Genomic DNA, 110,497 nt, shown 5'->3' with positions numbered 1-110,497 from the left:
ACTAACACCTATAGTTACCAGGGGGCCCCTACACACTCACTGTACTAACACCTATAGTTACCAGGGGTTCCCTACACACTCACTGTACTAACACCTATAGTTACCAGGGGACCCTACACACTCACTGTACTAACACCTATAGTTACCAGAGGGCCCCTACACACTCACTGTACTAACACCTATAGTTACCAGAGGGACCCCTACACACTCACTGTACTAACACCTATAGTTACCAGGTGGCCCCTACACACTCACTGTACTAACACCTATAGTTACCAGGGGCCCCCTACACTCTCACTGTACTAACACCTATAGTTACCAGGGGCCCCACACACACTCACTGTACTAACACCTATAGTTACCAGGGGACCCCTACACACTCACTGTACTAACACCTATAGTTACCAGGGGGCCCCTACACACTCACTGTACTAACACCTATAGTTACCAGGGGGCCCCTACACACTCACTGTACTAACACCTATAGTTACCAGGGGAACCCTACACACTCACTGTACTAACACCTATAGTTACCAGGTGGTCCCTACACACTCACTGTACTAACACCTATAGTTACCAGGGGACCCCTACACCCTCACTGTACTAACACCTATAGTTACCAGGTGGCCCCTACACACTCACTGTACTAACACCTATAGTTACCAGGTGGCCCCTACACACTCACTGTACTAACACCTATAGTTACCAGGGGACCCCTACACTCTCACTGTACTAACACCTATAGTTACCAGGGGCCCCTACACACTCACTGTACTAACACCTATAGTTACCAGGGGGCCCCTACACACTCACTGTACTAACACCTATAGTTACCAGGTGGCCCCTACACACTCACTGTACTAACACCTATAGTTACCAGGGGCCCCTACACCCTCACTGTACTAACACCTATAGTTACCAGGGGCCCCCTACACCCTCACTGTACTAACACCTATAGTTACCAGGGGACCCCTACACACTCACTGTACTAACACCTATAGTTACCAGGGGGCCCCTACACACTCACTGTACTAACACCTATAGTTACCAGGTGGCCCCTACACACTCACTGTACTAACACCTATAGTTACCAGGGGCCCCTACACACTCTCACTGTACTAACACCTATAGTTACCAGGGGCCCCTACACACTCACTGTACTAACACCTATAGTTACCAGGGGCCCTACACACTCACTGTACTAACACCTATAGTTACCAGAGGGCCCCTACACACTCACTGTACTAACACCTATAGTTACCAGGGGCCCCTACACACTCACTGTACTAACACCTATAGTTACCAGGTGGCCCCTACACACTCACTGTACTAACACCTATAGTTACCAGGGGGCCCCTACACACTCACTGTACTAACACCTATAGTTACCAGAGGGCCCCTACACACTCACTGTACTAACACCTATAGTTACCAGGGGGCCCCTACACACTCACTGTACTAACACCTATAGTTACCAGGGGGCCCTACACACTCACTGTACTAACACCTATAGTTACCAGGGGCCCCTACACACTCACTGTACTAACACCTATAGTTACCAGGGGCCCCTACACACTCACTGTACTAACACCTATAGTTACCAGGGGCCCTACACACTCACTGTACTAACACCTATAGTTACCAGAGGGCCCCTACACACTCACTGTACTAACACCTATAGTTACCAGGGGCCCCTACACACTCACTGTACTAACACCTATAGTTACCAGGGGGCCCCTACACTCTCACTGTACTAACACCTATAGTTACCAGGTGGCCCCTACACACTCACTGTACTAACACCTATAGTTACCAGGGGCCCCTACACACTCACTGTACTAACACCTATAGTTACCAGGTGGCCCCTACACACTCACTGTACTAACACCTATAGTTACCAGGGGCCCCTACACACTCACTGTACTAACACCTATAGTTACCAGGGGCCCCTACACACTCACTGTACTAACACCTATAGTTACCAGGGGGGCCCCTACACACCTCACTGTACTAACACCTATAGTTACCAGAGGGCCCCTACACACTCACTGTACTAACACCTATAGTTACCAGGGGGCCCCTACACTCTCACTGTACTAACACCTATAGTTACCAGAGGGCCCCTACACACTCACTGTACTAACACCTATAGTTACCAGGGGCCCCTACACTCTCACTGTACTAACACCTATAGTTACCAGAGGGCCCCTACACACTCACTGTACTAACACCTATAGTTACCAGGGGCCCCTACACACTCACTGTACTAACACCTATAGTTACCAGAGGGCCCCTACACACTCACTGTACTAACACCTATAGTTACCAGGGGACCCCTACACACTCACTGTACTAACACCTATAGTTACCAGGGGCCCCTACACACTCACTGTACTAACACCTATAGTTACCAGGGGCACCTACACCTCACTGTACTAACACCTATAGTTACCAGGGACCCCTACACCCTCACTGTACTAACACCTATAGTTACCAGGGGCCCCTACACACTCACTGTACTAACACCTATAGTTACCAGAGGGCCCCTACACACTCACTGTACTAACACCTATAGTTACCAGGGGACCCCTACACACTCACTGTACTAACACCTATAGTTACCAGGTGGCCCCTACACACTCACTGTACTAACACCTATAGTTACCAGAGGGCCCCTACACACTCACTGTACTAACACCTATAGTTACCAGGGGGCTCCTACACACTCACTGTACTAACACCTATAGTTACCAGGGGCCCCTACACTCTCACTGTACTAACACCTATAGTTACCAGGGGGCTCCTACACACTCACTGTACTAACACCTATAGTTACCAGGAGGCCATTAGACACTCACTGTACTAACACCTATAGTTACCAGGGGGCTCCTACACTCTCACTGTACTAACACCTATAGTTACCAGGGGACCGCTACACACTCACTGTACTAACACCTATAGTTACCAGGGGGCCCCTACACTCTCACTGTACTAACACCTATAGTTACCAGGGGACCCCTACACACACACTGTACTAACACCTATAGTTACCAGGGGACCCCTACACACTCACTGTTCTAACACCTATAGTTAGCAGGAGGCCATTAGACACGCACCGTACTAACACCTATAGTTACCAGGGGGCTCCTACACACTCACTGTACTAACACCCAATTAACATGAGCCACCGACCGACATGGGACAGCTATGACCCTCTTGTCGTCAATCCAAGCATTGGTTACACAGTGGGGCCAGCCTGGACCAAAAGCGGTGGACGGCGGCATGACGGAAAGGAATACATCAACAAGTTGACGTTTACTTCAAAAAGGACATGAAGCCTTGTGTTTATTAATGCGAGGCGAGGTGACAGGAATTCCCATAAAAGCCACCAAAGCCATCATCAACAACTCCGAACGTCATCCAGACCACAACAAAATTATCGCGCCGCCATTTTGAAATTTTGAATTAGACCGGGCTGAAATCGGTTGTGCTGATTCCACGGCTGCGGAATGTTGTTGCTAGTTTCTCTTGTGACGTTGATTCATGTTGTTGTCCCCCACGGGAGGATAATAGATCCACCGGGGAGGTCCACCATGTGGAGGTACGGGTTCAACACCCCCCAAAACTACGACGACAATGCCCTTTTCTGCGGCGGACGGGCGGTAAGTTGAATCGTAAACAGGCGTCGGTGTTGCTGCTGACAATTGTGGAAAATTGATAATAATGATAATAATGATAATACACATGTGAGTGAAAACTTGATATTATCTTGATTGTCTAGTTTAGTTATTTATTGCCGCGATTTGGCTAGAGCAATGCTGACGACGGCGTAAAACAACGTTCAGTCACAGGCACGATTGGGACGCTGGTGCCTCGTGTTTTGGTATCAGCGGGCTAACAATTATAATAAATGTATTTATACATGAATAACAGCTTTTGCAACATAAATGTAGCAGAAATTTTATCTAAGAGGGACATCTTTAAAGAAACATTTGTCTTTTCTTGGCTGCTAAAAAGAGAAATTTACAGAGATTTCTACACCTTTTGAGAGAAATAATGCTGGCATCTTATCCGAAGTTGGATATTCCCAGTAATATTTTGGAAGAAGTGTATATCTTAGATTATGATAAAATGGGCACTTTAAACAAACATGGTACTCGGATTCAATGTGTGGGACAATACAGAATGGACATAATCTTTCTGATCTGGGAATATTCCACCTCCTGCCCGATTCAATTAATAACTCATGATTTGAACAACAAAGTCGGATGAAATTCGTAATATCAACTTTAACTGTTGTAGTTTCGAGAATATTTGAGTAACTAAACTGATTACTAAGTGTCTTATAAAAATCCAACTTCGCGAAAGCCTCTAAATCTGCACTCCAGCATTGCTGCTTAATATCAATACACCTTTCCTTAAACTGACAGATGAATAAAACACTATTTCCTACAACTTGTTGTAGCCAAACTTCACCAATACCATAAATAATAATGACGATTTAACGTTTAAATCCCAACAAGACTTGCCATTTCAGCTTTTCGATACTGAAAATTATAGGAGAGCTTCAAAATCACATTTTCCGCTTGCGTCAGTAACCTTAACCAAAACTTGATTATTTTGACATAGTGAAAAACATTAGGTCTACCTAAAATACCACGAGCTAACAACATTGGAGTACCTCTCTTTAACGATAACATTGATCTACAATATCTATCATGAATACCTTCCACATTAGACGATGAGTGATAATCCCCAAACTTCGGAGCCGTAAAAAAGAATAGGAAGAACTTTAGTACCGAAAATATGCTCAACAACGTCCAGCGGAAGAACAGAGAATTTACATTAATAACTGTAACACCTTCCAAGCCGGCTGGGCCAGAGTTTTCTGGGTTAAACAAAACCCTGACGATGACAATTGGACACCTAAATATTTATAACATCCCAACACTTCCATTTTGGAGCCATTTCAATTCTAAGACTGGAATTGTTGCATAACGCCCCATTGTCCCCGTTCCATCACACCGTTCTGTAAGTATCGACTACGCAAACCAGTGGTTGATATTATGAATGATGTCCCTACCCTCGTAACGGTAACAGCAACAACCCAGTAACCAACAACACCACACTCATACGACGAGCACCGGGACGATTGGGACGAGACAAGTTTTAGAGGGGAAGAAGTCATTACAGTATTAATTTGTAAGGTGCGGTTGATGAGGTTGCCAATGGCGTTTAGGTACTCGGTACACAGGGTCGGTCTATCGTCCGTTTTATACTGTATTATTAGCTAGTATGTGTCAAAGCAGTGTGGTCAGCGGATATGGCCACGAGGTAAAACTGTGACCAACCGAAAATCCATGGAGAAATCCTTTAATGGGTAGAGTGAGTGAGTTTACTTGATATGGGTAGAGTGAGTGAGTTTACTTGATATGGGGAGAGTGAGTGAGTTTACTTGATATGGGTAGAGTGAGTGAGTTTACTTGTATGCCGCAGAAATGAAAGATGTCTTCAATTGTTTTGAGTGGGTGAGTGAGTGAGTGAGTGAGTTTAGTTTATACCGCACTCGAACAATATTCCAGCTCTATGGAAATGATCGAGTCTTGACCAGACAATCCAGTGATCAACATCATGAGCACCGATCTACGCAACTTGGATACGATGACATGTGTTGTTATGGGGAGAACTAATATATTCACACGCAAAACTTATAGAGGATTCATAAAAAAATATCAACGACTGTAGCCAAAATGTAGATATATAACTGATAGATTGAACTGCATGAAGTGTAAAGTCACTCACCAGTAGGATAGTGTTAAACATGTAGAGTCCTGATGCAATGGTTTCAGGTCAGTATTCCGTTACTGTTTGTGACAACTTCCGTTTACCATGAGTGAGTGATAAATAGAGGATATTATATTTACATACTGTTCGACCGTGAAATATTTAGAGGATATTACATGAGTGCCAATGTCATACTATGTTTACGACACGAGTGCCTAAATTTTGGTATTTCCCGAGCGAGAGCGAGGGATATACCGATGTTTAGGCACGAGTGTCGTAAACATATACTCAGCAGCAAAAAAAACGTCAGTACGAATTCAAACTTAGATAGGCACTTTAATCAAATCATTACAGAAATGGACATGATAAGCGGATCATAAACATTTTTGTGTACAAAATCTTGACACATCAATGAATAACTCAGCACAATTTCAAGACATTATACGTGAACGTTTTCAGTCCATTCAGACTCGTGACTTCAGTATCTAGTGTGACCACCACGAGCGGCAATAACTGCAGCACAGCGTCTATGCATGGGGTGCACCAATCGATTGATGAAGGCCATTGGCACCTGGAACCACACTCTGGGAAAGGCCTGGCGCAATAAATCGGCTGTGTTCGGCCTTGGTATGACATTATTCAGTCTCCTCTGAAATTCATCCAAAAGATGTTCAATTGGATTTAAATCAGGACTAAGGGCTGGCCATTGCATAATGTTGACACCATTCTGCTGTAGGAAGTCCCGTGTAGCTCTGGCAGTATGGGCCCGGGCGTTATCATGCTGGAAAATGTTGTTCCGGTGACGTGGGAAATGTGGTATGACGTGAGGTCTGAGAGCTTGGTCGATGTAGCGCACCGCTGTGATGCCGCATCTTCTCCCTGGTCCAAGGTTCTGGAACACCACAGGACCCACTCTCTGGTTCAGGCCTATTCCACCCCATACCATGATGCTTGCACCTCCCTATGAGTCTCTTTCCATAACACATTGGTCTGAGTAACGCTGGCCACGTCGTCGCCATATTCTTGTTCTGCCATCTGCAGTTGATACGCAGTACCGACTCTCATCTGTGAACAGAACAGTTCTCCATTGCCTGTATCGCCAGTTTTGGTGTTGTAGCGCAAACTGTAGACGTTCACGCCGATGACGAGGGGTGAGGATAGGTCCACGGTAAGGTCTACGGCAATGGTGGTTCCCGCTGTTAAGTTTTTTGGCGTACTGTATCAGTGCTGATTGGTCTTCCGTGTGTTCCCACTGTCTGGCGTGCTTTTTCGGTGGCCTGCATGAAGGGATTCTGTGCATGCTGTCGCACAACATGGCGGTCTTGTCGTCATGTGGTCACCCTTGGTCTGCCAGTACGAGGGCGATCATTTGTGGTGTACTGTAGATGGTCCGAACGTTGACCTGGAAGTGATTGGCAACGGCTTGTGCAGTGTGGCCTGCTTCAAGTCTTCCTAGCGCCTGGTTCGTCTGAGCTGTCGTAAGTCGCGGCATCCTGCTGACGTTGTTATGTGAATATTTCAACCAGGTTTGGGGGGGTACATTTTATAGGACTGGTCCTTGTGAGCAGCACGTGCAGCATGAGTTGCATGAAACACATGGAGAACACCTTACCATCTCCGAGATCAGGTTGCGTTTTTGACATCATTTCCTGGGTTCCATTCTGAGTTTGGGAAGGAATGTCTTGGCTCCGGTAAAGTGGGAAATGTTGTCAAAAATATATACTGAACAGCGAAAGAAACGCAAGTTTCGAAAAAAAAGGAAATTTCATGAAGGTAAGCGTTCATGTTTATGGAACGCTCATGGTAAAGTGACGTCATGATCCCAGATGAGATGATGTCATGCAATTTGACGTCCATACGAACCATTCGCACAAACACACCAACAGTGCAGCAAAACCATAATTTTAGCACGTGCGTCGACGGTTCTGGATGGAAAGCATGCATTTCACTCTGAGGTATTCTTTATAAAGGTTTGTGTCAAAAAACAGTTCAGTATTGACGCTAGGAGGTGTACACGCCACACAAACGATGCCTAGACTAACGACTGAGCAGAGGGGAGTGGCCATTGGAAAGTTGCACGGAGGTAGCTCTGCAACCGCTGTAGCTAGGCAATTGGGCTGTCATCTGACCACATTACACGACTTGCTCAACGTCATCAGCAAACCGGGGTTGCTGCTGATCGTCCCCGTACCGGACGGCAACGAGTGACAACTCATACGCAAGATCGGTTCATCCGGGTCGCTCATCTAAAGAACCGAACTCAAGCAGAAACAGTAACAGCAGCCTTAGTTCTTGGGTCAAGTGGAGCAGTGTCCAGCGATACGATTAGGCGTCGTCTTCGGGCTGCTGGAATCCACTGCCGACGGCCATATGTGGGGCCAGTTTTGACACGTCAACAACGCCAGCAGCCCTCACACAGCAATGGGTGTTGATGGATCATCTGGCTCAGAACAACGTTAACATTTTTCCATGGCCGTCTCTTCCCCGGATATGGCTCCCTTTGAACATTCTGGGACGAAATTGGACGGAGGATTGGGGCAGGCAGGTAGACAGCCACTCACACTTGCACAATTGGAATACAGATTGGTGTTTGAGCGGAACCAGTTGCCTCAGGCAGTCTTTCAGACTCTAGTGAACTCAATGAGGCCACGTTGCACGGCCTGTGTGCAAGGTAAAGGTGGCTATACGCGCTACTAAAGAGACTGTCACTTTTCGCGTTCAGGGGTATCTCCATTTGACGGACTGTGATCAATTTGAACTTATTGCAATTCAATGTCAACAGCAACTTTCAACTGTTAAATTGACAGTGTTTTCTATAGAATAAATGATTAGACATGATTTTGGTTGTCTTCTATTTAAAAACTTGACAAACAGCCAGACTTGCTTTACTTTTGCTGTTCAGTATACAATCAAAACATTAAATGAGTGTACAGTTATCCGTTTCTGCGAAGGAAAATTCCAAACTGACGTTTCTTTTCCTGCTTATAGAGATTATTACAAGAGCAAGTGTGTCATACGACTTATACGAAACGAGTGTGAAATTTTGTACTGCCCGAGTGAGAGCGAGGGCAATACACAATTTTGCACAAGTTTCGTATAAGTCGTGTGGCACACTTGCGAGTGTAATAATTTCTTTATTATCCATTTTATTCATGTACATTTGTGCAGTAAAACACGGTAAGCAAGTGTGACAGCCCTGTTCATTGACGTCACGTTCAATTGTTTAATGACGTCACAGACGATGATATACGGAATTATAGCTAAAATACATGGAATTATCATGAAACGGCCCTCCTGTTATCAGAAATTTGCGGTCCGCTGCAAATGATATTGGACCGCTCAACCTTAACGACGGGCCACTATCAGTTCTGTTGTCAAGTGACGTCATAGTTCGACATTAGTGGCTTTCGACTGGCAGATATTCTGGGTCAAACAAGTCAAAGCAACCCAAATTCCCGCTTTAAATAGCGGTAATATTGGCTTTCTTGTTGGTGCTAACCTTAACAATTGCACTATTAAGACTGTTGATGGACCAAAACCGAACACTGTCATAGCTTGTCATGTTGCAGGCTATGGTCTTGTCAAAGGCCAAGGTCGAATATCGTCATTTTCTGTTGTGACGTCACTTGAATTGTTCGATGACGTAATTGCATTCGGGCAGTCAAGCCCGTAAGAAGTTGGTTTTGGGTAAACTTACAGTCAAATTCCTTCATTGTTTCCTTTTTCTTTTCAACACAAATTCCATGTATTTTAGCAATAATAACGGTAATGCTATTTTTGAGGGCATTATCATTTGCAGAAGCCCTCGGTCTTTATCAACTGCCTTCCTTTACCTTATAATAGTGGTTGCTAGGCTAAAGTGATATGTGCACATGTGCACATGTGCACATATGATATTTATGACACTGGCTATGTTTCACCATATTGATATAATCCTTAATTTCACAAGTTTTGGGGATAATTTACATTTTTGCGGGGTTATTTTTATTTGAGTGAGTTTAGTTTTACGCCGCACTCAGCAATATTCCAGCTATATGGCGGCGGTCTGTAAATAATCGAGTCTGGAACAGACATATTTTTACTTGAAGTGGATATTGACGGTGATCTTAACACTAATGTGAACACTACCGTCTGACGGAGCAGCCACTGTGCACGATGGCGTTAACATGACGGTTGTAACAGTTTTCGGTAATTTTGCCGGGACACTCTGCACACTCTTCGGCGTAAGGATTCTCAATGTACTCACAGGTACTTGTTATGTCTTCGTCACAGCTTGAATTCATCATAACGCCCATATCCAGTCCTATGAAGATGAAGGCGAGGTGAAAGCCACAATAACTCGGTGTGCCTAGTGGCTGCAAGAGTTGTATAGTCCCCAGGGAGTTGAGATTGATAATACGATGTGCCGTTGAGATTGACATCCAGTGATCGAGGGGACAAATACCAGCGCCTTGAGCATGGACTAGTTCCCTGGATATGTGCGCTATATAAATATCCTATGATGATGATGATGATGATGATGATGATGTCACTGTCAAATACGTGTGTGTCCCCTGACCAAAGCGGCGATACGCATGCGCGTGTAGTGACGTATTCTGAAAACAAATAATCACTCATGTTAAATGGCCCAAGCAAAACCAATAGCAGCCCGAAACAAGAATAATTACTCGTTAAGAATTTGAGGTAGTTCGAAATGCACGTGCAGCATGAAAGACATGCTGGCCAGCGTCAGACTTCAGTGGCTTTAATGAGGAAAGCCTACAGTCCGTTTGTCTCAAAAGCGGACCGATGAATTGCAATCTGACTCGAAAACTAATAAACATAACATACTCAATGAAACGCTGATCATAATCAAAACATCATACCAACTCTGTGAGATTTTTGCAGAATTTTTGCCCTAAAAATAATAAAGTTGTTTAACAATCTATCATTAAAATATTGACACAGTTCACTGTTTGTTACGAGGGAGGAGTGCAGAAAAAGGGACAGCCAGGTGTTCGAGAAGCACGTGCACAGACAAAGTTATTTATTCATTAACCTGTGCTGTGCCGTCTCCATACGTTCTCGAACACCTGGCTGTCCCTTTCTGGTGGTTAAAGCGTTCGCTGGTCACGCCGAATTCGAAGACCTGGGTTCGATTCCGCTCATGGGTACAATGTGTGAAGCCCAATTCTGGTGTCCCCCGCCGTGATATTACCGGAATATTGCTAAAAGCGGGGTAAATCAATACTCACTCACCTACAAAGCATTAAATAGCAATGTCTGGGATAACTCTTAATAATATAACCCAACATTGTATAACCTTGTGATACCATGCTGATACGTATACATTCTAAAGTATTGTCGGAAATGCTAGAAAAATGCCTTTTGACTTATATTTAAAATTCAGAGGTATTACAGTTACTTAAATAACAAATACCACTTTAAGAAACATCTACCAAATGTAGTCCGAGGGAATAAATTTTGAGACATGCCCTAAAATGTGTTTTTACTGATGAAAATACCAAAATCTTAGAAAAATAAGGGGTAAGGGGACGTTATTTGATACAAACATTAACTGCCTGTGTTACGTCATCAGCATGCACGGTATCGACAGGTGAAATTGACACCTGAGCACACGCTCGGGCGAGGAGTCATCTCAATAGATGTTTTCTTCAAAATGTTGAATATGTGTACGCATAGTATACGTATTGGTTATGTGAGGGATCATTTGTGTATGTGTGTTTGTTGTGAAATAAACATACGAATTACTGTACATTGGAAAGAATCCTATCACTTGTGTTATCTTATCGACTGATTGTAGAAATGTGCAACGTTTTGATAAATGTTTTGCATGTCAACAGTATATTTCATTGCAAAAATATGGATGTAATTCGGTCAGTTTAATCTAGTTGTGAACATTGCCAAAGATTTAACGAAGTCACTGGTGTAGCTTCTTTAGAATATATATATACTCTTCTTCTCCTAAAGTTTGTAGACCGCCCGTCTAAGTACTCCCTTGTCAAAGTTGTCAAGGATGGTTTTACGTCCCGGTTATGCTATTGAGACGGTCTCTGTCTTGTCTGATTTGTTTACAATATTGTAAACTTATTGGTAAGACATACCAACAGCTCTACAAGTTCTGTAATAAACCCTTTCTAAACTAATGAAAGGTTTACCTCTGTCTTTTTCAAGCACAAAAAACTTATAAACCTTTGCAACAATTGACTGCAAATAGTTGGCCACAGTGGACGCTGTGATAAAGATGTGCATGCATGACGGGAAACTTATTTATCAAGACTTAACATTTATATTTATATTTCTTCAATAAAGAAACGATAATTAAGTAAAGTAACACAAGCATTCAACATTTATTTGTTTAAAACAAACGTTAATTCATATTTTTACACCACCTGTATTATTAGCATAATGTAAAGACTATTTCAGATTTCTGTTGTTGAACTCTGAAAAAATCTTAAGTTGTTGTTTTGGTACCAAATTCTCTTCTGTAAACTGCCCTTTTAATGCATGGGGATGTTAAATCAATTGAAATAAAAATTAGGTACACTATAGGTGAGTTGATATATTGACAACATGGTACATTTATCACCTTTCTAAAGATATTAAGGCTAAAAAGCATTTTTCTAGCATTTCCGACAGTACTTTAGATACCTAACTAAGAGTATAACAATCAGGTGATTTTTGTTCAGTTTTTGAACATATCCTGATGTTGTTTCAGTACCAGTGGGAGCACATGAACGGCAGGTGTGGGCTGTGCGGTGACCCTTATGATCAACGACCTCGACCTCACGAAGCTGGAGGCAAATACGCCAAGGGTATCGTGACCGAGACCTATCTCCAAGGGCAGATAATCAACGTGAAGATCGAGGTGACCGCTAATCACGGTGGCGTCTTCGCGTTCCGCCTCTGCCCTCTGCTGTGGTACATGGGGGAAGCCAATGAGCCGTGCTTTGAGCGCAACAAACTCCTTCTCGCTGACAGCAGTACCGAGTTCATCATCCCCCCTCCCGCTGTCGCCAAGGTGTACACCATCCCCCTAGTGCTCCCGAGAGGCGTCATTTGTACCAGGTGTGTCATACAGTGGAAGTGGACCACAGGTGAGAAACAACAGCAGAGAAATAAAAAACACTTTGTACTGAATTTAGCACATTAGAAACTGTCTCCAATATTTACAGATTGATAAGATGCCAAAAAAGACTTGACTTGTAAACGATACTCAACTTAGCAAAGTTTGTTTAAAAATATTTTGCTTCTAACAAAAGTTAGTCCTTTATTAAATCTATATAAATGTGTTGTGTAAGTGATTACATCCGGGTCTGTTTCTGTGGGTATCGCTATATAACGATAGTCCCTGAACCACTTCAGTTTCCCTACTGTCTAGCCCTACATGCAATGCTAAAGCCCCAAAATGAAGCAAGTCTGATTTCCCATCTCACTGGGACCCCTTTCCAATTTAAATGGGTTTATTTGTTACTATCAAAGTTATAAATATTCAGAGACTAAGCGTTAGTCTACCAGATTTCTTACGGATCTGTTTCTACGGGCACCGCTATAACGCCTGTTTGGTGTTGCAGCCAACTCGTGGGGATGTGACGACAACACTGACTGCTGCATTGGTTGCGGGCCCCAGGAGCAGTTTGTCAACTGTGCAGACATCGCCGTCATTCCCGCCAGGAGGGGGCAACGATTCCTACCCCCGAGGCCAGTAAAGCCTGCCCCTAAACCCGTGCTTCAGAGGGACAAGAAGGTCGTTGTCTTCGGCTCTGACGGTAAACCTGTGCCCGACTCAGTTGACACCAAACCAGTCCCTGTCCACAGTCAATACCAACAGAATCCGCGTTCATGGCCTCCACCGGCGAGAATGCAGCCCCCGTACAGACCCCCTGGGCCCGGTCTACCGCACGTGTATAACTCGTACATCCCCAAACGGCCTCAGCTTCAGTCGCCCCAGACTGGTTTGTCAAATCAATACATGGGACCATCATACAGTTCCAGAACAGCTCCCCTGGCGCAACCTCCTCCTCAACCTGCCTCTCCATCAGTGTACAATGCATACATCCCCAAAGCGGAAACAGCCCAGTCGCGTCACATGGGGCAACCTTATAGTTCAAGACCTGTATTGAAACCTAAGGTGTCTGAGCCCTCTGACAGAACAGCCCCTGCAGATTCTCCTATCGCTGAAACCGGATACGGAAGTCCGAAGGCAATATCCGAGTCCGATGTACAGAGTACCCTTTTAAGTCAGCTTGCATCTCTCATGAGAAGTGGGAAACCGCCGAGCTGCCATCCTAAATTCCCGTCTCTCAACGTGGATTGCAACAGAAACTGTTCGCCGAATGGGAATCACTGTGTCGCTAGGAAAGCCTCCGAGTCTCTCAACACTGCCTGCATGTTATTGTGTGCCGTCGCCGTGTGACGCCTGCAGGGTGAACCAGCAGATATGTGTGTATATATGTGACATAACGATTGTTGCAATGATTGGACCCATTACAAAAGCACTTGTCCAGCGATGAGTGTCAGTTATTGCTGGTATATATCTGTATATATGTATATGTTTTTATCCCATAAATACTTCATCCGCAAGATGAATGGATTGCGAGGTGCGTCTTGCAGAATAGGGCAGAAGTCAGAGTCCGGTATCAGATCTACTCACAAAACTGATGTTGGTCCACTGAGTACATCAATGATTTATAAACTGTATATCCATCAGGATTGACAAACCATGTTATGATGTATTTTCAACAATCCATGCTTCACGTGACTATTTATCCAGTAATTTGTACAGACGTCTCCACTGGGTTTATTCCGTAACCTACCTTCCACAGCTGCGGTGACTCTGAGAGTGTGGGTTCCTGGGCGGGACTCAACCAAAGAAAAGTACTGGAATCTGTACTCTACCGAGAAAGTGTAATATTAACGGAAATAAGAAAAATAAAGTTGCCTTAGTAACATTACTTTAGTTTATATGTGGAAATACTGAAAAATATCCCACCAAACAAAAATAAACCGACGAGCTGATTGTGAACGTGTTATGACCTAAAATGTCTGTAAAATTAATTTCGGGCCTGTGTATCTTATGTGTCCACCATGTTGGGCGCTACCTTCACACCGTGTTGGCGTTCTGTAGATTAACTTTGTATGGTTGCCTTTAAACTTTGCCCGCCATTCCGTCCTGAAGAGCTGTTCCAAGCTGACCACCTTGGCGGTTGCAATTGCAGGGCGTATTTTGCAGGAGTGAAACGGTACGTCTTTACCACCGTACGGTACGTATTGCGGTACAAGGCCTTCGGTTTGGTATATGAGATATGATCATAATGCAGAAAATTGACGGCAAGAGCCTAACCTTGAGATTGTTTAATATCATGGAAAAAATAACCATAATCTTTGTTATTTTGATTCAACAAAACTGTCATTTTATGACTAGATACAACAGACGAAAACCGGAAATAGGTTTGGATTGCAGTGTTCTACTAATACCGCGGTATACCGTTTCACCCCTAATCTTATCCCTCAAGGTCATACCACAGATGTTCTGATGGGGTCATGTCAGGAGATGTAATGGATCCAGTCCAATGTCTGCATGTCTTCTCGTTGGAGGCAACCGCTGACAAGCTGGACACGCTGTGATTTAGCATTGCTCCTTGCAGTGTCAAATTTCAGCCGAAAATTCTTGTGAAAGAAACACATCGAGTCAACATATCACTGGCGAGTCAAACGTCCAATCACAGTTGCCAAATCAGTTCACCTGTCACACTGCTCCACACCATGACACTTCTGGCCCATCATGGTCAAGAATCCTTGTTGTGGCATACCGGTATGTTCTCTATTCGCCTACAATTTTAAAACAACATTTCATGGTCTGTTGACTGTTTATTACGCAATGGTAAATTGTGGCACCCCTATGATCTAAAAGTGGACTCTTCTAGTTGAAGTAGTTGAAGGACAAAAAGACAGTATATTAAAGAATTTATAAATGTTTCTGTTACTTGTCATTTTCTGATCACAATGAAATGATGATTTAGTTTTCATATATCACATCATATCACATCATATCACATCATATCACATATATCACATCATATCTCATCATATCACATCATATCACATCATATCACATCATATCACATCATATCACATCATATCACATATATCACATCATATCACATATATCACATCATATCACATCATATCACATCTATCACATCAAGCCTAGTGGTTAAAGCGTTGGCTCGTCACGCCGAAGACCCGGGCTCGATTCCCCACATGGGCACAATGTGTTAAGCCCATTTCTGGTGTCCCCCGCCGTGATATTGCTGGAATATTGCTAAAAGCGGCGTAAAACTAAACTCAGTCAGTCAGTCTATCACATCATATCACATATATCACATCATATCACATCATATCACATCTATCACATCATATCACATATCACATCATATCACATATATCACATCATATCACATCATATCACATCTATCACATCATATCACATCATATCACATATCACATCATATCACATCATATCACATCATATCATATCTATCACATCATATCACATCATATCACATCATATCATATCATATCATATCATATCATATCATATCATATCACATCATATCACATCATATCACATCATATCATATCATATCGCATCATATCACATCATATCACACCATATCACATCAGTATTGAGAAAGTTCACTTGTGGGGATGTCCATTCTCACTTCAACATGCTTAGCGGGCCAGCCGCGTCGAGGAAAAAGCAAGTTGCTCGCGAAGTCTATCCAAGCGACTCTCTAGGTTTTACTTCTTTGAGTGGCATTTTAGAAGTTTGAAGTCAGATAGAGCAAGTATATATGGATGACAACGACGGCACGACGTTTCGATACAGGTTCTTGTATTGTTTTCAAGTATGAATGGTACAGGGAGAGAACAGGTGATATATGTACATGAAGACTAATTAACAAGGTAAGGCGGAATAACAATGTGATGATAACAAATAAATGGATAACAGAGGATTACAGGGATAGACATGGAGGCTAGTTTCTCTCTCCTTTCCCAATATAGCCTCAATCAAAAGTGTTAAGTCTCTGTTCGGCCCGACTTGGCCCGGGCTGTCAAAAAACAACTTAGGCCTTACGCATGTATCGTAATTTGTGTTTATATCCATAGATTAGTATTATATCTACTTAAATACTTCTTTATAGAGTTTCAAAGCGTAGTATTTGAAGCAAACACGTTGCTCAAAGTGCAGCACTCTTTTCTATAGTCTCAACATAGTTGCTATGTCACGAGCGTTCGGTCCGGCTTGGTTTGGCCGTCAAAAGCACCTTACACCTGGCAGATGTATCTTGAACTGTGTTTAAATCCGTAGAATAACATTATATATCCCTAAATATTACTTTGTGATGCCACATGTAAAGATAACTGGTCCGTTGAAATGAAACCCTTGTCTCTCCATTTTCAACATAGCCTCTATCAAAAGTGTTAAGTGTCTGTTTGGCCCGACTTGGCCCGGGCTGTCAAAGGCAGCTTAAATCTCACATATGTATCCTAAATTGTGTCTATGTCCATAGATTAGTATTATATCTCCCTAAATACCTCTTCATAGAGTCTCAAAGCGTAGTATTTGAAGCGAACTCGTTGCTCAAAGTAAGCTCTCTTTTCTATATATTCTAAAGAAAGACCGACTTGGCTCGGGCCTTCAAAAGCAACTTAAAGTCCACACATGTATATTGAATTGTGTTTACATCCATGGATTAGTATTATATCTACCTAGATATCACCTTGTGATGTTACAAAAGCCACATGTAAAGATAACTGGTCCGTTAAAGTGAAAACCTTGTCTACTTTCTGTATTGCAGTGTTTATTAAAGGATTCAACAGAGATCGGCGGTGTGCTAGTTTCTGCATTGCAGTTTTTATTAAAGGATTCAACAGAGATCGGCGGTGTGCTAGTTTCTGTATTGCAGTGTTTATTAAAGGATTCAACAGAGATCGGCGGTGTGCTAGTTTCTGTATTGCAGTGTTTATTAAAAGATTCAACAGAGATCGGCGGTGTTCTAGTTTCTGCATTGCAGTTTTTATTAAAGGATTCAACAGAGATCGGCGGTGTGCTAGTTTCTGTATTGCAGTGTTTATTAAAGGATTCAACAGAGATCGGCGGTGTTCTAGTTTCTGTATTGCAGTGTTTATTAAAGGATTCAACAGAGATCGGCGGTGTGCTAGTTTCTGTATTGCAGTGTTTATTAAATGATCCAACAAAGATCGGCGGTGTGCTAGTTTCTGTATTGCAGTGTTTATTAAAGGATTCAACAGAGATCGGCGGTGTGCTAGTTTCTGTATTGCAGTGTTTATTAAAGGATTCAACAAAGATCGGCGGTGTGCTAGTTTCTGTATTGCAGTGTTTATTAAATGATCCAACAAAGATCGGCGGTGTGCTAGTTTCTGTATTGCAGTGTTTATTAAATGATCCAACAAAGATCGGCGGTGTGCTAGTTTCTGTATTGCAGTTTTTATTAAACGATTCAGCAGAGGGCAGAGGTGTGCGTGTCACAACCATTCTTATATTTACAATTCAGTCAGGCGATGAAATTCAAAATTCCCGCGAATATATAAAATTTACAAGCGTCGATTCCATTAAACCCGATCTTCCGACAAGCATGGTTTACTGAAGACCAATTGAAACCCGTATGTTCACGGGTCCGTAATGACATATACACTGAAGGGAGGACAACTTCACATTCTGTGGAAACCCATGGGAATCCTCTTGTGCGAACAGACACACAATCGTGTATGGTCATTTGGACTTATAATACCCGACCTATTAAGCAGCATTCACTGGGTAAAGTCAGTTTGACTACATTCCCGTACACGTGGATCGTAGCCGAGGCCCAGCCTCGTACACCAAGAAACGATCACTTCAACTATCGACCTGTGTCTCGACTGACAGTGATAATCCACAGCAATATGTGAATTTGTCTTTTTCACACATCTGTAATCGCCATTCAATGATTGGCCATTTGATCAATGCTGACTAACAGTTGTAATCGTCACATGTTCATAACAAACCATGGCGTCCTGGTCAGTGATGTAGATGTATTATGACGCAGTGTGTCTGTCGCATTGGGGTCGTTCTTAACAGACCTCTGTCATCTGAGGGTGATGCTTTATCAATCGTTCGTTGTAACCAAACAACAAAATATGTAACTGTACATCATTTTGAGCCTGCATACGTTCATGTCCCCTTTCATACCAAGGAACTTTTTTATTCAGCAATACAACTGGTAGTTGTATGGCTGCCATGGTAACCATGAAGTCACACAAACTAAATGAAACTGCGGACACATGCTTCAAAGTCCATTCATTCAATTCTTTATTGCATGAAAGGCCATAGGCCCATATACAAAAGACATACATATTAACAATGGTATATATAATCAACTTTCTAAATAATCAATTATTTTCTTAACAAAAATGCATTGAAAATAAATATGGTTACTTGTGTTGTGTTGAATGTTCTTTGCAGGAAAGTAAGGAGGACGATAATTTAACGTTTATTTGAGATAAAAACAATTGTGGTAGCTAATTATTTCTTAGATTTTCATATACAGGACAAATAGACATATAATGGAATTAATCTTCAATAATGTCACAGAATGGACATAATCTTTGGGTCTTTTCAATAGAAAGCTATCTTCAACGGTTAATTACTAAATCATTAAGGCCTTATCTAACACGTATTAAAGCATTGCGAACATTTCTGTAACGCAGGTGAGCAAGAGAAGATCCTGGCTCAAGCAACGACTTAAATTGACAATATGAATCATATCTAGAACTTTCACTAATAGTTGAATGTCATCCCTACTTAAACATATCAGTAGCCAGAAGACTGCCAGAAGAGCTGCCTAATAAACATGTTTACATTGCCAACTGTCTGTGATAACCAAATACAACAAAAACATATCTAAATAGGAAGGTGCGAATATGAGATGTTCAATTACTCTTACCAAGATAATCAAGATGTACAAGCATATTGAAGGCTTTTTAGGTAAACGATGTTCAGGCATTTTAATCATTTTACACCAATATTTTTAACATCGACAATTAGATGATATGTGCAATGGAAACTTCCCACATTCACCATAAACCATAGCATTTGGTGTTGACAAACCAACATTTAGAAACTTTTTACAGGCAAGCAAATGAATTCTTTCTATGGTATAATACTCTTTAAAACCCATATTTCAGATCCATATAGTAAAATAGGTTTTATTTGAGAATCAAATACATATGTAATTTAAAATAAATAGTCGGTGGAATAACATTGAACACAGGAACAACAGAGTGAAGTTGTAAAAGAGCAGATTTATTCAGATTCAGCGTATGGGTAAACAATATGCCAAGGTATTTATAATCATTCACAACATTCATACGTTTAGCTTTAAAACAACCCAGTTCTCTCCAGCCGACAAAGGACCGCCTTTACGGAATATAACAGTGTTCGTTTTATCAAGATTAACAGAATGATCTGAAATATTGTTACAAGAGTTGACATTCATTTGGCGTGAGATCATTGGAGTTTGGAACTTTCATAGAGTAGGGCCAAACAAGCTCATGTAAACTGAAAGTCAATTCTTCAACTATATATATGAACTGTTGTATATTACTAAGGTATGGGAATAAAAACAACGATAAAGCATTACATACAATGCCATGACTTGAGAGAATAATGCATTATAAGTAGAACAAGACACAAAGTGTTGTATGATACAGTGCTATGCCGTGAGAGAATGAATGCATTATAAAGGACATTACACAAAGTGTTGTATGATACAGTGCTATGCCGTGAGAGATTAATGCATTATAAAGTACATTTTACACAAAGTGTTGTTTGATACAGTGCTATGTCGTGAGAGATTAATGCATTATAAAGTACATTTTACACAAAGTGTTGTATGATACAGTGCTATGTCGTGAGAGATTAATGCATTATAAAGGACATTACACAAAGTGTTGTATGATACAGTGCTATGTCGTGAGAGATTAATGCATTATAAAGGACATTACACAAAGTGTTGTATGATACAGTGCTATGCCGTGAGAGATTAATGCATTATAAAGTACATTTTACACAAAGTGTTGTATGATACAGTGCTTTGTCGGGAGAGATTAATGCATTATAAGAAGAACAAGACGCAAAGTGTTGTATGATACAGTGCTATACGTGAGAGAGTGTTGTATGATACAGTGTGCTATGCCGTGAGAGATGAATGCATTATAAAGGACATTACACAAAGTGTTGTATGATACAGTGCTATGTCGTGAGAAATGAATGCATTATAAAGGACATAACACAAAGTGTTGTATGATACAGTGCTATGCCGTGAGAGATTAATGCATTATAAAGTACATTTTACACAAAGTGTTGTATGATACAGTGCTATGTCGTGAGAGATTAATGCATTATAAAGGACATTACACAAAGTGTTGTATGATACAGTGCTATGTTGCAGGAGATTATTGCATTATGAAGTGGTAAACGATATTTATTGTCTTAATATACCACCTGATAAATCACTACATGATGAAGTGTCATGAGGAGGCTCTGAACTTTATTTCCATATAGTACATGTAGTATGTGGGTCAACCATAGCAATGGTATGTTCCACACTTGTTGTACGCCACATTTTGATGGCCTTCCTCTGAATACAAGGCCAGTCTCCATGAACGACAATGCTAGGCCACATCGCGCACGTGTTTTTGATGATTTCTTTCGTCAAGACCCGGTAGCAACTCGAATTTGGCTCGCCAGAAGTCCAGTTCTCAATCCCATAGAGTATGTTTGGTACATTTTGGGTCTCAGAATTCGCCAGAGAGATCCTCCAGTACAAAATCTTGATGTACTGGAACAAGCCTCCATCAAGAATGGAACGCAATACGTCAAAGTCAAATTCAACGTGTGATACAGTCAATGAGGAGGGCGGTCAGGGGTGTTATTGCAGTAAGTTACGGCAGATATTCACTTTGTCCTCGATCATTGATACTTTTGTGAGTACTTGAGGATTGTCTGCTAGATTCTTCAGTTGTATCATACGACCATAGTGATCAGCACTACAAAGGAAGTTATTTATTTTACCATGTTTGAACAAGTTTTTCTATGAGTATAGCAGCATTGTTTCACACCAACGTAGTTTGTTTCTTCTTTATACAAATGTTTCCTCTTTTCTGGTGTTCCTGTACCAACTATGTGGACTGCCAACAGATGATACCATATCGTGTTGCCCGTTTTTCCAACAAAACATATTCAGAACATCATTTCGGAATTTCTGTCCAGATGCACAGTAGAGAAAAAAGTTACTAGAGTGGTTCAGATGCATCAGCAGCTCGGAGATGGTGAAAAAGAGCTGGAATTTGGACATCTCCGCGTTGCTGTGGCCCCTGCTGTTGAGGAACACAGATGCTATGATGCTGATGTTCATGGGAAGCTTGCACAGCAAGAACGCGAAGGACACGCTGAGCAACATCCAGGTCAGGCAGAAGGACGTGTCCAGCGATGTTGCTTTCTGCTTTCTGAGGCAGACTTTTTGAAGAAGTGCTCTTTGTCTGGCTGTCCGTCGAACCTTTAAGATGATGAGAACATTGAAGATGCCGATGGTGAAGAATGGGAGCAGGCAGTATACGACAGCATCCACCCAGGGCCAGATGACGGTGATGAGATATTCATTGCCCACCACCGCACCACATACTTGATTAGGGTAGGACTCCTTCTCGTCAACCAGGCCAACCGTCCATAGAAAGTGGATGTTTAAACTCAGAAACAGGGCATACAATCCACCAATGATCTTTCTCGCAAGGGCAACGCTGTAAAGGCCGAGAACCTTCAATGGGTAATACACAACCAGAAACCTCTCTATGGTTACAGCAACCACTATCCACGTAGATATATTGCTGCAGAAGTAGCCCAACATTACCATGGTCTTACAAAGCCAGTTGGCCTGAAAACGGACATCAAAGCCTATTAGTTCACCAAGCCACCTAGGAAACAAGCCCACCAACAGAACCATGGTGTCGGCCACGGCCAGCGACGTCAAGAAGGTGTAGGTGGACGAGCGAGGGTTTCGCTTTTGACGCAGGATGAAGAAGGACATAAAGTTGCCACAGACGCCGAGGACAAGGAGTATGGGCGAAATGTACAACATCAATATCTTATGGGCACGGTACTCAGGGTATTTCAAAAGAGGTTTCAATGAGCCCCATGCGCCGTTCAAATCAAACAGTTCATTTAAAGTGTTGTTCCCCATGGCGTCAAGTAAACGCAGTTTATCCTCGCGAGGTAGGTTTTTAACCATGTCTAGCAGTGACAGCACCGAAATATTCAAGGAGGCGTCCATCTCGCTTGTCGAAACGAAATTGTCACCCAAACAGACTCTAGATCTGCAAAACAAATAGTCAATCTATAAAAGGTATTATCTATGAATCAAAACAAACAAATTGATATCGAATATGTTTTGTGATGTCATTATTCAGAGGAATATAATGGTCTGAGTGCTGATACAGTGAGTGATACAGTTGATTTATATCCCATTTAAAGAGTGATCCAAAAGGGAAGAAATCAAGAATAGCAACATTCCGAAACCAGAGTAAACTGATACAATCGTCTTTTCAATCACATACCTGAGTTATTCAGTGCGTGGCCTCACAGTGCTCGATTCGAGATAGCAAATGAAACGCATTCACACATTTGCCACACATAAGTAAACGGCAACTACATATTACCATGGTAACCGTGATATTTTCCGAGTCATGTGTTAAGATATATGGCTGAAGATAGTTCAACATGCTAATTGTCTAATGTATCTGAAGACACGTTCCCCACACGTGGTGTGTAGTGACCCACTGCACCCTGAAGAAATCAACATCTAGACGCGACGGGTAGTAAGGTCCGTGCATTCAGGTGACACATTTCGTAAAAGCATCCTTTGTCAAACTTTACAGATTGATGAAGATATTTCATTATGAATCATGGTGCAGTGAAAGACGTCGAACCTTATCAGTTCAGACTCCTACAGATCCTGCTGTTCATCTGAACCTCACTCCTACAGACCCTGCTGTTCATCTTTATCTGGCCCCTACAGATCCTGCCATTCATCTGGGTATGATTCCTGTAGATCCTGCTATTCATCTGGGTCTAGCTCTTACAGATACTGCTATTCATCTGGGTCTGATTCCTACAGATCCTGCTGTTCATCTCAATCTGACTCATGCAGATCCTGCTGTTCAACTGAATCTGACTCCTACAGATCCTGCTGTTCATTTGAATCGGACTCCTACAGATCCTGCTGTTCATCCGGATCTGACTCCTACAGATCCTGCTGTTGATCTGAATCGAACTCCTACAGATCCTGCTGTTCATCTGAATCCGACTCCTACAGATCCTGCTGTTCATCTGGGTCTAGCTCTTACAGATTCATCTGGATCTGACTCCTACAGATCCTGCTATTCATCTGAACCAAACCCTTACAGATCTTGCTATTCATCTGGGCCTGATTCCTACGGATCCTGCTATTCATCTGGATCTGACTCCCACAGATCCTGCTTTTCCTCTCAATCTGACTCCGACAGATCCTACTCTTTATCTGGATTTTGACTCCTACAGATCCTGCTGTTTTTCTGTATCTGACTCCTGCAGATCCTGTTGTTCATCTGAATCGGACTCCTACAGATCCTGCTGTTCATCTGAATCCGACTCCTACAGATCCTGCTGTTCATCTGAATCTGACTCCTGCAGATCCTCCCATTCGTCTGAATGTAACTACTACAGATCCCGCTGTACATCTCAATCTGACTCCTGCAAATCCTGCTGTTCAATTGAATCTGACTCCTACAGATCCTGCTGTTCATCTGAATCTGACTCCTGCAGATCCTCCTCGTCTGCTGTTCATCTGAATCGGACTCCTACATATCTTGCTGTTCATCTGAATCTACAGATCCTGCTGTACATCTCAATCTGACTCCTGCAAATCCTGCTGTTCAATGAATCTGACTCCTACAGGTCCTGCTATTCATCTGAATCGGACTCCTTCAGATCCTGCTGTTCATGTGAATCTGACCCTTGCATTTCCTCCCATTCATCTGAATCTGACTCCTACAGATTCTGCTATTCATCTGAATCTGAATACTGAAGATCCTGCTCTTCATGTAACTCGGACTCCTATAACTCTGACTCCTACAGATCCTCTTGTCCATCTGAATCTGACTCCTGCAGGTCCTCCCATTCATCTGAATGTAACTCCTACAGATCCCTCTGTTCATCTCAATTTGACTCCTGCCGATCCTGCTGTTCAACTGAATCTGACTCCTACAGATCCTGCTGTTCATCTGAATCGGACTCCTGCAGATCCTGTTCTTCATCTGAATCTGACTCCTACAGACCCTGCTGTTCATCGGAATCGGACTCCTACAGATCCTGCTATTCATCTGAATCGGACTACTGAAGATCCTGCTCTTCATGTAATTCTGACTCCCACAGATCCTGCTCTTCATGTAAGTCTGACTCCTACAGATCCTCTTGTCCATCTAGATCTGACTCCTGCAGGTCCTCCCATTCATCTGAATGTAACTCCTACAGATCCCTGTTCTGTTCCGACTCCTACTTGATCCTGCTGTTCGATCCTGCTGTTCAGATTCCTGAATCTGACTCCTACAGATCCTGCTGTTCATCTGAATCTGACTCCTACAGATCCTGCTGTTCATCTGAATCGGACTACTGAAGATCCTGCTCTCCATGTAATTCTGACTCCCACAGATCCTGTTGTCCATTTGAATCCGACTCCTTCAAATCCTGCTATTCATCTGTATCGGAATCCTACAGATCCTGCTGTTCATCTGAATCTGACCCTTGCATTTCCTCCCATTTATCTGAATCTAACTCCTACAGATCCTGCTCTTCATCTGTATCTGACTCCTACAGATCCTGCTGTTCATCTGAATCGGACCCCTGCAGATCTTCCCATTCAAATGAATCTAACTCTTACAGATCCCGCTGTTCATCTGAATTTGACTCCTGTCGATCCTGCTGTTCAACTGAATCTGACTCCTACATATCTTGCTGTTCATCTGAATCTGACTCCTGCAGATCCTGTTGTTCATCTGAATCTGACTCCTACAGATCCGTCTGTTCATCTCAATTTGACTCCTACAGATCCTGCTGTTCATCTGAATCTGACTCCTACAGATCCTGCTGTTCATCTGAATCTGACTCCTACAGATCCTGTTCTTCATCTGAATCTGACTCCTACAGATCCTGCTGTTCATCTGAATCGGACTACTGAAGATCCTGCTCTTCATGTAATTCTGACTCCCACAGATCCTGTTGTCCATTTGAATCTGACTCCTTCAAATCCTGCTATTCATCTGTATCGGAATCCTACAGATCCTGCTGTTCATGTGAATCTGACCCTTGCATTTCCTCCCATTTATCTGAATCTAACTCCTACAGATCCTGCTCTTCATCTGAATCTGACTCCTACAGATCCTGCTGTTCATCTGAATCGGACTACTGAAGATCTTCCCATTCAAATGAATCTAACTCTTACAGATCTGAATCTGACTCCTACAGATCCTGCTGTTCATCTGAATCGGACCCCTGCAGATCTTCCTATTCAAATGAATCTAACTCTTACAGATCCCGCTGTTCATTTGAATCGGACCCCTGCAGATCTTCCCATTCAAATGAATCTAACTCTTACAGATCCTGCTGTTCATCTGAATCGGAACCCTGCAGATCTTCCCATTCAAATGAATCTAACTCTTACAGATCTGAATCTGACTCCTACAGATCCTGTTGTCCATCTAAATCTGACTATACTAAAGAATTATACTAATGTACTTGATTATGTAACGTACTTTTATGATTATATATATATACAAAAATACTGTGCGGTAATTCCGCGCACCTAAGCACATCGATCGCAACACGACAATTAACGTCTCTTATTATTTGTGGTTTACGTGACTAAACATGCTGGTATGCATCATATTTACCTAGAAATATAAGTTTTATTGACAACTATAATATTCTAACGTTGCATTATGCCATACAGTTGACCTTACCGGCGTGATTTGTTCTAACGACATAAAAGTTTACTTAAAATACCACCAAGAAATGGCGAAACTTATGCATTGCAGAATTTAAAGCAATAAATGTTAGCACTACTTTTTATGTGCTTGTTTTCTATGACGTAATGGTGTCACTCGTTCCCTCTTCCATCACTCTTGTTCACTATATTCATACGAAGTCTTCAAATGAACTTCATACAGGTGACGTTTCGTATTTTATTTCTCTTGAACGAGAAATTAAGTATGGTATTGGATCATAAATAGAATCTCACTCTCTTGTCTTTTGATATGAAATATATCACATCTCGTTGATAAAAGTTGTTTATCAACTCGTGGTGATATATTTGATATCAATGATACTAGGGTGACATTCTCTGTATATGCATCATTTCCTCCTACGCGAAGCGAACGCACCTTGAAATTGAAATACGATTCAAAGCAGAGATCTACCCAATCCCTTATGACCGAAACATCAAACTGTTCATCCTCGCTCATGTTGCCATGACTACATTAACACTGAACCTTTTTTAATACATCTATACAACTAACTGAAAATCCTTCCTCATATGACGTCACTGCAGTACTCTGGCGACAGAGTTACGTAACCTGTCTGTGGTTTCGTTGGCGGGCGAGAGTGAAGCAGGCGACTTTTGGCAACTTTTAATCGCTCGGTACTAATTAACCACAAGTTTTTAAAGAATGATCTTGGAGTTCCGCAGAAGACTGACCACAAATCTTTCATATGTAATAGTTAAAAGAGTAACCAAAAATAAAGTTTATTTGTTCTTTAACAAAGCATCAAACTGTTGATCCTCGCTCATGTTGCCATGACTACATTAACACTGAACCTTTTTTAATACATTAACACCACAAGAGAAGTCTGCAGACACACCTGCATCCTCCTGCTGAGTGTATATTATCACCTATATATGTGTTATTTAACCCTATATTCTGACCCGGGTTCAATTCCCCACATGGGTACACTGTGTGAAGCCCATTTCTGGTGTCCCCACCGTGATGGTGCTGGAATATTGCTAAAAGTGGCGTAAAACTTATATCACTCACTCACCATATATATTAATGAAATGGGTGAAAGGAGGTCAACTCACCAAATTCAACAATATTCTCTGTAAATATACGTATAACTTGTGCTCCCCATATACACTTATTTTAAGCTATAACGTTATGCATTGATCAGAAAAAACCGAAGCCGTGCTTTGGGAGCCCTACTCTTGGGATCTCTTTGTCAGTCTTTGACATATGTTTCCTTCTGAGTTAATTAATTGTTTCCAGACTTTTCAGGCTCCCTTGTGCCCTGAAACCTCGGAAATATAACTCATTACAAGACAAAGACGTACAGTTATGTAAAGTTATAAGACGTGTGTGTCATGGCCAGAAGATCCTTAGGATCTCCAGTTTAGGAGATCTCCAGTGCTAAATCACGAACACTGATTGGAACATTGCTAAATTGTAGGAGATCTCCAATAGTCTAAGAATTTGCCATAAAACTAGGATTACATCCGGTCTCTTGCAGAAATATTGCTGATAAGGTTGCACTGCCACTATGTCCTCTGGTCTTACAACTCGCCTGTTGGCTACATATTTTTTCACACTGTCTGTCCGTCGGTGTACGGAACTTTCTCCACAGGAACTTTGCCCACGGGAACTTTGTCCACAGGAGCTTTGCCCACAGGAACTTTGCCCACACGAACTTTGCCCACACGAACTTTGCCCACAGGAACTTTGTCCACAGGAGCTTTGCCCACACGAACTTTGCCCACAGGATCTTTGCCCACACGAACTTTGTCCACAGGAACTTTGCCCACACGAACTTTGCCCTCAGGATCTTTGCCATCAGGAACTTTGCCCACAGGAACTTTGTCCACAGGAACTTTGCCCACTGGAACTTTGCCCACAAGGAACTTTGCCCACTGGAACAATTTGTACAGGGGTGGTAAGCACCATAATAATAAAACAACATTTTATAAAATAAGTAACTATGTATTTAATTTATTAAACTACAGTGAAACAGCATATAATATAACTCATTAATAGAGTAAAAAATGACACTTTAACAGTTTTAGCTGAGCAGTGTATTAAGGTGGGTGAGTATAAAGGTGTGTATTAATTGTAATTATAAAAAGAAATACAAACAGTAGAGAAGCTTTGGTGAAGTCATTTCCTTCCTCAACGAAACACAGCGTGCTAAGTTGACTCATCATGGGGATCTGCAGCTAGATTTAAGAATCTTAACATCGCAACAGATACATTTCACATTCAGTTTCGAATGAACAGTTTTGTTTTATAGATAGCTATGGTTAAATATGTGGATTGGGTTTTTCGTTCTAGATTTGAAGCTTGTTTCAATGGGAAGGACAATTTGAGGTGTGATTTCAATTCACTTTCTTTGTTTTCCCTATGTATCTTCAGTGTAGTACGTTAGCGTGAGTGAGTTTAGTTTTACGCCGCTTTTAGCAATATTCCAGCAATATCACGGCGGGGGACACCAGAAATAAAGCTTCACAAATTGTATCCATGTGGGGAATCGAGCCCGGGACTTCGGCGTGATGAGCGAACGCTTTAACAACTAGGCTACCCCCAACCGCCCGTAGGAAGGTAGAAGACTGGTGTATGTGTGTGTGTGTGTGTGCGTGCGTGCGTGCGTGCGCGCGCGCGCGCGTGTGTGTGCGTGTGTGTGTGTGCGCGTGTGCGTGTGCGTGTGCGTGTGCGTGTGCGTGTGTAAAACCTGGTTTGTGAATAACTAAACTAACTCAACTTTATTAGTTTTAACGACACTTATGTGGCCTTAGTCAGCGTTTCAGTATACAAATGTATATGTTGAGTCCAGCCGGAAGCCGGGAGTAGCCGGCCACTACTGAGGGCGGGTATCCACTTATGGTTTTGTTGACATAGTGAGGCGTGTTTACACAACCACTGCCCTTGCATATCTGTGACGTCTACTGGCTGATAAGCAGTCACCGCGGCCGTGCCCACCCGAGTCCCATATCTCTCTACCCGTCTACCCGAACCTGACAGCGTCTCTCCTCACAGCCTCCTCCGGACCTGCATCATGACGACGGCGACCTCGATCCTGGCTGCTGTACTGACGCTGATGACCGTTGCCCACGGAACACCCGTCCTGTCGAGGGGTATGTATACTGTGTGAAGAGTCTGACCAGCGGTCAAAACATGTATAGTGATAAGAAAACCACCCGCGTGGGGCTTGTTACAGCAAGAAACGTTGGTGTTGTATGTTGACAGAGTTGAGGTGATAGTGTACGTTCCTGTGCCTCATTCATGCTGTGTAATACCCGGTGGAGTCAAGTGGGGTTCAACTTTGCTATTGTGTTCATGACCGTTGAACCTGTGTGATTGTTCCCCGGAGGGTCAGCCCTCGGTTGTGATATAGGATACCCGGGTTGTGTGTAGCTACCAACCACCAACTGACATCGTCTTGGGACATCAATGCGTTTTATTCTAGTTCTGAAAATACGGGGAGGTTGGAGGCGAATATTGCCCATTTCCGCTCACTGTGTACTGTGACTAGACGCCACGGGACTATTACCTTTGTTTCACCCCCGTAAAGTTTATTTGGGGACAAACACGATGAGGATGTTTGAGGGATAAGGGTCATGAATAAATACAAAAATATCATGTGTATCCGCTGTACCCCTCCCCTGAAAATTGATGTTGGGTCTACCGACAGATGAGTAGAGCGTTACCTGGTAACCGGGGCAACATGTGAACGTGGAAGCACTTGATATACTTCGGAAGTTCCTAGGTGCGGAATAGTCAACATTTTATCTCGCGTCGATAGGGTAGGATCTGTCTGCGTTATGCCCAAAGTAAACACTAGTACACTGACAGGAGTGTAATCAGGTCTGGAGCACCATCAAACAATAGAGCGGAACAGACTGTGGACACAGTCGAGGACTGACCCTCACATGTGGCGTGTATCCCCAACTACTGATCCCACCACACCCAGTGGTAACCTCCTCAACACCCAGTGTTAACTCACTCTCATCCTGCCAGGGAACTATACCCAGTTATCACCCACTCTCATCCTGCCAGGGAACTATACCCAGTTATCAACCACTCTCATCCTGCCAGGGAACTATACCCAGTTATCAACCACTCTCATCCTGCCAGGGAACTATACCCAGTTATCAACCACTCTCATCCTGCCAGGGAACTATACCCAGTTATCAACCACTCTCATCCTGCCAGGGAACTATACCCAGTTATCACCCACTCTCATCCTGTCAGGGAACTATACCCAGTTATCAACCACTCTCATCCTGCCAGGGAACTATACCTAGTTATCACCCACTCTCATCCTGTCAGGGAACTATACCCAGTTATCAACCACTCTCATCCTGCCAGGGAACTATACCCAGTTATCAACCACTCTCATCCTGTCAGGGAACTATACCCAGTTATCAACCACTCTCATCCTGCCAGGGAACTATGCCCAGTTATCAACCACTCTCATCCTGCCAGGGAACTATACCCAGTTATCACCCACCCTCATCCTGCCAGGGAACTATACCCAGTTATCAACCACTCTCATCCTGCCAGTAGGAACTATACCCAGTTATCAACCACTCTCATCCTGCCAGGGAACTATACCCAGTTATCAACCACTCTCATGTCAGGAACTATACCCAGTTATCAACCACTCTCATCCTGTCAGGGAACTATACCCAGTTATCAACCCACTCTCATCCTGCCAGGGAACTATACCCAGTTATCAACCACTCTCATCCTGCCAGGGAACTATACCCAGTTATCAACCACTCTCATCCTGTCAGGGAACTATACCCAGTTATCAACCACTCTCATCCTGTCAGGGAACTATACCCAGTTATCAACCACTCTCATCCTGTCAGGAGACTATACTCAGTTATCACCCACTCTCATCCTGTCAGGAGGCTATACCCAGTTATCACCCACTCTCATCCTGTCAGGAGGCTATACTCAGTTATCACCCACTCTCATCCGGTCAGGAGGCTATACTCAGTTATCACCCACTGTCATCCTGTCAGGAGGCTATACTCAGTTATCACCCATATTCATCTCTCGCAGTCATGTGGGCAATGTGAAGCTATGCCCAGTATCTATTTAGAGCAACATTGCCGAAGCAAGTTAAGAAGCAAAGAGCTGGAAAGTGTTCCCAACCCAGAAGGGCCATCAGTATGTACAGCGGTACTAACCCCATTCACCCTGTCCCGGCTCACAGGAAATGACTGCCGCTGGCTGATATATGGGGGTACTTCCGCTAGGTTCTACTAACATGACAGACTGATAAATGAAGTCCCCTACAGGTAAAGGTAGTCAGCGAGCAGTTCAGGCGTAATCAAGGCTGATTGGGGTTACGGGTTGTGCAGACGTACTGCAGACAGTGTTGGGGTGCAAGGTATACAGGTGTACCCTGGGTAGGTTTGGGGTGCAACGTGTGCAGGTGTAAACTGGGCAGGTTTGGTCGTGCAACGTGTGCAAGTGTACTCTGGGCAGGTTTCGGTGCAACGTGTGCAGGTGTACTCTTGACAGGTTTAGGGTGCAACGTGTGCTGGTGTACTCTGGACAGGTTTGGGGTGCAACGTGTGCAGGTGTACTCTGGACAGGTTTGGGGTGCAACGTGTGCACGTGTACTCTGGGTAGGTTTGGGGTGCAACGTGTGCAGGTTTACTCTGGACAGGTTTGAGGTGCAACGTGTGCAGGTGTACTCTGGACAGGTTTGGGGTTGCAACGTGTGCAGGTGTACTCTGGGCAGGTTTGGGGTGCAACGTGTGCAGGTGTACTCTGGACAGGTTTGGGGTGCAACGTGTGCAGGTGTACTCTGGGCAGGTTTGGGGTGCAACGTGTGCAGGTGTGTACTCAGGTTTGGTGCAACGTGCGCAGGTGTGCTACTCTGGACAGGTTTGTGTTGCAACGTGCGCAGGTGTACTCTGGGCAGGTTTGGGGTGCAACGTGTGCAGGTGTACTCTGGACAGGTTTGCGGGTGTACAACGTGCAGGTGTGCAGGTGTCTGGGCAGGTTTGGGGTGCAACGTGTGCAGGTGTGCTCTGGACAGGTTTGTGGTGCAACGTGTGCACGTGTGCTCTGGGTAGGTTTGGGGTGCAACGTGTGCAGGTGTACTGTGGATAGCTTTGGGGTGCAACGTGTGCAGGTGTGCTCTGGGCAGGTTTGGGGTGCAACGTGTGCACGTGTACTCTGGACAGGTTTGGGGTGCAACGTGTGCAGGTGTACTCTGGACAGGTTTGGGGTGCAACGTGTGCAGGTGTACTCTGGGCAGGTTTGGGGTGCAACGTGTGCAGGTGTGCTCTGGGTAGGTTTGGGGTGAAGGGAGGTGTGAGATGCGCAGTATTACTCTCGTGTATCTTTTGGTCTCGTATAGTCAGTATTTTTAAAGTATTATTACATCATCAGAGCTAATACCAAATGACTTGCAAGCAGCAAGTAAACTAAAAAACATACTGTTCGTGCTTTGAATACAAGGGTTGGGTTATTTTATTAAATGAGGGGCACAAGCAAACAATGTCCTCATTGTATATGTAGGGCATGTCTGTCTCCGTCTATCTAACGTAAATCACTGTACAACGCCCCCATATTTCCCATACACCCTACCAAAGGCCACATCTCCTGCATACTTTAACACAGGTTATACACTATATTTTACACATCGTGAGGAAAATATTTGTTTACAGCCTGTTTATATTTCCATAAGCATGTCGCAATAAGCCAGATGTTAATCCCCTCCACTCCCCTGGTGAGCTCTCATCTCACGAGAAAAAACCAAAAGATTATTAAACCCTTGTGGTGAAGATCTTTCTCTCACACCACTTACCTCCCTTTGTAAGCGTGACATTCTGCAAGTGTTCTACAGTCTCTGCTGAGAAAGAGCAATCCCAGATAAGACATATGTTGGTCTGTATCAACTGGTGTTTGTTAATTCCCAGCTTGTACTAAGCTGTGTAATCGCTTCCTGGTTGTATGATTGTATCCTGATTGTATCACTTCCACGCATAGATTAAACACGTTAACTACCTTCACCACAGGTTTGTCCTCACATGTAATACACATTGGGAGGGCACGAATCGCGATGCAGCTCCACCAGTTCTTTGTCCACGTTGTATTGTCGGCCTGCTTGGCTGCTCGTGGACTGGCAGTGAATACCGCCAGAGGTAAGGCAATTCTTGGTGATGTGGGGTGAGGCGGGGTGAGGTGGGGTCGAGTGAGGTCCAGTTTGTATTGTCGGTCTGCTTGACTGATCGTGGACTGGCAGTGAATGCCGCCAGAAGTAAGGCAATTTGGGGTGAGGCATCCTCGATTATCTCCAGGGTATACGTTCCGATGAATCTCCACTATACCCTGGATGCATCGCGGGTAGATGCATCCAGGGTGTAATGGAGATTTATCGAAACGTAGACCCTGGAGATTATCGAGGATGGGGGTGAGGTGGGATGAGGTGAGGTCGCGTGAGGTGAAATGAGGGTTAATGCTGTTTTCAAGATCAGTTCACTTTTTTGGGCGACAATGAATGTGTGTGCATGCGTGCGTCTGTCTATAAGGTAATATATAGTCACTAGTCCGTACCGGTTTCTTACTGATTGCCCACTTATATACCCTGTTGCATTTTATATAACTCCGAGCCGACCAGTCCATGTTTTACTCCCATCGTGTTTCCCTTGGGAATAATTTTTCCATGGACGTGCCTCGCCCCATTCAGTACATGTATTCCAGCTATTGAGGACTGATAACTAAGGACAGGCGGCGTACAGCAGCATTCACTCAATCAGCCATTTACACCCCGCAGTCGACATAGTCATGTGTAATAATATCAAACAGTTGAACTACACCAACGATATATGTAGAAATGTTGGGCGTCTTAGTTAATGCTCCTTTAACGTCAATCTGTCCCGGCGGTGGGGTTCCTTGTTTGTTAAAGCGTTCACTCGTCACGCCTAAGATCCGGGTTCGATTCCCCACGTAGGTACATTGTGTGACGCCCATTTCTGGTGTCCCCCGCCGTGATTGCCGAATATTGCTCAAAACGGCGTAAAACTAAACTCACTCACTCAATCTGTCCCGCGCTTACCTCCCTTGCCAGGTTCGTATTAATCAGCGGGTCGGCTTTCCTTGTAACTTATATAGGCTGAAGAAACACATCACTTACTAATACTTGTAACAAATGGGAACGAAAGTATTTTATAACTGTGACACACGTTAGATATGATATAGTATAATATTGATAGTGTCGTGCCGTATCCTGTTGTTGTCAAACTTTAGTTTGCTGTGTGAAGGCCGCTTCAAAAGGTGATAGCTTGTCGCGCCGACTCTCACTTTTCCTGTTAAAAAGGTATCATGATTTCTGGGACTAGATGTCAGTTTTCAACAACCGGACACCACCTCCAACACTCACGGATAAATGTTTTCACGGATAACTTTGATGAATATAATCTAAACTTTCGTGGAGGTTCAATGCCTTTTCCCATTTTAGCATCGTTCATTCAGACAACACTGTTCGTAATTTGTACACTGCGGCCAAAAGAAAGTATTCGCTTGAAAATTTGATTTCGCTAGCAGAAAATAAACGTTAGCAATATGACACTAGGCTGAAAACAGTCGCCAAAACACTGCCAACTTAAAACACTGCCCATAACACAACCATGAAAATCCGTCACTATCGGATAAACAGTTCCTGTTTGTTTCCCTCATAGTGTCCCACTACACAGGGATAGACATGTCAACGCTAAGTATATACATGTTACATTTAGCACAACATGAATTATTTACCAGGGATATTAAGCTTAGTCTAAAGCCACCTTCCATTGTATGTGTCACCATAACAACTGCTGTTGGTGACACATGTAGCCCTTCCTCTCAACACAGTGTCAAAACTAGAGACATTGACGTGGTCTAACAGTTTGCTGCTATAGCCAGACTTATCACGGTTTAATGCCCTTCATGGAAACGTTGTACCCCATAGGTTACGGAACTTGTGTAACTGGTTTAATATAAGCAAGAGGTCGATCTATGCTGTTGTCAAGCATGGCATTTTACCTATAACACCGGGTTTGTGTCTGCTCTGTGGCAGAGTAATGACATTGTGCATCATGGCATTGTCCATATTCATTAACATCGTCTCCAGACAAATCAGTTCCTGGAACCTACAGGTCATACTGCACCTGTAGTGTGTACATTCAGTGTGTAAATAACATCCCGTGGAAACTCCGGGCTGGCTGTCTCTCGTCCAGCACATCTAATGATGAACTGTTTTCTTCCAATAGCCTCTCATTTGATATAATGTCAACTTATATATGGTATTTGTAATCATTGTACTTTCCGTAAACAATGGAGGGAATAAAGATCGTTCAATCATTCATGCATTCATAAAGTAGGTTCCACTACATGTTCTCTTGTTCGCTGTACTGTAGGATATAAATTTGGTTCCACTAAATGTTCTCTTGTACTCTGTACTGTAGGATATAAAGAAGGTTCCACTAAATGTTCTCTTGTACTCTGTACTGTAGGATATAAAGTAGGTTCCACTCAATGTTCTCTTGTACTCTGTACTGTAAGATATAAAGTAAATTCCACTACATGTTCTCTTGTACTCTGTACTGTAGGATATATAGTAGGTTCCACTAAATGTTCTCATGTACTCTGTAGGATATAAAGTAGGTTCCACTACATGTTCTCTTTGTACTCTGTACTCTTGTACTCTGTAGGATATAAAGTAGGTTCCACTAAATGTTCTCTTGTACTCTGTACTGTAGGATATAAAGTAAATGTTCCACTACATGTTTCCTCTTGTACTCTGTACTGTAGGATATAAAGTAGGTTCCACTAAATGTTCCTCTCTTGTACTCTGTACTGTAGGATATAAAGTAGGTTCCAGTAGGTTCCACTGTAATGTTCTCTTGTACTCTGTACTGTAGTACGCTATAATAGTAGTAGGTTCCACTAAATGTTCTCTTGTACTCTGTACTGTAGGATATAAAGTAGGTTCCACTACATGTTCTCTTGTACTCTGTACTGTAGGATATAAAGTAGGTTCCACTAAATGTTCTCTTGTACTCTGTACTGTAGGATATAAAGTAGGTTCCACTACATGTTCTCTTGTACTCTGTACTGTAGGATATAAAGTAGGTTCCACTACATGTTCTCTTGTACTCTGTACTGTAGGTTATAAATGTTCTCTCTAGGTTCCACTATATAAATGGTTCCACTAAATGTTCTCTTGTACTCTGTACTGTAGGATATAAAGTAGGTTCCACTGAATGTACTCTCTTGTACTCTGTACTGTAGGATATAAAGTAGGTTCCACTACATGTTCTCTTGTACTCTGTACTGTAGGATATAAAGTAGGTTCCACTACATGTTCTCTTGTACTCTGTACTGTAGGATATAAAGTAGGTTCCACTACATGTTCTCTTGTACTCTGTAGGATATACTGTAGGTTCCACTACATGTCCCTCTTGTACTCTATGTAGGTTCCACTACATGTTCTCTTGTACTGTACTGTAGGATATAAAGTAGGTTCCACTACATGTTCTCTTGTACTGTACTGTAGGATATAAAGTAGGTTCCACTGAATGTTCTCTTGTACCTGTACTGTAGGATATAAAGTAGGTTCCACTACATGTTCTCTTGTACTCTGTACTGTAGGATATAAAGTAGGTTCCACTACATGTTCTCTTGTACTCTGTACTGTAGGATATATAAAGTAGGTTCCACTACATGTTCTCTTGTACTCTGTACTGTAGGATATAAAGTAGGTTCCACTACATGTTCTCTTGTACTCTGTACTGTAGGATATAAAGTAGGTTCCACTCAATGTTCTCTTGTACTCTGTACTGTAGGATATAAAGTAGGTTCCACTACATGTTCTCTTGTACTCTGTACTGTAGGATATAAAGTAGGTTCCACTACATGTTCTCTTGTACTCTGTACTGTAGGATATAAAGTAGGTTCCACTACATGTTCTCTTGTACTCTGTACTGTAGGATATAAAGTAGGTTCCACTCAATGTTCTCTTGTACTCTGTACTGTAGGATATAAAGTAGGTTCCACTACATGTTCTCTTGTACTCTGTACTGTAGGATATAAAGTAGGTTCCACTAAATGTTCTCTTGTACTCTGTACTGTAGGATATAAAGTAGGTTCCACTACATGTTCTCTTGTACTCTGTACTGTAGGATATAAAGTAGGTTCCACTACATGTTCTCTTGTACTCTGTACTGTAGGATATAAAGCAGGTTCCACTGAATATTCTCTTGAATGCTGTACTTCTCACGGTGTACTACTCAACTTCTCACGTTATGGAGGACTAAGGTCGTTATCGGTCTCTTTACCTTGAGACACGTGTGACTCTCTATAACCCTGCTGCTATATTTTACTTGGCCCGTTTATTAGTTGGGGTGAGTAATCAACACCATGAGGGAGTGAATTAGTCATTACTTGATTAGATAAATACGAGGCTTCTACCCCGGCCACGAGCCAGGTCCGGGTCCACATTCCCTGCCAGCAGGACGACACGAAGGCCACCCGGCATTGCGGGGGCACACATAGCTACCGTTACTCAATAACGACGTAACCCGTCAAGTTGTGTATACACATGTTACCTGTCACATAGTGCAGCAGCAGAAGTCAGGTCCAGCAATACACCCATGAACTACGACAACCTGACGTGACTAAACATTCAGCTTGACAGCTTGAAATAGTTCTCTTCCAGATTTAGTCATCGCCTAAATGAAACGTGAAGCGCCGTAAAATATTACATTGCCAAACACGATGCAATTCTTTATATAAAAATTGCGAAGTGCTGCAGACAGTAGATGGAAACAATATTTAATTATTCCCCTAGTTATTTCGTGACATGGGTGTTGATCATATTTTAGTTATTTCGTGACATGGGTGTTGATCATATTTTAGTTATTTCGTGACATGGGTGTTGATCATATTTTAGTTATTTCGTGACATGGGTGTTGATCCTTTTTTACATCTATTCTATTTCAGCAAAGCGAGTTGATCCACGTGCGGAGAAGGTACGTGAAGTTTTCAAACAGTTTCTACATAGCATCTCTGTATAAAACAGGACCATGTGTTCATGGGCGTCACTATGTAGGCCTATACCTGTTGTCAGACCGTCTGGATAAAGTATTGAACAGACGATTTGCCGTGACACAGTACAAATAGACACCAGGTGTTGTAAAAACACAGAGCATGTCGTTACACTGTTGTAGCGGAGTAGAGCAAGTTAACCTTAGTAAAATATTGGTTAAAAGTTATGAGAATGCCTCAGTACAGATATGTTAAAATATGTTATAATATGTTGTGGGTTTATGACAACTCTGGTAAAATGGGTATCTGCCGTAAGAATTCTTTTGTGTTGTAACGTTTTTGGGGTTGTATGGTTGAATGGGGGAGTAGGGAATATAGAATGTTTCTTGTTTGAATTTGTACAAAGGATGAGAGATGTTTTTATTACAGAATGGTATGTCAGTGCAGAGACTTCTTCAAAATTATGTACATTTAGGTATCTGAACCAGAACAATATTTAAATGTTGTAAAGATACAGAAATATAGAAGAGTATTAGCAAGTTTAAGGTGTGGAGTTTCACAATAAGAAATAGAAACCGAGAGGGCTCAGGGTATCATCAGGGAGGAAGATATTGTCAACTTTGTAAAACGGTAAAATAGAAGATGAAATGCACTTATGTTAGAATGTAAATCTCTTAATAATATTAGGCAGCAATGCATACCAGAAACATTTCTAAAACTACCAGTAAGACATAATTTTATATTACTAATGACCTCTAATAATGATGATAATAAATTAAGAATGTAGCCTATTATATATATCATGCAACTGTATTAAGGAAATCTTTATTATGTCAACGTTTATGCGCATCATGTGATTTAATGTGTATGTAAATATTACTGTACAACTTTTGTTATGGCTTCACGGCCGGATACCTTACTTTCACATGGGTAGTACTTGGTATTAGTTGATTGACTTAATACATCCATATTGGCCTATTCTTTCCATGCAAAACAACACCTCTCACATGGGTTTCACATCTGGGTACCCGACTCTCACATGGGTTTCACGACTGGCTACCTAGCACTCACGTGGGTTTCACGGCTAAGTACCCGACTCTCACATGGGTGTCACGACTTGCTACCTGACACTCACATGGGCTTCACATCTGGGTACCCGATTCTCACATGGGTTTCACGACTGGCTACCTGACTCTCACATGGGTTTCACATCTGGGTACCCGACTCTCACATGGGTTTCACGGCTGGGTACCTGACACTCACATGGGTTTCACATCTGGGTACCCTGACTCTCACATGGGTTTCACGGCTGGGTACCTGACACTCACATGGGTTTCACATCTGGGTAGCGTGACTCTCACATGGGTTTCACATCTGGGTACCCGACTCTCACATGGGTTTCACGGCTGGGTACCTGACACTCACATGGGTTTCACGGCTAGACACCCGACTCTCATGTGGGTTTTACAGCTGAGTAGCCGATTCTCATATAGGTTTTATATATACCTCATTCCCACGTGGGTTTTACTGGGTACCTCACTCTCACATTGTGTATTACTGTTTACCTTATTCCCAATTGGGGCGGTGGGGTAGCCTAGTGGTTAAAGCGTTAGCTCGTGACGCCGAAGACCCGGGTTCGATTCCCCACATGGGTACAATGAGTGAAGCCCATTTCTGGTGTCCCCATCGTGATATTGCTGGAAAATTGCTTAAAGCGGCGTAAAACCATACTCATTCACTATTCCCAATTGAGTTTTACTGGGCACCTCACTCTCATATGGAGATGGTGGTTACAAGACTCGCACATGGGTATTACTTGGTATGATTGTGTAGTTGACTTTAACACCCCCAAATTGTCCTATCTTTTCTATGCAAAATAACACCTGATTTGAGTACAATCTCCTTACTTGAGTTCACTTATATATCTGGATGGCTATGGTTGATCAACGCACTGTTTTCTATTGATTATAGTTAGCAGATATAAACAGCAGTAAAGAAAAGAAAGATGTTGACAAGACATCACCGCCTGTCGCAATTGGCTCAAATATCGAGAGAAACAGTCGTGAACCAATGAGAAGCCAGTATGATAGCGAGGCTTCAACTAGGAAGGACAAAGTAAAGTTGCTTGCCACCAGACTGGTGGATGGAGACAGGAACACACTTAAGGTAATTCTCTTTTCTTTAAATCTTAGACAAACTCTTACGTCTTTAGACCTTCAAACGGAGTCAGGATGGACCTTCAGTACAGACCTTCAGACGGTGACAGGAAGGGAGCGTGTACAGACCTTCAGACGGTTACACGAGTACAGACCTTCCGACAGAGAGGAAGGGGTACACGGGTACAGACCTTCAGACGGAGACAGGAAGGGCGTGTTACACGGGTACAGACCTTCAGACGGAGACAGGAAGGGCGTGTTACACGGTACAGACCTTCAGACGGAGACAGGAAGGGCGTGTTACACGGGTACAGACCTTCAGACGGAGACAGGAAGGGAATGTTACACGGGTACAGACCTTCAGACGGAGATAGGAAGGGCGTGTTACACGGGTACAGACCTTCAGACGGAGACAGGAAGGGCGTGTTACACTGGTACAGACCTTAAGACGGATAGGAAGGGCGTGTTACACGGGTACAGACCTTCAGATGGAGACAGGAAGGGCGTGTTACACGGGTACAGACCTTCACATGGAGACAGGAAGGGCATGGACAGGGGACAGACCTTCAGATGGAGACAGGAAGGACGTTTTACACTGGTACAGACCTTCAGACGGAGACAGGAAGGCATGTTACACGGGTACAGACCTTCAGACGGAGACAGGAAGGGCGTGTTACACGGGTACAGACCTTCAGACGAGACAGGAAGGGCGTGTTACAGGTACAGACCTTCAGACGGAGACAGGAAGGGCGTGTTACACGGGTACAGACCTTCAGACGGAGACAGGAAGGGCATGTTACACGGGTTCAGACCTTCAGACGGAGACAGGAAGGGCGTGTTACACGGGTACAGACCTTCAGACGGAGACAGGAAGGGCGTGTCACACGGGTACAGACCTTCAGACGGAGACAGGAAGGGCATGCTACACGGGTTCAGACCTTTAGACATAGACAGGAAGTGTGTGTTACACGGGTACAGACCTTCAGATGGAGACAGGAAGGGCATGTTACACGGTTACAGACCTTCAGATGGAGACAGGAAGGGCGTGTTACACGGGTACAGACCTTCAGACGGAGACAGGAAGGGCGTGTTACACGGGTACAGACCTTCAGATGGAGACAGGAAGGGCATGTTACACTGGTACAGACCTTCACACGGAGACAGGAAGGGCATGGTACAGGGGTACAGACCTTCAGATGGAGACAGGAAGGACGTTTTACACTGGTACAGACCTTCAGACGGAGACAGGAAGGGCGTGTTACACGGGTACAGACCTTCAGACGGAGACAGGAAGGGCGTTTTACACGGGTACAGACCTTCAGACGGAGACAGGAAGGGCGTGTTACACGGGTACAGACCTTCAGACGGAGACAGGAAGGGCGTGTTACACGGGTACAGACCTTCAGACGGAGACAGGAAGGGCGTGTTACACGGGTACAGACCTTCAGACGGAGACAGGAAGGGCGTGTTACACGGGTACAGACCTTCAGACGGAGACAGGAAGGGCGTGTTACACGGGTACAGACCTTCAGACGGAGACAGGAAGGGCGTGTTACACGGGTACAGACCTTCAGACGGAGACAGGAAGGGCGTGTTACACGGGTACAGACCTTCAGACGGAGACAGGAAGGGCGTGTTACACGGGTACAGACCTTCAGACGGAGACAGGAAGGGCGTGTTACACGGGTACAGACCTTCAGACGGAGACAGGAAGGGCGTGTTACACGGGTACAGACCTTCAGATGGAGACAGGAAGGGCGTGTTACACGGGTACAGGCCTTTAGACATAGACAGGAAGGGCGTGTTACACGGGTTCAGAACAGGAAGGATGTGTTACATCGGTACAGATCTTCAGACTGAGACTGGAAGTGTGTGTTACACGGGTACAGACCTTCAGAGAGAGACAGGATGAGTGTGTTACGCGGGTATAGATCTTCAGACGGAGACAGGAAGGGTGTGTTACATCGGTACAGATCTTCAGGCGGAGTCAGGAAGTGCATGTTAAACGGGTACCGACCTTCAGTCAGGGAAGCAGTGTTGCAAACCTTCAAATGTATTGTTGCACTGGTGTGTATCACTGCAATATCACCAGAGACACAAATCCCTGTATATTTATCATTTACTGCTGCTGATGTTGTTACAGATGCTGGAGAACGTTTTGGCACAAGACCGGTCCCAACAGGCAGTGAGAGGACAAGAGGACAAGTTAGGAGATGAAGACGAGGACATTGCAGGAGGTAGGGCGCCCTGGGTTTAAGGGACTAACCATAGGATATTCCAGGAGGGGCTTGGATGCCCACTGGATCCTTGTGAAACAAATAACTATCCTGGCATTTGAGGGGAAAGAGAAGAGAGAAAACAACCAAGACGCTTGATACTTGTAGTTTACATTCTATAGAAGAGCGCAATATACTTTTGCCTCGATATGTGCACAAACAATTTCATGACTTCATTGTTTTAATAGCCGTGAAGATCCGGGTTAGAATTGATCTTCAGTAACCCATGCTTGTCGTAAGAGGCGACTAACAGGATCGGGTGGTCAGACTCGCTGACTTGGTTGACACATGTCATCGTATCCCAATTGCATCGATCGATGCCCATGCTGTTGATCACAGGATTGTCTGGTCCATACACGATTATTTACAAACCGCCGCCATATAACTGGAATACTGCTGAGTGCGGCGTAAAACTAAACTCACTCACTCATTGTTGTACAGATGAGTTAGGCTTCCGCGATGAAGAAGTAGCCGACATCTCAGACACGCGCCACGACGACGGAGACACAGAGACTGACCCGGATGTTGAGAGGGACATCATGCGGTTGTTACAGCGTTACAAACAACGTGCCTCACAACAACAATGTAAGTGGATACTCAAAAAACTGTGTTTATGACACATGGTGTAAAACCTGTAACCGAGTCATGACAGGCAGCCCCTGGAATCTTGTACGGCATAATCGCACATTCCCTTCTCAGAAATGTGACTGAAAACGATGCATTCAGACCTATTTGTGTGATGTTTTATCACCCAGTTTGGCGTGAGATTTATCAGTTTGGCGTGAGATTTATCAGTTTTGTCGTGAGAGCGTGACATGAGTAACAAAGACGTGAGTCTCAAGCCAACGGCGTGAGAACTGTAACTTGATGACACGTTCTGTAACACCTGTAACGCGTTCTCTACTGCAGTGATGCCGAGGTCTCGCTCCCAGCAAGTGATCGAAGAAGGCCATTTCGGGGATTTCCAGCATCAAGGTAATATATCCTCAATTGCCTGTGTGTCACCGTGCTCATATCGTACAACTTTAACTGTGTCTGGTCCTGGCATTGGTACATCACCGCTGTGGGGATTAATATGTCCTAATACGTGTAATATAATAGGTGCTGGGTCACTTCTTTCACACAAACAAACTGGCTTGGTCGTGTCACAATTTAGCTCTCTCCTGCACATATATGAACATGAACATATATACTCATGAAAACGAATATGGGAACACATGAAAGTACAAGCGTTCCTTTATTTATTTCCAGAATTTTACCCACAGTGCAATACGTACCTTGTGAATAAACCTGGTGAAGAATAAAAGAAAACTTGTATTTTCAGGTGTGCCCTTATTCGTTTCCATGAGTACAAACCGAAACATGAGTTTCATTAACCTATTCAGACAATGACCTACTTTTCAGCCGATCCGAATTGTCTCGTGTGAAAGTGAAAATAGACATCACAAACAACTATGGTTACACTGAATTCCAATTCCTTGTTTCATAAGAAAATGGTATTTACAAATGAATTTTAATTTTAATAATATCGTATTTCTATATTTTATGGCGAGGTGTAGGCAGCATGACCTTAACTAAGACGTCACAGACTGCCCCTGTTTGATGAGGTCGTAAAATGATTAACAGTGCATCTGGCTCACTGGTTACACCTGTTATAGGTTTTTTGCGGTTATTCAGTGTAGTTCTGTAACGCACAATGTGATTGATATAATATCAATTCCGTACCAGACCGCCAAACATTTCTTGCGGCAGAGCCTCGTTTTGAGATTTCCACGATTTTCAGGTTTCCGTTTGTCAGAGCTCGCTGTACGACAGAGCACGCTGCACGACGTGCTTGCAAGGATAAGAAGGAGCGTAGTGTTGCAATTTACAAGTGCTTAGATGTATCAAATAATACTGATTAATATTTATTCATCCAGTTAAATGAATTGGTCTCAAAATTCTGGACTGGTTATTGTACTAAGTTGCGCAATAGGACGGAACCCAGTCAACAGGAAACGAGACTGTTGTATAATCAATGTTTTGACTTGATTTCACGATATCCAGTGAACAATTATTACTCGTGTGTTATATTGTTTCCCGGGAAAAAAAATTGTATTTAATTGTTCGGAAATGTTCGGACCATCACTCCTTGAACAACATACTGCGATATCAAAACACATTGCAATAATCAAACAATGTATGCTGATTAAGTACACTGTGATAATAAAAGAACATTGTGATAATCAAGACCATTGTGATAATCAAGACCATTGTGATAATAAAGCACATTGTGATAATCAAGACCATTGTGATAATCAAGAACATTGTGATAATAAAGCACATTGTGATAATCAAGAACATTGTGATAATAAAGAACATTGTGATAATCAAGAACATTGTGATAACAAAGAACATTGTGATAATCAAGAACATTGTGATAATAAAGAACATTGTGATAATCAAACAGATTGTGATAATCAAGCACACTGTGATAATCAAGCATTTTGCAAGAACACTACTATAATCAAGAACACTGTATAATCAAGCTGCGATTATCAGAACACTGACAATCAAGAACGCTGTGATAATTAAAAACGTTATGATAATAAAGCAGATGATGATTATCAGTCACACTGCCCTAATCAAGCGCATATGTTCGTTCATTTACTCATGTGCAGATATTGCAGACACAGCATAACATATCTGCCATACTTTTCCTCACCGCCACATAGCCTGTTTGTCCTCTAATGTTCCAGTGCTGCATGCCGTAGAGGACCGGCTGTTGAAGGACATCCAGATGGCGCTACACAGCGGCTTCACGGTCAAGGAAATCATACAAGATCTGGAATCTCCAGGTTGGTATATCGCGTTCCAGACACAACACAACACAGACATTGTTATCACACACATCAGACTCATTGTTATTACACACACAGCAAATACATGGTTATTACACACAGCGGACACGTGGTTATTACACACACGGCAAATATGCGGTTGTTACACACAGCAAACACGTTGTTATTACACAGACAGCAAACACATGGTTATTACACACAGCAAACACGTGGTTATTCCACACACGGCAAACACGCGGTTATTACACAGACAGCAGACACATGGTTATTACACACACAGCAAACACGTGGTTATTACACACAGCAGACACATTGTTATTACACACAGCAGACACATGGTTATTACACACACGGCAAACACGCGGTTATTACACAGTAGACACATTGTTGTTACACACACAACAGACACATGGTTATTACACACATCAGACACAGTGTTATTACACACATCAGACACATTGTAATTACACACAGCGGACACATTGTTATTGCACACACAGTAGACGCGTTGTTATTACACAGAGCACACACACACATTGTTCTTACACACCTTACATAGAGAACAATGTGTCTGTGATCATTGGAAGTGATGTTGTCGTGATGAATGTAACCTGAAAGTGCGTGATCGAGTGAGTTTAAGCACTTTAATCACAAAATGTCAGCGACGAAACTGATGCTGGTTATAGGCAGGTACCACTTTGGCAAAGCCCGCGATTTTGCGGACGAACCTAGAAACATAGTCCGGATGTTTATGGGATTCGAACCCGCTATCATAAATTTTACCATACCTCCCAGGTCTACTCAGCGAATTGCCCCTGTCTCCATGGAAACCAGCAACTCCTTTGACGTACTGTACGTTGGCGGACTGATTCATGCTGCTTTCACCAAGTGGTCGTCCCTTTGAAACAATGGGTTATTCAAAGGGAATAAGAGTTTCTTTATCCGACACTCATGTCATTTAAATAATACTCTCCTAACAAAAATAACTAGCAAGCAAACAAAGATTGTTTGTGAATCAACGCTAGCTGCTACTCTGAGGCAACGCCAAACTGACACCAGTAGCAGACACCAGTAGCAGAAACATTATATGACGGCGGTCTTTGATTGGCATCATGGCCGCTGATCAACCCATATGGGATACGGCATATCAACTCAGTCAGCGGATCCTTCCCGGTATGACAAGCACTGTTCAAAGGCCTGTTTAGCCCGGATGTCCACAGTGTCACCTTCAACAGGAAGTAGCTTACATCCTGACGAGCTGAGGCTTGGGTCACGTGACCGTCACTGAAGTTACTTCCTGTTTTAGAAGTACATACGAGCCCTGCCTGTAAACGCATGAGTTTTTTTTTTCTTGTTGCATTTGTTTTATTTACTTTTGTTTTCAGATGGAGAGTGGGACGACACCAAAAAACGTGAGATTGAACGAGAGTTGGACACGCTGAAGAGCTTGAGACGAACAGACTAGATATTCACCAACGAGATGAGAACTATGCATTTATTGTCCAGCGTTAGAGATCCACCTCGCCTGCTACTTGTACTCGGCTACACGTGTGCTGTCTGGTGATCTATCATTGTTCAGCTAAAACAAAATAAATCGTCGTGATTGTCATGTCATTACATGCCAGTGATTATATCATTACATCTCAACATAATTACTGTTAATCGACCAAATCCAGCAGAAGTATGTTGCTGTCAAACACAATTGGTTGTTAATGATGTGCCAGTATTGTCAAACATGTGTGTGTGTGTGTTATTATGAATATCAGTATGATCATAGTATGATTGTATGGCCAGCAATCATTCTGTTATGGTTGAAGAATTTATGTTACACAACTGTGCTCAATGTATATGTCACTTTTGATATACTTCATAACAACAACTTACTTTTCAGCTGGGAAATGAAATGTACATTCATCAGAACCTGCTCAGCCATAGAAGCATGTGCGATCGTGTTCCTAATAATTATCATCATTTTTGTTTTTCATAGTTTTACTTGATTGTCCATTATTTATACGAACTGACACAATGTGTATTTTGGTAATGTAAATTACGTTTGTTGTCGATTTCATTTTATTAAAACCAACCTTAGTTTATACAAACTTGACTATATTGTGTTTGTTTGCTGTTTAACGCCACACATATACTGAGGGAAACAAATAAGGGAACACCACTTCATCGTAGTGTTCCTCTATATATTCTCAGATTTTCACCCACAGTGCGATACAAAGCTCGTGAAGAAACCTGGAAAAGTTTAAAAGGAACATATGTGCTATCATGTGTTCCCTTATTTGGCGGTCTTCTATACATAATGGAGTCTGGGCCAGTGATCAACACCATGGGCATCGCAATTGGGATGCGATGACTTGTGTCAACTAAGTCAGCGAGTCTGACAACCCCATCCCGTCAGTCGCCTCTCACGATAAGCTTGGGTTCCTGAAGATCAATTCTAACCCGGATCTTCATGGGTGACGTTTGTATACACTAAAGGTCAAAAGAAACGTTACCCTCCTTCCTTAATGACGGATCCGGAGGTACCTATCTACAGCTGGCGTTGTGATGCGTGGACGTCCTTTTCTTGGCAAATTAGCAGCAAATGTTTTAAAACTGACTGACTGGAAAAACCGACTGAAATCATAGGAGTGATTATTTTACAATTTTACACACTCTACAACAGTTGTTTCTTGTTTTAATAGTTGAAAAATGGTGACTTTAAATGGTTTATCTTTGTCTCAAAGCAGAATATTATTTCGACCTTTCTTTTGGACATCTAAATCACTGTTATTGGTTTATTTCGGCATGGGCGAAAATAGGACAATTTAACTCTTCTGAAAAAGATTCATTTCACCTAAATATGAATGCATTTGAGAATGTATTTTCGTGATTTGCATAAAGCTGTGTTGGTAAGCTTTCTTCTAAACTAATACCTTCTAACATATTTTGATAGTTTTGAAGTAATTCATAAAGGTGGGAGGGTAACGTTTCTTTTGGCGCTTAGTGTATATGTTTCAAGCACGCTGCATTCCAAGTCATTGTGCCTTCGTCTAGTATAAGTCTAATACAGCAAACCACTGACCCTTCATGAATCTACAGGTACAACGGTTTAGGAGCGGTGAAGTAGCCTTGTGGTTAAAGCGTCGCTCGTCACGCCGAACACCTGGGTTCGATTCCTCACATGGGTACAATGTGTGAAGCCCATTTCTGGTGTCCCCCGCCAGGATATTGCTGGAATATTGCTAAATGCGGCGTAAAACTTAACTCACTCTACCAATGGACACTCATTCGGCCTGTTCTTATACCACTGAATCATGTCAAGTAAACTGAAACTTGTAACGCTTTGTAACCTATATACAAGCCAGTGCCACCAGCATCTGTAGGAAGTGGGGTTGGGATCACGATTGTCTGCCATGACCTTTGAGGACGCTCGTCAGGACTCGAATCTAACCTGTCAGGAATATCATTAACGTTGAATATGTTGAATATGCACATTCGGTGGCAGCGCATTATTGAACCAAATGCTTTTATGGGTGAGTATTACGCAGCTCATATCAATATTCCAGGAATTTCGAGCAGTTGACACCAGAAATGGGCGGCCCACTCAATACGCAAGAAGAGTTAGGTTGGTGCAGGTTGTTAGTGCTGGGTTAGTGCAGGTTGTTAGTGCTGGGTTAGTGCAGGTTGTTAGTGCTGGGTTAGTGCAGGCTGTTAGTGCTGAGTTGGTGCTAGGTTAGTGCAGGTTGTTAGTGTTGGGATAGTGCAGGATGTTAGTGCTGAGTTAGTGCAGGTTGTTAGTGCTGGGTTAGTGCAGGTTGTTAGTGTTGGGTTAGTGCAGGTTGTTAGTGCTGAGTTAGTGCAGGTTGTTAGTGTTGGGTTAGTACAGGTTGTTAGTGCTGAGTTAGTGCAGGTTGTTAGCGCTGGGTTAGTGCAGATTGTTAGTGCTGCAGTTAGTGCAGGTTAGTGCAGGTTAGTGCTGAGTTAGTGCAGGTTGTTAGCGCTGGGTTAGTGCAGGTTGTTAGTGCTGAGTTAGTGCAGGTTGTTAGCGCTGGGTTAGTGCAGATTGTTAGTGCTGGGTTAGTGCAGGCTGTTAGTGCTGAGTTAGTGCAGATTGTTAGTGCTGGGTTAGTGCAGGCTGTTAGTGCTGAGTTAGTGCAGGTTGTTAGCGCTGGGTTAGTGCAGATTGTTAGTGCTGAGTTGGTGCTAGGTTAGTGCAGGTTGTTAGTGCTGGGTCAGTGCAGGTTGTTAGTGCTGTTAGTGCATTTAAAGCTGGGTTAGTGCAGGCTGTTAGTGCAGGTTGTTGTTTTGGTGCTGGGTTAGTGCAGGTTGTTGCAGGTGTTGCTGGGTTAGTGCAGGTTGTTAGTGCTGGGCTGCAGGTTAAAGTTCAGTGCAGGTTGTTAGTGCTGGGTTAGTGCAGGTTGTTAGTGCTGGACTAGTGCAGGTTGTTAGTGCTGGTGTTAGTGCAGGGTTGTTGTTAGTAGTTGTTAGTGCTGGACTAGTGCAGGTTGTTAGTGCTGAGATAGTGCAGATTGTTGGGTTGCAGGTTTAGTGCTCGGTTAGTGCAGGTTGTTAGTGCTGGACTGGTGCAGGTTGTTAGTGCTGGGTCAGTGCAGGTTGTTAGTGCTGGGTTAGTGCAGGTTGTTTGTGTTGGGTTAGTGCAGGTTGTTAGTGCTGGGTTAGTGCAGGTTGTTAGTGCTGGGTTAGTGCAGGTTGTTAGTGCTGGGTTAGTGCAGGTTGTTAGTGTTGGGTCAGTGCAGGTTGTTAGTGCTGGGTTAGTGCAGGTTGTTAGTGCTGGGTCAGTGCAGGTTGTTAGTGTTGGGTCAGTGCAGGTTGTTAGTGCTGGGTTAGTACAGGTTGTTAGTGCTGGGTTAGTGCAGGTTGTTAGTGTTGGGTTAGTGCAGGTTGTTAGTCCTGGCTTAGTGCAGGTTGTTAGTGCAGAGTTGGTGCAGGTCGTAAGGGCTGGGTTAGTGAAGATCTTTAGTGACAACTGAGGTTTATTTTAAGGCATGATATTGGTAAATGACTGCTGTGCATATTGGAAAGTTGGTGCGATCTACCCATCGGTTCACACAAAACTTTGATGAAAAAAATGTTGATATCAAATAATTTATATAAAATAATTGTAAGAACTGAATTCAAAATGTTTCACTGGGAAAGGATGCGCACTTTCCACAAGAAAATATCGTCTAACTATTAAGTTTGTCTACCTGGCCCTGTTTCGTCTTCTTGGCAGTCGTGCTGGACCTCTTCCTCCTCCAGCCTGACCTGACTTCCGGGGAAATACGATGTACCAAATCGCCTTATCACAGCTACATTGCATATGTTGCCAATATGTCTGCATTATTTTAACACTGACTTGAAGTCGCTTTCACGCTTGAAGTAAGAATTATACGTACGCATCCTTGTATTTGCATCGCGCTGAACACTGAGACCAGATAAAGCGTGTACTTTGGTTCTGTTGATGGTTGGAGTCTTTTGATGTACATAGCTTCTTGGTGTTGTCCGATTTTGAAGTCTTTGAGGCTGGTTGTTAGGGTTTTGTTTCTGTCCCACCGGATGCTGTGGTCGGGATTGTCTTGGATATGGTCTGATAAGGCTGATTTGGAGTCAAGTTTAAATACTGTGGTCAAATGCTCTTTGTTTCGAGTTTTGAGGCGTCTGGATCTTTCATAACTTCACCTTCTCCACACTTGCATTTAACACTCCAAGAAGCTGTGTACGTCAACCAGTCAACCATCAATCAACCGTGACCAAGGCAATTATTATATACCCCCAGCTTACCATCGACTCATCAAAGACCACTATCAGTCATAATTCCTTCGTTTATACTGCAGGCTTCATATTATGCTTCCAACTAGCTACAGGCATAAAAATAAAGCAAACGACTATATGGATATTTAGTACCTACGAGGGCTAAAGTATCGGGGTTCATATTTTTCATACGATGCCCCAGTGCAAACTATCATTTTGTCATGGTGACGTGACGTCATGAACAATGCTATGACGTCACGTTTCGTCTGTGACGTTGCGTTCTACATGCGGCGACGGCGGGTAGCCAGCCTATGTTTGAAAGTACATTTGGGTTTATTTTCCTCAATTTGACAGGATATTATATTCGTGCCCATATCATACTATGTTGACGACACTCGTGCCTAAATATCGGTATATCCGCGGCCTCGCTCGGCAAATAATATCCATATTTAGGCATTTCGCGTGTCGAGTGCTTGAAAACATAGTATGACATGGACACTCATATAATATCCTCTATTTATTGCATTGAGCGACAGCTTTTCGGCGTAGATTCGCCTAGGGAGTGCTTGATAACGATGTAAGAATCGACATCAAAACGTCGCTCTATGCAATAAGCTTTTTGAAGTGCAAATTTATCCATAAAGTCCTATGCTTTATTTTTGACTCACCAACTTCTAGAATGCCGATCATTGTTTACAGGCTTGTATAAACCTGAAATGTGTAGCGTATATGATCTAATCTTAATTTTGTCTCCTGCTTTGCCTAGTTTCCGAGTTTCTGTTTGTATTCTCAAAACAGTGTCGGCCCATAAGTTTTCACATGCAATACAGCAATTAATACTCCTCGTTGTAACCCGTGTTAGGTGGTATAAACCTACACATGTTATTTGTCATCATTCACTTGATGGTCAGTTAATGAATTTATAACAGGTATAATTAGTGGTAACACACCTTAGATTACCCGACAAAGGTTCCCATTTGGCATTTCTTGTGTCTGGAGTAAATATTCAACATTATAAACATCGATCAAAGGATTAACCGATAACACGCTGATTGATTAATTACTTTTATCTTACACAGCGGAATTGTCAAAAGGTAGTGTTTATGTATGTAGATTTACTAATCTATACTGAATACACTCTGTCGTGTCGGTGTCTGCGTAAAAACAACGTCCTTCTTTCAAAGGATTAACCGGCAATACATTGATTGATTGCCCATTATTGGCTAACTAAATTACTGTTTTTAAAGAAAGGCGGACATTATGCAATTAGTTGCCAGGTGTGCTATCTTGGGTGACCAATGAGACTACATGTATACACCAATACCTGAAAAGATTTATCACTTTTTCGTATATTAAACTGTTAAAAGACACATCATTTGGAACAGTTTTGTGGATATTGATGGATACATTCCTCGAACAAGGTAATGGCCTGATATTGTTCCTATAACTTTAATCTGTTTTAATTTTTAATATTTGCATTTTGTTTTATTCATTTGTCGTAGCATTCAACAGAATCATTGTTTTCGCCGTGTAGTGTAATGAGACAGACAACATGCACTAGGTGTGTGTGCGAATTATGATTCACATTGGCAAACTATAAAATGTCTAGATATTACAGTTCTGTTATAAATTCACTATAAGTATCAGCAGATCTTCAGCTTTTATTTAGTTTCAAAATGCATACAAGTGTGATAATAAACTAATTAGGATTATAAGACCAAATATAAAGACGCACATTGACTAGTATCTACATACTGGTGAGTGGACATTAACCATGTGAATGTAGCAAAGAAATTTATCGCGCAGTATTGTGACTTCGACCCCCACCTCGCTTCCGTGGAAGAAATCGTTATGTTATAAGTTGTGTCATGCAAAATCCGTTTGGTTATGATTCCAATACATATTTAACAACGAGTAGAAAGTAGTCTTGATTTTCTAACTTGAAGAAAACAAACTATAATTTCATTAATTCGAACAGATGTTTTTAGTTTTAAAAATGGCGCCCTGTCGGAAACATCCGCCAGTCTGAGGATAAATGGTATTTAGGTTTGTTTTCACCGAGTACTAAAATCAAAGCTACTTTCTACTGGTAGTAAAATATGTATTTTATTGATGGCCAATAGGATTTTGCATGACATAGCGTATATCATAACAATTTCTCTCGTGGCAGCGAGGTGGGTGTCAATATAATACTACTTACAATATTATTGTTACTTCGACCACAACCTCACTTCCGAGGAAGAAATCGTTATGTTACAAGTTGTGTCATAGAAAATCTTTATGGTCATCAATCATATGCATATTTTACTACAACTAGTAAGTAGTTTTGATTCTTTAACTTCCGTGAAGCGATCTGAACACAAGTAATATATCGTTTCAGGCTTCCACAACGCTCGCTTCGCACTCACAAACATAACCCATTTAGCACGAACTGCGGGGTCCTGTGGAAATCTGTGCATGGGGACACCATCGCCCGACCCCTAGGAGCAACTGACGACAAAGCAACGATTCGGCATGTTGTCGTTGACGTCGAGAAATCATCAAAATGATGAGCGTGCTACACATTTTCTATACAACTAACTGAAAATCGTTCCTCATATGACGTCACTGCAGTGCTCTGGCGACAGAGTTACGTAACCTGTCTGTGGTTTCGTTGGCGGGCGAGAGGGAAGCAGGCGACTTTTTGGCCACTTTTAATCGCTCGGTATTAATTAACCACAAGTTTTTAAAGAATAAATTTGGTGTTCCGCATAAGACTAACCACAAATCTTTCATATGTAATGGTTAAAAGAGTAACAAAAAACAAAGTTTAGTGGTTCTTTAAGCAATGTGTAGTTAACTGTTTTCTTCTTGCTATTCCAGCCTTAATCCCATCACTGCAATAACACTTCCTCACACTTGTAATTATACCTCTTTATCTGTACCCTGTTCATCACTTGCTTCATAACTTACCTAAACCGAAACGTCACTTCCACTGTAACAAAGACGTTGTTTATCCAACCCGTGAAGATTCAGGTTACAATTGATCCTCAGTAACCCATGCTTGTCGTAAGAGGCGACTAACGGGATCGGGTGGGCAGGCTCGCTGACTTGGTTGACACATGTCATCGTATCCCAGTTGCGTAGATCGATGCTCATGCTGTTGATCCCTGGATTGTCTGGTCCAGACTCTATTATTTTCAGACCGCCGGCATAAAGCTGGAATATTGCTGAGTGCGGCGTAAAACTAAACCCACTCACTCACTTGTTCATCCATATATTGATATCCTTCCTTGTCTCATGCCTTCAGCAATTCAGGTTAGCTTGTCGAGGTCCACAAGAGATGAACTTTATAGTGGATGGTCACGAGTGTTGGTTTTTCATTCTTAAAATGGGGAATGTCAGGCGAACTAATTAATCCACATTGACAGGAAGCGGGTGATGTTTCCCCTGCAAAAACATCAGCGATGATTTCTGTTTATCCATTCTAACATTACATTTTTCGTTGGTGAGTTTTCTCAGTATTCCAGACATGTTATGGCGTCTCAGATATACATGTGACTAAAGCAGGGTTATGGTGCCGCCGATCCTTCCAGCACAATCGGGCTCTGTCGGGATTCAAACCGACAGTGATAGGTTTCTGGCGCGTCCAAGGGGCGCAACTCTGTATCGCGAATTGCGGCGCCTTCGACGACTGGGCCGCCAGGACACAACTAGATTAACCACCGACATTGTTGAAACCTTACATTGTATTATGAGAGATGCAGTTAGTCTTTAGCCATATGTAGGAAAGCAACTAATCCTATAATGTCATTTTGAAAATTTAATTATGCCTAATCGATAAAAATGATTGAACGACGTGTTGTAGCCTGTTTAAATATGTACGACGCTCATTACAACAATAGGGTGTCAGTGTATTGTATTTCATTATCTGTTGTGTCATTATAAAACGTTAGTCACTCAAACCAAGCCTCGCTCCCACTTTTAGAACTGTGCTAGGTCTGATAGGTCATACTAACACATGTTAGTTGGTGTACTTTGGCTAACAATCAAGATACGCTTTCACTGAAACTGGACTTGGAAGTATAACACGATTAATCGTTATGTTTTGGACAGTTACATTACCAGCAAACATACTGTTGGCGCCACCAGAAAAATGGATAATTTGAGATTTGGGACTGTTGTCTCCTGGTGATCTGATCATAACGCAAGGACCGTTATTATACGCGGTAATGTCAGCACAAGTCAAGTTGGGATGTAACTGTGTTCGGAGAGTTCTATAGAATGCGTGTAGAAACTACCGTGTCTCCCTATCAAGCTCTGGTCTCCTGTAAACCTCGGCACAAAGCAGGTTCACTATTAAACGGGCATGTGTCTTACGCTTTTGACAAAACGAGATTAAAAATTCTTGTATTTTCTGAGAGCGATGGTAACACATGAATTGTTACACGTGTTTCGTACATGGATATGACACACATGCAAGTTTAATAATAGCTTACTCGTTGCTTCTTACTTAAAATTAATGCAAACCCATGATATAGTCAGAATTGTACAATCGAGTCTGCTTTTAGCAGAGATTTCTTATGGATGTGGAAAGGGTTTTGTCGCTTCTATTCTTAATCCTTTTAGAAAACAATGCACTGTGAATATCCGTTTGTTGGAATATGTCCTTTAAAGGAAGTGCAGATAATTGTATAGGGGTCCCAGGCGCCAGGAGAGCAACCATTCGCGTCTGCTGTTAGAAACTGGCTACCTATCCAGAAAAGAACTCTGTCCATCTTCAAGTCATCCCATAGTCTGTCACAGACCCTGAAACATATATACAAGAAAACACATGCAAGTCTAGAATATGTGGACTCCTTTTCATTATATAAATTATTCATTCAGTCACCGTGAACATCTGACGATGGCGAAATAGCCATGCGTCAATCTGTAAGAACCGCTCATGGAGGAATCGGTCTGCTGAGTAAGGAAAGGGGGGAAGTATCCTCCATGCTGCAATAGTGAGTGAATAAGTGGGTGAGTTCAGTTTTACGCTGCACTGAGCAATATTCCAGCTGTATGGAGGCGGCCTGTAAAAAAATCGAGTCTGGACCAGACAATACAGTGATCAACAGCATGAGCATCAATCTACGCAATTGGGATACGATGACATGTGTCAACCAAGTCAGCGAGCCTGCCCACCCGTTAGTCGCCTCTTACGACAAGCATGGGTTACTGAAGACCAATTCTAACCCGGATCTTTACGGGTCACATGCTGCAAGAGGAAGAGATCAACCCTTTCACTGGCAATCCTAATGACAACAAGCTTCGGGAGAATGAAACTGAAGTAGACGACATCAGTGAAGAAGAAAGTGAAGTGTTGCAGAGAAGAAACGTGGCTCGTTGTCAGCGATGTTACCATGTGTTGATATACATCGTGATGTTACCTGGACACCAACCTGCACGTTGGACATGCTTTTCATGTTACAGAGTGGACGGATGTTTCCTCCGAGGCATTAAAACTGACCCCCAATTTGTTTGATAACAAATATATTTACCTGACGTATTTCTTTACTTATAAGCATCGGAATCTTTGTTCTTCTACAGAGGAATCGTAATTCTAAATCATGGATCACCTGATTGTCTGGTTTGTGTACAGGTCGCCGTCTCATGGCAAGAGTACTCCCGTGCAGCTTCCATGTTTGCTCAAGGGTTGCGAATAATGGTATTGGCAGGATATGCGTACCCTTTTCGCAAACACCCGGTGTCATCGCTGATATATGGTGATCTATTCATATAATTTTCACAGCTATTTTCCCTTTTACAGTAAACGGAATTTGTTTCAGAGGATAGTCATGGCTCGGTATTTTTTTTCACTGACGTTCTATATTTCCATGCATACTAACAATTTTATTCTTTTTAGTTAACACTACTGACACAGTACCATGTTAACGTTTCATATTAATCTTGAAATACATTCTGTATCAAGATTATACAATTCAAATCATGTCATGGGCTACTGGGGCTTGTGCAAGAGTCAGTTTATAATGATGCAAGTGCCAGGTGTCTAATTGCCTCTATTACCCACCGTATTAGAGGAACTACAGTTATCTACGGTATTTGTTCAGTCTGATCACGTAAAACAGTGACAGTAATTATTCACAGAATGGTTGTTCTTGTAACCAGTTATCTGCGAGTTTTGATCTGGTGAAACATTACTGTGATTCACAGTCTGGATAAAATACAGGAGTTCTTAGTGATTTGTTGTTGCATTGTACATTTTAAAATAATGGATGTTTGCACTTCTAAATATAATTTCTCCAACATCAGTACCAGCCTGGTTCCCTGGGTCTGTTGCGCCTGCGCTAACGCTCAGTGTCGGAGCGTTAGCGCAGGCGCAACAGACCCAGGGAACCAGGCTGCATCAGTACACGTGCCGAAGTGAAACAAAATGTTATATTTCATGGAAATCAAACTCACATCGTGTACATAGGAAAGCACAACAGAGCCTTTTCTTTCTGCGAAAATTGCGATCATTTAATGTAGGCACTAATATCTTAAAATTATTCTACCGAACATTCATTAATAGTATTTTAACTTTCTGCTTTCATGCCTGGTATGGCAATCTTCCTCTTAGACAGAAAAACAAACTTGACAAAATTGTAAACATATCCAGCAACATTTGCGGCTTCAATTTTGAACCTCTACCTTTTCAGTTTGAGTCAAAAGTTAAGAAGAAAGCTCTGGCCATTCAATCGGATCCATCACACTTTTTAAATGAATGTTATGAACTTCTGCCTTCTGGCCGCTGTTTCAAAATCATGTATTACAAAACTAATAGAACTTCAAAATCATTTGTCCCATACAGCATAAAACTTCTAAATCTTCCTCCAAAATTGTAATAGTGAAATCTATGATGAGGTACGAGGATTATTATATTATTATTATATACATGAACTTTGATTATGTTATAATTCAACATTATATTCTGATTAGCTTGGCATTGTGTATACATGTATATACTTTAAATTATTTGCTGTTATATGCTTGTATTGGCTCTTTGAATGCAAGACAAATTTCCCTTGCGGGACAATAAAGTTTATCTTATCTTATAATTTGTAGTCTTCACAGCCCTGGGCGCCGTTTTACAAAGCTTTATCGTTATCTTATACGAGGTAGGAATGCTACGAGGAAAGATACGAGATCTTAGGCTTACGAGAGTTTTGTGAAAAGGGGTTCTGAACCAAATTATTTTCCCTTCCACCCAGCCATCCGTGAAGATCCGGGTCAGAATTGGTTTTCAGCAACCCATGCTTGTCGCAAGAGGCAACTAACGGGATCGGGTGGTGAGGCTCGCTGGCTTGTCATCATACCTCATTTGCGCAGATCGATGCTCATGCTGTCAATCACGGGATTGTCTGGTCCAGACAGGATCAACCCCCACCCCCATTTACGACGTCATGCTCTCAGCAATGAAGCAATATGGTTAGAGCCGATTGACTCTTTGAAACACTAACAAGTATATGCTCAGTATGGGGTCAGTACTCCGGATCTGACACTGCTTTGATAACATGACAGCAACATGCTCAATATAACCTGTGTGATGTCTTTTGGCACATTTCGTAACAACGAGCTCAGTATTAATGTGTGGTATATTTTGGCACATTTAATAACAACGTGTTCAATATTGCCTGTGTGATATATTCTGGCACATTTAATAACAAAGAGCTCAATATTGCCTGTGTGATATATTTTGGCATATTTGATAACAACGTGCTCAATATTTCCTGAGTATTAACTTTTGGTAACATCTGAAAATAAGAAAGTGCTCAGTGTTTCTTGCAATAAATCTCAGGGCACATCATACACAGAACACGTTCAATAGTAGAACCGAGGGATGCTGCCTGTAAGTTCTCGTCCATACACAGTGCCGGTAGAGCACTGACTGTAGAAAGCTAGTCTGCCGTAGAGGCCCTGAAACAAATACTAACTGCAGTCCTGGAGACTAGAATATGTGGAGAGTTTAGATTACAGCAGTTTCTGAAATTGAAAAACGTCTCTTCGCTCCTTATTATTTTATTTTATGAAGATAATTATGGAACTGGGTTTTTCGGGAAAATACGTTCGTAGAGAGACTGTCTATTGGTCTGTGTAAAACTGTGCAGCATGACGCGTGTGAGATGAACGGGCTGTCCACATGACCACACGACTACGTGGCTTAATTACCATGTCCAGCCAGAATCTGGACAGTGTAATTAATGCCCTCTGTGAGATTTTGGAGGTATTGATCAGACTGCCCGTGCATTGTTGTACTGAACAGCTCGCACACTCCACTCGGATCAAGACTGCCAGCGCTGTGTGGATTACGTCAGTCGGCCATGATGGAACTGCCGTGTGGAGGAAACAAGGCGTCCCTGCGTGAAGGACTCTGGGGAATAGAGACGTTGTGACTACATAACACGCTGGACCAGTGAGTGAGTGAGTGAGTGAGTTTAGTTTTACGCCACACTCAGCAATATTCCAGCTATATGGCGGTGGTCTGTAAATAATCGAGACTGGACCAGACAACCCAGTGATCAACAGCATGAGCATGGATCTATACGCAGTTGGGATACGATGACATGTGTCAACCAAGTCAGAGAGCCTGACCCCCGATCCCGTTAGTCGCCTACGACAAGCATGGGTTGCTGAAGATCAATTCTATTCTAACCCGGATCTTCACGGTTTAATTCATTCTGGAAAAGTATAACATTCTGATCTCCTTTGGTGTAAACATGTCACCCAGTCTGGTCCAGCGACACATGTCATCAGTTCCCAATTGCGCAGATGCTCATGCTGTTGATCACTTGAATGTCTGGTCCAGACTCGATTATTTACAGACCGCCGCCATATAGCTGGAATATTGCTGAGTGTGGCGTAAAACTAATCTCACTCACTCACTCACTGGTCCAGCGTGGTATGTACCCACCAACAGGTTTCGACGTAAACGCTTCTTACAGTTTAAAACCCTTCGTTTAACGCCGTCGGTTCAAAGTGATGTATCCAGATATCGGACACTCCTTAATCCGAAACACTCTCCTCCAGATTGAGATGGTACCTGTATCCAAATGAGGGACTAAAATAGAATGACTTATAACATGAAAAGTCGGGAACATTACCGGGATCAAATCACGTTTAACGTTTTCAGCCAATCAGTACACAAACCTCCACGTCAAGAGACAATACTTAGTCGATACGACAAAGCCTCTTGTCTATAAACAGCAATACCTTGCTTGAATACCAAACTAAATACATTGTCAAACATATCATGGACTTACTCTTGATCAGATTTATCTTGAAGTTCGAGAAATCCATCTTGTTGATTCACTTCAGCCATGTTCGTGCTGCTCACTGTGAGGTTCTGAGTTCGTTTCTGTAAGAGATAAAAATGCTAGATTTCAGCCATTAATAAACCTGACAATGCTGATAGTAATATTTTAAATTCCGCAAATGTGAAACATGATATTTCCTCCGGTAAAAAAAGCCCTAATCTTATCTCGTCCTTTGTCGCAATTTAGACAATCTCATTAGAAACATGCAATCAGTCTGGATCCATCAACAAAGCTTCGTAGTACTACGTCATTCGTACGCCTATGATGAAGTGTACAGTTACGATAGCTCGTAATAGTACGGACGATTTGTGGGTCGGGACACGGATTCCTACAATGTTGGGATGAAATGCGTTATAAACAGGAGTGAATGAGTATGGTTTTACGCCGCTTTAAGCAATATTCCAGCAACACCACGGCGGGGGACACCAGAAATTCACGCATTATCCCCTTTTAGGAAATGGAACCCGCTGTATGCTATCAAGGCGGCTGTATGCTATCAAGCCGGTTGTACCAGGCTGTTCCACAGCTTATTTTACTCTCGTTCATATGAACGCCTTACAGACAAAGGGTATGTCGGATTGTGTTTTTTGTCCAAGTAGATGGAAGATGTAGTGTATCTTGACATTTCCGAGAAATCTGTGCAGGCGTCTGTAATTATATACTAGCTATATAAAGAAACTTTGCCAATCGGAAATCAAAATACATACACAAACAACTTAGTTAAGCACCCCCTGACATATCTCACGATTGAATGAGCCCCGATCTCAACTCTTTGGAGCATATCTGGGACTTGATTGATCCTCCTGTACAGAACCTGGCCCAATTGGAAGCTGCTCTACACGAGGAATGACTTAGACTGCCCCTTCAGAGGATCAGGGGGCTGACAGGAGGTATGAGGAGGGTGCTGGCTGTCATACAGTCACATGGAGGGTACACTCAGTATTTATCTTGAATCGTGTAAGATGCGCTAAATAACATTTGGAATGTTCACATTCACCAGGAAATTCAACATTAAACATTCCAGGGCAATGCTTGTACAGACAGGTGTTTGTATGAAAATCAACAAATAAACAATGCTGAAACGCTCTGAGATGTTTACTCATAAAATAAACACTTAACCACTGTGAGATGTTTTAAATAAACAACACTGAGACACTCTGAGATGTTTAGGATTAGAACTACTTCAACAACATGTAATGAATTTGTTCTAATCTTACTATTTTCTAACAGTTTGGACTGGGGGAGCTCAAAACATTATACGGCTCATGAACCGCACACCATGCCTCAACGCACAGCGTCACGTGGTTTTGGATTTGTTTGTTTGTAGTTTGACGCCGCACCCAGCAATATATTAGCTATATGGCGGCGGTCTGTCATTAATCAAGTCTGGGCCACTGATCAACAGCATGAGCATCGATCTACGCAAATAGGATACGGTGACATGTGTCAACCAAGTCAACGAGCCTGACCACCCAATCCTGTTGGCCGCCTCGTACGACAAGCATGGGTTACTGAAGATCAATTCTAACCCGGATCTTCACGGGTTGAGGCTATTGGGGTGGTCCGTGGTGGAATGTGATTGTACGTGAATGTGATTGCGCATTTTCATTGCAACGAAAACACCATTTCAGTACTGTTGTGACGTTATCAGAACAATGACGAAGTTGCTGATCACGTGCAGGACGTCCACGCGTCACGACGCCAGGACACGGGTGACCGTAGTACCACTTATCAGAACAATGACGAAGTTGCTGATCACGTGCAGGACGTCCACGCGTCACGACGCCAGGACACGGGTGACCGTAGTACCACTTATCAGAACAATGACGAAGTTGCTGATCACGTGCAGGACGTCCACGCGTCACGACGCCAAGACACGGGTAACCGTAGTACCACTACAGAGTATACCTTCTTTCCTCATACCCGACCAGCGAGAAAACCATCAAAGATGGTGGCGAAATCATGTCCGTGAACCTCGGTACTGGTGGAGCACTGATGTTTTCACAGGCGAGTCCAAATTTCCTGCGTGACGGACGTCAACGTGTCCACAGACGTTTTGGAGAACGTTATGCTCAAGTCTGAGTCGAGGAGAGGAATCGCTTCGGGAGTGGTTCTGTGATTTGGGTTGGGACACGGGGGCATGTCACGCTTAGAAACAGCGTTAGAGAGACATATAGGTATATAGACCCTACCCTAGTACTATTTTTTTTCTTAGTACTAGGGTAGGGGACTACATACCTATATGTCTCTCTAACGCCATTTCTAAGCGTGACATGCCCCCGTGGTTGGGATAAGTGCACGTCAAAGAACCCCTGTATATAGTTGTTGTTCAGGGCAATTTGGTAGGTGAGGGCTACTCATACCAGATTCTCGAACCATTGGCAATTCATTTTCTTCAAAGGCATATAGTCCAGGATTGACGTTCGAAAAGGATAATATAAATAAGTTTACATGGAAACGTTTCATTGTTGTCATATTTCACAGTTTGATTTGGTTTCTCGTAGTATATATCGAGGAACCTGAATAATTGCAGGGAGACTATATCCCTGATAATAGTCGTGCACATCTATGCTTTGGATGCTGACAATTCCATACGTATGCGTGCTGTCCCCAGAGATGTTAAGGATCTGTGTGGTGTCTTCAATCTAAAATTACTGCCAGAAATACAAAGTAAATGTTTGTAAACGTTTGTCTATACTAATACAACGTGGACTGATTGGTCTCGTATGATATAGCGACATGTATATTGTACTGCGTTGTGTCATTGTGTTCTGGGGGCGGTGGGGGAGCCTAGTGGTTATAGTCACTCGCTCACCATTGTGTTCTGATATTAATACAAGGTAACGGCTATTTAACTACACACACAATATCCACGCTGTTCACCTCCGACAACAGCAATATCTCATTTAGAAATCATAAAAACAGTCTGGTTAATGAACAACATATTATATTTTTCTCCTTCGCCTACAAATATTCATTTCAGCAGTCAATACGATGGGTACAAATAAACATGTGAAACTAATAAACAAGTTGGTCTTTCCGCGTGAAATAATATTTCTGCAGTCACAGGTTTCCCACACCCAGCTAAACAATAAATTGTCTTCAGCGACTCAAGTCAAAGACGAGCAACTCATGCTTTTCGCAATAGGCAACTAACGGGGTCGTGTGGTCAGTCTTGCTTAGGCATTTGACACCTCTCCATGTCCCACACAACTGTCAGATAGCTGCCTTTAATCTCAGTGCATACTATCAGGATGTGAATGCAATTTTCATTTTCAACAGCGTCAGGAAACGTGTTAGACAGACTACCAGGAACGTCTTTGTCTGAAGGCCTCTAAGCCTGCTTGTTTATCTACATTTCCGTGGAACAACTGCAGGATATGATTTGCCTGTTGACGGTGGGTTAGAGGACCGTTACCCAGACGTCAGAGACTGGCGTTATCGTAAGGTAAGATACCGACAATCTTGTTTTTACTGTGAATTGTATGAACGCGTGGGAAGATTCATTGTTATGTTCACAATACCCACTACGGAGCAGATGAAAGGCTGTGAAAATCAATTGTCGAAGCCATTATACCCCGTTCCTCTGAAGCTCGTGTTGGCAGCGTGTACCGCCTCATTGTTGCACGGAGCTACAACATGTATCATACATTGTATGGGAACCTGTGCGCTACGTTCAGACCATGGTTTCCGTACGAGTGCATTTGTAGATTACATATGGGTTATTTTTATATCGCTAAACCTTTTCCGTTCACCAATAGACTGACGGGTCTTTTGTATGGTAGATGGTAGAGCTACATAACAACTACTGTCAAATGAAAACAGTGTATGTTCTGCCCAGTGTCTAAAAGTAGTTATTTTCACTAGTACGACTTGGTCAGTGTTAACTCAATATGTAAGCTTTGACAGTTACATATATAGCTGGTATTGACCTATTCATGCTAATTAATGATTTGACAGGAAGGTGGAAACTAGAATGGGGCCGTTAGATTTCCCCATAATAAATAGAATGCTTTCAAATATGTCAGACAGAACAGTAACATTACTAGTGCATTATATATTAAGTTGTTTTGTTAATTCTGTGGATTGTCTGGTCCAGACTTGACTATTTATGTACAGTGTGAACCATATTGCTGGAATATTGCTGAGAGTGCATTAACAACAAACAATATATCGTCTCCAGGTAGTTTTCTTTTATTCAAATAGTTAATCGGGTCCTTGGTACTTTCATCACATCTACTATATTAGTTTGTAACACTTTTGTAGATAAAAGTTCATACAAAGTTAGATGAATGTTGAACCATGTCACAGCAGTTACCACTTCAACGCAGGCATGGAAGGTATTAGGTGCATATTTCATCAAATGTCAAATGTTACTAATAGTCCGACAGAGATTCCGCTATAAGATTTTGAGTCACATGTATCAATGACTGCCTGAAGATGATCCACAATATCTGTGTGATCTGATCACAGAGTACAAACCAACTCGAACACTGCGGAAAGAAAACAAGCTCCTGTTGCAAGTTCCATCTGTGAAATCTGTGGGCTTCACACATTGTACCCATGTTTGGAAACAAACCCGGGTGTTCGGCGTGATGAATGAACATTTGACCCACTTAGGCTACCCCATTGTCCGCCTCACAGTCCCTGAACCACATTATTTTCCCCTGCTAATATTTTAAACTTGTTGGTAAGACATGCCAACAGCTCTGCAAGTTCTTTAATAAACCCTTTCTAAACAAATGAAAGGTTTGCCTCTGTCTTTTTTAAGCAGAAAAAAACTATAAACCTTTGCAACAATCGACTGCAAATCGTTGTCCATAGTGGACGCTGTGATAAAGATGTGCATGCATGACGGGAAACTTATTTATCAAGACTTAACATTTATATTATATTTCTTCAATAAAGAAACGATAATTAAGTAAAGTAACACAAACATTCAACATTTATTTGTTTAAGAAACACGTTAATTCATATTTTTACACCACCTGTATTATTAGCATAAATGTAAAGACTATTTCAGATTTCTGTTGTTGAACTCTGAAAAAATCTTAAGTTGCTGTTTTGGTACCAAATTCTCTCCTGTAAACTGCCCTTTAAATGCATGGGAATGTTAAATCGGTTGAAATAAAAATTAGGTAGACAATAGACGAGTTGATATATTGACAACATAGTACATTTATCACTTTATAAAGATATTAAGGCTAAAAAGCATTTTTCTAGCATTTCCGACAGTACTTTTTTTTTTTTTTAGGTCATCGTATCCCAAATGCCTAGATCTGTATTCATAATGTCAATCATCGTACTGAGTGGTTCAGATCGCCGTGATATCTAACGGTGGAGTATTGTTCGGTGCTGCGGCACAAGAAAGAACGAACAAAACGCACGACCAAATTCCCAGATAGCATTCGGACATTGGCGGGGCGGTGGGGTAGCCTAGTGGTTAAAGTGTTGGCTCGTCACGCCGAAGACCCGGGTTCGAATCCCCACATGGGTACAATGTGTGAAGCCCATTTCTGGTGTCCCCCGCCGTGATGTTGCTGGAATATTGCTAAAAGCGGCGTAAAACCAAACTCAGCCAGTCAGTCAGTCAGTCGGACATTGGCCCAACGTTGGCAATGTTGGCAAAACCATTGCCAACGTTGGGCCAAATGTCTGAATGCTATCTGGGTCGTGACCTCATTTGAAAACAAAAGTATCAAAGAGCTGGGTCTGTTTCATCTACATGCAATAAGCAATACACACGTCACAACTCAGGATGCTCCAGTTATTGTGACTATGTTTCATCACTCGTTACCGTTCCCAGTTGGTGACAGGTTGGCGGCGATCAAGAGATCCCGTTGATCACGCGGAGTGCGGCGCTCAGTTGTGCGGCTAACAGTACCAGGGGTCACTTCCGGGTTTTGATTTGTTGTGTTCTCGGAAGGGAGAGTGTTGCATGTGGCATTTGACACCTCTCCATGTCCCACACAACTGTCAGATAGCTGCCTTTAATCTCAGTGCATACTATCAGGATGTGAATGCAATTTTCATTTTCAACAGCGTCAGGAAACGTGTTAGTCAGACTACCAGGAACGTCTTTGTCTGAAGGCCTCTAAGCCTGCTTGTTTATCTACATTTCCGTGGAACAACTGCAGGATATGATTTGCCTGTTGACGGTGGGTTAGAGGACCGTTACCCAGACGTCAGAGACTGGCGTTATCGTAAGGTAAGATACCGACAATCTTGTTTTTACTGTAAATTGTATGAACGTGTGGGAAGATTCATTGTTATGTTCACAATACCCACTACGGAGCAGATGAAAGGCTGTGAAAATCAATTGTCGAAGCCATTATACCCCGTTCCTCTGAAGCTCGTGTTGGCAGCGTGTACCGCCTCATTGTTGCACGGAGCTACAACATGTATCATACATTGTATGGGAACCTGTGCGCTACGTTCAGACCATGGTTTCCGTACGAGTGCATTGGTAGATTACATATGGGTTATTTTTATATCGCTAAACCTTTTCCGTTCACCAATAGACTGACGGGTCTTTTGTATGGTAGATGGTAGAGCTACGTAACAACTACTGTCAAATGAAAACAGTGTATGTTCTGCCCAGTGTCTAAAAGTAGTTATTTTCAGTGCAATTTCACTAATACGACTTGGTCAGTGTTAACTCAATATGTAAGCTTTGACAGTTACATATATAGCTGGTATTGACCTATTCATGCTAATTAATGATTTGACAGGAAAGTGGAAAATAGAATGGGGCCGTTAGATTTCCCCATAATAAATAGAATGCTTTCAAACATGTCCGATGGAACAGTAACATTACTAGTGCATTATATATGAAGTTGTTTTGTTAATTCTGTGGATTGTCTGGTCCAGACTTGACTATTTATGTACAGTGTGAACCAATATTGCTGAGAGTGCATTAACAACAAACAATATATCGTCTCCAGGTAGTTTTCTTTTATTCAGATAGTTAATCGGGTCCTTGGTACTTTCATCACATCTTCTATATTAGTTTGTAACATTTTTGTAGATAAAGGTTCATACAAAGTTAGATGAATGTTGAACCATGTCACTGCATTTACCACTTTAACGCAGACATGGAAGGTACGGTGCATATTTCATCAAATGTCAAATGTTACTATTAGTCCGACAGAGAATCCGCTATAACATTTTGAGTCACATGTATCAATGCCTGCCTGAAGATGATCCACAATATCTGTGTGATCTGATCACAGAGTACGAACCAACTCGAACACTGCGGAAAGAAAGCAAGTTCCATCTGTGAAATCTGTGGGCTTCACACATTGTACCCATGTTTGGAAACAAACCCGGGTGTTCGGCATGATGAATGAACATTTTACCCACTTAGGCTACCCCATTGTCCGTCTCAGTCCCTGAACCACATTATTTTCCCTGCTGCCGAGCCTTATCTGCAGTGCTAAAGCCCTAAATAAAACAAGTCTAGATTTCCTCAGGTTCTGAATCTCTGGTCTCACTGGGGCTCCTTTTCAATTTAAATGGGCTTGTGTGTTACTATCAGAATTATATATTCTAAGCAGTGAAAACCTCATCACTAGTGCAGATGTATAAGCATTACTTGAAATCAACCCTGAAAAATATCAACTATCATATGTCAGTTGGAACTTGACTGCAAAAGAATATACTCATGGAAACAAATAAGGGAACACATGAAAGTACAAGTGTTCCTTTATTTGTTCCCAGAGTTTCACCCACAGTGCAATACATACCTTGTGAAGAATATAGGAACACTTGTACATTCATGTGTTCCTTTATTTTTTTCCATGAGTATATGTCTGCGTTGACTGAAGGATGGTGTTGTATGAGTCTACCCTGGGCACCTGTTAGTGGTGTGTACAGACTTGTTCAGTCTTCCACTACCTATTGCTGTCAACTGTTCCAGCATGTTTCGGCAACGTGAGGCTGTGTGTGTACTTCAATAACTACTGCTGTAATGCAGGGCCATTGTAGTCATACAGAACTCAAACTACACAAGTGTGAGGCTGCAATCAACAGTGGATGTATACATTGTCAAAGTGGATAGTGATATAAGTTGTCATTGTGTAATATTAGAGAGGGGTGACCAATGTGGCATCAGAGAGGGGGCCTGTGGAAGATGTACCCAGTGTTTGCCCTAGGCATAAACATTGATCAGTCATCATGACTCCCTGGTGTCAGGGGGGGATTCATGGACATGTATTTAGGAGTCAACTTGAGTTTGGAACTTTCATTAATGCATCAAGTGTGATTGTTTAATAGCAACAAAAAACAAGGTAAGGCAGGTCAGGTATTTTATCAGCACTGAGCAGTTAACTGGCAAACATTTAGTTTTAGAAGTTTAGATTACCTGAACTATGGGCTTTTAAATTTGCTGCGTATTTGAGATAATTTATGAGTAAAAAATGCAGGTCTTCTGCGTCATGGCAAACACTGTGTACCATGGCAAGTCATCAGTAGGGTAAACAGGCCTATGAAAGAAAACTTTCCCTCTGTGCAGAAAAACGCAGAAAAGCCCACATTAATCATGGAAATAGCAACATAAACATATTACCTCGCTACTGAAACAGTAAAAACGGCATAGAGAAGAACATGAAACTGCAACATTTTTACATCAGCGAACTTTGACATCTACTGTGGATGCACGTTACGATCTGCTCTTCTTTTAAATTTCCGAGCAACAGTGAATTGCCTCGCAGAGAAAAAGTATTGAATATGGCGAAATAATTGCTGTCAATCATTTCATACGAATGGAAAGTAAACTTAATAAGTGTGCACACAAGTATGATATGATAAATGCCAAATAACACAACAGAAATACTTTAAAAAGGGAATGTAACTTTTGTCCAAGCTGGAAAATGTCAACATGCGGTCGAGACTTCCTCTTCCATGTGCACATGCACAAAATCGAAGTTGCAGGCTCTTCATTTTTTTATCCAGTTAACGATTTAAAGTTACCGTGTTTACCGTTTCAGTAGCGAGGTATTATGTGTATGTTGCTATTTCCACGATTACTGTGGACTATTCAGTGTTTTTCTGCACAGTGGGAAAGTTGTGTTTGGTAGGCCTGCTAGAGTGATGGTATGAACGGGTACTCTTGTTTGTGTATAACTGAACTCGGACCAAGGTTCCCACATTTCTGTGAAGAACAATTCCATAATTTTTCAAGACAAATATTGCTTTTTCCAGACACAACAATATATGTCCTAGGGTATTTTGATACCTTTAAACATATATTACTGTATCTGAAATAAAGCAATATCTTAAATACGTCCTCCCATCTCCCCTTGCAGCTGTCCATCAAACATTGAACACACCTTATTGTTTAGAATTTTAGGACCACATGCATTTAAGCAAGTATTCACATATATGGAAACTAATCCTGATACACATGTTGATGACTGTCATAGCCCTTGAAGTAGTGGTGTTCCGATGATCGAAAATCGATTGAAAGAAGGATTAAATATGAATATTGATTGTAAAAAACATATTTTCGATTGATTGGAATTTTGTTGCTTTAGTTGAACACGCTTGAATGAAGTAAACTAGCGATTAAATTTGACTATTATTCACAAACAAACATGCGCTCAACAGCGTAAAGCTATGCGCATTGTAAAATTGTAACTACTTTTATTGTTTAATTACAATTCCATTGTCTTTCTTGCATGCATGCATTTCATTGCATGACAGTATTAGTTATACGGAGCATTTATTAGAAAAACCTGGTGAAAAACCCTTCAAATTGGTGATTTCATTGAAAATGGATATATTTCGATTAAAATCGATAATCGTTCATCACAATCCTCCGATAATCGATAGTGGATTTGGTTTCCGATTCCCAACACTACCTTGAAGTACTGTCAAGATTGAAGTACAGTTTTGTTAGATAAACACCTCCAAGAATATTCCAAGAATATTCTATGATTTCATCCATTATTTTCAAATTCCATGATTTTTCCAAGCTGGAAAATGGGGTGTGAAATTTTCAGGTTTTCCAGGTCTTGTGGGAACACTGTCAAACTGACCGTTTGACTTGTGCCAAGTAGACAGCAGCCTTTACAATATGTTTCACTGCACTTTATGTTCTTGAATTGATTGTATTTTTCAGCAGATGTATATCAATGATTGACCAATTATTCGATCAGTCAATTTAGTACCCTATCTTAGGCATTCCATGATTCAGTCTTTTTTAAGCACTCAGTATAGTTAGTGCAATTGGTCAGTTGTTGTGAACTTGTTTCTAGTCCGAGGTCTGCATACCTGTCTCTAGTCCGAGGTCTGCATACCTGTCTCTAGTCAGAGGTCTGTATACCCATCTCTAGTTCGAGGTCTGCATACCTGTCTCTAGTCAGAGGTCTGTATACTTCTCTCTAGTCAGTGGTCTGCATACTTCTCTCTAGTCAGTGGTCTGCATACTTCTCTCTAGTCCGAGGTCTGCATACATCTCTCTAAACAGAGGTCTGCATACATCTCTCTAGTCAGTGGTCTGCATACTTCTCTCTAGTCCGAGGTCTACATACTTCTCTCTAGTCAGAGGTCTGCATACTTCTCTAGTCTGAGGTCTACATACTTCTCTCCAGTCAGTGGTCTGCATACTTCTTTCTAGTCCGAGGTCTGCATACTTCTCTCCAGTCAGTGGTCTGCATACTTCTTTCTAGTCCGAGGTCTGCATACTTCTCTCCAGTCAGAGGTGTGCATACTTCTCTCTAGTCAGAGGTGTGCATACTTCTCTCTAGTCAGAGGTTTGCATACCTGTTTCTTGTCAGAGGTCTGTATACTTCTCTCTAGTCAGAGGTCTGCATACTTCTCTCTAGTCAGAGGTGTGCATACTTCTCTCTAGTCAGAAGTTTGCATACCTGTTTCTTGTCAGAGGTCTGTATACTTCTCTCTAGTCAGAGGTCTGCATACTTCTCTCTAGTCAGAGGTGTGCATACTTCTCTCTAGTCAGAAGTTTGCATACCTGTTTCTTGTCAGAGGTCTGTATACTTCTCTCTAGTCAGAGGTCTGTATACTTCTCTCTAGTCAGAGGTCTGCATACTAGCAAACCAATATCACCGATCCCAATGCAAACTTTGTTATTAAAATTACAGACTGGCTTATTGTTGGTTATCATGTACAACTGTATAGATGTAATGAAAACCGACACCCACCAGCAGTGTGATAGCAGAGATGAAACCTAATTACCAGCAGTGTGGTGTCCCTTGAAGATACTTGTGTGGCCTGTAGTCTGGTGGAGGCCCATGTCACACTTGCTATCTCCCAGAATACTCAGACACACGCTTCCTCCTGATGCCAATATGGCAAGAGTGTGTGCTAATGATGGGACATAGCTTACTTATCTCCTGTACACGTGTCACTGTCTGGGGTTGTGTGATAATGTGCTCCTATACACTGCAGGTGCTTGATGCATCAATAGTTGTCCTCACCTACCTACATGCGTAATACGCTTTTATACAACGTGTGTCATTGTCACCTTGCCTCGTGGTACTTCTATACCAGCTGTACCACTGAACAGTGTTATACCAGTTGTACCACTATTGTACCGCTGTTGTACCAGCTGTACCACTGTGTTGTACCACTTTGTTGTACCAGCTGTACCTCACTGTTGTACCAGCTATACGACTATATTGTACCAGCTGCACCACTGTGTTGTACCATCTGTACCATTTCTGTACCAGTTGTACAACTGTTGTATCAGTTGTATTACTGTTGTATCAGCTCTACCACTGCAGGCTGAACATTCACTCTTTCCTGAGTTATTATTAAAGTACTTCAACATACATGTATGGTAGCACAGAGAAATAAAGATGCTGCTTGAGGCAAAGAGTAATATTTGCATTCTTGAGCTGTCACCTATCTTGTCTACGTTTTTCTCTTCCTTAGTAGGGATGGAATGGAGCCGGTTGTTGGCGTTAAGAACCGATTAAGTATGGTATTGATTTTTAAATGCTAGAACCTAAGCTGAGATTGTGTTCTGCCAGCCGAACACTCCTCTCCATCCTGGCTGTGTCCACAAGAATACCACAGACTTTACCACAGGATTCAATAGGTAGTCCACGTGATTCCTCTCACACCACACACAGCTTACCAGTCATTCTGGACCAACCAATTACTTTCCTGCAAGACGTTTATACCTTTTTCCGTAAAATAAGGAACAGAAATTTCATTAAGCATGTTTGGTATTGCTCTCTGCAGTATCTTGCCCATTGTTGAGGGAGGTTATTTAGGAGTAAAGATTTGTAATTTTCACAGACATTAATGAGAATGACAGACCAGCTTATGTTAGAAGTTTTAACACAACACTCATGCTCAATCTGCCCGAGGTTGAGTCTGAGACGGTTGAGGGTTGAGGCTGGGGTTGAGACTGGGGCTGGGGTTGGAGAAGGGGTTGAGGCTGGGGCTGGGGTTTGAGTTGAGGCTGAGGTTGGGGCTGGGGTTGGAGAAGGGATTGAGGCTGGGGGTTGAGACTGGGGTTGGAGAAAGGGTTGAGACTCGGGCTGGGGTTGGAAAAGGGGCTGAGACTAGGGCTGGGGTTGGAGAAGGGGTTGAGACTGGGGCTGGGGTTGGAGAAGGGGCTGAGACTGGGGCTGGGGTTGGAGAAGGGGCTGAGACTGCGGTTGGAGAAGGGTTTGAGGCTGGGGTTGGAGAAGGGCTGGGGTTGGAGAAGGGGCTGAGACTGGGGCTCGGGCTTGAGCTGAGGCTGAGGCTGAGACTGGGGCTGGGGTTGGAGAATAGGCTGAGGCTGGGGTTGGAGAACAGGTTGAGACTGGGGAAGGGGTTGGGGCTGGGGTTGGAGAAGGGCTGAGGCTGGGGCTGGAGTTGGAGAAGGGGCTGAGACTAGGGCTGGGGTTGGAGAATAGGTTGAGAGTGGGGCTGGGGTTGGAGAAGGGGCTGAGGCTGGGGCTGGGGTTGGAGAAGGAGTTTAGACTGGGGCTGGGGTTGGAGAATAGGCTGAGACTGGGGCTGGGGTTGGAGAAGGGGTTGAGACTGGGGTTGGAGAAGGAGCTGAGACTGGGGTTTGAAAGGGTTGGGGCTGGGGCTGGAGAAGGGGCTGAGACTGGGGCTGGGGTTGGAGAAGGGGCTGAGACTGGGGTTGGAGAAGGAGCTGATACTGGGGCTGGGGTTGGAGAAGAAGTTGGGGCTGGGATTGGAGAAGGGGCTGAGACTGGGGCTGGGGTTGGAGAAGGAGCTGAGACTGGGGCTGGGGTTGGAGAAGGGGTGGGGGCTGGGGTTGGAGAAGGGGTTGAGACTCGGGCTGGGGTTGGAGAAGGGGCTGAGACTGCGGTTGGAGAAGGGGTTTGAGGCTGGCGTTGGAGAAGGGGCTGAGGCTGGGGTTGGAGAAGGGGCTGAGACTTGGGCTGGGGTTTGAGCTGAGGCTGAGGCTGAGACTCGGGCTGGGGTTGGAGAATAGGTTGAGTCTGGGGCTGGGGTTGGAGAAGGGTTACCACTAGGGCTGGGGTTGGAGAATAGGCTGAGAGTGGAGCTGGGGTTGGAGAAGGGGCTGAGGCTTGGGTTGGAGAAGGGGCTGAGACTGGGGCTGGGGTTGGAGAATAGGCTGAGACTGGGGCTGGGGTTGGAGAAGGGGCTGAGGCTGGGGTTGGAGAAGGGGCTGAGACTGGGGCTGGGGTTGGAGAATAGGTTGAGACTGGGGCTGGGGTTGGAGAAGGGGCTGGGGCTGGGAGTTTGGGACTGGAGAAGGGGCTGAGACTGGGACTGGAGAAGGAGTTGAGACTAGGGTTGGAGAAGGGGCTGGGGTTGGAGAAGGAGTTGAGACTGGGGCTGGGGTTGGAGAAGGGGTTGAGACTAGGGTTGGAGAAGGGGCTGGGTTTGGAGAAGGGGTTGAGACTGGGGCTGGGGTTATAAACAAAACTGAGTAGGTGTCGGTAGGGATGATTATGTAACATTAATGTTGCTGACAGCCTGACATCCTTGTGTCAGTTAATATCTGATATTGACACAATAAAGAGTTTTAGAACAACAGAAAAAGATAAAACAATATTATAAACAAACAGCACCAGACTAGTATCATGTAGTATGCAGTCACAGTACATGTACATGGAATGCTCCAATATTTAAAGCATAAATGACAAAATGAAATACATGACTAAAGTGAGCACTGACAGGTTATCATACCCTCTTCAAGTATTTGTAAGTAGTCTAGTGTGTATAAGTAGTGTTCATCTATTGAACAGTAATACCTCTGTGATCACAGAGGTGTGAGGTACTAATGAGGAAGTGTGAAGTAACAGATCAGCACAAAGCTATAAAGTTCTGAACATTTGAACAACTTTTAAATTAAATCCTTTTAACATGAATGTCATTCACGACAATGCAGATCAGTGTTCCCACTGCAGTGTAGATGAATATGACAGTACATCACTGATTCCTTAATTTCAGAATATTTAAAACGTACTTTTGATTTTGAATAGAAATTCAGAAGTACCTTTTAAGATTCTTCTTAAGGATAATCATCCTGTCAACATGTTTCCAACTCAGGTTGGCCCTTTGTGCAGTGACAATAACACCAGCAGTTGAAAATACCCTCTCGGAAGGAACAGAAGTTGCAGGGATACAGAGCAAGGACTTGCAAAATTGTGACAACATTGGGTAGACCTGCTGGTGACATTTCCACCACACCAAAGGATTTAAATCCACATTTAGAGGAATCTCTTTCCTGTATTTATCAATTTCCTCCTGTACACAAACCAATGAGGATTTGCTGGCCCCCTCAGTGTCTCCATCCCCTGGACCGGGTTCCACCTTAACAACATACACAACACCAAACAGAGCCGAGAGAGAGGTTGAAGCACTGGACTGTACAGCACTATCATCTGGCTCTTTCTTTATGCCACAGACAGCAGCAGGAGTATCAAGTTCAGGTGTATCCATCTCGATCCCAGCAATTGCCGGTGGTACTGGTAGGTCAGGGAGGGCAGTATCATCCTTGGGCTCATCCTTCACATCAACCAGTTCCTGAAAATATACAGATTACAAAAACTGATAATTCAAGAAGTCAAAAAACTGAATAAAGGTTGAATTTCTAATAATTGAATTTAGGTTAGAACCTTTTCAAACTGAACATTTGAAATTACATTTTATAAAATTTAGAATTGAAATTTGAGATTAACAATTTAACATATTCTTTTAATCAAGTGGATAAGTTTTCAAATTTGACGGTGTGGCACAAATCATGTATATTTGAGATTTAATTTGTGAAATAGTATGTGGACATACCAGGTGACGTCTGTCACAATATTCTGCAATACATGTAGCCAGTTCAGCAAACACTGTTGCTTTCTGGTCTTCTTTCAAGAATGGAAGAGTCTTGAACCTAGGATCCATCGCAGAAGACTGATGAAGGACCTGCTGCACTTCTGGTTTGGTGTATCGCTTGTTTAACTATACCTCAATTGCATGCTTTACATCTTTGACAAGAGGAGAATCATCATCATTGGGGGTCATCTGGGTTTTGATGAGATACAGCATTGGAGCAACAATGGAAATTGTAGGCACTTTTTCATCACACAATACCTCTGTTGCTCTCTTCAGGGGTCCCAAAAGTTCAAGAAGTAGTTCCAAATTTCTGACATCACTTTCAGTGAGTGTGCTGATGTCACTCTCTTTCCTCTGGATATCTTTGGAAACTAATGTGGCATATATTGCTGGTTGAAGCTGGAGATAAGCCACGTTGAGTGGCCAGGTTCAGCGTATGTGCAAAGCAGTAGACGTATGGCCTTAGTTCTGCAACTTCAGCAGCAACACCCATATTAGCTGCATTATCAGTAACCAAAGCTGGGTCCTTGTCAGCAATGCCCCACTCTTCCACAGCATCCTTAAGCACTTTCCCAATATTCACTCCAGTATGACTTTCCTCAATGACCCTGGTCTGGAGAACATGTGACACAATCTCCCAAGCACTGGAGATATGTTGGCTTGTGTGGCACGGCTGGTCCAACCATCAGTGGTGAGTGCTACCCTTTCACTTGTTTTCAAATCAGACAAAACTGAAGATTTGGTTTCTTCATACAGTTTGGGAATGATAGTCTGAGACACAGTTTTTCTGTTTGGCAGTTTGTATCGGGGATGTAAAACGAGAACAAAATTAATAAAACCCTCATTTTCCTCAATGGAAAAAGGTTGCATACCTTTGAAATGTAATATGTCAATGCTTTGGTTATCCCATTTGATCGATCACTTCCAGGGGAATACATGCAGGAATGTTCAAACATTTGCGGTACAGTTCCACTTGCACTGACTTTCCGTTTGTTGTCAGTCACGATGTCAGTCTTTGTAACAAGATCGTATTCCAGGGGGTGGTGCCTTTTCAAGTGTGTCGACATGTTTGTCGTGTTTCCTCGATAAGTTGCTTTCACATCACAGAAGGTACATGCCACTTGAGTTTTATCTCTCGATAGTAAAAAGTGCTTCCACACCTTGCTTTTATATCCTGCACCAGGCTTCAAAAACACAGCGTCGTCAGCGACCATTTTCCTTGTGCGCATGCGAGAAGTGCCGAAATCTCGCGAGATTCAACGTCGCCTAGCAACCTGAAACATGGCGCTCCCCTGTTGTTTTCATCGGTCGCGAAATTCGCGATGATGTATGAATAAAAACAATTCAAATGTGGGCGACCTTTTAGCAAGTATATATCGTCGGTGAATCAATACACATGGATCGTATCGATATATTGTATCGTCTGATTTTAATATCACGACTATTCAAGTATCGATATATCGTCACAACTCTAACAGGTTGTGTCAAACATCATGTGAAGGTTGTGTCAAACATCAGGTGAAGGTTGTGTCAAACATCATGTGATGGTTGTGTCAAACATCATGTGAAGGTTGTGTCAAACATCATCAGTTGTGTGAAGGTTGTGTCAAACATCATGTGGCAGTTGTGTGTCAAACATCATGTGAAGGTTCTGTGTCAAACATCATGTGAAGGTTCTGTGTCAAACATCATGTGGCAGTTGTGTGTCAAACATCATGAAAGGTTCTGTGTCAAACATCATGTGAAGGTTCTGTGTCAAACATCATGTGAAGGTTCTGTCAAACATCAAACATCATGTACCAGGTTCTGTGTCAAACAAACATGTCAAACATCAGGTTCTGTGTCAAACATCATGTACAGGTTTGTGTCAAACATCATGTCAGGTTCTGTGTCAAGCATCATGTGAAGGTTCTGTGTCAAACATCATGTGAAGGTGGCCAAACATGTGTCATGTGAAGGTTGTGTCAAACATCATGTGAAGGTTCTGTGTCAAACATCATGTGAAGTGTCTGTGTCAAAACATCATGTGAAGGTTGTGTCAAACATCATGTGAAGGTTGTGTCAAACATCATGTGAAGGTTCTGTGTCAAACATCATGTATCAGGTTCTGTGTCAAACATCATGTACAGGTTCTGTGTCAAACATCATGTACAGGTTCTGTGTCAAACATGTACAGGTTCTGTGTCAAACATCATGTGAAGGTTGTGTCAAACATCATGTGACAGGTTGTGTGTCAAACATCATTTGGCAGTTCTGTGTCAAACATCATGTACAGGTGAAGGTTGTGTCAAACATCATGTACATGTGGGTTGTGGTTGTGAAGGTTCATCAAACATCATGTGACAGGTTGTGTGTCAAACATCATGTGGCAGTTGTTGTGTCAAACATCATGTACAGTTGTTCTGTGTCAAACATCATGTGAGAGTTGTGTGTCAAACATCATGTGGTGGTTAGTTGTGTCAAACATCATGAGTTGTGAAGGTGTGTCAAGCATCATGATGTGAAGGTGTGTCAAGCATCATGATGTGAAGGTGTGTCAAGCATCATGAAATGCTTCCAGTGATAATTAACGGTGAATGTGTTGAGACAGTGTCGGAGTATAAGTATCTGGGAACCTTCATTGACTCTAAGCTGAACTGGAACTCTAACACTGAAGCCCTATACAAAAAGTGTCAACAACATCTTCATCTCATGCGTAAACTGAGATCTTTTAATGTTAACCCATCTGTGATATCATCTTTATATGTACCATTTATTCAGAGTATTTTAACATTTTCCTTCCATTGTTGGTACAGTCTCTCTCAGTTCATCTCAAATCTAAAATAGACAAAATAGTTAACACTGCAAGTAAAATCACTGTAGTCAGATTTGAATGTTTATCATCAATATATGAGCGGCAAATCGTGAATCAAGCTGTCAAAATCATATCTGACCGTACTCACTACTTAAATTCGGAATACAACCTCCTCCCTTCAGGCCGCTGCTACAAAGTTCCAATTGTGAAAACTAAGAGAGCCCGTACATCCTTTATTCCAAGTACCATATCTCTCTTAAACAAATGTGAAGATACCTAAATCAAAGAATTTATGTAAATATGTTTGGTATCTCTCTAATGTGTCAGTAGCTCTGCTGATGTAACACAAATTCCTGAAAAGGCATTAAAGTATTATTCTATTCTATTCTATTCTAAGGTTCTGTGTCAAACATCATGTACAGGTTCTGTGTCAAACATCATGTACAGGTTCTGTATCAAGCATCATGTACAGGTTCTGTGTCAAACATCATGTACAGGTTCTGTGCCAAACAACATGTACCGGTTCTGTATCAAACAACATGTACAGGTTCTGTGTCAAACATCATGTACAGGTTCTGTATCAAACATCATGTACAGGTTCTGTGTCAAACATCATGTACAGGTTCTGTGTCAAACATCATGTACAGGTTCTGTGTCAAACATCATGTACAGGTTCTGTGTCAAACATCATGTACAGGTTCTGTGTCAAACATCATGTAATGGGTTCTGTGTCAAACATCATGTACAGGTTCTGTGTCAAACATCATGTACAGGTTCTGTGTCAAACATCATGTACCGGTTCTGTGTCAAACATCATGTACCGGGTTCTGTGTCAAACATCATGTACAGGTTCTGTGTCAAACATCATGTACAGGTTCTGTGTCAAACATCATGTACAGGTTCTGTGTCAAACATCATGTACAGGTTCTGTGTCAAACATCATGTACAGGTTCTGTGCCAAACATCATGTACAGGTTCTGTGTCAAACATCATGTACAGGTTCTGTGTCAAACATCATGTACAGGTTCTGTGTCAAACATCATGTACAGGTTCTGTGTCAAACATCATGTAACAGGTTCTGTGTCAAAAACATCATGTACAGGTTCTGTGTCAAACATCATGTACCAGGTTCTGTGTCAAACATCATGTACAGGTTCTGTGTCAAACATCATGTACAGGTTCTGTGTCAAACATCATGTACAGGTTCTGTGTCAAACATCATGTACAGGTTCTGTGTCAAACATCATGTACAGGTTCTGTGCCAAACATCATGTACAGGTTCTGTGTCAAACATCATGTACAGGTTCTGTGTCAAACATCATCATGTGTAAGGTTCTGTGTCAAACATCATGTACAGGTTCTGTGTCAAACATCATGTGAAGGTTCTGTGTCAAACATCATGTACAGGTTCTGTGTCAAACATCAGAGGTTCTGTGTCAAACATCATGTACAGGTTCTGTGTCAAACATCATGTACAGGTTTCTGTGTCAAACATCAGTGTACAGGTTCTGTGTCAAACATCATGTGAGGTTCTGTGTCAAACATCATGTACAGGTTCTGTGTCAAACATCATGTACAGGTTCTGTGTCAAAAACATCAAACATGTACAGGTTCTGTGTCAAACATCATGTACAGGTTCTGTGTCAAACATCATGTGAAGGTGTGTCAAACATCATGTGAAGGTGTGTCAAACATCATGATACCGGGTTCTGTGTCAAACATCATGTACAGGTTGTCAAACATCATGTGAAGGTTGTGTGTCAAACATCATGATGTTGTTGTGTGTCAAACATCACGATGTGGTTGGTGTCATCAAACATGATGTGAAGGTGTCAAACATCATGATGTGAAGGTGTGTCAAGCATCATGTGAAGGCTGTGTGTCAAACATCATGTGAAAGCTGTGTGTGTGTCAAACAGCTTGTGAAAGTTATTTCTTGTAAACAATATTTCAACTTGTCTGTCAGTTTGTGAATATTGTTAATTTGTCATTTCAATGCAGGTCCTTGCTTAATCAATCTTTGAGGAACTGATGTACACAACTATCTTAAAAACAATTATTTGGACGATTTGAGAAGTGAGTTTTGTGTGAAGTATAATTATAGATGGGTAGATCAGTCAGGACACAAGCGTCATCGTCTTGTGTGTTGTAAGGACAGATAGTGTACACTGTTCTTCAGTCCACAACTTTGGTCGTGTATAGAATCGATATCAAATCATGAACACTTCTGTAATACATCTTGTGCTGTAAGGGGGAAATCCGATTATACTACCTTCCTTTCTACTAATGTTGTTTACTGAGGGCCTATCATCTCTCTCACCACCTACTCACACATCGACAAAAAATCACAAATAATTGCAGCAATTTTGCCATTTCAACCTACAACTCCTCATAAATCAGTGGAATTTGAAAGTAAGACTCCCAATGTTCCTAAGTCCTCTTGTTCCGGGGTGTAGCAGCCTCACGTGTCAATATGACTGATCTATTATATCATAGATCATGGCTGGTCTGTGAGGTTTTACTGTGGAATCAGGCAACTGGGAGATACTACATTTAAACTTTATGTCAGACATGTTTTGTTGAAGACAAAATGCTGTTACTAAATTCACATCCCGGCTGTATCATTCAGTCTTGTGTTTGTTATGTTCTGATAGATTTGAAACAAACGCGATATAAGGATAATTATTTCACACACCAACCATGGCAGCATTCTCAACTTTGGGTTGTAATTGAAGTTGTAAATAAACGTACAATTTGTATGTCACCTGGCTTCAATTTTGAAACATTTCCAAAGAAAGTTTATGTCTAGCAAGAGTAGTGTTAGTGACATGGTTTCCAGATAGAGACTGGAGATGATAAAGAGATTGGGATGTGTTATCATGATATCATGGATTTCATGTAATATTTACCAGGAAGAAGAGCTATTATTAACAGAAAGCAGATTGTTTACTACAACACACACTTCTAGTGATGCACACAGTAGTGGTTAAAGTGTTCGCTCATCACGCCCAAAACACAGGTTCATCCCCACATGGGTACAATGGGTGAAGCCCATTTCTGATATCCCCCTGTCGTGATGTTGCTGGAATGTTGCTAAAAGCAGCGTAAAACCTCACTCACTCACTCACTCTATAGTTGAATATTACGAGGACAAATGAAGTTTTGGAGGGAATATAGAAATGGGCTTAGTCTGTCTGTATTTTTGTGTACTTTTATATGTCATGTTTAAACAAAAGTTCCCATTGGAAACTATAGTATTATTATATGTTATCTTATGAAGCCTTCCCTGTGTGTTTTGTCACATGTTGTATGGTGGTCCTCACATCTGGCAGGCAGTATTATTCTTCCATTTTGCCTTTCTGGAATTTTAGAAATTTAAAAAATTATTATTTCCATTGCAACATGAGTTGATAAGGAGATAGGGTTTGTTTTCTGATCGCAGCCATTTATAATTTCCTTGTGAAGCTATGTGTAATAATTTCCGTGTGAAACTGTGTGTACATACCAGGCAAATACTGAAAAACTGGGGAATTCAAAAACCTTTTAAGAGCTTATGTTCAGTAGAACAAGTTGCACAAGTTCGAATCAAGGTAGGGATTGTTTCCAGCATATATCTCTGATTCTGTTATTCTACTTTATGGAATTTTTCCTAAAAAGAAACTGCTTAACTGGTGCTCTTTGCTCCTCAGGGGTTTTATCAACATTTTACGTTTCACATTTCTAAGTCAGCAGGAAGTTAGAATTCATTTTGGAGACCCTGGCTCATGAATTATTGAGGATGTCTTGATGAAACTGTGTATAAGGAGGTATGTTGAGGTACAGGACTTGCTTTTTTGTTATTTACTGAAAATGGCGGACTGACTTTGTCTCCATGACTTCACATTGGAGGCCATGTTTGGGCAGCCAGCCATCACACCTCCTGCAGGCATTAAGTCATTAGTGTAGTTCAAACAACTGGTCACTATTGTTGGCAAGGTCAAATTAGTTATCGGTCACTGTGGCATCTGCCTCTCTGAATACAGCGCCACCTATTGACAGTCAATGATACCACGGAACTTCATCTATTGATTGGATGGTCGGCTGGGGGCTTCTTCCACACCTTTTGGCAAATAATTCTGATGCCATTGAACTTGAAGGGTGATAATCTTGATGGGCAGACAACTCATGTGGCTTTTAATATCATTGAAGAGTAATGGGGAGATAACTCAGATGCAACTGTACATCTGTTCCTGATGAAAAGTACAGCAGATAAGCTGGAATATTGCTGAGAGCAGTATTAAACAAACAAACAAACAAACAAAGGAAACAACAAACAGTATAGTTGCAGGTTATCATATAGCTTTCTCATGTCTCATATCAGCCCTGTAGTGATTATAAAGCTTTCCTTTTCCTAAAATATCTGTAATGATTGTATCTGGCATTTGCAATATCCGTCATATTTATCCAAGTAAAAGTCATTGTGCTACAAGGCACAATGTGTTTTTGATATATCAACAGCAATGATTGTGCCTTCAGTCTACAAAACTTCATTTCCTTTGATGTTAGGATCATTAAACACGTTTCTACATTCCACAATTTTTCCATTTTAGGATAAGCAGACTGGGATTGGATATGACAGTGATATAACAAGCAGCTGATGAATCAACTCAGAGGACAACAGGTGAGCTTTGCCCTACAATATTTCATCAATCACCATTGTTTCCTTGTACTATGTCCAGGTACATGATCGGCAATACATCTGATGTACATTAACTGCTGTATCAGTTGACCGGGGCAGTGGGGTAGCCTAGTGGTTAAAGTGTTCGCTTGTCACGCCGAAGACTCTGGTTCGATTCCCCGCAATGCACAATGTGTGAAGCCCATTCCTGGTGTCCCCCACCGTGATATTGCTGGAATATTGTTAAAAGTGGTTTAACAACTCACTCACTCAGGTGACCACTCTATGCCCAGCTGAATGAGTAGATGCCGTGTACTGGGATTGTTTATGCAAATTAGCTATAAGGTCGTGTCAATATGATTGATAATGGCTTGTCATAAGGCAGAATATAGAATCACATTTACCAGTATTTTGGATGATATTTTCCAGCTGTTGTATGTTAACTACATGCTAGCTATTACAGCACTTGACAATACCTACATCCGTGTGTGTTATATTTTGATACATACAGAGTTCAGATGGCAGTCAATCACCTGTTATAAATGGATAAAATTTAAATTTGACAGATGGTTTAAGTTATGAAATTTTGACTGATAGAAATTCAAAGCAAGGGGTTATGCTTGATGTTTCACAATTAAATAGTAAGTAGTAAGGATTCCTTCTACTTTCAGTATCGCTTAATAAAACAGTACACAGCGATAAAACTGTATTTGCATCATAAATTCTGTCTGTAGGGAAATGCTGTCAGGAGGCATAGGTTCTTAGTCGTTATGTCCAATGGCCAGATAGTATATCATTATCCAGTCAAATAGTGTCATATTGATTTGTTGCTGTGGTTCGTCTCTTTTATGACTTTCAGATTTGACTTTTGTCATTCACTTTTGCCTTTCACTTAACACTTTTCACTTAACACTTTTAGGGTTCATGTCACTGACCTATGTAGGTACAGAGTCGAATTCCCTGGCACGTACATATATGCCATATTTAGTCAAATTCCCCTGAACGCATACATATATGCCATATATTTCCTTTGTTCATGCCATTTGTCTGGTTTCAAACCGCACATGGGTACAATATATGAAGCCTATTTCTGGTGTACCCTGCTGTGATATTACTGGAATATTGCTAATAGCAGCGTAAAACCAAACTCACCACTAGACTTTTAGTTGTTGCTCGTAGCAAGTGTATGGCATATTCTGACCCGAATCAGAGGATCTACTGACTGTAACGTATGGTGAGCATTCACGGAGCTCTGCACTGCCTTCAGTACCTGCTGTGAGTATAGCCTAACATTTTGTCCCAGAAATATAATTACCTCATTTAAAAATTTACCCAGGAATAAATATATGTGGAGAACAATGCTTAATTTCATCTTGAGCTAGGGTAATGTAGACAAATGGTTCTAGACGTGAGTTGGATTCAGTTTTCAATTGATCCTGCCTGGTCTGGACGATGGCCGTGTGAATGGTTTCCGCCTGGAAGCTGCCCACATTGTAGAACCCAGTGTGCTGATTGTATTGGATCACACTCTCAATGGCCAATAATTCACCACAAATGGCATCTGCACAGAGGTTCTGGCCGTACGTCTTGAGGCAGCATCAGGATGTTTCTTGCATTACTTCATCTCAAGGTATTGTGTCCTATTCAAGCATAATTGCTGGAAGTAACGCAAGGCTTGGATGTGTGATGAACCTTCACTGTATGTATAACACTCCTTGTCAGTCTAGTGCTGGTGGTGCTCTTGTCCCACCTCACCAGAACCATGAGATCATGTTGTATTCGCTTTACGTGAGTCAGTATCTGGCTGACTGCACTAGCATCATGTCATACCCTCTCCATGTGATCCAGTGTCGATGAATCGTGTCAGACTGTCAATATCTGGCTGGCTGCACTAGCATCATGTCATACCCTCTCCACGTGATCCAGCGTCAGTGAATCGTGTCAGACTGTCAGTATCTGGCTGGCTGCCCAAGTATCACACATATACCCTCCACGTGATCCAGTGTCAGTGAATCATGTCAGACTGTCAGTATCTGGCTGGCTGCCCAGTGAAATGTCATCACGTTTACCCTCTCCACGTGATCCAGTGTCAGTGAATCATGTCAGACTGTCAGTATCTGGCTGGCTGCCCAAGCATCACGCTGTATTATGTCAGACTGTCATCTGGCTGGCTGCCCAAGCACCCTCTCCACGTGATCCAGTGTCAGTGAATCATGTCAGACTGCCAGTATTTGTCTGGCTGCCCAAGCATCACGTATACCCTATCCCCCTGATATGGTAAAGTGCTTTTCAGATTTTGTTTCTGATTAGAAGTTGACATGAACATGATAACATCGACATATACAAAGTTGGTTATTCAGTGCCTGTGCATATAGCCTCCGGGGTCCGTCTACTGCTGGGCCTCCAATTTCAACACAATCACAGTACATTCAATTGAATGTTGATGGTGGGGAATACGAGATGTATGAATGTAAAGTTGATGGAGTCCAGCCAGGATGGATTGCAGCTCATTTAATTAAATGGTGCTTGTGGAGACTCAAATTGAGAGTCCTTCATTGACAAACATTGATACCCCCTGGCGGCCACATCACCAGTAGCACATCTATATACAGGACACGATTGTATCTGCATTGATCGAGGATGGCAGCCTTGTATAGATGTAAGGGATATACTAAGTCTTGTCAACACTCCATTACAATATGTGTTACTTGACAAACCATCGTGTTGCCTCCTATACCAGAGTTGTGTGTGTACATGACACAACATTGTAGTGCCTTCCTATACCAGAGTTGTGTGTGTACCTGACACAACATTGTAGTGCCTCCTATACCAGAGTTGTGTGTGTACATGACACAACATTGTAGTGCCTCCTATACCAGAGTTGTGTGTGTACATGACACAACATTGTAGTGTCTTCCTATACCAGAGTTGTGTGTGTACATGACACAACATTGTAGTGCCTCCTATACCAGAGTTGTGTGTGTACATGACACAACATTGTAGTGCCTCCTATACCAGAGTTGTGTGTGTACATGACACAACATTGTAGTGCCTCCTATACCAGAGTTGTGTGTGTACATGACACAACATTGTAGTGTCTTCCTATACCAGAGTTGTGTGTGTACATGACACAACATTGTAGTGCCTCCTATACCAGAGTTGTGTGTGTACATGATAACATTGTAGTGCCTTCCTATACCAGAGTTGTGTGTGTACATGACACAACATTGTAGTGTACCTCCTATACCAGAGTTGTGTGTGTACATGACACAACATTGTAGTGCCTCCTATACCAGAGTTGTGTGTGTACATGACACAACATTGTAGTGCCTCCTATACCAGAGTTGTGTGTGTACATGACACAACATTGTAGTGTCTTCCTATACCAGAGTTGTGTGTGTACATAACACAACATTGTAGTGCCTTCCTATACCAGAGTTGTGTGTGTACATGACACAACATTGTAGTGCCTCCTATACCAGAGTTGTGTGTGTACATGACACAACATTGTAGTGCCTCCTATACCAGAGTTGTGTGTGTACATGACACAACATTGTAGTGCCTTCCTATACCAGAGTTGTGTGTGTACATGACACAACATTGTAGTGTCTTCCTATACCAGAGTTGTGTGTGTACATGACACAACATTGTAGTGCCTCCTATACCAGAGTTGTGTGTGTACATGACACAACATTGTAGTGCCTTCCTATACCAGAGTTGTGTGTGTACATGACACAACATTGTAGTGTCTTCCTATACCAGAGTTGTGTGTGTACATGACACAACATTGTAGTGTCTTCCTATACCAGAGTTGTGTGTGTACATGACACAACATTGTAGTGTCTTCCTATACCAGAGTTGTGTGTACATGATAACATTGTAGTGCCTTCCTATACCAGAGTTGTGTGTGTACATGATAACATTGTAGTGCCCATTCCGCATACAGTATACCCTGGTTATAATGCCACTGTTTGTCCAGGAGAAAATATGGCATTATATCCAGGGTGGCATTATAACCTGGTAGGACAGTTAGAGGCCCTATGCAATCAACAAGGTGACTGAGGTTATGTCTCCGGTTTCGAGCCTTGAATGACTGGATAATCCCAGCATCTTGGGTCTGGAGGTGACTTGTTGTAGGTGACAGGGAGTGTATTGTCACATGTGTTATCCTGTCTAAGACTACTTTAAGCATTATTGCGTTTACAATAAATTTGAGTCATGTCAATTAACAAATTAAGGTATGTATACTACATGCAGCGAGAGCAATTGGAATTATAACCAGGGAAAAATGACATTTGTTCCAAAAACCATTGGCAAATGGCACTATATACCGTTTGGCATTATAACCAGGATATTATTTAGACAGGAAATCTGTTCTGGCAAAAACATGGCATTATATCCAGGGTGGCATTATGACCAGGGTGGCAATAAATCTAGGGTGGCATTATAACCAGGGTGGCATTATGACCAGGGTGGCATTATATCTAGGATGGCATTATAACCAGGGTGGCATTATATCCAGGTGATGTTATATCCAGGATGGTGCTATATCCAGGGTGACATTATATCCAGGGTGTACTGTTACGTGTGTTAATGAGGACTTGACATGTTATTGTGGCTTCAGTCATGCCTACAACTGATGTAGGAATCACTGCCAACCTTTTAATCAACACATTTTGGAAACAATACTTGCGTAGGCCATGTGAACATGTGTGGTGGTGAGAGCTGGGGATGACTGAGTGAGGGATGATGGATGTAGGGTACTAAGTGGGGGCTGACTGTCAGAGGTAAATACACTCACCCAGTACTAGGCTCCAGATAAAACAATGTGCATGCAGGAGAGAATAATGAGGAGGGGAGAAGTGTCTGGTGGGGATGATTTTTAGAGACACAATGATCTTTTGTCACTAGGTCACAGTTATACCCACCCTCACTCAACCTCACCCTCCATGACAGACTCACCCACTCTCCACCTCACCTTCCATGACAGACTCACCCTCACGCCACCTCACCCTTCATGACAGTCTCACCCTCAGTCAACCTCACCCTCCATGACATTCACCCTGTGATACCTGTGATGAAGGTTTGGTTCCTGTTTAGATACCTGTGATGAAGGTTTGGTTCCTGTTTAGATACCTGTGATGAGGGTTTGGTTCCTGTTTAGATACCTGTGATGAGGGTTTGGTTCCTGTTTAGATACCTGTGATGAGGGTTTGGTTCCTGTTTAGATACCTGTGATGAGGGTTTGGTTCCTGTTGTGATACCTGAGATGAGGGTTTGGTTCCTGTTGTGATACCTTAGATACCTGTGATGAGGTTTGGTTCCTGTTGTGATACCTGTGATGAGGGTTTGGTTCCTGTTGTTGTGATACCTGTGGATGAAGGTTTGGTTCCTGTTGTGATACCTGTGATGAGGGTTTGGTTCCTGTTTGTGATACCTGTGATGAGGGTTTGGTTCCTGTTTGTTGTGATACCTGTGATGAGGGTTTGGTTTGGTCCTCCTGTTGTGATACCTGTGATGAGGGTTTGGTTGGTTCCTGTTGTGATAGATACCTGTGACCTGATGAAGGTTTGGTTCCTGTTTAGATACCTGTGATGAAGGTTTGTTCCTGTTGTGATACCTGAGATGAGGGTTTGGTTCCTGTTTGTGATACCTGTGATGAGGTTTGGGGTTTGATGAGGGGTTTTCCTGTTGTAGATACCTGTGATGAGGGAGTGCCGTGATACCTGCGATGGTTCCTGTTGTGATACCTGTGATGAGGGTTTGGTTCCTTCTTGTTGTGATACTGTGAGATACCTGTGATGAGGGTTTGGTTCCTGTTTAGATACCTGTGATGAGGGTTTGGTTCCTGTTGTGTGATACCTGTGATACCTGTGATGAAGGTTTGGTTCCTGTTTAGATACCTGTGATGAGGGTTTGGTTCCTGTTTAGATACCTGTGATGAGGGTTTGGTTCCTGTTTAGATACCTGTGATGAAGGTTTGGTTCCTGTTTAGATACCTGTGATGAGGGTTTGGTTCCTGTTTAGATACCTGTGATGAGGGTTTGGTTCCTGTTTAGATACCTGTGATGAGGGTTTGGTTCCTGTTTAGATACCTGTGATGAGGGTTTGGTTCCTGTTGGAAAGGCCTGGGAGATGTACCCACTGAGTGAGTGAGTGTGTATGGTTTTACGCCGCTTTAAGCAATATTCCAGCAATATCATGGTGGGGACACCAGAAATGGGCTTCACACATCATACCCATATGAGGAATCTGTGATACCTGTGAGGATGAGGGTTTGGTTCCTGTTGTGATACCTGTGATGAGGTTTGGTTCTTGTTGTGATACCTGAGGATGGGGGTTTGGTTCCTAATTTAGCGATACCTGAGATGAGGGTTTGGTTACCCGGGTCTTCATCGTGACAAGTAGACACTTTAACAACAAGGCCACCCCACCGCCCCTGTACCCACTGACCTGTCATTAGGTCATACAGTGCAACACCTCTGTTACCATGGTGACATCCACTTGTTCTCCACACTATCATCATGAGCCCTAACTTTTCCCCCTCCCATGCTGGTAACTGGAGAGTGCCTCATACATTATGTTATAATGATACCCTAGTGACCACACCATTGACCCCACATTGTCCAGGTCAGCGCTGGTCAGTGGTAATGACCACCACTTTTAATTAACGTCATAGTTAATCATAGCCAGGCTAGACCGCCTCCTCCCTGACATTTCCCCTACAGACTAATACATGTGGGCCTGGGTCTAGGAGATACTGCTGCAGTGTGAGGTATGTGATCCAGCTGGCTGGCCGTCTCATGTATGTGTGGATGACAGGACCACTTCTTTACAGTCACCTCAAACTTGGTCTGTCATACCCTGAAACAAATATATCCAAGAAAGCAATAGAAAAGTCTAGAATATGTTGCAAGTCTAGATTTCAACAGTTTCTGAAAATGAAGAAAGTCTCTAGACTCCTTTTCATTATATTTTATGATTATGTTTTAGGAACACTTTATTTTGGGTTTTTTCGTAAAATATGTTCATTTCAGAGACTAGGTGTTACACAGGAACAACCAGGGTGCTTCACCCTAATTGTTTCATGGACATTCTAGGTGTTGGTGAGTCAGTAATGAAGCATACAATGAGAAGTTGTCAGCCATTAGTTTGTATGCTTCACTGGCGCTGAAGGGGTCGTTGTCGGCACAGGTACTACAGATACGTACCCCAGGTACCTTTCTGTATACAGATATGTACCCTAAACAAAGTCAAAATACAGAAACGTACCCGGTACCCTAAAAGACGGACGAGTCCATATTCCGCAATCCAAAAGCGAAACCGTATGTAGTTGTTCCCGTTCAACTGATCCCGAGTGGTATTCATGTGCATCGCGAAATATCCGTTACTGTGTATTCTCATTACTTACATAATGCAATCAAAAGTATCTAATACAACAATATGACAGTTCCGGTCAAGAATACGACACAATGGGAATGGAATCATCCTAGGTACGTTTCTGTATTCTCATTATGGCCAAGGTACGTTTCTGTATACAGAAACTACCTGGGGTACATATCTGTAGTACCCGTGCCGACAAAGACCCCTTCAGCTTCACTGGCGCTTCACCCTTCTCCTGCAGCTCCTTGAACATGTCTGTAGCATTATAGTGGGCAGCTGTCTTGTACTTCAGAAACGTATCCAGCAAAAAAAAGTACAGTACAGTCCAATTCGCAATGTGCTTAACCGGTTCCTTGACTCGTCACATGGATGATTTTCATTGGTTTTTATTTTTCGGAATGGTCCTATTGTTCTATGGAAGGCATTCCAACATGCTGTATAAACACTAGTGCATACATTGATGTACAAACTGTACTCTTATGTTTCATGATGTATGACATCATCCAACATGCAGCCATTATCACTGATTATCCAGCAAACTGTGCGGTGCCATCAACAGGTTTGGGGTTGAGGAATATGGAACCGCTGGTTGTTTAGGGAGCCCATACTTTTCTGGATAATGATTTAAGACTGTGTTTCTGTGAAATGTACATATCCATAGAACCCTACTATCACTTGTCAGAATTTCGGGGCAGTCGTGTCAGCTGTGACTGTTCCCTGTGACTATGACTTTCATCTGGATGTAGTCTGTTATACAGACCCTGAAAGCCTGCACGTCTAGGTTTCCACAGATTCTCTTTACTTTATTTCATGATTATAATTTAGGAACTGGTTTTTCTCTGTGAAATATGTTCATTTCAGAGACTAGATGTTAGTCTAAACTGGAGGCTGTGCTCTGCTCATTGCTGGAGACATTAAATGTTACTTTGTTTTGTTATCAGTCTTGTATCACAATAATATACCATTCAAAAAAAGTAGGGGATATTCCATTTTGCGAGCATGCCACTAGCCAATGCCAATGCATATGAGAAAAGTAATATATATCCATACAGATGAAACATTTCCAAAGGAATGGAATAAATTGTCACATTTTCCCTTAATTTCTCTTCATCATCTGTTTCCTCCTTGGCTTCATCATTTGCATTTTATCAATCTTGTAAATCCTATATCCCCTACTTTTTTTGATGGTATATTAAACATCCATAGAACAGAGTGAGTGAGTATGGTTTTAGACCAATTTTAGCAATATTCCAGCAATATCACGGCGGTTGACACCAGAAATGAGCTTCACACATTGTACCCATGTGGGGATTCAAACCCGGGTCTTCAGCGTAACGAGCGGACGCTTTATCCACTAGGCTACCCCACCACCCCTATAAGTCATGGAAGTAGCGTCTGTGCTGTATACAAGACAGGTGTGACCAGCTCACCCCCAACCCACAACTTCAAGTTTAGTCTGGGATTCCTCAGTCAGTGTCTATTTGGCCATATTTCTATCGTTTTCCTGATCACTGGTGTTTTGTCATATTCAGACTCTAGGGAATAACTGTATTTTTTGACAGCTTCATATTTTCTTAAATGGATCAAGAAGTGTCTTCACAAATATGATCTACAGGACGGGAATATGGGTTTGTTTTGAATAATTCATGGCCGTTGTCTGCTGAAATCTTCATTGTGTGTCAGGTTTATTCTCAGAGAAAAGGACAAGGGACATAACTCTGTAGTTATTTTAGAAAGAGAAGTTGCTGCTATTCATTAACTGAATGATTCGACGATATGTTTACATAAAATTGATATCATAAGGTGTCTTTTTTGAGGATTTTATTTCCAAACATTGAGTGTTTTGTGTCTTTTGAAGACAATAGGGTTATGGATCTATGACCCAAAAAATAGAAAGCAATGACTTCAAAATATTGTAACACCAGTGATGACACGGTGAGGTAAATGTCAATCCAAATGTCAGCAGGACGTCTGCAGTTAGCCTCTTGCAGCCATCGTTCCCTATGTTCGGTGACACAGTGTACATGATGCCAGGAGTTAAACTGTCATCTACATCTACTCTACACTTTGACGAGAATCATCTGTGGCTTCCCCCCTCGCAGGTCATAGTAGTAGAGGACCCACCATGGTGAAACTAAAGTGCAGGCAAACTTTAGACTAACGCTTAAGTCCCTGAATATAGTAGACTCTGCATAATCCGACATCTGAATTATCTGATAATCTGTGAATTCCAACATATTTCTTGGGCCCCGGCAGTGTTCGTCTATATTATCATCATTTAAACATTGAATTATCCGACATCTGTACAGTCCAAATTCCGACACCATTTTCTGGTCCCAATGACACTATTAATCTGTACAATCCGACACCCTCTCCCCATATTGGACTAAAATAGCCAGTCAACCTGTCAATGGCCAGTTGACAACTAACATCCTGTTACTGGTAATCTCTTTGGTCCCAGCACTTGCTAACTGGGAGGTAATTAGCAGTGTGAGAACGCCGTACCTTTGTTTCTACAAGCTGAGTGGCCAATGTGAGGACCTAGGTATGTCAAGCATAGGATGAATGGCCTGAGATTCAGAACCTGGGGAAATAAAAACTTTTTTTCTAATTAGCGCTTTAGCATTGTAGGGAGGGCCGGGCAGCAGGGAAAATAATGTGGTTCAGGGAGAGTGCAAACTAGGCAAACTTGTGTATATTTCTAAAAAAAAGTCCTCCTGTGAATGTTGCTGAAAGGGGCTTAGAACTAAACTCACTCCCTCATTCTCAACAAAAGCTGCCAATGTACCCATGCACTTGGCAGCATGTATCACCAGGCCCTCAGACACAAGCTGCAGCAGTACCAGGATCTGCTGATTAACATATCTCCCTCATTAGGGCTTCATGTCATAGCCATGACTTGGTTGACACATGTCATCATATCTCAGTTGAGTAGATTGATACTCACGCTGTTGATCACTGGATTGTCTGGTCCAGACTCGATTATTTACACACCACCGCCATATAGCTGGAATATTGCCGAGTGTGGTGTAAAACTAAACTCACTCACTCATTCATAGCCAGCATGGTAGGGTGTTGGGGATCGCTTTTTGTCAGCTGAGGTATAACTCACTCACTCACTCACTCACTCACTCACTCACTCACTCACTCACTCACTCACTCACTCACTCACCCACTCACCCACCCACTCACCTACTCACTGGGCCAGGAGGATTTGAAGGGTTGACACTGCTGCAGAGATCTAACAACAAATTGAGGTTGTTTGTTGAAAACTGTAAAGCATAAAAGTCCTTGTAAAGATATTTCCCTAGTGTATTCACTGCCATCAGCAGAAACAAGAAGATGGCACATATGTTTAGCGATAAACAAACCACAATGACCTGTAAACGCTCAAGTGGACATCAACTGGTGTATGATATGAGGAACAAGTTGCTTTCAAGAATGTAATGGCGTCAGTTACTATCACATCAACGTCTCCCTCAGCATGCTACACACACTTCAGCACAGAGCTTATTGTGTAAGCCGTTTTCATCTCCACTCCCTGGGGAACATACTTCTCACACTGACATTTCCACGCCAAGTGTGACGTAATACCTCGCCATTAAGTAGACAGTTTCTCTTCATGCTCAGGATTCACTGGCAGTATCGTAAAAACATAGTGTTGCCTTTGATTTCTGGCCTTGTGCCACTTCTTGGTTGTAACTAGTAATGCTAGGAGAGAAAAAGGTTTTAATGGATGTAAACTTTCTCCATTTGTGTGTCTAACCAACATGCTTTATTAGTACATGTACATCCAACATCAGAAGGGATTCAAGGTAGCCTCATGAAGCACAGTGTCTACCAGTTGTGAATTATAGATTTTGCTGGAAACTTGTCTGGTATGTAGTTCTAGCATTTGGAATATTTGAATTTCTAAATTGTCCTTTTTTATGTTTCAGTGGAAACAGGATAAAATATTTATTATAACAATATTGGATTTGGTTTTGAGGCATAGGTAAATAACATCATGGATATGTCACTGATGCTTGCTGGATTTACATTCACGATTGTTATTGGGTTGCACATGTGGGTCAGTGGTATTGCATGTTGCTGGGCAGAGTTGTTTCCCTTGGCTCCCAGGATCCTGTGATCCCGGAATCACGGTGGTGCTTGCCTTTTCACCAATGGGATAACAGTGTTTCCTCTAGGCATAAAACTTAAGGAGTCATCATGACTAACTGTTGTCATAAGAGGGAGTCATGGACATGTTTTTGGGCGTCAACTTCAGTTTGGAACTTTCATGAAGACATCAACTGTGATTGTTTAATAACGACAAAAAAACAGGGTAACGTAGGTCAGGTAACGCAGCTCTGAGCGGTTAACTGGCAAACATTTAGTTTTTGAAGTTTAGCTTATCTGAACTAAGGGCCCAGTAGCATTGCATCAACAATGACACAAGTTTCTAGATTCACTGCATATTTGAGATAATGTGTGCATCCAATAAGCAAGTTTTCTGCATCATGGCAAACACTAGATAAATGTCTATAGCACTGCTGACCTAAAGAGGTTGGATACCGTGGTTTGTGCGAATACCGTATGCGACGGGATGTGACAGTAGGACCGCGTATTTATGTTACACAGTTATTTCCCTTTATCTTGCTTCTCATCATACTTCATGATATTTTGGCCACACAAGCATTTATCCTGAGGTAAACCTGGGCAAGAGTTATCTCCCCTTATCAAATTTAATTTGGGTATGCAGTTTTAATTGGAGATAATGTTGATACCCTCTGGTAACATATTTTTTTTTATTTTTGAATATTAATCTAGTGTGAATTCATTTTATAAAAAAAATTGTTATTATAAAAATATTTTTTCATTGATGAATCAATATTTTGTTTAAATTCCTGTTTTTTTAGAAGTTAATTAATGTGTCAAATCCTACATACTGCCTTAAAAAATTATTTTCCAGCTTTATTTCGTATCAATACTGAAATATCTTATAAAAAAACACATATTGAATAATAAAAGTAAACAATTTACTTTTAAGAGAACTTTTATTGACATACTATTTTTACAGACGGTGCCACAAGGAGGCGCCACTTGTCAAACAAATGGTGACTTGCTATTTTTATTACATAATTAGATTCGGGACACATTTTTCTACAAATGATACCAATTTAGCAATTTCTTGACATTTTGATATTTAGTATGCAACCTCCAAAGTTGTGTAAGTGAGGTTGTTTTCCCTGTGTTGTTGGTCTCACTCCCTGACATGCTTCTGTAACCAGGCTGTAGACTCTACTGCTACTTACTGGTCCTGGGAGCCTTTCAACATTTCTTCCCGAAAGCCGGGTCCCAAAATCAAGCTGGTGCCTGACATCACAGTGGGTACAGAGGCTGAATCACCACATCTCATTATAACGCTGGGTGCCGTTGTACAAAGCAATCTTAGAGCTAAGGTGGCCATAACTTTTGAACAACAGCACCCTGGGCTCCATAACAGGCTATGGCTTGTTTAAACCATAATACTATTTGCCCTTATTTTTATGGATTTTTCATGGGTTTTTTCTATTGAAGTGTCATGCTTTGCTGGATTTTTGTTATACAGTGGAAGCTGTCAAAACCGGCAGCTTTCCAATCCGGCAAGTTGTCAACATCGGCATAAAATCTCAGTCCCGTCCATGGCTAGTAAATTTATCATCATTTAAAAGCTCTGCAATCCGGCAGCTGTCAATTCCGGATCTCGGCATGAAATGAGGCACCCGAATATGTGTTTATACAGTTATCAGCGCTGTCTAATCCGGCGCATGGCAAGGAGTCAGTAATCCTGTGTTGAAACTACATGGTTGCCGACAAAGATAATTTAACCTTAGTTCAGTATGGGTGTACTTGTACATGTAATTAGTGAGTTGAGAAAGAAATTGAGAGCACCACGTTATACAACAATGTATATGAGAGTGATAAAAATGGTTTAGTTCTTGTTGTAGGTAACCGTGTCAGCTCTACATTCCGGCATTATTTATTCAGTCCCGACCTGTGCCAGTTTAGACAGCTTCCACTGTAATTTGATCATGTTAAAAGTTGTGCCTTCAGAATCAGATGAACCCAGACAAACTCAGGAAATAATGGGACTACAAGACGCTCTGAAAGTGACGATCTGTCTGTGAGCAGTTGCTGTGTTCTGTACATTAGACATTAGACATTGGGAACAAAGGGTTAAGTTATATAAACTGTATACCCAAGAGATCTGTCCTTTCTGTACAGCTGGTGACCTAAGCCACCTCGCTTCCTTGTACGTGAATCAGTTACATAAAAAGTGTTTCACTTTCACAAAACTGTCCTTGACATTGGGAGCCTTTCAGTGGTGTTTCCTAATGTTTCAGATATCCTACTTAGTATCACATGGTATGTCATGGTATGACTTGCTAAATGTCAGTCACAGGTTTGTCTGGTCCAGACTGGACTATTTATAGCCATTGTCATGTAACTGGAATGGTGTTGTGTGACATTTACAACAAACCTATGACAAGCATTGAATACTTGGCAGTCCCTCCTGGATTCCGTGACAAATTTTTATCCCCCGCAACGCGTTTTGCGGGGGGTATTAAAATGGACTCTGTCCGTCCGTCCGTGCACATTTGTCTTTTCCGGAGCAGAACTCTAAAACCGTTCAATATTTCTTCATCAAACTTGGCACATAGATAGATCTGGTGGTGTACTGGTGCCTTTTGGTAGTTTTGGAATTCTGAATTAAATATTTTTGGCATTTCCATGGCAACAAGTTTGACTTAGCCTGAAATTGTGGTAGTGCTCTTTTCCGGAGCAGAACTCTAAAACCGTTCACTATTTCTTTACCAGACTTGGCACATAGATAGATCTGGTGGTGTACTGGTGCCTTTTGGTAGTTTTGGATTTCTGAATAAAATATTTTTGGCTTTTCCATGGCAACAAGTTTGACTAAGCCTGAAATTGTACTAGTGCTCTTTTCCGGAGCAGAACTCTAAAACCGTTCACTATTTCTTTACCAAACTTTGCACATAGATTTGTCTGGTGGTGTACTGGTGCCTTTTGGTAGTTTTGGAATTCTGAATAAAATATTTTTGGCGTTTCCATGGCAACAAGTTTGACTAAGCCTGAAATTGTACTAGTGCTCTTTTCCGGAGCAGAACTCTAAAACCGTTCACTATTTCTTTACCAAACTTGGCACATACATAGATCTGGTGGTGTACTGGTGCCTTTTGGTAGTTTTGGATTTCTGAATAAAATATTTTTGGCGTTTCCATGGCAACAAGTTTGACTAATTTGCCTGAAATTGGCGTTTCCATGGCTGAGTAAGCCTGAAATTTTTTCCCGAGCAGAACTCTAAAACCGTTCACTATTTCTTTACCAAACTTTGCACAAAGATTTGTCTGGTGGTGTACTGGTGCCTTTTGGTAGTTTTGGAATTCTGAATAAAATATTTTTGGCGTTTCTCATGGCAACAAGTTTGACTTAGCCTGAAATTGGTGGTAGTACACTTTTCCGGAGCTGAACTCTAAAACCGTTCACTATTTCTTCACCAAACTTGGCACATACATAGATCTGGTGGTGTACTGGTGCCTTTTGGTAGTTTTGGAATTCTGAATAAAATATTTTTGGCATTTCCATGGCAACAAGTTTGACATAGACTGAAATTGGTGATAGTGCTCCTTTCTAGAGCAGAACTTTAAACACCTTTCAATACTCTCCTTCCACTTTTCTATATACACACCTTAATATTTGACATAAACATAACTCGTAGACATAATCATGAAGAGTATTTTGCCATTGCGGGGGATATTGATGACTTTGTCTTCTTGTTAAGAATTACCTGGCAAATTTAAGTAAATTCTGCATCCAATTTTTCAAAATTCTGCAAAGAATTCTGCAGTTAAAAACTTGAAAAACAACACAAAATAATGCAATTTCGATCTTCAGAAAGATCGATTTTTTTGCAGTGAAAAATTCAAATAATATTATTGTAAAGTGCTGAAGAAAATATTACCTTTAATGAATAAATCATCTTTATACGTGAATATTTGAAAAATATCGTTAGATCAAATGTCTCAGTTCGTTTTTGTGTAACCAATCATACTTTTGACATTTACCCTTACTTTTCAATTCGGTTAATAGTCAATCTTGATTCAGCTTTCAAAACAAGTCAATTCCGCGGCAGAAAAATGGCAAATTCTGCAGGTATTCTGCATAAAAATGCATTTTCCGCGGACCGGACGTTTTTCTACATCAAAAGGTAATTTCTGCAATTTATTCTGCAACAGCGGAATCGCGGAATCCAGGAGGGACTGACTTGGAACTTTCCCATCCCGGACTCCCTGCCTGGTTCATTCTGAAGCATGGCATTGGCAGAGACTGTATAATTACATTATGTTTTTAAAAATATTAACTAAGAGCTGTTACAGGTACATGTGTGCTTAGTCTGGCCTTAAAGAAGCAATAAAAATATAAAATATGACCACCTCATCCAGCCAATTTGCCAAGTACCAACCCCAGTCCCACACAAAATGTCAACTGCTTTAAAATACCGGTGGTCACATTCAGTATAAGTCAGCAGTAAATAAAGATAGCACTAGATATTAAACAATATGGTCAGTTTTAATTACTGGATGGATGTACATTTAAAACAAACAAAAATCTTACACAAAATTACCCAATCACAGCTTTCAGATGATTCAGTCTGCACTGAAGGTTCACTACAATAAGTGCTTGTTAAACTACGGATTCTGATTTGGTGTATTTAACCTGTAAGTGTGGTGACAGATCATGGATTCACTCACACTTATAACCAGCTCAGCAGTGCCTGCTCCTCTAACTGTGAGCTTGTTTCTTGTAGTCAATGACAACCTCCATCCAGCTTCATCCCGTGGTGCTTGTCATTGTGTCGAGCTTGCAACAAACAACCAATCATGTCATTGTCACAGTGTGTGTTAAATATTTAAAAGCCATGGTGTTAAGTTCCTTGAAGTTTGACTCCGATCGACATGTTTACATTACAAAAAGAAACAGCATTGATTTGTGTGTGTATTTTTTGTGAGACCTGTGTTATTTGCCCACTGCATGGTGCCTCTTCACTGTGGATATTCAACCCACTTCTGGCGACAGTTGGATCCGCACATTGACACACATCAGACGTTTTTTGTTCAAATCTTCATAAAACTTACTGAAAATCACTTTTCAGATTAACATTAACTGAACTTCAGAATTCAAAAATGAATCATTGATTTTATATGGGATTCTATGTTGTTCAATGAATTTGCATGTTGGTCTGAGGTTTATCTGGAGAATGTCTGATTTGTGATCTGCCCACTTACTGTCTGAATGAGCCTTTGAGGACCTTGACATGACTACTCACAAACACTCTAGCTGGTAGCTAGCAAATATTTTGAAAGGAAAATGAGAAACATTTCACCATATCTTGCCATATCACCACTGCAAATGCCTAAAGAATCAACAAGATATTATAATCATAGTGTTTGGCAGAGAAGGCCTGCAGTGCTTCACATGTCCTCATTGTCAAGTAAGATTTTGAATTATTACTGTAACATATCTAGACTGATATACTTGATAGGTTTTTCTGGGATTGTTGTTTAATCTTGGCCTGTGTAGTATTCAGGTTTTAATGACAGATGACTGTAATCTGTCAGTTTGATCCAGATTTGTCAACTTGATGTTGGAGGATGTCCGGGAGTTGACGCTGGTCTTAGGCATTTTCCACTTGATGAAACGCAAGAATGCATGTGAAAAGCTAGCAACATATTCTGGAGAGATCATGGATTCAAACCTGCCATCATACTCTACTGGCATGCCTAAGGGGGGCAGCTCTGCCCAGCAAACTGGGGGGCTTTATTTGACTAGCCAGTCATGTTCTTCTTGCTGTATATGGGGTGGGTGGGGTGGGGTGGTGGTAGCCTTATGGTTGCCTTGTGATTGGCTCGTCACGCTGAAGACCTGGGTTCGAATCCCCACATGGGTACAATGTGTGAAGCCCATTTCTGGTGTCCCCCGCCGTGATATCGCTGGAATATTGCTAAAAGTGGCGTTACACCAAGCCCACTCTTGCTGTATGGAAGACATGACAGTTTCAGTGAACCTGTGACCTGTTGAGGAGAATGTTGAAACCAGGTGCGTTGCATGTGGGTATTAATCCCTCGGTTGTGAGCATGATGTCGGTCACACTTCATTGTAATACCTTGGAAGTCTGTAGGGTGGCGGGGGTAGCCTAGTAATTAAAGCATTCGCTTGTCACACAGAAGGAACGTGTTCAATTCCCCACATGGGTACAATGTGTGGAGCCCATATCTGGTGTCCCCCGCCGTGATATTGCTGGAATATTGCTAAAGCGATGTAAAGAACAACTCACTCACAGTGTTTCAATCTGTAAATCATTCTCTTCCCACAGAGGTTACTTGTCATATCTTCCTACGAACCTCTGTTCTAATACGGCCCTTTCGTGGTGCGAGTGTTCAGGATTCGTGATTGGTTGCAATCAGATTTAGTTGTGCAATCAGCGACGTTGTTTCAAAAGTGATCATTCGCAAGGTCTCGGTAATTTCCGTATGCTTCGGGAAAACTAGAACCTCTTCCCCTGCGCGATGCGCAAACGTTCCTTCTAGACAGAACTCAGTCATGTAATAGCGCTTCAATGGCGTCTCCCTCGCCCTCGTTGACAACGGATAAGCTTGCCATTAAATGCCTTGTGTGTCACGTCAACACAAGTTCCCCGGCAGAGGAGGGATATTTGTGGCCCCATATTTGCTTGTATTAGTCAGGTTGGATCTAAATCGATGTTACACGTGTTCTGATTGGATAGACAGAAGGGAGATAATTCGTGTTGCGATCTTTTGCCGCTAGGGGATTTTACGAGAACTGGGAAATATGGCCGTATTAGAACAGAGGTTCATAGGAAGATATGACGAGTAACCTCTGTGGGAAGAGAATGTCTGTAAATCTGCTGAGTCTGATATCTTTGTTGTTTTGTGGTCAGAGGACATCTACATTCTAGGTCCATGGACTCACTTGTCAAACTATCTAGCAAGTTGGAGTAATGGTAAGGTGGCTGTTGATAGTCAACCCTACAGATTTCTTATGTAAAAATCTGTAGGGTTAGAATTGATCTTCAGTAACCCATGCTTGTCGTAAGAGGCGATTAACGGGATCGGGTGGTCAGGCTCGCTGACTTGGTTGTCATCATATCCCATTTGCGTAGAACGATGCTCATGCTGTTGATTGTCTGGTCCATACTGGATTATTTACAGACCGCCGCTATGTAGCCCTTATATTGCTGAGTGTGGCATAAAACTACACTCACTCACTTACATGCTGAGATTGTTGATGTTACTTAACCTGGTTGTGTCACCCTGGTGTGCGAGGTTGCAGCTCTGCATGTCACTGATGCTGTTGATAATGGCGGACTTCCTTCCTGTTTCACTTACGGCTTATAATCGGTGTTAACCCTTGCTCGATCACGGTACATCAGAACAACAGTTCTTAAGGAGAAGGTTTTCAAGAAATAAAGCTTTCAAGGATGTTGAGCAAAGTGACTGCTGTATCCCCCAGTGTGTGATTGGTGGGTGCTGTTTTACAAAGACGTGCTGTTGGGGCAGAAACAACGTTGAGTCTCTTCCCAGCCTATGTATCAGTGTACAGCAGCCATGTGTAGAGTCGCTGTGTGCCTGTTACATGAGGGCTATCAGATACGTCTGTGTGGAATACCAACAGCCAATTATGCAGTATAAATTTTATACAGATTTTTTATCCTTTTGAATGATGTCTTTTGTTGAGGCCTGTCCTGCGAGACCTTCCCGGTATAATGAGAATATCCTACTTCTTCATGAGAAATCAAGTTCTTCATGTTGTCAATCTTGGATGTGAAGTTCGGATGTTTTTGATCGAGAAGGAATAATGTTTTGCTGGACACCCATTACTTGTCCATTTGAGAAGAAGATCATACACAACCATTGCACCTCATTTTCGTTGTATGTTGTGCTGCACAGTAATTACCATGTTTCTTCTGCAATACTTGGGGCCTGCATTTGGAGACCTAAACAGGTTCAAACTAATTTGGACCAGAGTTTAGAAGGCTATACAACTGCTAAATGAATACAGAACACTCCATTGGTCAAATACAAGATAAATCCCTTCCAGCTATATGGCAGCAGGAGTGAGTGAGTGAGTTTAGTTTTTGCGGACTAGTATTCCAGCTATATGGCAGCAGGACTCCCAGCAGTATTACCCAGCTATATGGCAGTTTTATGCAGGATAAATCCCTATTGATAAAGTGAGTGAGTTTAGTTTTTATGCTCAGGACTCAGCAGTATTCCAGCAGTATATATGGCAGCAGGATAAATCCCTATTGAGTGAGAGTGAGTTTAGTTTTATGCGGACTCAGCAGCAGTATTCCAGCTATATGGCAGCAGGATAAATCCCTTGAGTGAGTGAGTTTAGTTTTATGCCGGACTCAGCAGTATACCAGCTATATGGCAGCAGGATAAATCCCTTGAGTGAGTGAGTTTAGTTTTATGCCGGACTCAGCAGTATTCCAGCTATATGGCAGCAGGATAAATCCCTTGAGTGAGTGAGTTTAGTTTTATGCCGGACTCAGCAGTATACCAGCTATATAGTTTTATGCGGCAGTATTCCAGCTATATGGCAGCAGGATAAATCCCTTGAAATTCATGTGCCAGAAATACTGGTGCCAACTTTTTATATGTTATGTGTGCTTCACAGGGAATCTACCACTTCTTGTTCTAGTTATGTTTGAGATGTCAATATGTCCTTGCGTTACGCCAGTTACCATGGTCTCTGACAGTGTGTTGATAGTGTTATCAAAGTGTAACCTGATTCCAGAAACATCCAGAGCAGCAGGTAATCTGAAGCTGTGAAAGAGTTATTTATCTGCGGGAAAGCACATTGTAGGCATGAAAAAGATTATCTAAATATGAAATGCTAGCAGATGAATAAACAGAACTTGGGTTTCGGTTTCTTATGGATATTGATTTCCACTAACTATTTTCCAAAAGAAAATTACGTTATCAATAAGTCCGTACACAAATTCATTGAAATTCTATAGATGGTGTTCAGATGTTCGTAATACCACACACACACAGCGCTGATGGTGGGGGAGGTGTATTTGTGAAGCAGCATGGATGGAAGATCAAGGCCTCTACGGCCTGGTATTACTGGGCGTTATGAATGTTATAACATACTGAGAGAATATCTAGAAACATTGATTAGATGTGATATATAACAGATTACCATCAGTTCTGGTCATAATGATCAATTAGCTCATGAAGAATGGCTCCACCCACCTCACACACAGGGAGTTGAAACATTTCTTCACATTTCTGGCCAACATGGCACGATGCCAAGTGAGATTGTGGTGTTTCATCATGTTTTTGTCCCCTCTCATCAGATACAGTTATCAGAATGATTGGCTGCCATTGCGTGGAAGTTTTTACAAGGGACTTGTTTGAGGTTCAGTTGTGGGCAGTGGAGGTACAGGAATCAAGCTGCATGCACTTCTATGTTGAAACACAAAGGAGATCATGTGATCATCAAACGGATATCTGGATCGATCGCTTGTTATGAACCAAATCATTGATTTTTTATTTTAACCAAATCCCATTAACAGTTGAGGACTCAGACATGGGGGGAGACTGTGTAATCAGAGACTGAGTTTGTTGATTCAGACATGGGGGGAGACTGTGTAATCAGAGACTGAGTTTGTTGATTCAGACATGGGGGGAGACTGTGTAATCAGAGACTGAGTTTGTTGATTCAGACATGGGGGGAGACTGTGTAATCAGAGACTGAGTTTGTTGATTCAGACATGGGGGGAGACTGTGTAATCAGAGACTGAGTTTGTTGATTCAGACTTCGGGGGAGACTGTGTAATCAGAGACTGAGTTTGTTGATTCAGACATGGGGGTAGACTGTAATAGGAGACTGAGTTTGTTGATTCAGACATGGGGGGAGACTGTGTAATCAGAGACTGAGTTTGTTGATTCAGACATGGGGGGAGACTGTGTAATCAGAGACTGAGTTTGTTGATTCAGACATGGGGGGAGACTGTGTAATCAGAGACTGAGTTTGTTGATTCAGACATGGGGAGACTGTGTAATAGGAGACTGAGTTTGTTGATTCAGACATGGGGAGACTGTGTAATCAGAGACTGAGTTTGTTGATTCAGACATGGGGGGAGACTGTGTAATCAGAGACTGAGTTTGTTGATTCAGACATGGGGGGAGACTGTGTAATCAGAGACTGAGTTTGTTGATTCAGACATGGGGGTAGACTGTAATAGGAGACTGAGTTTGTTGATTCAGACATGGGGGGAGACTGTGTAATCAGAGACTGAGTTTGTTGATTCAGACATGGGGGGAGACTGTGTAATCAGAGACTGAGTTTGTTGATTCAGACATGGGGGGAGACTGTGTAATCAGAGACTGAGTTTGTTGATTCAGACATGGGGGGAGACTGTGTAATCAGAGACTGAGTTTGTTGATTCAGACATGGGGGGAGACTGTGTAATCAGAGACTGAGTTTGTTGATTCAGACATGGGGGGAGACTGTGTAATCAGAGACTGAGTTTGTTGATTCAGACATGGGGGTAGACTGTAATAGGAGACTGAGTTTGTTGATTCAGACATGGGGAGACTGTGTAATCAGAGACTGAGTTTGTTGATTCAGACATGGGGGTAGACTGTAATAGGAGACTGAGTTTGTTGATTCAGACATGGGGGGAGACTGTGTAATCAGAGACTGAGTTTGTTGATTCAGACATGGGGGAGACTGTGTAATCAGAGACTGAGTTTGTTGATTCAGACATGGGGGGAGACTGTGTAATAGGAGACTGAGTTTGTTGATTCATCTCATAAACAGAAACATGTTGCTGGAGAGATAATAGGACGTGAATATGCGTCATGTGATGGATATGGTGGCATCCTCGCCGCCTTCCATCTTATCCTGCTAATCTCCACTCCCAGCATGTAACACATTACTCTCATTACGATATGAATCAAATACCAGGCTTGTAAATTGCATGTTAATTGCTGTCTCAGTCGCTATGTACGCTGGTCTGCCAGGTCTTCACCTGGCAAATGCCCACACATTCTGAAATTGCTGCTCATTAGAGATGATTAACAAGGGTTTGATGCTGACATCTACGACGTCATGTGATATTTATCCTGCTAATTCAGGCAATTAGCATTGGTTCAGGACTGATGAGGCCGACTAGGGACGGCTCAGGCTTCTGAAGAAAAGGTTGCATTGTCAAGCAGTTGTGTGGAATATAGTATTTTGATGGTAATTATAGAGATAATTATAATTGCCCATAATTGTTGCTAGTCCTGAGTGCTGTTTTCCTGTAGATGTAATGATATTTGTTACAGTTGCGCGATAATGACATGGATGTGAATCTATCAGTGATACAGCCTTCATTATCACTCAGATGCACAGGTCATTTTTAAAACGAATAATTGTCGAAAGATTAGAGTTCATTTGGCTTTTATAGTTTGTGGGGAATATGGACCTGGGTGCCATTGTACAGAATAGCTTTAGAGCTACGTCTATCGTAAGTCAATGTTAAAGTATGAGAGTAACGATCACATTAGCCCTAAGCTTGCTTTGTACCACAGTACCCTACACGATGAGTGGTTGTAAATCCTTCAGAAATTCAATTGTTTAAACTGTTCAGATGTTTTTTCAGGGAAGTGTGTCATCATGGAAAATCAATTACAAAACAATAATCAATTATAAATTAAACAGGAATATACATTTTTTGTATGATCTAGGAAATATTTGTTCACCCACATAGCAAAAGTTACTGCTTACAAGTTGCTTCGTATGGTGTCTTGTTTTTTGTAAAAAAAAATCACTTGGGAAAGGCATTGACAAATCTTAACGAGTCAGCAAGATAGTGTGTCCAGCAATACGGCTGTATTTATATGTGACAGGGGAATATGTTGCTGTACAGAGATCTCAAGAACTTCTTGAAAATTTTAATTAAGGTTTGGACACAATAGAATTTCCAATAAACCTGATCTATAGTAGCTGCTATACAATAAATCAAGATGAGAAACCTCCACATGTAATTGAACTTGCTGCTTGGTGTAGGTGGCTGGTTTGCCTTTTAGCTCACCTGGACCAGTGGTTGGAGCCAGTCAACCTTGTAGCTCACCTAGACCAGTGGTAGGTGACAGTCTACCTTGTAGCTAACCTGGACCAGTGATCGGAGCCAGTCAACCTTGTAGCTCACCTGGAACAGTGATAGGAGCCAGTCAACCTTGTAGCTCACCTGGACCATTGGTAGGTACCTGCCAGCATTGTAGCTCTCCTGGACCATTGGTAGGTGCCAGTCAACCTTGTAGCTCATTTGAGCCAGTGCTGGGTGCCCAGTCAACCTTGTAGCTCATTTGAGCCAGTGCTAGGTGCCAGTTAACCTTGTAGCTCATTTGAGCCAGTGCTAGGTGCCAGTCAACCTTGTAGCTCATTTGAGCCAGTGCTGGGTGCCCAGTCAACCTTGTAGCTCATTTGAGCCAGTGCTAGGTGCCAGTTAACCTTGTAGCTCATTTGAGCCAGTGCTAGGTGCCAGTCAACCTTGTAGCTCATTTGAGCCAGTGCTAGGTGCCAGTTAACCTTGTAGCTCATTTGAGCCAGTGCTAGGTGCCAGTCAACCTTGTAGCTCATTTGAGCCAGTGCTAGGTGCCAGTTAACCTTGTAGCTCATTTGAGCCAGTGCTAGGTGCCAGTCAACCTTGTAGCTCATTTGAGCCAGTGCTAGGTGCCAGTCAACCTTGTAGCTCATTTGAGCCAGTGCTGGGGTGCCAGTCAACCTTGTAGCTCATTTGAGCCAGTGCTAGGTGCCAGTCAACCTTGTAGCTCATTTGAGCCAGTGCTAGGTGCCAGTTAACCTTGTAGCTCATTTGAGCCAGTGCTAGGTGCCAGTCAACCTTGTAGCTCATTTGAGCCAGTGCTAGAGTGCCAGTTAGCCTTGTAGCTCATTTGAGCCAGTGCTGGGTGCCAGTCAACCTTGTAGCTCATTTGAGCCAGTGCTAGGTGCCAGTCAACCTTGTAGCTCATTTGAGCCAGTGCTAGGTGCCAGTCAACCTTGTAGCTCATTTGAGCCAGTGCTAGGTGCCAGTCAACCTTGTAGCTCATTTGAGCCAGTGCTGGAGTGCCCAGTCAACCCAGCTCTGAGCCAGTGCTAGAGTGCCAGTCAAGGAGCCAGTCAACCTTGTAGCTCATTTGAGCCAGTGCTGGCCAGTGCCAGTGGCAGGAGCCAGTCAACCTTGTAGCTCAACATGCCGTGTAGCTCATTTGAGCCAGTGCTAGATGCCAGTCAACCTTGTAGGTCATTTGAGCCAGTGCTAGGTGCCAGTCAATGTTGCAGCTCACCTGGACCAGTGGCAGGAGCCAGTCAACCTTGTAGCTCTTCTGAGCCAATGGCAGTTGCATGCCAGCTGGCAGGGCACCTGCCATGCAACAGTCAACAGGTGGCAGTGGTAGGTGCCCAGTCAACCTTGTAGCTAACATGGATCAGTACTGAGTGCCTGGCAAGCAAGTCACCTGGATCATGATGGGAAAAGATGTCAGCGATCCTGCTAGTTATTTGTGGACATCTAGTATTTCCCCCTAGAATGTATGAACAATAACATGTTTTCTAAATGCAGTGAACACCATACATAATGCTTATTCTAGGGCAATCAGTATATTGGTTAAAAGATTTTTTCGAGTATTACATGTAGAAAAGAACATTAGATCTCAAATTCAGGCGATCAAAACTTGATCAATTAAAAAATTAGGTGTCAGATAAAAATTCACTAGACAAGATGTTTTTCCATTTCCAAGATGTCAGACATTTCTGACGTCCATTTGTCAAAAGCAATGGAATTAAGTTGTATTTTCTTGTACAGTGACTGTCCATGGATGGCTGAGTTATGTCTCCTGTGGTAGTTGATGTAAATGTCCAGTATGCATGCTCACATAGCACTGTAATATAAACACAACTTCCGAGAGTTGTCCCAAGGTTTGCTCAATAATTGCTGGTCTTACAGGTTGGAGAGTGAGATTTGGTAACCGGGGTAAAATTTCACAACACAGTATCATATGATCCAAGTTTCGACAAGTCTTGTCGTGGACTCAAGTACATGATCTAAATCCAACGTGGGCTGACCAGTAAGATTAGCAAGCTGTGACAGGGGCTATACAGTCAGATTATAATTAACTTGACAAAAGCCTACAGCAAGCTCACATCCCACTCAAGTCATACTCATTAGCTGTCGATCAGCAGGGAAAAGTACACCATGTGATCTCAGATATTGATCTCAGTACTGGTATGATGTGTGTGGTAATACCAGTGTCCAGTACTGGTATGATGTGTGTGGTAATACCAGTGTCCAGTACTGGTATGATGTGTGGTAATACCAGTGTCCAGTACTGGTATGATGTGTGGTAATACTAGTGTCCAGTACTGGTATGATGTGTGGTAATACTAGTGTCCAGTACTGGTATGATGTGTGGTAATACTGATGTGTGGTAAGTGTCCAGTACTGGTATGATGTGTGGTAATACCAGTGTCCAGTACTGGTATGATGTGTGGTAATACTAGTGTCCAGTACTGGTATGATGTGTGGTAATACTAGTGTCCAGTACTGGTATGATGTGTGGTAATACTAGTGCCCAGTACTGGTATGATGTGTGGTAATACTAGTGCCCAGTACTGGTATGATGTGTGGTAATACTAGTGTGTACTCAATACCAGTATAGTGTCCCAGTACTGGTATGATGTGTGGTAATACTAGTGTCCAGTACTGGTATGATGTGTGGTAATACTAGTGTCCAGTACTGGTATGATGTGTGGTAATACTAGTGTCCAGTACTGGTATGATGTGTGGTAATAAGTGCCCAGTACTGGTAATACCAGTGTCCAGTACTGGTATGATGTGTGGTAATACTAGTGTCCAGTACTGGTATGATGTGTGGTAATACTAGTGCCCAGTACTGGTATGATGTGTGGTAATACTAGTGTCCAGTACTGGTATGATGT

General features: G+C 42.3%; 4 protein-coding genes and 1 long non-coding RNA gene across 5 annotated transcripts; 2 read left to right on the top strand and 3 right to left on the bottom strand.

Moving 5' to 3' along the window:
- The first annotated feature begins 10,964 nt into the window (after positions 1 to 10,964).
- LOC124279058 lies at positions 10,965 to 14,733 on the top strand. Its single transcript, XM_046714857.1, has 3 exons — positions 10,965 to 11,002; positions 12,503 to 12,881; positions 13,359 to 14,733. The coding sequence occupies exons 2-3, from the start codon at positions 12,518 to 12,520 to the stop codon at positions 14,198 to 14,200; spliced, it is 1,206 nt and encodes a 401-aa protein (XP_046570813.1). The 5' UTR covers positions 10,965 to 11,002; positions 12,503 to 12,517; the 3' UTR covers positions 14,201 to 14,733.
- A 7,256-nt stretch (positions 14,734 to 21,989) lies between these two features.
- LOC124279095 (thyrotropin-releasing hormone receptor-like) lies at positions 21,990 to 23,087 on the bottom strand. The gene has a single exon (XM_046714894.1). It carries the CDS (start codon positions 23,085 to 23,087, stop codon positions 21,990 to 21,992), a length of 1,098 nt encoding a protein of 365 aa, XP_046570850.1.
- Positions 23,088 to 40,922: 17,835 nt separating this feature from the next.
- Positions 40,923 to 48,346, top strand: LOC124279087. The gene is made up of 6 exons (XM_046714887.1): positions 40,923 to 41,136; positions 43,270 to 43,363; positions 43,844 to 43,987; positions 44,312 to 44,377; positions 46,141 to 46,239; positions 47,628 to 48,346. The coding sequence occupies exons 1-6, from the start codon at positions 41,041 to 41,043 to the stop codon at positions 47,705 to 47,707; spliced, it is 579 nt and encodes a 192-aa protein (XP_046570843.1). The 5' UTR covers positions 40,923 to 41,040; the 3' UTR covers positions 47,708 to 48,346.
- An 8,013-nt stretch (positions 48,347 to 56,359) lies between these two features.
- Positions 56,360 to 67,202, bottom strand: LOC124279086. The gene is made up of 3 exons (XR_006899297.1): positions 67,114 to 67,202; positions 61,263 to 61,357; positions 56,360 to 56,772 (listed from the first exon to the last, which is right to left on the bottom strand). It is a non-coding gene; the product is annotated as an uncharacterized LOC124279086 (long non-coding RNA).
- Positions 67,203 to 73,605: 6,403 nt separating this feature from the next.
- LOC124279094 (cell surface glycoprotein 1-like) lies at positions 73,606 to 107,825 on the bottom strand. Its single transcript, XM_046714893.1, is given in 8 exon segments — positions 73,606 to 74,046; positions 74,096 to 74,291; positions 74,341 to 74,455; positions 74,458 to 74,493; positions 74,525 to 75,041; positions 76,035 to 76,301; positions 76,752 to 77,000; positions 107,670 to 107,825. Coding segments are annotated over 8 exon segments (1,977 nt in total).
- Between the last annotated feature and the right edge of the window lie 2,672 nt (positions 107,826 to 110,497).

Source organism: Haliotis rubra, unplaced genomic scaffold (assembly GCF_003918875.1).
Source record: "Haliotis rubra isolate DU_JTF1 unplaced genomic scaffold, ASM391887v1 Scf246, whole genome shotgun sequence".
In the NCBI taxonomy this organism is placed as follows: Eukaryota; Metazoa; Mollusca; class Gastropoda; order Lepetellida; family Haliotidae; genus Haliotis; species Haliotis rubra.
This window is presented reverse-complemented; position numbering and strand designations above follow the sequence as displayed.

What these genes read in the sequence shown, in the direction of transcription:
- LOC124279058 (XM_046714857.1), top strand. Translation starts at nt 12,518, where the DNA reads ATGAACGGCAGGTGTGGGCTGTGCGGTGACCCTTATGATCAACGACCT. An exon ending in ACAGTGGAAGTGGACCACAG is followed by an intron (nt 12,882 to 13,358) that starts GTGAGAAACAAC and finishes TTGGTGTTGCAG; the next exon opens with CCAACTCGTGGGGATGTGAC.
- LOC124279095 (XM_046714894.1), bottom strand. Translation starts at nt 23,087, where the DNA reads ATGGGGAACAACACTTTAAATGAACTGTTTGATTTGAACGGCGCATGG.
- LOC124279087 (XM_046714887.1), top strand. Translation starts at nt 41,041, where the DNA reads ATGAGAAGCCAGTATGATAGCGAGGCTTCAACTAGGAAGGACAAAGTA. An exon ending in AGACGAGGACATTGCAGGAG is followed by an intron (nt 43,364 to 43,843) that starts GTAGGGCGCCCT and finishes ATTGTTGTACAG; the next exon opens with ATGAGTTAGGCTTCCGCGAT. An exon ending in ACGTGCCTCACAACAACAAT is followed by an intron (nt 43,988 to 44,311) that starts GTAAGTGGATAC and finishes TCTCTACTGCAG; the next exon opens with TGATGCCGAGGTCTCGCTCC.